The sequence below is a fragment of the Mytilus galloprovincialis genome, chromosome 4, assembly GCF_965363235.1.
Source record: "Mytilus galloprovincialis chromosome 4, xbMytGall1.hap1.1, whole genome shotgun sequence".
Lineage (NCBI taxonomy): Eukaryota > Metazoa > Mollusca > Bivalvia > Mytilida > Mytilidae > Mytilus > Mytilus galloprovincialis.
Window position 1 is genome coordinate 62264133 of NC_134841.1, and position 144179 is coordinate 62408311.

The window sequence follows — 144179 nt, forward strand, 5'->3', positions numbered from 1 at the left end:
ATGCAAATATAAGGTAAAAGTCAGAGTCAGCCTTTTCCCGCCATATTTTAAATCCAAAATATCTCGAAAAGAAGGTCCATGACCTATCAATATTTTTAGCTTATCTTTATCCTTAATTAATGCTCTACCAGTTTATAGTATCAATTCTAAATTCTTGATTTATTAATTTTCACCTAACCTCACCTAAGTACATCCTTAAGAACAAAATCAATTTTTGAATATTAATTGCCAAAATGTGTGGATGACGCTTTAAGGGCATACGATACAGTTTTGATCCCGTATTTACGGTTTGATGAAAATTTCCATATAGGCTATTTTTTGCCTGCTTAAATCAAATATGTAATAAAAAATATACCTTCATGTGCCACTTTTTGAGCTAAATGAGGTAAAAATTTTATATATTTGCTCAAAATTCGGAATTGTGGCCGCATTTTTCCTTTCGAAAGAAAGCCATAACTTTTTTGTTTTGAAAGATAAACACAAATTTTTTTTTTTGTTAAATAATTTGTAATTTCTGTATTTTATAAGTATCATAAAAATTTATGCATTTTTTATTCAGAAATAACTAAATTAATATTTATCTAATGGTCATGAATTGAGAAACAAACGTAATTTTTTGCTGTATATTTATCAAAATTAAAAAAAAATGCACTATTTACAGTTTTATCAAATTTGGTCCAGATAATCTCCCTGCAAAATGAAACAAAATTTCGTTTTAAAAAATAGGGGTCCATGTACTCGTTTTCAAATTAAATCAGTTTGAATGATCAAAATCAGTCGAAAAAAGCATCTTTTTCCGATATGTCAGTTTGACGTCGCGAAAATAACATTTTACGTTAGCAACGTCATAACCTCCCCTGTAACTGTATCGTATGCCCTTAAAAATTTGCGTCCATGTCTACTCCTTCTAAAATTGTAATAACTGTGTTTGAACACTAACATCAAAGTTTTAAAAGTACTTAGAAAAAGTCAAAATTTAGAGACTTCAAAAGTTGAAATTTTGAGATCAAAGTCAAAATTTCGATTTAAAAAAAAACTCGAAATTTTGAGTTTACAAAAAGTCGATTTTTTTTGGTTTAAAATAAGTTGAAATTTCGAGTTTAAAATAAGTCGAAATATCGAGTTTTAAAAAAAGTCGAAATTTTGAGTTTAAATTTAGTTGAAATTTCGAGTTTAAAATAAGTCGAAATATCGAGTTTTAAAAAAGTCGAAATATCGAGTTTTAAAAAAGTCGAAATATCGAGTTTTAAAAAAGTCGAAATTTTGAATTTAAAATAAGTTGAAATTTCGAGTTTTAAATAAGTCGAAATTTCGAGTTTTAAAAAAGTCAAAATTTCGAGTTAAAAATGAAAATTTCGACTTTTTGTGAGTCGAAATTTCGAGTTTCAAAAAAGTCAAACTTTTCAAAAAGTCGAAATTTCAAGATTTTAGAAAGTCAAAATTTCTAGTTTAAGTCAAAATTTCGGGATTGGAAAAGTCAAAATTTCAAGTTAAAGTCAAAATTTCGAGATTTGAAATGTCAAAATTTCGACTTTGAAAAAAAAGTTCACTGCCAATTTTATTTTTTCTATGTCCCTAATACGCTTCCGTACCTTTAAATGAATGACAAATGACAACATTGTCATCTTTTGAATGACAATAAAAACAGTGTGGGAAAAATAAATTGAATACACTTTCATTTTTCGTTTTTCGTTTTTTGTTTTTGTGAAATCAAAAATGAAAAATAAAAACACTTTCATTTTTCGATTTTAGTTTTTAAGAAATCAAAAACGAAAAATGAAGACACTGGTTTTTAAGAAATCAAAAACAAAAAATGAAAACACTATCGTTTTTTGTTTTTTTGTTTTTGATATTTCAAAACGAAAAACGAATGGACGCAGATATACACGGACAAACCAATTGATTGTCGTTGTTTGCAAGCATAACATTTTGTCTATTTTTGACTACCCCCTTTTTTTAAGTTTTACCAAAAAATATAAAGAAGATCAGTCAGTAAGTCTGAGTAGCCGTGCAGCTTATCTGTTTTTAAATCCGGCGTAATTTAACAGTATCCCTTTTTGCATGGTTTCGTTTTGGTTGTACAGTTTCCCGTTCACGTTCCCGTCGAAGGTTAATCCTTATAAATTAGTGCTTCCCTAAAGCATGATAAACAGCTGCGCCACGAGCGCAGGTTACGCTCTTAGTCTTATGTGTGAAGTTTTATGCAATAATCATAAACTTCCTGAGATACGGGGCGACATGTGAAAAAAACAACATCTCTGTTTTAGTTAAAAAGTCCCGTAACTCAAAAAGAGGTTGAGCCAATTTGCCGGCAATTTGTTTCATTCGATAAGACAGGTAAATCATGTTTTAAATAGCCCGATAGATGCTAATTATAGTACATGAAAATACGTCACATCATCTATTTTCCGCATACCTTGAACAGGTATTCCTACAAAAACAAGGCCATGACTATTGATTTTTTAATATTGATTTTATTTTATTATTAAAATCCTTTAAGCAAGGTGCCATACCACGTAACCTGTCAAGGAGCCAAATAATTAATATCGAACAAATTCAAATCGTGATTTTCTCATTCTGAATATATGTATATCTGTATTTGTGCTGGTCTTTTAAGGTTTTATCGTCTATAAGATAAGATAAGATAATACATGTATATATTTTAACCGGAGAACATCGTACATCAGTTGGTCATAGATTACCCTGTGTTACTTACACATGTTATATTGCCTTTTCTGTCAGTCATTTTAACAAATCGGCCCTTCGTTGTGATACAGATGCAACAGCTTCTTGATGTTTTACCTACAATCACGATTTGTAGTGTAACTGATTTTTTCCTCATGTTGTGTTGTTTTATTTTCTGATGACTTAGGTACCGGTGTAGGGAGGGTGGTAAAAATTTCAGTACTAGTATCTATACAATTTGTGATTTGGCGACAAAATTGTTGTTGACTGCATTTGTTACATATAATACCATGTTCAAAAAAGGTTTCGAAAAATTGTTTTTTGTTGTTTTGAAGCTTGTATACAATGGCCTTATTTTAAGTTATGTGTTGTATATTACACCTGCAACATGTAGGCTTCATTTCTATAGAATGAATTCTCGTGTTATTGGTTATGTACAGGCACCTACATCAGTTTGACGGCAGTTTTCCCTTGAATATATGTAATAAATGTAAACACATGAATAGAAAGTAATTCAAGAGTATGGACAGTCATAGGATTGCACACAATAAGCGATACATTATTTTTTCTTTGATACATGTAAAATGATATACTAGTAAACTAAATAGTCAAAATGAACCAGAATGACTATGAATTAGCAAACATCCGAAAAAATATGATAGAAACTTTAAAATTTAATATAACAACACAAAAAATTCAAATCTGAGCGAGATTCGAACTCTTTCTCCAAAATCATCATTTATTAGGTGTCAGTCTGTGCTCTACTAATGGAGCTACGGCGATGCTTATCATTATGACTCTAATTAAGAAGCTATATCGGTACAATTTATCGATGTTACAATTTTTTCTTTAAAAATTTTTTTTTTATGTAATAATGACACACTAAATCAATTTCATTTTTGAGGGGAAAAGTAGTATGAATAACAAGTCATAAAAAGCATAACTTTTTTTTGGTTTGAAATGTCCTTCAGGGGGGTTCCCTGTTTTTTCCACATAAAAACTCGAAAATCCGGATATTGGACTAGCTTTCATCCTTTTTGAGGGTTAAATTAACTATTGATCACACATATCATACTATATGTAAATCGAGATATTGATCAAAAAGCATTTTTATTTTTTGTTTTTATAGTAAATTTTTCTCTGTCGGCACTTTTTGAAATTGGCCCTTCTGTGAAAAAAATCCCCAGCAAATTGGCCCTACAACTTTTTAATCTAATTTTCACCAAAAAGTATACAGATCGTTTTACCATCATAAGAATCAACTACGGTAACCTTTTTTTTTTTACAAAAAAAATCACTTTAAAATAAAATTTTGAATCATCATCAAACAATCTTCAGAGTGATATAACTAAGAAGTGTATACAGTTTTAAGCAAAAGTCATAAATTGTTTTTGAGATACGACCGACATGTGCACCCCCACCGTTTTTTAACAAAAAACCTCATTTACTCAAAATTAAAATTTTAATCATCACCAATTGGTATACAGATCTTCAGATTAATATAATCAAGAAGTGTGTAAAGTTTTAAGCAATAATCATAAATCGGTTTTGAGATACGGTGCGACATGTGAAAAAAAAACATCTCTGTTTTAGGAGTCCCGTAACTTAAAAATTTTTTATTCTAATTTTCACCAAAAAGTATTCAGATCGTTTTACCATCATAAGAATCAACTATGTTAAGTTTCATGAAATTTGGAGAAGTTGTTCTCAAGTTACGGTGCGAAACGTGTAAACCGGATAGACAGACGGACAAACGGACGGACGAACAGACGGACGGACGCCGGACAGTTGTATTTCATAATACGTCCCGTCAAAATTTGGTCAAAATTTTGACGGGCGTATAAAAACTATTGATTTACTTGAATACGAGTGTTGTGTATATAGACAATATATCATGTTATATATACTTGCAATTTATTGTGATGATTTAATAGTTTATACATTGATAAGAAGTTTTAAATTCTCCACATTTTTTAACACAATATCCATACCCGTTCTTACCATCAAAGCATTTTTATACAAAAAGACAAAACAAATAAGTTACTTTTCACAAATTCAATCAGTGTTTAGAAATAAAACCATTGAAACTGAATCACAAAAAAATAGAAATAATGTTGAAACATATTCTTGTTACTCATGAGTTTACTTTCGTGTATTATCACCTGCTTTCAAAGCTTCTATATCCGACTGCAGTTTATTCACGGATCCATTCAAGCTCACGATATAACTACGATAATTACGAGTTTCATCCAAAAATTGTCTTTGAAGAAAGTTGATGGCGACCTTCATTTCATTCATTGAATCAACGCTCGGAGAACTTTGGTCTATTTTTTCTTCAAGACTGCCAAGTCGGCTTTCAATATTTTGCAAATTGGCGGGGGGTCCTCGACTTTGTTCAGACATTGTGTCGACTTTGGTCTTTAAGTTCTCAACTGATTTGACTGTTTCTTTCAAAGCATCAATGTCACGTGAATGTTTCCCAATGGCCGCGACTGTGTCTGCTAGCTGTCGTTGCAATGAACTGTAAATTGATGTTTGTACGGAGGACTGTGATTGAAATTTGGCGGCAATATCCAGCATTTGCGATTGTAAAGTAGCTAGTTTGGGAGTACTTCCTTCAGAAATACTAGATTTCCAGCTTTTAACCTCATCCATGAATCCTTCCAGTCTAGCTATACTTTCTCTTGTAGAATCTAGTTTTGACTGCATTTCTTTTGTCAAATCTTTTAGGTCCTTAGATTCAGTATTTAGTTTTGTAAATTGGCCACTGAAAACTTCAGTGATTGTGTTTAGTCGTGCATTCGTAGAATCGATCCCCGACTGCATATGCATTATTGAATGGGGTTCGTCTTCAGCCGAAACTGGTGTTCCAATGTTTTTGCAATTTTGGTCAGGAACAACAAATTCATACCGGCACATTTCAGTATTTGTTCCAACGAACAATACAAGTAATAATCCAAATTTAAGTAATGACATTATTAAAACTTTATCGTTAGACCTGTCTTGAGTTGTTTGTAAAACAATATATGCTTAAGAATGTTCTATGCTTTTATATATAACCGTAATCTTTAGTCTATAAAAAGATGGGGTAAACAAAGGGCTTTAATTTCCTTCTCAAGTCTACATCATACAGACATCTTGGGGACTGATTGAAAGTTATTTCCTCCCCCAACACAAATCGTTTAGTTATACTTTTACATTTCAGTTTATTACAATTTCAATTAGATACTGTTATTTATTTTTTTTATTAATGTCAACCTAAATATGTACAAGCAAATTAGAGTCAAATAACTGTAATTTTTGTCAACGGAGTGCAATTATTTGACAATTTGTTTTACACTTTCCACCCATTAAGTCAATGAGGGGATTACATCTCTCCGCTAAATACCGGCATTGTCGAATTCATCACCAAATATTTTCGACGTGAATCAAAGTTCTCCATTAAATTATTGTTGTTTGCAAAAAGGAAGGACAGGATGTTTAAGTTTGTTTTGAAAATTTTATCAGGTAATGTTTTCAGCTTTGATGATGATAGCTTCCATGTTATGTTAAGCGACGGATTAAAATTATGAAGGACACAATTTTACGATGTTAATAAGTCGAGTTTTTTTAAAGTACGCATAAATGTGAAAGGTTTCACCAGAACCACTGTTTGTACAGTAAAATAATAATAAATGTGCGTTTGTTTAAGAAACTCGCGTATGAATCTAAAATTAAGCATCTTGTTTAAAAATCGGACCAGCCTCTTTGCATTTGTTTGGTCACGATTAAAGTGTTTATACAATCAAGTAAGACTGAAATAGGATATAGGTTACATATCTTTGCAACACCCTAAAATTTACCGTCACTTGTTTTTTTTACGGAAGCAAAATAGTGATCCTAAGAATTTAACATGTCTACTGTGTTGACAATTATCGGTATATGGTATAAAGTGATGTATTGTTTGTGAAGAATTGAATGCTTCTTTTTGTAACTTCATTGGGGTGTAAAATCGTTGACTGAAGTACATTTTGTGTGAAGCGCGGAACAACCCTATGAAGATACAAAAAGAAGCATTCAATTCTTATAATTACATTTTTCAGCTAGGATCATGCAAACACGAAATTTATCGTTTTTTTTTTTTATTTATTTTTTTTTTTTATCTAAAGCACCTGTTCACTTTATTGTTGGACCTCGTGTTACAGTGGCGGATCCAGGGGGGGGGGTTTCCGGGGGTGCGCACCCCCCTTTATTTTTGCCGATCAATGCATTTGTATCGGGACATATGTTTTGCACCCCCCCTTTGCCCTGGGTGCCCTGGGTTAGCACCCCCCTTTCGAAAATTCCTGCATCCGCCCCTGTGTTATCATGAATGATCATGAAGTTTTATTGTATAATGCAATTCACAGGCACTTGTTTCTGTCAATGTGGGGTATCCATACCATACCAGTACTGGTATGGATAGTAAACCCCACATTGACAGAAACAAGTGCCTGTGATGCAATTGCTTAAGGAATAACACGTAATGTGCATTTAGTCAATCAGAATAACGTATCTATACTATTAAACGAGAAGACCTCATTTTGGGTGTCGCTTCTCTTCTTTCCACAATACATTAATCAACACGCCTCTGTGTCCTTTAGGTACAGTGCATAGTCGCATTTATCATCCATTCATATGATTATTCAGATTGAGTTATTTTGGGAGAAAAACGAGAAAAAAGGCATCCGGATATTGTCCCGTCATTGGACGAAATATTAAGTCAGATTAGACTTCCGGTTTACGTTTTTCTGTATACTTTGAACATACATATTCTACGAATAAAGTGTATTTTCAGAATTCTATCTGCTATCATTTTCAAGTTTACTATCCATGGCGGTCACAGAGTTTATTAAATAGAGAGGGTGTATACTATATCAATGACCACCATGGATCGATTAGTAAACTTAGAATTGAAAGTAAATCATGACACTTTATTTATATCATGTATATAGTATACAGATAAGCGCGAAAATTATTCATGTGAACTTTTGATACATTTCTGAAATTTTCCAATCATTTAATGATTAATCTTTTACAATTCAATTGATTACAAAAAAAAAAGAAGGTGTGGTATGATTGCCATGTTGAGACAACTCTCCACAAGAGACCGTCCAAAATAACTATAGGTCACCGTACGGCCTTCAAAAACGAGCAAAGCCCATACCACATACTCAGCTTTAAAAGGCCCCGAAATGACAATGAAAAACAATTCAAACGAGAAAACTAGCGGCCTTATTTATGTACAAAGAAATGACAATGTAAAACAATTCAAACGAGAAAACTAGCGGCCTTATTTATGTACAAAAAATGAACGAAAAACAAGTATGTAACACATAAACAAACGACAACCACTGAATTACAGGCTCCTTACTTAAATTGTCATAATATATACTAAAAGTATGTTCATATTGAAATTGAGAGAAAACCAAAAATTCGGAATTTTGGAAATAAAGGAGGAGGGATAAAAAAAAAACATTTTCCTGTCCCCAATAACCCATGACTTATGATACTTTTGCTGAAATTCTCCATTCATTCAATATTTTATAAAATTCTTCCAACAACACTTTACATACTTTAAACTACGCTCTGAATGCCCGCGATTTCGCGGGTGTGTTCTAGTTATAATGAAACATAAATCTTATGTAATTATTCACAAATACAATGTTATTTCCAATACCAATATTCCAATTCACCAACGTAACGCCCTCGATTGAATTATTTCAAACTATACAAGTTAGAGGTTATTAAGGTATTTTTTTTCTTTAGAATCTCGTAGACTGTAAGTTTTGAACAAATAATCAGTGGCGGATATAGAAATTTTCACAAGAAGGAGCCCACTGACTGCCTAACTTTTTCCTCAAAAAAATGGGGGGCTGCCCCCTAAAATCTAAATCCGCCTCTGATAATAATGACTGTTAAAGAGCAGTATATATGTTCTCTATACCCGTCTGCTTATTTTTGTAGAAAGTGCAGTGAAATTTCAATAACGTAGACATAAGAATTTCAAAAGTTTATATTATTCATACTCAAGTCAGTCGGTACAACTCTGATACGCTGATATAAATTTGTAACGTGAAAACGGTAAACACATTGAAATCTCTGATCCAAAACAATGCTTTCAACTATAAATTGCATAATTAGCTGTCCGGCACACTTCCAAACAACAATAAAAATACTTCCTGACAATTAGCCGCGATATAGCCTTTTTGTGCTAATGCGGGGTAAAGCAACCAATAATCAATCATAATTCTGGCAACAATGAAAAGTAATTTAAAAGGCAAATGATGGAAATAGTTTTGCGATCACGAAAATTTCCAATTGACCTTGCCCTATACAGTCAATTTTTTACATTTTTTTCGTTGATTTTTCAATCTTTTAAAAAAAATCTTCTTCTTTAGGGACGACATAAAAAAATCAATGAAGGATAAAAAATTAATTCAAATAGTTTGGGGTGGGGTCAAAATTGCTGCTAGTTTGGTTTACTTTACTTTGATTTTATATATATCCTTATTGGTCAATCAATTTTTGCCAAATTAAGTTAAGAAAGGAGGGGGGTAGGGGGTCAGTTAGAAAAAAACTATATGAATTAAGTTTTTTATCCTACATAGAACTGTTGATGTCGTCCCTTAAATAACCCTTAACCTACTAGACCAAATAAATTTAAGGTAAGCCACAACTTTTGATTAAAGTCATAAGTTCCGTATACAATAACCCGCAAAAACTTTAGTTTAATTGTAAACAGTGTAAATGTATCAAAGTCAATGAACCATACAAATAGAAGTTTTTAACGACCTTGACTGGCTATACAACCCTTGCACGGTCGCTCAATGAACCATGCTGAGGGATTGGGCCAAAGCCCTTATATATTCACAATGGAAAAGAGACTTGCAAATGCTAATAAAACTACAAATATCTGACTTAAAATTAGCTTATCCTCTTAAACTAACTTAATCATAAACTAAAACCTGTAAAGTAAGCAAAAGTTTCAATGTCAACCATGACAGGGTTGAATAATCTCAGTGAAAATAAGATATGCAAATACTTATGCATCTGCCTACCAAATATCATTCACATTGACCTACCACTAGTGGTTCTTCTCCAACTAACCTCATCACGACAAAACTACGGGGCGCCGAATGGGACTCTTGTGATTTTGTACTCGAAATTCAATTTTGTACGGACAAAAGTGAGTTTTGTTCAACAAAAATGAGTTCAGTTTAACAAAATTTGTAGCATACTACAAATTTAAAATTTTGTCAAGCAAAATTATCTTTCAGTGGACAAAAGTTACTTTTGTCACGACAAAATTCATTTTTGTAACACAGACTTTACTTTTGTTACCTAATTTGAAAATTGTGCGACAAATGTCAATTTTGTATGCAAATTTGTTTAGTTTGGATTCTGTGAACTAATTTGCATTGATGGAGTAAAGGAAAACAGTTCCGGAACGGAAACGATCACTGTCCGGAGTTTGACGAAATTCCGTAGTCCGGAATAAGAAAGGACAAACCCTATTTTAAAGAAAGGTCTTACCGTTCCTCAATAATGTCAAATTGTAATATGGAATGCTCTTTCAATTTTTAAGGTTAAAAAGATATTGATAAAATCTAATCCATGCATGTTTCATATCATTTATATCTTATTTATCTGTAAAGAAAGTTGGTGAAACGGAGAAAGGAATATACAGACAGGACAGCCCCCTTGCGATGCCCAGTTTTTGATTTGTCATAATTTGATGAAACGGATAAATGAACACGCAGACAGGACTGGCCCTTGCGATGCCCAGTACTTGATTTGTCAGTCTACTTATTGTTTTTGGATTGATTAGTTCTAATCGGTATCGCTTTTTATTTTCTGCAAGAGTCTGTTTTTAACCAGAGATCCATGATGATTGTCGCTACTAGGTTAATGCTATCGAGAAACATTAACCGTTAAGATGCTGAGTTATATAAGAACAATTTAAAAGGAATGATGACAAGTTATAGAAATTAAGGTTGAGAAAGAACAACAATTGACTGTTCAGTATATCTATATAGATATGTATAAAAAAAGCAATGTCGAAATTTTAGTGAGGTACTGCTACAGTAAATGGACTAATCCCCCCGACTTTGTCACTGATTTTGGTAAAAAAGTTCCACACATCTTTAGCTTTTTGAATAATAAATGAAAATCAAACTAGAGGCTCTAAAGAGCCTGTGTCGCTCATCTTGGTCTATGTGCATATAAAACAAAAGACACAGATGGATTCATGATAACATTGTGTTTTTGTGATTGCGATGTGTTTGTTGATCTCACTTTACATAACATTCTTGCTGCTTACAAGTATCTTTATCTATAATGAACTTGGCCCAGTAGTTACAGTGGAACATATGGTCCGAGTACACAGTTATTTCGTAGTGCATTTCTTTTAGACAATAAATGAAAATTTAAAAAATCCCACCTGCGCTTTCCCAATAATATTTTTACAGTGTGTTGTACTACTTTTGGGACAAATTATATCAAAATTATAGAAAACTTCATCAGCTCTAACTCAAAATATGGACAATCTTATGTTAAGGGGGTCTTGAAATCTTTTGACAGCTTCCGAAGTGCTAATTTTTGACCTTTTTCAGCTGGACCTAATCACTACTTTACATTAATATTTATGACCCAACTTTTTTTACAGTGTCATTTCACCCCCCAACTTGCTATATGAGGCATAAAACATGGAGAAATAAATTTGGAAGGGGTATAACAAAAATTGGCAAGTAACACACTGTCCACACTAAGGACTATATTCGTGGACAACGAAAATCAAAGGACGATAACTGTGTACTCGGACCTAATAGGATAGAAAAAGTTGACCAATCTTAATAAAACTTGGTATGACTAAAGCTTAATATATTACAAGACTGCTTACAAAGTTTCATAGCAATAGGATATATATTATAGACAATATGATTAAATCTATATTCAACTTTGCGTGTTAAATTTAGACGTTAAAATTGAGAAATTTCAACTATCAACATTTGGGGCTTTTAAAATTCAAATATTGCAAAAAAATACTTTTAAAATGCCTTAATATATAATATATCATGTATTTAAAGCAATAGAGTACTCATTTGTTATATCAGACTTAGCATAATTTTTCAAAAGTCAAATTTATATGAGCCTGTGCCTAAAAATGGAGGTTTTCCAATGAAGGGGGCCTTACATGAAGATGTAGTATTTTCCAGCAATTTTAAATATGTGAAGCTTTTTGATTATAAATAATCCTTACATATGTATTTAATGTACTTTAAATGGAAAGAAAACTTACAAATAACATATCATATTAGTTTAAAAGGGTCTTAGGCCAAGTAAGACTAAAAATAATTTAGGGTCAATTTAGGCCGTAGCACATATTTACATTTAAAAATGCATATTGAAGCTATAGGAAATAAAAATTTGTGTCTTTTCTATCATTTCTATACTCAGGTGACATGATACAATAAATCTGAGCACAAAAAGGCTCTTACATTCAACTTTTTTAGCAGACAGTATGGTCTGATACAAAGATTTTTCACTTTTTAGTGAAAAACTTGCATGCAATTTTAGTCTCAACAGGCTTATATTTGAACCACATGCTATCCTACAGAAGTAAAGAAAGATATTATGTGAAATGAAACAGGTACAAAAGACATTGTTAAGTGCTTTTTATACAAATTTAGTGAGGTATTTATTATGGACTTCAACTTTTATGTGCCATGCTCCTCACATTTAACTTGATCCAAACAGGGCGTTAGACGAGGGTCATTTATACAACACATTTTGCTCATATTTTCTGAGATAATCTTCTTTTCTGTAGATTCAGAGTTCACAAATGAGTAATAAAACTGGATTAAAGCATAGAAAAACAAAAATTGACACATGAAAACATGTCAGATAGAAAGTCAGAATGCCACTTATGCATCAAAATTGAAAAAGCTATGAAATGCTTATTTTGACCATATAATGCCAAAATTGGTCATTTTTGCAGAAATTCTATCAAATAAAAGTTTAAATCCTTTAGTTTTATGCTATTTGACAAATTGGCACCATCAAATCATTCAGGGAAGTTGCCAAAGTACAGATTCTATATTTCCTGATTTCACCTCTTAGGTCCGAGTACACAGTTATTTCGTAGTGCATTTCTTTTAGACAATAAATGAAAATTTAAAAAATCCCACCTGCGCTTTCCCAATAATATTTTTACAGTGTGTTGTACTACTTTTGGGACAAATTATATCAAAATTATAGAAAACTTCATCAGCTCTAACTCAAAATATGGACAATCTTATGTTAAGGGGGTCTTGAAATCTTTTGACAGCTTCCGAAGTGCTAATTTTTGACCTTTTTCAGCTGGACCTAATCACTACTTTACATTAATATTTATGACCCAACTTTTTTTACAGTGTCATTTCACCCCCCAACTTGCTATATGAGGCATAAAACATGGAGAAATAAATTTGGAAGGGGTATAACAAAAATTGGCAAGTAACACACTGTCCACACTAAGGACTATATTCGTGGACAACGAAAATCAAAGGACGATAACTGTGTACTCGGACCTAATATTTTGTGAAAATTTACAAAATTTATGAAAATTATTAATAATTTACTATAAAGGGCAATAACTCCTTAAGGGGTCAATTGACCTTTAGGTCTTACATTGCTGTAAATTATTACTGTTTACAGTTTATCTCTATGTATAAAAATAGTTGAGATAATAACCAAAAGCTGCAAAATTTTCTTATAATTACCAATTGAGGGGCAGTACCCAACAACAGGTTGCCTGAATGGTCTTAAAATTTCAGGGCAGATAGCTTTTCACCAAATGAACAATTTTATCTTGTCACATTTCCTCTAGATGCTTTGAGATAAGAGACAAAAACTGTATTTTACCCTATGTTCTATTTTTAGCCATGGTGGCCATCTTGGTTGGTTGGCATGGTCACCAGACACATTTTTTAACTAGTTACCCTAATGATGATTGTGGATAAGTTTGGTTAAATTTGTCTTAGTAGTTTCAGAGGAGAAGATTTTTGTAAAAGATTACAAAAAAAATTTAAATTATTAAAAATTGACTATAAAGGGTAATAACTTCTTACGGGCTCAACTGACCATTTTGGTCATGTTGACTTATTTGAAGATCTTACTTTGCTGAACATTATTGCTGTTTACAGTTTATCTCTATCAATAATAATATTCAAGATAATAACCAAAATCAGCAAAATTTCCTTAAAATTAGAGGCAGTAACCTAACAACGGGTTGTCTGATTCTTCTAAAAATTTCTGGGCAGATAGATCTTGACCTGGTTAACAATTTTACCACTTGCCAGATTTGCTTTAAATGCTTTGGATTCAGAGATATAAGCCAAAATCTACATTTTACCCCTATGCCATCTTGGTTGGTTAGCTGGGTCAGCGGACACAATTTATAAACTAGATACCCCAATGATGATTGTGGCTAAGTTTGGTTAAATTTGGTCCAGTAGTTTCAGGAGAGAAGATTTTTGTAAAAGTTAACAACGATGGATGACAGATGCCAAGTGATGAGAAGGCTCACTTGGACCTTCAGGCCAGGTAGCTAAAAAATAATGCATATAATGAAATTGAACTAAATGAATTCTTTCAAAACGGGTAAACATTTGTATAGAAAGCACATAAAATTGATGAAAAACTTTCTCAAAGTCTTAAGATTATCAAATCTCAATAGCACAATCTTTGATATAAACAACAAGAGTGTACACGCCGAATTGTCTCGCCTTCTTTACTTTTCATTGATATTAAGTTGATAGTCCTAAATATAAAGCTTTATTACAACTGTCTCATAAACTTAACATTAACAAAGAAAACTAAAAATTGACCAATAAACAATAACAAGAGGCTCTCAAGAGCCTGAATCGCTCACCTTAAATTTTTTGCTTAAATCTTCCATGAATGATTACGGTATTTTGGGTTTTCAATTTATATAAATGGTTCTTCGATTCTGTCATATCTTCTTCAAAAGCAAAAACAAGAGTGGACACACTAAAATGTCTCGTTTGTCTCGTGTTCATAATATAATTTATGATGAAAGTATAAAAAAACATTGTATACCCGAAGCATTACATTATTGCTGTTTACAGTTTATTTACATCTATAATAATATTCAAGATAATAACCAAAAACAGCAAAATTTCCTTAAAATTACCAATTCAGGGGCGGCAACCCAACAACAGGTTGTCCGATTCATCTGAAAATTTCAGGGCAGATAGATCTTGACCTGATAAACAATTTTACCCCGTGTCAGATTTGCTCTAAATGCTTTGGTTTGTGAGTTATAAGCTAAAAACTGCATTTTACCCTTATGTTCTATTTTTAGCCATGGCGGCCATCTTGGATGGTTAGCCGGGTCACCGGACACAATTTTTAAACTAGATACCCTAATAATGATTTTGCCCATGTTTGGTTAAATTTGGCTCAGTAGTTTCAGAGGAGAAGATTTTTGTAAAAGATAACTAAGATTTACGGAAAATGGTTAAAAATTGACTATAAAGGGCCATAACTCCTAAAGGGGTCAACTGACCATTTCGGTCATGTTGACTTATTTGTAAATCTTACTTTGCTGAACATTTTTGCTGTTTACAGTTTATCTCTATCTATAATAATATTCATGATAATAACCAAAAACAGCAAAATTTCCTTAAAATTACCAATTCAGGGGCAGCAACCTAACAACGGATTGTCCGATTCATCTGAAAATTTCAGGGCAGATAGATCTTGACCTGATAAACAATTTTACCCCATGTCAGATTTGCTCTAAATGCTTTGGTTTTTGAGTTATAAGCTAAAAACTGCATTTTTACCCCTATGTTCTATTTTTAGCCATGGCGGCGTTTTTTGATGAAATGGGAATTAAAACACAAACTTTATTCTAGATACCCTAGGAATCAATCAGACGAAGTTTGGTTTGAATTGGTTCAGTAGTTTCAGAGGAGAAGATCTTTGAAATAGTTAACGAGGAGGACGACGGACGGACAGACGGACGAGGACGATGGACGGACAGACAGACGAGGACGACGGACGGACAGACGGACGACGACGGACGCCAAGTGATGGCAAAAGCTCACATTTCCTTTTGGAAAGATGAGCTAAAAAAGAAGGCCAAGGTCAGATGAACCATGCAAGGCAGACAAGTACAGCTAACAATTCTTTCATACAACAAATATAGTGGAACTATTGCTTAAAGTTTTAAAAAATCAGACGAAAACACAAAAACTAAACACTGAGCAAAGAACCCTGAAAATGAGGTCATTTGCACGACTGACACATAGATCAATCATATAATATTTGCATACACCAAATATAGTTGACCTATTGCATATAGTATGAGAAAAAAGATCAAAACTCAAAAACTAAACTTTGACCACTGAACCATGAAAATGAGTTCAAGGTTAGACGACACCTGCCAGCTCAACGTGTGCATCTTACAACCCTCCCATACACCGAATATACTAGACCTATTGCTTATAGTAGCTGAGATATGGACTTGACTACCAAAACTTAACCTTGTTCACTGATCCATAAAAGAGGTCAAGGTCAAGTGAAAACTGTCTGATGGGCATGAGGACCTCACAATGATTTTTGAAATTTTATATTGGTCCAATTTTCTATTTTCTGTTAATCTAATCACACATATAAGTAGATTTATAATTAACCTAAGGTAAGTCATTTTTCAAGTAAAACACGTTGATGTTAAATAAATTTAAGACATAATTTGTACTAAAATGATATGCTGAACTAGGCAAAATATTGGTAGTGGTTAAAAAATCATTTTTTCTTTTTTTCAAGTCTGCATTATAATATGACTTGAAAGCATCAACACACATTTGAGTGCTTATCAAAGTCCTCCATACTTTGTACTCCCTTTTTGACTACATTTAAAATACTGATTATGATATTCATTTATTAAAAAAAAGAGGCAAGTTTTACATTTAAAAATCAAAATACAAAACAAATGTTTTTTCTATGATAGTCCATTTCTGCTTACATGTAAATATAGTAAATCATTTACATATTACATTTTCATGGAATACTATATAATTAAAATTGCAATATATTAAATCCCTGATTTTTTTGTCTCCAATTTATAAATTAGAATTAGTAGTCTTTCTAACCCAAGATTTGATAATTTGATGTGCTATAGCTTGTTCTGGTGGAACAAAAAGTCCTTCAGGGTGCTGTCTAGTTAACATTTGAACAAGTTCTGGACGTCTAAACCACCTAGCATCTTCTAGTTCATCTTCATCAACCTAAACAAAAAGAAATATAATTATAATGCCACAAAGTTCTGTACTACTTTAAATCCTTATCAACTGTTACATCAAAAATGAAAATATTTCCATAAAGAATAAATGGAATACAACTATTTGAAATTCCAATCATATTGATTAGAAAATGACATTCAACATGAAGAAAAAAAAATAAAATCATTACCGGTAAACATAATAAAGATTTTGAGATTTTATGCTAGGCAAGGCTGTTGTTTCTGTCAGCATGTCAATAAAAATGTTGAAGTTTGTAAAATTTAAAGTAGTACCTAACACCTTGACTAAAATTAATTCGGCTCGTTTAATTTTCATAAAATTTTGACAAAATATTTACTTTGACCCTTTGACCAACATAAAAAAATTTCAAAAAACTTAAACCACACTTCATCAAAAAAAAATTTCACTGGTTAGACAGCAGTTTCAGAAATTTTGATCATTGAGAAGCTTAATGTTTCCTTAACAATAGAATGTTATAAACTTGAAACATTGAAACATTGAAATATTTTATTTCACTAAAGGCCTCTCATGAGGCATGATAGTACAACAATATACCGGTAACAAATAAGATATACATGTAATGCATGAACAAACATATTTACAAATGCATGAATAAATGGGAAGTAAATATCATTTGTAAATTGACATTACAATTTTACAGAACTTGGCTAAGCCAACAAGAACAAATTTATCTTTGCTGTTCATCAAATTAGAGAAACTCATAGTATTTTTAACTTTACAAATATCTGCAGGCAAAAATAATAACACATTCAGCTGAATTTTACAGAGTTATCTCCCTGTAGTGTTAGGCACCACCTGAAGCAATTTTCATTGAAAATATTGCTATCTTTGTTCATAGTGTAAGTTTGTTGAAAGTTTCTGAATAAATTGCCATATTTACCAAAAAAATTAACTAATAATCCATCTAAAAAGGGATAAAATTTAAGATATTTGAAAAGCTACAGACAGCTATATTTTGATCCACTGACTGACATTTTACCTGGTTTTTTCATTTTAATTCTTATCCTATATTCTTGATAATATGTGATTATTTGCTGTTAGAGTAATACATGTATACCTTAAGGTGTTCTGTTTTGGCATATGCCAAACAACCGAGCATCAAGGAAGCTGGGAATGGCCATGGCTGACTAGAATGGTAATCAACACGTCCAACTTCTATTCCTGACTCTTCATGAACCTCACGTCTACAAGTGTCTTCTATTGTCTCTCCTAATAAAACACAAAAATAGATATGTATGAGGCATAGAAGTTATTACTGTTGAAAAAGATCACAGGGGTTAAATTAGTGTGGGTCCGAGGTCTGGGACCTGTCTTTTCTAGGAGAGGACTTTTTGCTTCTAACTTGCAAAAGTCAAGGACCTACCATGCATTCTTTACACTGATGCTTGATTAATCACCACTGATTTTGTATGAACCTTTACTTTTACTTAAAATTTGAAATGGTCCTGGACTTTTCATTATTTGAGGCAAATTTGAACCCCCGAGTCCACAGTGAGATAAGAATATGTATTATCCTGTCAAGGATTTTTTTTCTCCAAATAAATTTCTTTAAAGAGTCTATGATTTTTTTTTTTTACACATTCAAAATACATGGCTCATTGTACGTTTTCTGTACAAGGCAGTGTTCTCCCCAAGGTGTATCAAATTGGAATATTGTGTTTTCCATATACAGAATCTATTCTTCTAAAAAAACCTACAAGATTCTAAAAAAGACAGGATTTTAAAAAAATAATTCAATATTCATGTATACATGAACATGAACAATAATCTATTAAATCAACTCAAATATGTTTAAAAAAAAAAATGTCTGTACATATTGATTTATGGAAAGTGATCACAAGAATAATACTGTTACTAATAAATTAAATTTTAAGGTGAAGAGATATGTCAAATTCTGAATCATAGCATATTTTAACTAACCAGGTTCCATGAATCCTGCTAAACATGAGTACATCTTTGGTGGGAAACGTTTACCCCTTCCAAGAAGACATTTCTTTCCATCAAGGGAGATAACTAACATTATCACTGAGGGATCAGTTCTTGGATAACAGGTGTTGTGAATTCCTTAATAAAAAAGAAAGGGTGTGTTATTAATTTCAAATATAAGTTTGATGTTCATTTATTGATAAAAAATGCATTTCAGATGAACATTTGTATTATTAAGAGGGAAATACATACCCTGTCAGAAAAATTTAAAAGGAAATTTGATAGACAGTTGTAAAAGTGAGAGGTTTAGCGCTATAAAACAAGGTTCAATCAACCATTTTCTACATTTGAAAATGCCTGTACCAAGTCAGGAATATGACAGTTGTTGTCCATTCGTTTGATGTGTTTTGTCATTTGATTTCACCATGTAATTAGGGACTTTCTGATTGTATTTTCCTCAGAGTTCAGTATTTTTGTGATTTTACTTTTTGCTAGTGCTTTCTTTATAAAACTATGATGTAAATAATCATAACTAGCCATTTCTCACCACAATTTCTAATCCCAGTTGCAATGTAACTACAGTGTCCATAGAGCAGCATACATGTATAAGTCCATTGATCCATATGTACATGACAATTAAACTCAGGTAAATATATAAAATGCAAATAAGCTGTTATGAAACAGGTACATGTACATGTACATGTAGTGCAGTGGAGAGATTGGATGAGAACAAAAACATTTATATCTTTGCTATATATTGAAATTGCCAAGTGTATACTGTGTGTTCCAATTTCATATTAGAAAAAAAAACCAATTAACTGCCCTTTACACTATTATACCGGTACATCTATGATTATTTCATTCCTAGACTGTTACACATAACATCATGATGCCAACAGCTTTTACTTAAATACAGGTGAGACAGTTCTGCAAACTTTTCATGAAGCAAATGCGTGAGATTTGGCCAAAATTGAAAAGATCAAAGAGAAAAAACAAAGGAAAATGCCCCCAAAAAAGCATGAACATGCATGAGTCTCATGCTAAATGCTTGAGACTTGGCAGCCCTGGTGAGATTTAGGGATACTGATCATGAGTGTATCTATATGTATTTCTGTGACTGACCATGGGTTCCAGAGTTCTCAAAAAGTGGTGGTCCAAATGTTTTGACCACCAAAATTTTCAAAGAACTGACACAATATTGGTATTTTGCAATAGAAATAATAGTGAGAACCAGCAGATTTTTTTCAAAGACCACCAGGTGAAAACAGATGTCAAGAAACCTGGGGTTCATCAAAAAAGTACTACATCCAGTAAATTAATGTTTTTGTTTTACCAATAGAAGATGTATAGTATACATCTATAACTATAAGACTATAAGCCCTCATTAAAACCAAATCACATTTTTGAACAATATACCTTTATTTGTCTTGCATTCTTTTTTATCACACACCCTTTTATGACCACCTTCCGTAACACTTGTAGAACTACCACAAGTTGCACAAAATTTGTATCGGTCCAACCAGTCCAACATTGTACGAGCCTCAGCTAAAATGCCTGCCTCAGATGGTTCTAGCATCATTGAACCTGGAAAAGGTTGTAATAAAGTACCATCTGGATTTATTGTCTTTAACTTTTTTTCATCAGGCACATCTATAGCAAATACTGCTTGTTCCTCAGTTTCATCACCATTTTTGTTTATTCCAAGAAAAACAACCAAATTCTTGTCATTTATACATGATTGAATATCACTGTAACAGAATCTAATAATTTGGTATTTCCATTTATTATCAGAAAGAGACAAAACATAAGGTTGAAGTTCACAAAAAGCTATATATTTTGTAGAATCTTCCCTCATTTTGTTTTCTAACCAGTTCGTGTCTTTCCTCTTTTCAGCACATCTCAATAATGGGTTATAGGAAAAGAAATTCCGTAATTGTTTATCTGGGTTATCATGCTTCACATAGTCCATGATTAAAGACGTTGCTTCTGATTGGTCCCAGAATTGAGCTATATCTAATGCAGTTTGTCCTGTTTTATTCACAAGATTCACATCACAGCTGAAAACATAAAGTTCTTCTTAGAGCAGCTTTCCAAGGTTTGAGTCTTGGCTAATATCAATTTTGAAGCACTGTAAAAGCTATATAAACAATTCTATTAAAGTGTAATGACTTATTCTAATGAAATTATAATCATTGAATTATATCCCTTATCACAATATCATGTCATGCTCCTTTTTAGTCAATAAAAAGTAAAATCACAAAAATACTGAACTCAGAGGAAAATCAATTCGGAAAGTCCATAATCACATGGCAAAATCAAATAACAAAACGCAACAAAAACGAATGGACAAGAACTGTCATAATTCTGACTTGGTACAGGCATTTTCAAATGTAGAAAATGGTGGATTGAACCTGGTTTTATAGCTAGCTAAACTTTTCACTTGTATGACAGTCGTATCACATTCCATTATATTGTCACCGATAATGTTGAAGGATCATGAAGAAGAAATCTCATGCTTTTATCTGACAACACCAACTTGTAATAGTTTTACTGATAAAATGAATTTTATAGGACCTAATTAATTCATTATCTATTGTTAATTTGGAAGTTGCTTCAACAATATTTGAAGTTATCTATTTTAAGGTTTAGAAACAAGCAAAACCTTCCCCATATTTCCCTTTTTGTTATATACAATATAATATTTAATGAGAAGTAGGTTAAATCAGTTCAATTTAATTAAATTATGATTTTCATAATATTTTTTTGGAAAAAGCCATGTACAGATTTATGTGTAAAAAGTGGATATGACGGGGAAATACAAATTTTCATAAATCAATTCAAAATTATCTGCCCCTTTCTGATGTTTAAGTGAGCTGACAATAGCATAGATTTAATTGAACCCAGTTTCTCAACATTTTGGTGTCATTTTATATAGTCTCACATCTATACATATTTTACACATTAAATAAATCCTCAAAGATGTAAACATATAAATATGCAATTATGTACTATTTTGTATTTGCAACTATGTCAAGTTAAATCTTAATCAAAGTCATCTGAATTGGCTGTTTCACTTGACAAAAAGAGATTGCTGTGTCAACTTTGCTTATTCAACATCTCCTTTAATTTCTATTCATAAACATTGCAAAACTGCTAACACTTAAAATTGCTTTGGGTGTAAAATTTACTTTTTGTTAACTGATTATTAAACTACAAAGAAAAATGTATCAAACCCTTTTTCCAAAAATATTTTGATGGCATTGGCATGACCATATCTTGAAGCTAGCATTAATCCAGTCCACCCATTATCATTTCGTTCATCAACTATTACTGTAGCTGCAATTAAAATAATAATAACTCTATATATTATAATAACAATTTTGCATTTACAATTTGCATAGTTTAATGTGATTTCTGGCATTTCCCATATTCATGATACATGTATCGGCCAATAACTTAATTTTGGATGTAACACTTCTTCTGATTGGCTGACGTTATTTTGTTATCAGACCATAGACATAATTTAGTCATGTGACCGTGACGTCATCAACGTTTTTTCAAGGTTTTGTACGGTTTAAAATGGAATTTAGAATTAAATTATAAGAAATGACTGTAATATTTTTTCTGTCTATTCTAAATAACATAAAAAATGTGGTGCACACTGTTATATAACCCGCTACGCATGTTATTCAGTGTGCACCAAATTTTTTATGTTATTTCTTCATAGAAAGAAAAAAATATTAGTCATTCCTTAATTGTATAACATAGAGACTGACTCCCCCCGCCACACACACACACATTGAAATAAAATAGAAAATGGATATTTATCTGTCAGAGCATCAGTAAGCTGGTTTGATAAGTTTGTTGAATTTATGCCATATCAAGATGAAAAAAAAGTTTATAGCACAAGAAAATACAAATCTATGTTATAAACTACAAATGTATATAAATATACAAAAGAATCATTTATCTGGTTTTTAATGTATTGGTATGTACTATTAAACTATTCCAATGTGAAATGTATACAGAATGCATTTCTTCAATTAAATTAAACTTTAATCATTCTAAAACATTTCCACAACATCTTTTCGAAACTGACTATTTTGTCATTTTATTGATGAAAATTACTTGCTTACCTTTCAATAGATGTGTGAGTTCTTCAATATTACCATTAGCTGCAGAATCAAAGAATCTATCAGTAAATGGTTTCTTGGCATCGTCAGGTCCAGTTCTAGATTCAGAGCTCATCACTGATAACGGTCTGAAAAATACAAATCAAATTCAAATAGATAGGATAATACTACATTCAAAATAGCATCATTTTGTCATATAGTTATCAAAGGTACAAAAATGTACCAGGCTTACAATTTCATATGCCAGACAGGTGTTTCGTCTATATAAGACACATCAGTGAACCTCAGGTCAAAATAATTAGAAAGCCAAAACAAGTAGAGTTGAAGAGCATTGAGGACCCAAAATTCCAAAAATTGTGCAAAATACATCTTAACCCTTTCCTCCATAATGACGCTTTTTGACGCCACCCCCTTTACTCCATAATGACGCCATTTGACGCCTGTGTAGTGCCTCAGTTAAAACGTCTTGCCTAAGACAAATGTGAAACAGACTTAATAAAAGTTGTATCTAGTATAAACAGGTTATTCATGAAAATATCTGACTGGAATTTCATTGATGAAATATTCGTTTTAACAATGCATTTTAGTACTTTAAACCTGATGATTTTTTTTTTATTGAAAAAATTCTATGCGAATCAAGTATGTTAAAAAATAATTTCCATGGAGTAAAGGGTTAAAGGTAAAACATTGAAACTTAATTTTACTATGAATAATAGTATATGTTTGGTAAACTCCTCGTCTTCATTTTAATGTTTTGAATAATTCACGATTCAGTCGAAATTCAATTTCTCTGACACTGCAAGAGCCTTTGTTTGATGAAGCATATTATATCTGTTACATCTGCGATATTTTTGTTTGTTCAAAACCTGTTCTATACCCTTAAATATCAATTGATTGATTGTTGGATGCTTAATTTTAGGTTCATCATAACCTTTTGCAAATATGGCTGTATTAACACTTCAAGTTTCACGACGAGTACAGACAAACCTGTGAATTTTGAAAATATTTAGAGTATGGCTGGACCTAGATAAATAAAATTTAAATGCATTTAAAGTTTTAGAATATTCAAAACTTTTCTAGATTTTACTGTTATTTTTTTTTTATTCCTGCACGACCTGCAGAAGGTGCCAAAATAAACTTAGTTGGGAAAGAAATTTGAGAAGCTCCCCTCATATAATACATATTGTTAGTTGTATTGATTTAAGGGCATATCCAACAGTTTATTTTTGACAGTGAGAATTTTTTCCTTTGAAGATATTTCATTCTTCAATTGACAGAGAATCAAATTTTGCCAAAAAAAATATCAGTCGGCGATTTCGTTTTTTCAAAAAATACTGCTGAAAATTGAACATTTTTGCAATTTTGGAGTAAAAAACGTTTTTTAATTAAAAAATATAAATATGATTTTTTAATCAACATATACTTATATAATGGGGCTCAAATTAAAGCAAAATAATTCCAGATGGTTAGAAAAATCTAACTTTACCATTTAAAGTATTAATTCTTACTCAACTAAAGCCAAGCACGTTATGATGGACCCAAACAACGCCAAGAAATGAACATTTGAAATGCACATGTTTAATTTATTAAAATATTTTTAACGGTGTCGATTTGGCCAAAGTAAGATAGGTTATTCTTTGAAAAAAATGGAACATCATAACGTTTTGAAAAATATTTGTCACCGTACTCGTTTTTGAGAAAAATCGAAAAATATGATATTGTTCCCTTCCGTAAGCCTCACAAATTGCACCAAAAATTAAGACGTTTCGGGAAATAACGTTATATTTCCCCGCTAATTTTTCAAAGGCAGTGCGACGGCAGACAAATGTATTTATACACTGTGACTTTGTTGGATAGTTGTCTCTTTAGCACTCATATCTCATATCGCATCTTGTTATTTATAATGAACTAGTATATGGACGAGATGACAATTCAGATAGTTTTACAACAATCTAATTAAAAACCGATCTCTCATCGCTCCAGTTTTCTGATATGTCGCGTGGGAGATCTAACGAAACCGGCTTTGAGGTCACATGTGAGTGAACTAAAAGTTATGAATTTATGAAGATATGCAAATGAGTTGAAGACCTACTAATAAGCCAATCAAAAAAGTTTATGAATTATTTTGACTGACGATTTCGTCGTAAATAAAATGAGTTACATCCCTTTGCCTTACGTTAAACTTTCAAGATCGTGGAAGACTCAATTTCATTGGTCGAAAAAGACACACCTACGAGGTCACTCACATGTGACCTCAAAGCGGGTTTCGTTAGATCTCCCACGCGACATATCAGAAACAGGTTTTTAATTAGATTGGTTTTACAATGAAGTGTTTTTCTTACACTGATTTATATTACACCGTCTATAATTTCACATATCGAAATTAATAAAGAGCTAGTGAAATTTTGCAACCAAACATTTGTCTAAAAACTCACTGACTCTGTATTATTTATTCATGTTGCAGTTTGGGGCTTTTTGTTCTTTATAGGCTTCTAGCTTTAACAAAAATATGCATGTTGACTCTTAGTGTTTTGAATTATATGTGTCGTTCGGTTGCTGTCGTATTAATGTATATACATTTAAAATATTTTTCAAAACAAAAGGATTGATGGGACAGTATATAGAAATATCAGAGGCGGATTTAGGGGGGGCCCGGGCCTCCCTTTTTTGGAAAAAAAATTGGTTGCTTATATAGGGAATCACTGATGCGTGACTGGAGCGGGCCCTCCTTAGGTCAGTCAGTGGGCCCCCTCTTATGAAAATATCTGGATCCGCCACTGAATATTCACATCTCTGAACTTCTCATGTCTGACAGTATATCTTTGCTATAAATGGGTGCGGCCGTTTAGCTGCTCGGATGTATAAATTTACAGCCTGGTTTAGTCGAAATAAAAATGTTGTATATCCTATGCATAGTGTAGTGAGAGTTTCGCGCATCTATACGTTTAAAAACCATCTAAATAAATGGTTCAAGGGATATTCGAATCTTGAATAAGATCTCTTAACACAACAACAAATGTCATATGAATCTTCAAATAAGTCACATGGCTGATTTTAAAACATCTGTTGCGCCATTTGCAGTTGTAGATGTCATGAAAAAACCCTTTAATTTACAAAACAGATCAGAAAGACAATAACTTGAGAATAAACTCTACCTAGTTTGACTGCATACAATGTAACACTGATGTAAACTACTATATAACTATATTATTATTGATTATTCAAACAAATAAATTCAGAGAAAGATGCGGAAAGATTTTCGTTTAAAAATAAAATATAGATATTTTTTTTTACCAAAACTGGAAAACCGTTTGAGACAATTATCAGTTGAGAACTAACAAGTGAAACTGCAAGCTACTGCTCACTGATGATACCCCCGCCGCAAGTGGATAATATTAATAGTGTAAAAATATGCAAGTGTTCGGTAAACAGGAAGTTGTCGAGTGATGAATCTGAAAACGCATCACACGGTATAGCTGACTTATATAAATCCTGAAACCAAATTTCAGAAATCCTTGTATTGTAGTTCCTGAGAAAAATGTGACGAAAATTTTCAACTTGGCTATCGTGTAAAATCAGAAAGACAATAACTTGAGAATCAGCCATGTGACTATATCACTAACGGAAAGCTGAATACTAAAATTTATGATAAAAGGGATGATTTTTCATTTCCTATCGTTAATTATCCGTTTTTAGATGGTGACGTTCCCTTGTCACCATCTTACGGTGTTTATATATCTCAACTTGTACGATTCGCTCGTGTATGTAACAATGTTTTAGATTTTAACGAGATAAATTTATGTATTACTGAAAAATTATTACACCAGGGTTTTCGATATCACAAACTAGTCAAAACATTTACTAAATTTTATCATCGGTATAAATATAGCTCAACATGCAGACTTCTTATACGTTCAGGTATTTCACATCCAATTTTTTATGGAAATATTCTTTATAAAGCACAAAGGTGTCAGTATTCACCTCAGAAACTTAAAAAACCTTTGAATAGACTTATTAAGAAGGGATATAATTACGATACTGTTGTCAAGTCATTAAAGATTGCATATTTTGGCGTTAATATTGAGTCACTGATAAGGTCTTTGCGTCGGAACTAAACACATTTATTCTAAAAACAGTTGTTGGCATGACACGGGTTATGTTCTTCTCATATATGTTATGATGGTATGATACTAAACCCCTAACGGGAAGGATTGTGCCTGATGTTCATATGATGAAATCATAATCTTTCAGTCAGTTTAATTGAAGTCTGGAGCTGGCATGTCAGTTAACTTCTTGTAGTCTGTTGTTATTTATGTATTATTGTCATTTTGTTTATTTTCTTTGGTTACATCTTCTGACATCAGACTCGGACTTCTCTTGAACTGAATTTTAATGTGCGTATTGTTATGCGTTTACTTTTCTACATTGGTTAGAGGTATAGGGGGAGGGTTGAGATCTCACAAACATGTTTAACCCCGCCGCATTTTTGCGCCTGTCCCAAGTCAGGAGCCTCTGGCCTTTGTTAGTCTTGTATTATTTTAATTTTAGTTTCTTGTGTACAATTTGGAAATTAGTATGGCGTTCATTATCACTGAACTAGTATATATATTTGTTTAGGGGCCAGCTGAAGGACGCCTCCGGGTGCGGGAATTTCTCGCTACATTGAAGACCTGTTGGTGACCTTCTGCTGTTGTTTTTTATTTGGTCGGGTTGTTGTCTCTTTGACACATTCCCCATTTCCATTCTCAATTTTATTTTAAGTGTTCGGTAAACAGGAAGTTGTCAGGTGATGAATCTGAAAACGCATCACACGGTATGGCTGACATATATAAATGTTGATACCAAATTACAGAAAGGGTGGATGTGTAGTTCCTGAGAAAAATGTGACGAAAGTTTCATGGGACGGACTGACTGACGGACGGACTGACGGACAGACAGAGGTAAAACAGTATACCCGCCCTTTTTTAAAGCGGGGGTATAATGATTATGCATCACTATATGCAACTAATAAATTGATTGCTCCCGTGCTCCAGTGGCAAATATATCACGCATATTTAGGACGAGGCAAAAGTGGATCTGAATAAATGATTGATACATTAGTAAGATAAAGGTTTGCTAGTGGTAAAATGTATGTAGTACTAGAATGAATGACTGAATGAAGCTGAATGACTGGCAGAAAAAAACCATCAAAATCTAGTCTAAATAATTATGCAGTGATATTGTTTGCCTCAAATTACAGCCGATATTCGGCTTTTTCCCCTAGAGAAAATTCCCAATCACTAAAAAAAATGGCTTAAAATTCCTCCCAAAAAGTTTAACTTTTTCCCAAAACAGTGATGGCATTGGTAGTAATGTTTGTAAATATGTATTCATGTCATTATTTTGATATTAGAAAGCACTTTTGAGATCCGGTTTTCTGATCAGAATCAATATTGTGCTTGTAACACAAGTGGTTTTCAATGCATTTAAGTACCAACATTGCTTCTGTTTCTTTCCCCTCTCCGAAAAGTACCTTTCAGGTTCAAAATGTCTGACAACCAAAATATCCATGAAAAATAGTGCAAAAAAGACAGCAAAGGTCAGTAAAAAATCGGAGATGTGTTTAGAATAAAATATACAAATTTCCCAATTTCAATAAAAAATATCGTTTTTCCCAATAAAAAACGGTAGAGGTAGTTTTGAAAAAAGACAACAATATCACTGTTATGACATCTTGAAATGCTATCATATTTTTTTCTTTGACGCAGGAAGGCATCAAAGCAAAAATTTAAAATAATCTTCCAAGACATCATAATTAAATCCAGTATCAAGGTAAGTTTTCGATTTTCTGAAACATAGACTTCATATATCAAACTATTGAATATCTAGGTCCTGCCAGGCCTTAAAATGTTCGTAGATGCATCAATTTGTCTGTATACTCATAGTAGATTTTGTGGTGTAAAAATGGCCATATTTTTACATTCCTTTAGATGAACATCTTCATTTACAAAAATTCTACATTCTATGTTGAACTGTCAAACTTGACTCAACCCTTCTGGTGAATGCAAGAAAAAGAGTAATTTTGTAAGATAACCAAAAATACATGTATATAAATGAGAATAAAGTATGACAGAAAAATAAAATAATAATAAAACAAAGTAATAAAAAGGGGATTTCCATTCGCTTTTTGTTCATCTGGCCTGAACCAATCCGGATTCCGAGGCAGTACCAGAGAAATAATCCCTGTCGGCACAGCTCCAGTCCATCACTTGACTTACAGTTACTTTGCAAATGAACCTTAATAGCCTAATTTAAACCCAAACCTTAATAATTTAAAAGGACCAGGGACCCTAAAGGAATATCAAAATTTGTAGTAATCATACAATTACCTATACAAATATTTTACATGTTTCAGATGTCTATACTGAGACAACAGTGTCAGCATTTGTCAAAATGATGTCCTATTTCCTGACCTGTACAAAGTTCACAACAGCTGACAGGTTAATTCTCAAAAACTCATTTTATTGTTTATCTCTTTCGGTAAATACATTGAGAAATTATCGAAATTATAAATTGGTATTAAAAATTAAGGGTTATGTAAGTTAAGGTCTTTATATTTAAAATTTTGATTATCAGTGACCCTTAGGAGCCTCTATGTTTGTCTATCGTCAAGCTCTTTCGTGTTGAAGGAAATTTTAACTTCTGGTCTCTGTTGCGTTTTATATCCCGATTTTTAGCAAGTCATTTACAATAAAGGCAATATCATAATTGACATTGAAGAAATCAAAACAATATTTTTTTGGAATGATAAATGACATCATGATAGATAGATGACCATTTAATCTGTGCATCATTCTTACTTAACATTAAAATGGACAACTTAGAAGAGCTAGCAAAAACTAGAAACTTGTTAGAACAATTAAACATAGGCGTCATCAGAAATCTGGGTATACATAATACACTTCAACTCAGTGCGTCTCATTGGGGTGTAAGCGTGACGCGGGATTTTTTGTAAGCGGGACACGTGAAAGTCCAATTATTGTGTCGTGAAAACGGGAAATGAGGTCTAGCTGGTACCGGGAAATGACAAAAAAATGAGAATTGCTTACGTACATAGTGTAAGCTGGATACGGGAATCTGACAAAACAATAAGCGGGATCTGGGATCGGAACCCCCCAATGAGACCCCCTTCGAATCACAGGCACTTATTACAAAAAAATGTAGTTTCTATCTATGGCATGGATTTATTGGTCTATTGTTAGGAATTTTATAAATAAATGTTAAAAATAAATGTGATCTTCAGGTAAAGTTTTTTTTTTTCTAGTTTTAAGTTATGATCATGATAATTTATACCTAAAACAACAAATATACGGGTAAATTCAGTACAAAATCTCTCATTGACATTGATTTTAATTAAATTTATACCTGATTTACCTTAAGAAATTGGAATCTTTCATATATTATTCATGAAAGTACAAATGTAGCCCTATCTTTTGCAAAAATAAAAACATATGTTATGCAGCATTTTTGGTCATTCACATGGCCTTGTTTACAAACACTGTAGATTCACACTAAATTCCTTTACTGACCCCCATTACTTTTCAATCCTGTTGTAAAAGAAAAAAGTACATTCAGTATTCTTTTTTTAAATATTTTTTTACTCTGATGTTGATCCATCTACATTGTATCAAAAAATATTTATTCAAAACATAATCTACCAATGAGAAGAGCACAGGACTTAATCAATTTTATAGTTGTGTATGAGTGATCCTGATCAGATAATTACTTTTTTGTAGCTCTAGACTCATTGTCGAGCCTTTAGCGATCCTACATTCCGGCGTTGTCGGCGTCGTCGGCGGCGGCGGCGTCCACAAATATTCACTCTGTGGTTAAAGTTTTTGAAATTTTAATAACTTTCTTAAACTATACTGAATTTCTACCAAACTTGGACAGAAGCTTGTTTATGATCATAAGAAAGTATCCAGAAGTAAATTTTGTAAAAATAAAATTCCATTTTTTCCGTTTTTTACTTATAAGGCCACACCAATTTAATTCCTTGTTCGACGGACCCGCCCGCACCTTTTTTTTTCAAAGCAGAATTTTTTATTTTTTTATATTCCCGCTTCCCGCATCCGGAAATGTAATTGTGTCCATTTCCCGCACCGTTTTTTTTGTAAATATTATAAACAAATATTTGCACTTGTTTTTATAATCAAAATCTAACATGTATTTATAACGATTTAAACATATAAGCACCCAAGTACACTGTGTCAATGTCTGTGATAATATTTGATTCAGCATGAAACCCATTTATCCCAAATGGGAGTGCTCCGATATAGATAGAAAACAGAAGAAAATACCTGTACAGAACAAAACATTGGTTTCCTTCCCCCTTACTTAGATTCCCTATCAAAATATGTTCGTTGTTAGAAATAAACTTCAAAGAACTTCGGAAAGAAATGCCTTTAACTGCAATATGCTGGCGATACAAAACTATCCATACCCCCTGCATGTTTATGCACCTGTCCTGATTGATTCAGGGGCCTGTCGTTCAGCAGTTAGATATCGTTCGTTGATGTTCATAAATATTATTTGGTATTTTCCCGTTTGTATATATATAAATTAGATCGTTGGTTTTCCTGTTCGAATTGTGTACACTTATAATTTTGGGGTCCCTTATAGCTTGCTGTTTGGTCTGGGTCAAAGCTCTGCTGTACGTACTATGACCTGTATTTGCTATTATCCCTCAGAAGGGCACATATGGGGTCATTTTACTGTTGTAAAAAAGAAACTTGAAGAAATACCAAGGATTTGAATAGTGTTACTATACAAATCCTTTGAAGAACTTAAAAAAATTAACTAAAAGAGAGGAGAAATACATCATATTTAAATAATTTTAAACAACATTACTATATTCTTAAAGAGAATTATTTATGATCATATTATTTATTTTGAATAATATTAAAGTAAATGTGTTAACATGGCCTAAGTCCAGGAATATTACAAAATTCTTGGGCATGTTTTGACCATTTAATACCAGATAGATATATAGTTCTTTGGGAAAATATGAGCTCTTTTGTACTAAAAAGTTTTATTTACAAAAAAATATATATTGTAACTTATATTGACCCCTCATAAAAAGGATATTTATAAAATTGAGGGGTTGTTCCCAGCCTGATTATGACTTGGATGGAGAATTGTCTCATTAATTGGCACATATACATATACCAAATCTAATTATTCAATTATTTATTGGTGAACAGGGAAAAATACTTCATAAATTAAAGAAATGTCAAAGTACAAGTGATAAATCAAGTTTTAATATTGTCAAAACCTACTATTTTATGTTTACAAAAAAAATATATAATCGCTCGCCTTTACTTTTCAAGCTTCGCCTCAAAAATTTGCAAAATAAATATTTTTTTATTAAAATTTTCAAATCGCTTGCTCGCCCCAATTTTTGGAGTCCAAAAATCCGTAGAACAAGAAATTAAATTGGTGTGGCCTAAATGGACTTAGTTTTTCTGCGAGGAAACATTACATTCACTTTGTGGTTAAAGTTTTTAAAATTTTAATAACTTTCATAAACTATCCTTGATTTGTACCAAACTTGGACAGAAGCTTGTTTATGATCATAAGATAGTATCAAGCAGAAAATGCCATACATTTGACATGCCACATTCATCAAAAATTTTCTTAATACATAAAATCCATTTATTTCCAATACCATAATTGTTATAATTAATGTATAGTAATTTATATAGTATACAGGATAATTTATCTTCATTTGTATTATCAAGAAGGCGACACCAAAAATTTATCATTCGTAGTTATGCATATAAAGAAATGGGGTATCTCCCAAGTTCTCCATAAATCATAAAATTTGGAGTCGAGTTTTTAAGTTTTAAAATGTGCTTACAGAATTTCAAATGAACTCGCTCAAGTATATCAAAATTTTCGTATCCCCAAATTTCAGACCCGTATAGAAGAATGGGTACAACAGCTTTATCAAACATTTCTAGTTGGCGTTCAGTCCATAAGTGATTCAATCTGCTCTTCTTGATAACACTATACATAGACTTAGTTGCTTGGTCTCGTAAATATTTCCTAGTTTCGAAAAAAGATGCATTTGATTTCTAGAGAAAATAACACCAAGGTATTTATAATGTTTAACTATCTCTATTTCTTCATTTTCAATACAAAATTTCAAATTATTGGATATTCTTCCTCTTGTAAAAACCATCACTTCGGTTTTGCTAAAATTGATTCTTAATTTCCAATAATTACAATACTGTGAAAAATTACTTAAAAGTAACTGTAAATCTGAACTTGATTCAGCAAGTAAAATAGTATCATCGGCATATAATAATACAAACAGTTTTAGGTATATATTAAGTTCATTTTCCATATCTAATGTTAAAGATTGTACACACCACTTATGTTAACATTTTCTAAATACTGCTGTAAATCGTTCAAATATAGAGAAAATAACAGAGGAGAAAGATTTTCTGAGTGTCTTACACCAATTTCACTAGCAAACATGTTCTTATACGTTCAGGTATTTCACATCCAATTTTTTATGGAAATATTCTTTATAAAGCACAAAGGTATCAGTATTCACCTCAAAAACTAACAAAACCTTTGAATAGACTTATTAAGGTAGCACAATACAAAGATTTTATAACTCCAACTCCCAAGTTTTAAAATGTTGTAACTTTCTTAATAATGATTGAAAATTTATAAAAGTGGTAGTTTTGGATAGCTAACAGATTACTCTTTCAAATTAATGCAATGTTAGCATTATGCAACAATTATGTAACCAATTATAATGTTAACTGTGTCTAAAATATTTTTCGAGAAATTTCCACTTTCAAATGAAATTAGCTTCTGCATAGGTATCCCTAGAGGGTTGATTTTATTATATGTTGTTCCTATGGCCATTATCTACAAAAGGGTGTCTCAGATTTCAGATAGAATGTATAAAACAAATTTTACACCTAATCAAACATTATCTTCTTTTATGTGGTTAGGATGTTTACACTAATTAGAGATTTATGAGAGAATGGAATACCATAAGAACAATTTGAGACACCCTTTTGAAGCCCATGATGTGTTGATTAAGATTTCGTTAAAATTTTCTGTATGGTTGAAGAGATGATAGAGCTAAATTCATTCAAGTGAACTGACCCAGATTTTGCCACTAATTACATAATAATTGATTACATAATGATTGCATAATAAAAATATTGCAAATATTTAAAAGATTAATCTTTTATCTTTCTATATATGCCTCTTTTATTATTTTCTATGCATTCATAAGAAAGTTACAGCATTTTAAAGGTTAGTGATTGGAAGTAAAAAAATCTTTGTATTGTGCTACCTTAAGAAGGGATATAGTTACGATACTGTTGTCAGGTCATTAAAGATTGCATATTTTGGCGTTAATATTGATTCACTTATAGGGTCTTTGCATCGGAACTAAACACATTTATTCAAAAACTTATGATGGTATGATACTAAACCACTAACGGGAAGGATTGTGCCTGATGTTCATATGATGAAATCATAATCTTTCAGTCAATTTAATTGAAGTCTGGAGCTGGCATGTCAGTTAACTGCTAGTAGTCTGTTGTTATTTATGTATTATTGTCATTTTGTTTATTTTCTTTGGTTACATCTTCTGACATCAGACTCAGACTTCTCTTGAACTGAATTTTAATGTGCATATTGTTATGCGTTTACTTTTCTACATGGGGAGGGTTGAGATCTCACAAACATGTTTAACCCGCCGCATTTTTGCGCCTGTCCCAAGTCAGGAGCCTCTGGCCTTTGTTAGTCTTGTATTATTTTAATTTTAGTTTCTTGTGTACAATTTGGAAATTAGTATGGCATTCATTATCACTGAACTAGTATATATTTGTTTAGGGGCCAGCTGAAGGACGCCTCCGGGTGTGGGAATTTCTCGCTACATTGAAGACCTGTTGTGACCTTCTGCTGTTGTTTTTTTTCTATGGTCGGGTTGTTGTCTCTTTGGCACATTCACCTTTTCCATTCTCAATTTTATATGGTAGATAAATTATTATTATGAACAATACGTGATTTAACATCATCATACATCTTTTTAACAACTCAAAGTAACTTTCCTTTTACATTATTCAAAAGGAGTTTATATAATAAAGAATTACGGTGTACAAAATCAAACGCCTTTCCAAAATCTACGAAAGCGCACAAATGCTTTTTCTTTTTAACACTGAGAAGTTCAAAAAGTGCATATATTAAAAGAAAAAAATATGATCTGTTGTAGAGTACCCATGTCGGAAGCCAGCTCGATTTTCATTTAATATATTCACTTCATCAACGAAAAACCCCAACCTGTCATTAAGAATAGATGTAAATATTTCCCCAAGCACGACAATAAAGTTATCGGTCTATAATTTTTTGGATCGAATTTACACCCCTTGTTCTTAAATATTGGTATCACATTACCAATAAGCCAGGCTTCCGGCAATATACTCGTATCAAAAATAAGATAAAACAATTTTGTGTATATATCAATCATACTGTCTAGAGATGAAGCAATGTATTCATTAATGATTTGATCTGCCTCAGGCGATTTATTATTTTTCGTCTTTTTAACAGCTTTTAAAATTTCTTCTCCTGTAATTACACAATTAAGTGTTTCATCGTCACAAGATGAGCTGACATTATTTTCATTAATAAATTCATCTTCAAACTTGTTCTTATTCAAATCTTTAAAAAAAATCAAATAATGTTCAAATAGATATATATTGCTTTTTTCTCTTTGATGTCCTTTATTAAATAATTTCCAAAATTCTTTGGGATTTTTATTATTCAATTTTTTCATGTTGTCGCTCATATCTGCATTTAATTTCTTAATATTTCCATCCATCACTTTCTTATAATATAGCTCACTCTGTCGTAATCTTTCTTTAAAAAATTATGAGCCATAATGTTTATAAAGTCTTTGTGATTTTCTTAATTCTTTCTTTGCTTTGTTACAATCCTTATCATACCATTGTTTATTGTTTTGTTTCTTAGAATTACGCAACATAGTTTTAGCATACACATTTGTACCAAAAGTAAGTTTTGCAGAATCAATCAAGATATCAGAAACTTCATGTACCAAATTATTCATATTGTTTTTTAAGATATTCTCTTTATCATTATAAGTATTCAGCTTGCTTATAACACAATCAACTTTATCTGTATCAATATTTTTTTCTATTTTCATTTATTTTTTCTAATTTCCATTCTCCAATCATATTTTGCTGTACAGAATTATTTTCAATTTCATTATTTTTAATCAAGGATTGACAATCTATATGTAATGATAAATGTGAGGGCTGTTAGAAAACAAGTTAACAGTTTTGAGTTCATTAGCATGACTACAAATGTAGCATACTAATTTTTTGTTTAGTTCATTTTTTACTTCCTGTTATTGGGGACATATTGAGAAAACACTACTCAACATGACTCAAACATAATCTGTAAATTTCTGTGTTTTTCCAATTATTTTTTGTTTTGTTTTCAAATGTGAAAAATTCATAATTATTCAAATTCATGTAAGTAGTCAGTTATTGTGAACACAGCATTTCAAGTTTTCCTTATTGCTATAGTCTCATTTTCTTTTAGAAAAAAAGACTGGTGTGTGCAAAATTGAGATGGATCAAAGAGCCCCAGCAGATCGCCATGCTGTTTTAATGTGGGAACAGGTAGATTTTTTTTGAATTTTCTGTAAAACAACAATTTTCAAATTTTATTTCATTATCTATCATTTGCTGGTCTTCACTGTGGTTTTGAAAATTCAACAAGTAAAAGGAAATGCGGGTTAACTTAAATATCAATAAGACAGCAAACCAACAACACAAAACACAAAAGACATTTAGAGATTGATATTTTATATAGTCTTCTATAGTACATTTGGCTAGATGTCTATAGAAATTGTCAAATAGTTCCTCAAATGTAGAAAAGAAGGAAATGAATTTAAAATAGATTATAAACTTCTGACTTTAACATTTAGTTCCCCAAAAAAGTCTGAACATGTTACTTATAAGTAAAAAAAAAGATGGCAAGGACACGAAAAATATCAGACAATTAAACTGAGAAAACTAACAGCCTTATTCATAACAAAATAATTTACCAAAAACAAGTGTGTCAGACATGAACTATCAACAATCACTGAACTAAGTGTCAACGTATATTTGTTCCACCTGTCAAAAGTTCCACTGGAAACTTTGTTATAAACAATGTCATAATACCTATTCCTGTTTGAACAAATATTTTATACCATTTATTCTGTTAGGAACATGTACTGTAATATTTATTCCTGTGGAAATATATTCCAGAATATTTATTCCTTTTGGAACTTATATTATGAAGGAACTTCTATTCCGTGACATCAGTACATGCTCCTGACTTATATATTAGGACAGGCACATAATGAATGTGATGTGCTAAACATGTTTGTGAGTGCTCAACCCTCCCCTAACCTGGGACAGTGGTGTTAGAGCACAATATACAATGTAAGAACAAACTATAAAAATCAGTTGAAAATGACTGAAGTCATCAGATCAATAAAAAGCAGAAAGACATCTAACAAAATACACAGACTGGATGTGGCAGGGTATTCATGCATCTATATATAAAGCACAACATAAGAACTATAAAAATCAGTTGTTGTAATAATCAATAATGTACAGTTACAAATATGCCAAGACCTACAGGTGTACGCAGTCAACTAATTTTTTTCAAGAAACAATATTGAAATAGAAACTGATAATCAACGAATTGAAGATTCATCAAGATTTTCAGTTTGTTATATATATTCATTTTAATTATTAGAGAAATGGTTGCTTCCTGCCAGAAGATTTTAAGAACTTTTATTTGACAACTGATGGCTTCAAATTGACATGGAATGTGAAAATGGACAGTAAGTTACAGGCTGTTACATGTATTTCAACTTGGAATTATTTTAAATTTTGGAATTTGCATTTCTTCTTTTTATTTTTTTTTTAATTAATTCCAGGTTTATTCTGTATTTGATGTTCTGTTCTCCACACAACACTTTCTATTACTGAGACAATAAAACATTTTCTATAGAATGTACTGTGCGGCGCACAACACTATCTATATAAAAAAACATTATATGGCAAGTGTTTTGCAACACTCAAAACATTATAATTCAGAATAATCATGGAATTTGTTCAAAATTTCAAGCACAAGAAGTAATGCAAATTCCATTATTAAAAATAATTCCAATATGAAGTAATGTTTAATTATATTTAGAATAGTCAAAATGATTAAAAATAATACATGTGTAATCACAAATGAGGTGCACATATTCCACAGTATAAATAATGAAACAATAAACACATATGTGTACACCCAAAAATGGATGATAATGAAACTGCAAGCACCCTTATATAAAGCACTCATTTGCAACCAAACATGTACATTGTACCTCATCTCCTTCAATATATTGGTTGCACACATACAAAAAAAAAGAAAAATTAATTGCAAATATAGAATAAATGTTTTTCAATTAAATAAATAAGCTCTTGTCTTTATGTTAAACTTTTATTATATATTTCTTAAATATGTAATATAGAAGTATGTTGATTTGCAGAAAACCTATTGTACTAATACATGTAGCTAAAAGTAAACTCAAATATTGATTCAAAACTTTATGGATTAATTTAATGGTGACATATATGAAGAAAAAAACCTGCCAGAGTTTCAGGAAACAGTCTGTCTATTTATAAAAATGATATATATTCATATGGGTAACTGTGTTTCATAAACTTTGAACAATGAGATTTTTTCATCATTATAGGACCAGAGATTTATAGACACCCTGTAGAACTGAGATTATCAGGGCTTTGTAAGCTAGCTGTGTCATTTTTCATGTTTACTTTAGTATTTTTTTTTATTCATGCATGATTGCACTTGTAACAAATTTGATACAACTGAATTATGTATACCTACATTGAGAAAGAAATACCTAATAGATAAGAGTGTATTAATTTGTAATGTCTGCAGAAAATAATTTTATTTAGAAAGTCCTGCAATAGGAGATTATAAGGGATACAGACTCAATTCAAGACATATGCAACTATAAACATGCAATATATTGCACTTGACAAAAAGCAACCAAAGGAACCACTCTATTATACATGTATTATGAAAAAAAGGTACTGTTAGGTTTCCCTAAGGCATGTCACAGATTGTTGAGGAATCTGTTGGATATACTTGTTTTTATAAAATTTTGAGATGGTGTTTTGGACAGATTGAAACTATTGTTCAATTCTTTCCTTAGTCATCAGAGACGGATTGAGAGGGTTTTTTTTTCAGGAGGAACCCCCCCCTCTTTTCTGGAAAAAAATTGGTTGATTATATAGGAAATCACTGAAGCATGACTGGAGCAGGCCCCCTCTTAGGCAGTCAGACAGTGTGCTCCCACTTATGAAAATTTCTGAATCTGCCACTGGTCATTGCGTCACCAACTAGGATGTAGCCATGCTTGCCACTTAAACCTTCATACACTGATATGTTATTCTCAATGCTCACAACAACTAGTGTCATGTGTAAATACTAGTATGCACAATTTAACTGTACACGTTTGTGTAAAATCTTTATGGTAGTTAAATCATGTATCCACATTATGAATGTCATTAGTTTTATCAATTTTCAAGTATCAAATTCTGTCAAAAAATCCAAGTTTGTTTCTGAGTCAACATTTGTTGGCTGTATTTGTAGATTGGATCACACATTAATATTACAAATCATTTATATAGCCATGCCTTACTCATAAACATCAAATCTACATTTTTGTGCATTGAATACATTAATTGGTTTTATCATTTGAAATAAACAACAAATACTGTTTAGAAAACAAGCATTGAGTTAAAACTTGAAAATGTAAACCTTTTTTATGCCCCACCTACGATAGTAGAGGGGCATTATGTTTTCTGGTCTGTGCCTCCGTTCGTTCGTTCGTCCGTCTGTCCGTCCGTCTGTTCCTCCGTTTGTCCGTCCGGTTAAAGTTTTTGGTCGAGGTAGTTTTTGATGAAGCTGAAGTCCAATCAACTTGAAACTTAATACACATGTTCCCCATGATATGATCTTTCTAATTTTAATGCCAAATTATAGTTTTGACCCCAATTTCATGGTCCACTGAACATAGAAAATGATAGTGCAAAGTTCAGGTTAAAGTTTTTGGTCAAGGTAGTTTTTGATGAAGTTAAAGTTACATCAACTTGAAACTTAGTGCACATGTTTCCTATGATATGATCTTTCTAATTTTAATTCCATATTAAAGTTTTGACCCCAATTTCACGGTCCACTGAACATAGAAAATGATAGTGGGAGTGGGGCATCCGTGTACTATGGACACATTCTTGTTATATTTTATAAAAGAAATTTACATCCAAATTTCAAAGGTAGCTTTGAACTTGATATGTGTAAAAACATTGAGTTTTTCCAAAATCAAGGACATCAAGTAGTGTATCATAATAAAAGTAAACTTGTATAAATTTTTTTTTTTATAAAAACCTGCATTTTCTTTTCTTTTTTGGACATATTATAAACAGAAGTTTACAAATTCTATAAAACATCAGAGGCGGATTAAGAGGGGCTTGGGCACCTCCCTTTTCTGGAAAAAATTGGTTGATTATATAGAGAATCTTAGTCAGTCAGTGGGCCCCACTTATGTAAATTCTAGATCAGCCACTGAACATTTACACCGTTGGTTATTGCCTAAACTGCTAGGTTATGGTAAATGATCTTAGACTAGTAAAGACTGCTGAAGTTGAATCATACAGGTGTTTCATCAGTTGATAAAGTGTCAGGTAGTTAGTTTTTAACATTGCTTAATCATTTATTTCATGTTAAGATCATTTACATGAATAAAATTGAGGAATCATTTTGTTAAGAAAACATAAATCTTAACAATTGTTGCTATTTGATGAATAAATTGTTTTTAGATGGTCCTACTCCAGTTGGGAAGCTGTACATCAACAGAGTTAGTCAGTTGACCCGTATTGCTGGTAATGTTGCTACAATGTATATGATGATTAAATTGTTTTTTTAAGATGGTCCTACTCCAGTTGGGAAGCTGTACATCAACAGAGTAAGTCAGTTGACCCGTATTGCTGGTAATGTTGCATCCAGTCATGTTAATCCTACATTGCTGGACCTAGAGGCAGACTCTGATAATGAAGACGAAGCTACAGGTTTGATGTTTTTCACATACAGGTTGCACTTTGTAAAAAAGCTGTTTCACAAGCCAAGTCTATATATATCTCTTTTTATGAGATATATATATATATATAGTCCAGTCAATCTAGCATACATTTACCCTAACCTTAAAGTAATTGCAACAGAAGATTTTTAGTTTTAATCTTAAGCATTATATCCCAAATATACACAGTAAAAGTCCCATAAAATCTTACTTGAGGAAGACCAAAAAAATTACTATTTATAATTCCGATGGAGATTTGCATTGAAAAGGGTGATAACTCTGCAAAAAAGGCAGAAATATCAATAAAAATTGATACAAAGTTATAACTTTACTGCTTCTATTCAACAGAATGCATTGACTCTTGATATTTTAGCCGTCTATAGAGTATAACAAACAACTCTATATGTTTTCATATTTTTTATCAAGCTACAATCTAGATTTCGTAATTCATTAGTTGACCATCTATTAAATTTTTCAACATGTCAAGGGAAAAAATCTCAAATTTAGTAAAAATGATTAAGCATATATTCTTCTTTTTGTGGTTTAAAGTTTCTTTTAAGCAAGTAAGATGCTGAAAAAATATAATATACAGATATAAACAATACCAAATTTTCACATTATTTTTCAAAATGGTCACAAAGCCACATATTTACAATTTCTCGTATGAAATGCACCAAAAAAAAAAAATACCTGCAACACTTCGGTTTTGTACATTTCATGAGCAGATGATTATATAATATAGTCAAATACGAACATATAACCCCATCAAAAAATCATAATTTACATAAATGTAAAGAAAATCAACCAAAAACTTACAAAAAAAGACTCATTTTTGCAGAGTTATCTCCCCTTCCAATGTTAATTTCCATAGGAAATTAAAAATACTGATTTTGAGTTTTCCTCAAGTTAGATTTTTTTGGACTTTTGTCTGTGTATCTTTGAGGCTTAATGCTATAGATTAGAACTAAAACATTTTCTGTTGCAATTAGTTTGAGGTTAAAACTTAGTTTGAGTGGACTAATAATATTCATAGAAAATTAGGGCCCAGCATTGGGTGGGTCCCCCTGTAGTGATCAGTCTGTCCCTCCGTCCATCCATAAGTTGTGTCCGCTTTACATATAGAGAATCGTTACAATTTAAAAAGTTTCAAAGTTCATATGTATAATTACTAACACCAGAGGGTGTGTCATAGTGTATGTACAACTTCCTAGGCCAAAGATCAAGGTCAGAATTTGGTTTCAGTTGACAAACCCATGTCCTATGGTAAAAATACATATATAACAAAACGGGGAAACCAACGGTCTAATCTATATCTTCTTGTTAATGCAGTAATAAAGATATGCTTTAATTGAAATTGCCAGTTGATTTATAGAATATATTCATAACATGCATTGGATCACAATAAATAATGATCTTTGATATGATATTTGTAGGTTTAGAGAAACCATCATTTGACAGCAGATGTAAGATATATGAAATGGATCCATGTGATGGGTATGGGAGAGTTTGTTTAGTTTTCAGAGAAAACAAAACAGGTACAGTTATGACAAATTTAGTAAATTACAATACAATGAATTATTTCGTTTATAGGGGAATATTTTTTAATTTGAAAATGGAAATGTTATAATTATTTATAAGGCAGTGTTACCTCTGATAGAATTAGGATCTGGAATGTTGATTTTAATAAATATCTATTCATTACAAGTGAAGATGTAGATTAAAGAATGTGATGACCTTTTACATGTTTATAATGTTATGGTTATTGTTTTACAGTTGTTTTTTTTTTTTTTTTTTTATATAAAACTATGTTTTAATATTCATATCTTATTTAGAGGCTATAATTAAAACTTTCATCATTTATTTTAATATTCTCATACATATCTAACAGCCAGAGTGGTCTTGTGGAAGCCTCTTCGCCTAAGGTGTGGGAGGTCTAGGGTTTGAACCCCAGCCAGTTTAAATTAAAGACTTTAAAATTCATATTTGCTACTTCACCACTTAGCACGTGGCATTAAGTAGAAAGAGCAAAATGGTCGGCTGAGAGTAATGTGTCCGTGTAAGGTGAAATGTTCTACTGCTGACTATTACGTTGTGAACTAGCTTGTTAAAAATTAAGGTGGTACCTAACACTACAGGGAGATAACTGTGTAAAATCTTCTAAACGTTTTAATTATGTTGTGTTTCAAGGGAATATTAAGCTGCTCAATGATCAAAATAAGTGTTTGTCAAACTGCTATATAACCAGTGTATTTTTTCTGATAAAACGGTTGGTTCAATTTTTTTGAAATTTTTATATTTTTGGTCAAAGTAAATACTTTGTCAAAATTTTATGAAAATTAAACGAGCCAAATTAATTTTAGTGAAAGTGTTGGGTACCACCTTAAGCCTCAGTATGTCTGTACAAAGCAGGTACAAATTCATACAAATTTGTACAAATTCAAACATTTACACGTTCTCGTCCTGAATATGCATATCAATTTGTTGCTGGATGTTCATACGCAGCCATCCATCATCATCATCTGATGTAACAATTAATTGAATTATCAACTCTGTCATAATGTGCTCATAATTCTGATTGACAAGTACTTAGCTTTATTGAGTAATTTTCTATTAACAATTGATGTATTAATTGGCTCTAGTTGAACTTATCTTCTATTCTGTAATTGTTCTGAATATGCATGAAATATTTGCCACTGTACATTAAGCAACCAACAATCAATCAATCTATTCTGTTAAACCTGTATAGCAAATAATCAACATGACAGAATGTATAAAAGATAAAAAAGAAAAAAAAAAGAAGAAAAAATGTTTCTGCCAGTAAAATACATGCCCAACATATTAAAAGATTGATGTTAGAACTGACTTCCTAAGTTACAATGATTCAAAGACGTATACAAGGAGATTTATTGTATCTAACAGAACAAATGAAAAATTACAATAAAAATCTGGGACAAGTCATTTTATAATCAAAGAGAAATAAATCAATGTTTTTATTTCCCTTCTCTTGTTTTACTAAAGAAATATTTTAATTATTTAGCATTCTGCATTGCAACAATTACTGTAAAAGTACTTAAATTATCATAACATCAGAAAACTTCACTAAGATAACTTTTATATTTGTAAAGAATAAAAAAAAATTAAAGTGAAATATCAGTTATTATCATTTAAGTTTTGATTTTCACACCTCTGTTACATTTTTCCTGCTCCCCTAAAAAATTGACATTGAGGAATTGTACTCAGTATTATTGTTTATAATTATTTCTGGAGAATTATAACTCTAAAAAAAGTCATGACTCAGTGATAATAGAATTCAAGTGGATTTCAATTTTTATTGATAGAGTTCTGTCTAAAGATATGCAATATACTTTGAATATAATCTAACTTGTGAAATTTTTATTTTGTTTTTAGAATTTTTGATAAAACAAATTTTTGTTACTCTGGACATTTAATTTTTATGCCCCATTTTTATGTCCCATTTATGGGCATTATGTTTTCTAGTCTGTGTGTCTGTTTGTTCGTTCGTCCGGTCGTTTGTCCGACCCGCTTCAAGTTAAAGCTTATGGTCGAGGTAGTTTTTGATGAAGTTGAAGTCCAATCATCTTGAAACTTAGTACACATTTTCCCTATGATATGATCTTTCTAATTTTAATGCCAAATTAAAGTTTTGACCCCAATTTTACGGTCCACTGAACATAGAAAATGATAGTGCAAAGTTCTGGTTAAAGTTTTTGGTCAAGGTATTTTTTGATGAAGTTGAAGTCCAATCAATTTGAAACTTATTGGATGTAAGATATTCTCTTAAACTAGCATGAGATGTGTTAAATTTGGTTTAAATAAATCATATTGTAATTGTTTTAGGAGTCTGTTATATCCGTACACACTTTCATCTCTGAAATATGGGAGTGATACTAGGAGGTATTTCAGTTTAATCAGAAAGCAATATAATCTCTTAGCAAGCCATCATGGATGGAAATTAAATGTAAGAAAAAATTCTTGGCTTTAACCCAATATTAACTTGCAAATAGGATCAGTTGTTTCATTCGAAATTCAAATATGATAAGATTCTTTCATCACCCCAGAAACATGTTCACTGCAATTATCATAAAATGATCAATTAGTTTTAATAGTGTGATGAAAATTTCTATTATATGTAGTTTTAATTACTAAGTTATTTCCCTTTAATAGTGTGATGGAAATTACTATTGTATTTAGTTTTAATTACTAAGTTATTTCCCTTTAATAGTGTGATGGAAATTACTATTGTATTTAGTTTTAATTACTAAGTTATTTCCCTTTAATAGTGTGATGGAAATTACTATTGTATTTAGTTTTAATTACTAAGTTATTTCCCTTTAATAGGATACATAGATTCTCAGGAATTGTTTGATGGAAAACACACATCTGAGTTGATCAGATTTGGTAGGAAACTAACGTACACACTTCACCACTAATTATCTCCCTTTACCTATGTAAAAGCTTTCCCACGTGCTGATTTGTTTTCACAGGAAAAGGAGAAATGAGCATGTTTAATTTATCCTATAATATGATATTTTTTTTTAATGTTCATACAGTGGATTCAGTTATTTTCGTGGGTACCAATTTTCATGGAATAAGGAAAACTTACATGTTCGTGGATATTGAATTTCATGGTTTTGCCGAAGTCTGCATACCAGCATATGGGAAATTTGTCAATCAATGAACATTAAATTTCATGGTTTACCTGTTATCCCCGAATTCCACGAAAATTGGTATCCAACGAATAATAATGAATCCACAGTATATTGATTCAATTGACTCTTCTATGCTTTTATCATTTCAATTGAGAATTAAATTACTGTATACATAGAAACCTTCATCTGGTATTATACAACCAATTATGTACCAACAACTTTTGTCAGGGTATCTCATTGAATACAAGATTTTTTTTTAATTTTTTTTAAGTCTGAAGAAAATATAATTTTTTAAGTATTTCAAAATTTATCCAAGAATAATAGCTATAATGTTAAGATGTCTTAATGTTTTGTTTAAGATTTTATTAAATAATATCATTTATTATTATCATTTTGGGTGATAATCTTCTACCTTTTATTTTTTCTCCTAAGCATATCCAGGTAACATAACTAAAACAAAATCAGTGAATATTTCTTAGTTTACAGTAAAAAAAATATGAAATTTAAGAAATAAAGCAATTTATAATTACAAAAATTTAGCTCATAATGATATAAATTTTATGAAATGTGTTCATATTATAGGATAATATTAAGCACAGTCAAAAGCTATTAATGATACATAGAGTTATTACCCTGTACATATATATTGGAAGGTAGAAAGTTCATGTGAGAATGTGGTGCGATTTGGAATTATGGGAAGGTGAAAAGGAATATGGTAACAATTTCATTAATATTTCTGGTAAAGGCAAACATTTAATTTGTAGATTATAATACCAGTTCATCATGTTTTATGTTCAGTGAGTTCAACAGTTGATTTTTGCTACATAGTGATACCATATTTATATTCGTTGAAAATTTGAAGTGTATGTCAATATGCCAAATAAAAATAAAGTTTAACTTACTTACTTATACTATAATATGATACCATATTTGATGTTTAACATAATTTAAAATCCCAGCAGTTGTTTTTTAGGCATACCCAAATGTGATATTTATACAAGATAGCTTACAAAAATATTTTTTATGTTTCAAATAAATAAGAAGGTATAAAATAAATGCTTTTGCTGCAATCAAGTTAAATGTGGACAATGGTAATACAATTGTCAAATGTAGGTCATCCTAAATGAAACACGATCTCGGTCTGTAATTTCTTTTTGAATCTGTAGTGGGTCAGTGAGAAACAGTATAACAAATTTATTGCGCTTGGAACTTTTCCTGCTATTTTATATTGAAAAATAAGCCATGAAGTTCAATAACATAATTGATGGTGTCACCATTAATAGAAAATGTGACCTCAAGAACCACATATGGAATCTATTGACCCCATACAGGGTCACCACGTGAGTGACGGTGTTAAATCAATCACAACATCGTTGTAAGCCTAGGCTCCTTGTTGAAGACTGTTCCTTGATCTATGATGGTTTACTTTTAAAAATGGTGACTTGGATGGAGAGTTGTCTCATTGGCACTCATACCACATCTTCCTATATCTATGTTGGTTCCATGCCAATGCTGTTCTTGCATATACTTTGAAATAAATTCAATTCTTAATGTTACGATTTTTGAAAGGCATTTCTATGCTTTACAGCCTTTTTGCAGTCTTCTGTTTGTGTGTGTGATTTGCCTGTAGACTAGTCTATAAGTCACTGTAGATTTAGTCTGTGTTGTTGTCATTCTTATAAAAAATTTATTCCATTTCAATATAGACAATAAATATAAGTTTGAGTATCTTAAATATTTAAGCAGCTTATTTTTTAACATGAATTTATTCAAGCTTCTTTTTGTATACATTTCTTTTATAGATTATTTATACATGTATATAATTTTCATTTTCTCATTTACATCAAATTGTACCAGATGAAATGGACAAGATTGATGTTTTGTTTTTTTAGATTTGAATAAGTTGTAAAATAATTTGTTAGCACTGATGATTATGATACACTAAAACTGGATTTTAAATTTTCAGGAAATGATAGTGTTGTGATAACCAAAATACATTTGTGACACAACTGTTTTATTTGAATTTTTTGCAGAAAAGGCTTTTTTCCATTAATATTCAAACATTGTAACAAGTAGTATTGATTGGGTGAATAATGATGATTCTTCGAAATTTGCATGTAGAGCACATATGAAGTCTTTGAGGGTTACCAGTTATTTATTTACTTACTGGTATTTAATATTTGCACTGGACCTGAAATCAGTAGATAGATGAATGACCTAACATTACTGAATCACAACATTTAAATTTTGAATGACTTCCATTTCATATATTTTAATTACCCCTACAAATATATGTTTGGATATGTAGAAAAACAGGGATGTAAATTATAGTTGCTAGATATTTATGCTTTATATCTCTCTAACATAATAACAGTATGTATTTCTACAAATATTTTTAGGAGGAAATGATCCTAAGACTGAAGTGTGGTTTTTAGACAGATCATTGAGATGGCACTTCCTTGCAGAATCATTCATGGCATACTTCAGGTTAATGTTGATGCATTTAGGACTTCCGCAGTGGCAGTATGGAATTACTGACATTGGACTTAGTCAACAAGCTCAGGTATGTCATACATTGTCAACAAGCTCAGGTATGTCATACATTGTCAACAAGCTCAGGGATGTCATACATATCTACTGATTTTTTTTATTTTATGCACCTCTTTTGGGCTATTTAGAGGCAGCCAGTTTTTATTGGTGGAAAAAGCCAGAGTGCCTGGAGAAAACCATCGACCTTCGATAGGAAAAGTGACACTCCTAGTTAATGAAGATTGCAGTCAAGTGTGCACCCGCACAAGCAGGATTTGAAACTCACAACCTCAGTGATGACTGACTAGTTATATCTTCTGTGAATCGCAATATAGTATAAAAATTTTTGTCCCTTTTGTCAAGATTTAAATCAAGATGTAAAGTACTCATGCAGCTGACTAAAGCTGTCATCAATTTATTTCCCAGGGACAAATATTTTCTAAAGAAACTATAAAATTTCTTGTGTAAAATATGGAAAAGTCTTGCACCTTAAATACTATCTTACTTTTTATTTCCTTGGTAAACTTTTCATAAATACTAGTTGAATATGTGTAGTTTTCAATGGAATTTTTGTTGTTGTCTGTTTGCCATGGCATTATTCATTTAAGTAAAAATTAGTCCAAGATCAAAATACAATTGTCAATTAAAGACATATATACCATATGTAAAGTAAGTTGAGTACAGAGACTGCTAAAATCTTCTATCATAGTCAAATTCCTTGATGGAAAAAGACTTAGATATATATTCATGGTAACATTTATTAAGGAAATAAATGGGAAATGAGAGATTTTTAAGTGCTTTTGGATTGTTCCACATCCATTTTAGCATTTTCACATAAGTTTTCACAGAGCATCACTTGACAATTTAAACCTCAAATAAAAAGCAAGATAAAGAATCTAATTAATTTTCTTGTATTGTACTTTCAGCAATGGTTTAATATGTATGCACCTACAAGACTTGAACTTGACAGAGAATTGTTGATGGGTAATGGATCTGAAGGACAGAATAAAATGCCTGTACTTAATTTAGATGTTAATAAAGTCTTCAACAAAGGAAAAACTGATAAAAAGTAAGTCATTTATAAGATTCATAGATCAGGGTATGGGAATAAATGGGTGATATATTTTTTTTTATTACAATTTAATTAAGATATTTAGTATTGTATGTATGTATAAATAAAGGCAATAGTAGTATACCGCTGTTCAAAAGTCATAAAAAATCTATTGAGAGAAAAAATTGTGAAAAACAAAGCATGATATAAAATTGAAAATATTAAGGAAAAAATACTTGAAGTTATTACTGAGCAGTTCTTTGAGATCATGCAGTCATTATTAATGGACATTAATATGTACTACCCTGCAATCACCTTTGCCCTGCAAGTTGAATCTGATATGAACAAAAATATTATTCAGTCATTTAATAGCAATTAATATCCTGAGAACAACACATAATTTAAAACAAACCCGGGACTTAATTTTTCATATTGAAATGTGGGACAAGCACGAGAAATTAAGAGAACCAGAATGAAACACAGAAAATAAATAAGGGGAAACACAAAGCACGCACTTGGAACCAAACACGTGAAAACGAGAAATAAAATGTCAAAACATGAAAACATGTGAAATAAAAAGGCCAAAAACGTTACACGAAAATAACCCTTTACCACCCTCATAGAACCATCTCAAAATTTAACTGTCACATTTTTCGGCAATTACTTGTGGGGCCATTGATTTTGTAGGAGTTTACTCCATGCACAACAGTAAATGTTACATGTGTCTCTTCTTTAAAGTATTCACCACAGCATAGCATTCTCCAATTTTTAATATTTTGATTGGTTGACTTAGAAAATTATGATTTAGAAATTAACATACCTTTCGAAGCGCAGTGACTATTACTCCACTCAAGCATAAGCCGAAAATTGTCTTATGGTTTTCATTGAAGAACAGAATGTTCTGCATGTGTAGATTACCAGCCGTGAGAAACAGGGAGTCAAATAAACAATGATTGAACATCATGAACCCCAGTAAATCTGGGGTTAACACAGTTCCCACTTAGACGTGAACTTTCATCAAAAACAGAAGGAACAGATTCAATGAACACATAAAAATTTACTTATTAAAAAATTTAATGTCAGCATTTATTAAGAATAAATTTTCTGTAAGAAAGCATTCTTTAGAGAAGAAATTTTAAAATTTTGTCTGGTGGATTGCATTTCCCCAATTTATACATGTATTATTTCAACCAAATTGAGCTATTGGATAAATATTATGAAAAATTATGTACAGTTGTTGGTTTTTTTTTTTGTGTGTATTTCAATAATCATATACAATTATTTTCTACAAAGAAATTACAAGTTTACACAATCTTGATATATTTTATATTTATTTTGAAGAAAGCCTCCTGCACAAACGTCTCAGAACCAGGCAAGCTTCAATAAAAAGAAACCGATAGTTTCTTCAGCAAAGTAAGTAAAAAACTTTTGAGTAATTTCAACAGAGTCCAGTACTAGTGGATGTATAAACTTCATATTGAACTGGTAAACATTTGTATATGAAAGGTTGGGAGTGTAAAATGAAGCATAAACTTCATATAAATCTTGTTTTTTTCAAATCAATCTTAAATGTATACAAGCTCAGAGAGTAGGTTCATGATGGATCAATATTGGCTCTATGAAAATTTAAATTCAGTCATAATTATCAACTTTTGATGACAAAAGGTGTAAATTTATCTGACAAATACAAATTCAACTTGTACCTTTATAATATTGTTATGAAGTCATAATTGTACACACTTAGGATGAAAATCAATTGTATCTAACTTTATGGTTAAATTTTGATACATTATGTTTAACGACATTGATCGCATAAATTTGTGAGAATTTGTATCTGATCTATATATTTCTATACTTCATTTTTTTGTTTCTCATTGTTTTATTTATTCACATGTTTTCCAATATATATTTTGTATTTTTTCATTATTTTGCCATATTGACTCAACAATACTACATTTAGAAATATATATATGTAATATAAAAATTCAGGACTTTCACTCAGTCAATACATTTTATATGGACCAGTTAGATTATATTAAACCTTAGACTTCTTCCTCGGTCAATATTTTCTGAACAGGTCCATATATATAGCGTATTGACCTCGTAAAATGTCCATAATTGATAATTGTATAACAATTTTCTTTTGGTCAGAGGGTGTGGTCAATGTTTTTCAGAAGGAAGTACACATAACAAATGCATCAAAACAGGCAACCAGTCTAAAAATCCCTTAAAAATCTCACACTTAAAGCTGTCAACATAACAGGTTGAAAAATTGGTTAAGTTTCTCTTAAGTTGCATATTTGAAATTAAAATAATATGGATTTTTATGCCCCACCTACGATAGTAGAGGGGCATTATGTTTTCTGGTCTGTGCGTCCGTTCGTTCGTCCGTCTGTCCGTCCGTCCGTCCGTCTGTCCCGCTTCAGGTTAAAGTTTTTGGTCAAGGTAGTTTTTGATGAAGTTGAAGTCCAATCAACTTGAAACTTAGTACACATGTTCCTTATGATATGATCTTTCTAATTTTAAAGCCAAATTAAACTTTTGACCCCAATTTCACGGTCCACTGAACATAGAAAATGAAAGTGCAAGTTTCAGGTTAAAGTTTTTGGTCAAGGTAGTTTTTGATGAAGTTGAAGTCCAATCAACTTTAAACTTAGTACACATGTTCCCTGTGATATTATCTTTCTAATTTTAATGCCTAATTATATTTTTTACCCAATTTCACGGTCCATTGAACATGGAAAATGATAGTGCGAGTGGGGCATCCGTGTACTTTGGACACATTCTTGTTATGTATATTTTGACATTGCAAAGTTCATTTTAATGGCCAAATTAAAGCATTTGTAGCTCTTTGTTGAATTCTCAGCAAAATATTTGTATTATTTTAAGATTGGCTGATGCAAATTTTTTCTCGTATTACAGAACACCAGCTACAACAACAAGTACCAGAAACATCACTGCATCTTCATCACAGATCTCTACAAAAGGCACAAAATGAAATCTGATGTTTTTATTGTTTGTTTTAATTGAGCACATGTATTTGACTAATATTCACTATTATGTATCAATATGTGTTTGGCTGTGCCACAAAATGTGAAATGTTATGATGTTAGTCCAATAGCTGTGGTGTTGACAGCAGGATAATTTGTATTTTGAATACATAACAATTTGGGCTAAGATTTCGGTTTCCTTCTTGTATTTTGACAGCTGTTCTTAACCTTATTGTCATTTTGTGTATTTATTAATTTGTGTATAAAGAATGATTGTAATATGTACATGTAATTTTCACAAGGTTCATTTATCATTGACCTCATGTCAATGATTCATTGATCAATGTTAAATTTTTGTGATTAGGTCAGTTTTTGGCTAAAGCAATCGAAACGTAATGGTACCAGGGGCGGATTCAGGAATTCAGAAAGGGGGGGCAAAATTAAAAAAATGTGGGACCTTTTTTGGGCTAAAAAACATGAAATAAGTGTAAAATGCACTTTTTAAAGGGTTCCTGACATGGGACATATATATTCTATCGTTGCTGTAAAGTGTAAGAGTTGGCCAATTTTTATGCTGTATTCTCCCTATTGACTGTCTATCATAAAATGAAAGTATGAATCCAAAGCCATGTACTGATATATTTGATGTGCGACTTGTCAGTAAAAAATAGACATTGAAAATGCTCGTTTGTTGTATGTTAAGTTAGCATAACCTCACATGTTTCTTGTTGTAATCAAGAAATACGCCGGGCTACTCAATGAAATTTACAATATGACCGACACGAGTTAAAAAAGTTTTATCCAAATGTTTGGTTGATATGTTTCACCCAACAAATTTAAGGGAGGTGAGTGGTTCCAAAATCAACCAAAGGCTCAAAAATGAGTCTGAAATGACTACGAGTTTAAGAATGATGGTCGACAAATGAAGACATCGAGGCCACACTCAGCAGTTAGGTTGCAGTCTGGTCTTGAAAAAAGTATTCAGTATATCAGTTCAGCAAAACAGACATTCCGGTCAGACATGCAAACCCCGGCCTAAAATAAAATACGCCTGTTTTTTATTCATCATGTTTATTTAATGCTAAAAAATTCTGTTGGAAATTTTCGTTTCTAATAGCAAAAAAGTGGACAAGATTATTGTTTTCAATCCAGATACTGCCAGAATTTTTATTTAATGCAAAATTCAGTCAGATTTTTTTCTCTCAAATACCTTAGACTGCCTCCTCAAATCAAGTGGTTCGTACCTAAGACTTCAAATCTATCGAAAGCTTAAACTAACTGGGGATCATTATTCAGCCTATAATGTTATTTTAAAACAGGCTGGGGCGTTTGGGGTAAAACATGATTTCGTAGGTATATATTAAATATTGCTGTGGATTTTTTTCATGAAAGTGTATTAGAGTATTACTTTTTGTTTGGTTTAATTTTGAAATTGAAGTCACTACGTTCTTGCTTAATCCTGTTCGCTTTGAAGGTATCATGGTTTGTCATCTTCAGCCTAAGCAATGTATTACTGCAATCAAAATGGTTGAGTGACGTTTTTTGATGCACTGGTCAACTCCACCATAGTGAATCACATGAGTTTGACATAATTAGTAAATACCAGCGAAAAATATCTTATACATATGTATATATATAAAAGTGAAGAATTGTCGCATAAAAATTTTACACAGGAAGTGGCAAAGTTCACGAAGTCTAGTCTGATTAATCATTTTAGAAAAAAAAAAAGTCCCAAGCAAAGGGGGGTGTACACCCTCTACGCCCCCCTCTGGATCCACCATTGAGTACTGACTTGATATTTTAATCTTCCAAAGGTTTATTAGTAAAACTACCTTTCATAGTTCATACAAAATAGTGTAGTGAAGTGATCATTCATTATATCATATATTAGTTAATTTAAAGCAATTTATTAATGGTATGTTATACTTAGATATTTAAATTACAATATGATGTGTATTTAAGATACCAAAAATTTCCATAATTAAAATTGACATAAGCAATGCATGGTGTCTGAATCAGTGATAGAAATACTCTGAAAAAGGTTAAACTACAAATGTACAATTGTGGAACCAAGGAAGACAACTCTAACTCAAATATATTAAATTCACAAAATTATAAAATGAAAGCAGTCTTTACCATTTCACACTCACAATCACTTTGATTCAGATACTAGACACAGAAGGTTAAGTGAATGTGTTTATACCCTACAGAAAAGATGTAATGATTACAGGGCCGTAACTACATTGAGGCAAATGAGGCAAATGCCTCATGTTAGAAAGGACAAGGTTCACTTATGGCACAAAATGGCCTAAAATTTCAACTTTATCATAAAACACCAAAAAGGTCTCAATTTGGTTCGTAAATGGGTCTATTTCAAAAGTATAAATGCTAAATATATCAGTTCTTTTCATAAGACTACAAGATATTCGCCAAAGTAAGCCCATTTTGGACATTTTGTCAAAATATTCCAATTTTGTGCATTTTTCAGACCTAAAAGCTTTTGAAACACCTTGGCCGCCACCTACGATCCAGAATGTGTTGTAACCAAAATATTCCAATTTTGATATAGATTTCATCAATATAAAAACTTTTTGGATCGTAGATGGAGGCCAAGGTTAATTATGCCAAAAACAATTAAAATTATGGACCAAAAGTACCAAAATTTACCTTTTAATACAAATTATGCTCATTTAAGGGGTAATTGCTCCATAAATAGTAAAGGAAAGTGCCAGAAAAAATATTTTTGTCTTAGTAGTATTATCACAAGTATTTCTATGTGACATTTGTAATTTTTTGGCCCAATTTAAAAAACATAAAAAAATCAGGGCCAATTTTAACCCTTCGTGAACCTTCTCCTTTCCCCCTAAAAAAAAATGAAACAAAAGATTGTCTTAATATCAAATTATTTTCACGGAAAGTGTCTAACAAGAAGCAAGTTCTCTTCACTCTCTGGTGTCGCCCCTGCATGTTTTTCGCGATCCATGTTCCTTTTTTACTTTTAGTTTTCAGAGTTGATGGTCTATTGTTTGAACTTCTGTGTCCCGTGTTTGTCTTTTGCTCATTTATTGTCCTACTTTATGACAATAGTCTGAGTGTTGATTTTCATTTGTAAACGTGTGGTTTTGCAATGTTGCATGCCCACCGATGTCCAGATATTGTGCGAGAAAATGTTTTAAGAATACACAAGACACAGAAAAAAATGGTCGTTTCTGCATGGAGAATTGAATTTGATATCAAAGAATTCACAACTGGCTTCTTTTGGTTGATAAAACTAGATAGCTGACATGGTTTAAATTAAAGTAAGGTCACCAATTTTCCGGTATCAAAAATAGCAATAATGTAGTGCCATATGACCATTTCCATTGATGGGTTAAACTTGCATTTAGTCATTTTCAGACCCTTTTACAGAAAATAAAGGAATATGGAGTAAATGTGCACGAAACCTAATCGCACACAAAGTCAATGCATAAAAAATACTAATGATCAATCATTTGGTCAAAGTTGCTGGAGGGTCTTCAAGAATAAAAGAATCATTAATACCGTAAAACAGGGTCAAGATGGTCCCTAGTGTCGACTTAAGCAGTACTAGTATTTAAAGCATAATACTGCACTGTCACTATATTTCAATCTAGTCATAAAAATATCACCAAAGTCTAATCACAATACAAGACTAAAACAGACAGACAGATCCGGTATTAATGATTATGAGAATTACGAATTTTGCTTTGTCCTACATATCAGTCTTTTAATGTTGACCATAAAATCTTAAAGTGTTAAATTACAATGAATCTATGTTTTTGCTTTCAGACCAGAATATTGTCGAAAAAAGACTAAAAATTAATTGCGTTTCAATGTCAGAAAGAGTCCGGGAAACGCTCAGAATGCACGATTTTGCGTTATTTTTCTCAGAGCTTCTGGGGGCTTTGAGCGGCCCCAGTCCCCTCGCCAAAAATTTTTCGACTCGTTCCGCTCGGCGATATATTTTGCCTCACTATTTGAAGAGGCTAGTTACGGCCCTGGATTACATGTCTGCTGGTTTGGTTACCTTGACCACCACCTCACTATTAAGGCTCATCTATTACTCATATAAGTCAGGGGCGGATCCAGCCATTTTAAAAAAGGGGGTTCCTAACCCAGGAGAAAAGAAAAGGGGGGGTTCCAACTATATGTCCCCATTCAATGCATTGATCCTCAAAAAAAGGGGGGAGTTCCAACTCCCGGAACCCTCCCCCTGGATCCACCAGTGTAAGTTTCTTGTTTAATTCATCTGTAGTTGATGTAAAGCATGCTTGTGATGGGAACTTATCTGTCTGATAGTGTTTATTTGATGATATTTTGACTTTATTTATATCATATTTGCGAAATTGTGATAGCTGTAGTAAGACAAGTCATCTTGATTTAGAAAATGTACAAATTAGTAGAAGATGCTGTATATTTTAGTGTTCACTATTATCAGATTTTCTAAGGATCTTTAATCTTTTTTGATGTTGCATGAATGTACAAGCTATATATAACATAAACATATTTATTAATAAATACTAAGTTATATAGTAATCATATATGGTGTACTTTTACAAATTGTGACTTGGATGGAGAGTTGTCTCATTGACACTGATACCTCATCTTCTTATATCTATATATAGCTGAAGTACTTTTTAGCTCACCTGGCCCGAAGGGCCAAGTGAGCTTTTCCCATCACTTTGTGTCCGGCGTCGTTAACTTTTACAAAAATCTTCTCTGAAACTACTGTGCTAAATTAAACCAAACTTGGCCACAATCATCATTGGGGTATCTAGTTTAAAAAATGTGTCCGGTGACCCTGCCAACCAACCAAGATGGCTGCCATGGCTAAAAATAGAACATAGGGGTAAAATGCAGTTTTTGGCTTATAACTCAAAAACCAAAGCATTCAGAGCAAATCTGACATGAGTAAAATTGTTTATCAGGTCAAAATCTATCTGCCCTGAAATTTTGAGATGAATCGAACTACCCGTTGTTGAGTTGCTGCCCATGAATCGGTAATTTTAAGGAAATTTTGCTGTTTTTGGTTATTATCTTGAATATTATTATAGATAGAGATAAACTGTAAACAGCAATAAAACATCTGCTTCCTTTGTTTAATATTTACATAGACCAAGGTGAGCTACACAGGCTCTTTAGAGCCTAGCTCTAGTTTATTCAAACCTCAGAAAAAATGCTTGTGAAATAAGCCATCATTAACTTTTTTATAAAATATTGAATAAGCACATAATGTTACCCAGAAGTACACAAAAACATGATGATAACTTCAATAAACATATTTAAATAATTGTTTTTAGATACATTTTTACTTAGATTTTTCCAAGAGGAACTTTATTAATTGTAATACTTATAATTATATCTCTCTTAGGCCTAAAAGTGTATAAAGTTTATCTGAAATAATCCTGCATTTATAAATTCTGCTAAAAACTGTTGAATTAAAAAAACAAGTGTAGGTAAAAATAATTATTTTAGGATTTCTACAATTCAAATTAAACATTCTAAGTATTATCCATATTTGTCCCAACTATTCAGGATTTGACTTCTGCAATCGTATTTAGCTGCTCCTAAGACATATATATGCCTTTGTATCTGAAATAGATAGAGATAAACTGTAAACAGCAAAATTGTTCAGCAAAGTAAGATCTAAAAATAAGTCAAAATGATCAATTGACCCCTGTAGAGGTTATAGTCCAATGTAGTCTATTTTGAACAATTTTTTGTAAATTTTTGTTATCTTTTACAAAGAAACCTACTAAAACTACTCAGAAAATTACACCAAACATGGTTATAATCATCATTAAGGTATCGAGCTTAAAAATGTCAGATAACGCTGCCTGCCAACCAACAGGGTCGACATCACTCAAAGTAGAACATAGGGGTAAAGCCGTTATAAAAAGAGAAAATCTAAAAGGCAAATATAAGTTCAGAATAATGAGCTCTGCCAATTGTCCATATATACTTCAAATCTGTTAGACAAATTTTTATATTAGTTATTGCCCATAAAGGACAAATTTTACGATATTTTTTTTTTCAATTTTGCCTTTTATCATGAAAAGTATGATATTTAGAGAGAAACATTTTTTTTTTCTGTATTGTCTCATTTTGATAGATAAAAAAACACACTAAATCACAAAAATGATCAGCATTGAAGGCAAGATCTATTTATAAGTCAAAGAAACTAAACAGAATACAAGATCATCAAAACAGAGATTTGTGTCATGGTCTATTCTTGTCTACAATGTTGGGAAGGGTGCTTTGTTTTATATTGCCATAGACCAAGGTGAGACACATCCGATCTTTAGAGCCTCTAGTTTCGAATTAACATAATTGTCTTATTTTGGTAATGCCTACTCAGGCGTTTGTTTAAAGACATTAAAGCTCTTTCATCAACTCAATTTTTTATCTATTATATTGCACTTACTATTTTTATTACCAAACTTGACAAATCGTTGAAAGTTTCCAATTATCCTGGAAAATTGCATGGTGGAGTTAGCAGAGTATAAAACTAAGTTAGACGTGCACACATCAAATAATTTAGTACAATTTCTTTAGGTTTACCAAGGAGGTTGTAGGTACATATACTATGTACTTTAACTTCAAGAAGATTATTATGGATATCACGAAAATACTTATTCAGAAAAGGACCAGAGTGATATGAGGTGCAGATTTGGTTGTACCTTATTGACTTATTGTATTAAAGATTTCCTGTAATATTTAAGGTGGTCATCAGTTATTTATGGATATCCTGAAATTGAATTATGAAGGTTCTGAAATATTTCAGGAGCTCCTTTAATACAATAATTTTAATTGAATTCGCTCCTTGTAGAAAAGAACAAATGAGTCCACCTATATAGTCCTAGTGATACGGCTTCGTGTATTTATTTTGATTAGCAAAACAACTTCTAGTACATCAAATATCTTTACATTTTACAACAGGGGCATGGATAGATTGTACTATGTATTCATATACCCTTCTTGTCTGGTCGGCTCGTGCTTTATAACTTCCTGCCAAAGAGCTCAAAACATTCCAGCTATAGAAAAATCAAATCCTTGCAGACGTACAGGACAGAACTGTCACGCATGAACAATTTTGAGACCTATATGTGTATATCTGTCTCTGGACGAATGATATAAGAATAGCACAGTTAAATCCAATATTGGAACAGGTTTACATAATAGATGTCTCTGTATTCTTCATTTGTTGTTTAGATATCACATCATCCTTCAGTAAATTTCTTGTAGGTTGCAATTGTTTTTAAAAGGTTGAGATATATAATTATATTACGTATTAGTATAGTAGATAATTTTCAATTTAATTTTTTAAAGAATAGGAAATTGCTGGGAAAAAAGAATTTGAAAGAGCTCAATATTTGGTTTTTTTTTATGCCCCAGCAAATAACTAAAAGTTGCAGGGCATATTGTTTTACCCGTGTCCCCGTCCGTCCGTCCAATTATGGACATATAGTTATTCCAGATAAACTCCTACAGTATGAATGCTAGGAGGTTTTCACTTTGTTGGAGGTGTGCATGTAGTCAGAGTTTTAATATTTTTTTTAATTTTCTCTTTTGGGAGATAGTTAAACTTTGTCATTTTTTGTAATATGTACTTGCATAAGAGATGCATAGCGTTTTCAGATTACTCCATCTTCAGTGAACCATGTGCTCCCGTGCTTAAATTTGGTGTGTATCAAAATAACACCTTGTATCTTGTATCCTTTGTTCCTCAGTCCCGTACACAATACTATCTTAAAGAAGGTCCTACATTGATTTGTTTATAATGCAGTTACTTAATCAGAGTAGAGTGCGAAGGCATCACCTTGTCTAGTTTTCACACCCGGCTTTTACAATATCGACATCGTTATCGTCCGAGGCGCCAGTCGAAGGATAGGCCATATATATATCTAAAATCTGTAAATCATGAGGTAAATCATATTCTTCCTTCCGATGCATGAACAGTGACACATCCAACCGACCACAAGACAGACACCAGACAAGTCTGGTATCAGCATTGGTAGGTAAAGTTGGAACAATAATTGAAATCTTTTTTTGCCCTGATAATTCAGTGTAATTTTTATACATCTGTTTATTTACAGAATGATTTGACAATACGAATAACCAATGTTTTAACTTATGTTTTCCTTTTTTTTTATTGTGTAACCATGCACTGTCTAAATGATAAGTTTTGCAAATCACCTATCCCGTAACTATTATTATTCCGGTAGAGAGCCATTCATATATAAAACAGCTGAATTATTTCATGTAGCAAGATTACTTTTCAATTCATTTTCCTATCCATTGATGTTTGTGTGAGGTATTATACACTACCTTTCCTCGAAGCTGATCGACATTTTTAGATAAGCACCACATCTTTTAAATTGATATGATATGTATTAAAAGAGTTCGTCGTTTAATTTTTTTTAAGCGTTCGTTACTGTACCACATTTAAAAAGGAATACTAGTAAATATATTTTGGTACTCAAGATTGTCTTGATACTGATGTTTATTCTCAACTTTAAATAAACTTTAGAAAGCACAAATTTAATTGGAGAATTGTAATTCATTAACCGATTTTGCATGAAGTTGATAATTATTTTTGACTATAGTGCCAAGAGAATAAGTTTCCAATGAGTATTAATCTGAGTGTCAGTTAAACATGCTATAGGGTGTAATTGAACCTTATGTTACTGCAAGTGCACATTCTGGTAATTAGTATAAGAAGCACTTCCTGATAAATTCATCACACGTGAGCCATCATTTTTCATCCATTATAGCATCTTAATGTTTCTTCCATCTGCCGAGTTTGTGTGAACACAACAATTACGGTGGTGTATGTGTTTTATAATGTAGGTGTGATTTCTAACAATAATGCGATTTCGTGAAATGAATGTGGTTATAATTTTGTTTTAATCATTAATGATTAAAAGGGATTTGCTTGACTTCGTAAGTGTATCGTTGATGCGCTATTAATTGGAACTATCTGTATCAAATGTTGAATAAAGCTACATAGAAAAAAGGATGATTAAATAACTGTTATGTCACTGAATTGGATTTAGAGGATTGAAAATTAGAACTTGACATTAACCAAAATGAGTGGTAAAAAATTTGGACATCGGAATGGCCAAATTCCGGACTACAACATTGTTCTTTTGGGGCAAATAGGAGTTGGGAAATCTGGTGAGTATTTTTTTTACTTATAACTTCTTAACAAATTGAAAAAGACTTAAATTGACAAAACGAACAAACGTGCAAACAAATTTTAAAAAATATTAAACGAGGCAATGTAATCTAGGAAACCGAAGAAAATATCTAGAAGGGTAACGACGGTTTAAAAAAAAAAGGTTCCTGTAAAGAAATATTTCCTTTTTTATGACTGATCTTGTTATGACCAGAACAAGACTTAATGTCAAAATGTATTTTAGGGTTGTCGTGTCGTATTATTTATAATTTGGGCGAAAGAAAGCTGACTATGCGGTATGAGCTTTGCTCATTGTTGAAGGCCGTACGGTGACCTATAGTTAATTTATGTGTCATTTTTTGTCTCCTGTGGAGAGTTGTCTCATTGGCAATCATAATTCAAACCACATCTTCTTTTTTATATGTTTAACTATATATATATATATATATATATATATATATATATATATATGTTACTTGGCCGACAGCGGCACACATTTTGTTTCTGTAGCGTTAAAAAAATATGTGCACCTAGACTTAGCACCGTTTAATTAATGCATACAAAAGAGAGGCGTCCGTTTAAGTTTGAATGATGTATAAATTTGTAGTCATGTCCGGTCAAAACAGGGGCCTCGTGCAGCAAGAGAACCACACTCTCTGTGCTTTAGGAAACCCTTGAACCAACTGCAGCCCTCCTAATTGAAGTTGTTTAAAAGTTCATCTATGCTGTGTCATTTCTAAAAATGCATGTAATATTTGCCATTGGAACAATTAGTTTATGAAAAATATGCATTTTTCATCGTTTCTGGTTGGAAACGAAATCTTTAGTGAGGTAGATGTGGTATAAGTATTATTGATGTTTTTATGAGGTGTAAAACACGATCATCAGTTATCTTATCTTGATATGTTTGTATTTATGCATGTTATACTTCAGTATTCATTGTAAATATCTAATTTGACAAATTATAGCTGACGTTCATTATTCTTGTGATAGGTGTAAGATAACAAGAAACTTTGGCATTTATTAGAAGATATAAATAGGGGAGGGGGTAATCGACACTGAGAGTCAGACAATAAAAATATTATACAAGAGTGCACACGCTGAAATGTCTCGCCTTCTTAACTAATCATTGATATTATGTTGATAGTCCTAAATATAAAGCTTTATTACAACTGTCACATTAACATGATTAAGTTAACATTAACCAAGACAACTAAACATCGACCAATGAACCATATGAAAATGAGGTCAAGATCAGATGGACACTGCCAGGCAGACATGTACAGCTAACAATTCTTCCATACAACAAATATAGTTGACCTATTGCTTATAGATTGAGAAAAGCAGACCAAAACACAAAAAACTTAACACTGAGCAATGAACCATAAAAAGGAAGCCAAGGTCAAATAAAACCTGCGCGACTGACATGTAATGACATACAATATTTCCATACATCAAATATAGTTGACCTATTGCATATAGAATAAGAAAGAAATACCAAAACTCAAAAACTTAACTTTGACCACTGAACCATAAAAATGAGGTCAAGATCAGATGACATCTGCCACCTAGACATGTACACCGTACAATCACTCCATACACCAAATATAGTAGACCTATTGCATACAGTATAAGAAAAACAGACCAAGATACAAAAACTTAACTATAACCACTGAACCATGAAAATGAGGTCAAGGCCAGATGACACCTGCCAGTTGGACATGTACACCTTACAGTCCTTCCATACACCGAATATACAAGACTTATTGCTTATAGTATCTGAGTTATGGACTTGACCACCAAAAATTAACCTTGTTCACTGATCCATGAAATGAGGTCGAGGTCAAGTGAAAACTGTCTGACGGACATGAAGACCTTCCAAGGTACGCACATACCAAATATAGGTATACTATTACATATAATAAGAGAGAATTTAACATTACAGAAAACCTAAACTTTTTTTTCAAGTAGTCACTGAACCATGAAAATGGGGCCAAGGACATTAAACATGTAACTGACGGAAACTTTGTAACATGAGGCATCTATATACAAAGTATGAAGCATCCAGGTCTTCCACCTTCTAAAATATAAAGCTTTTAAGAAGTGAGCTAACGCCGCCGCCGCCGCCGGATCACTATCCATATGTCGAGATTTCAAAGAAATCCCTATGTTATGATGTTCAAAATACTTTATGCAAATCTTTGATAGAACGTTCCTAAGTTAGTTTAAATATAGAAAGATGTTTCGTGCATTTTGGAAAATAAAGATTTCCATAAACAGCTATTACAAATATCACTAGCCCTATTCATCTATTGTTATCATATATAAATATAAAGAAAATGAAGACACTGAAGACATTGACGTAGTGGTTTTCGTTAAACGTGTCACACCTTTTGCAAACAATGAAGGAGTAAATGTATTTTTATGATAATGTCACGGTGTTTGACTGAAGAAAGGTCAGAAAACCAGAGAATGGTATATAAATAAACTACATTTTCTTTACGAGATTCATTAAACAGTGCCCGAAAATGTTTTAAATTGACACGAACTGTTTATCTTAGAAATAGCTGTTTCTTTAACTGTTATACTTCTTAGAACCTTATGGTTTTTTTCTTGTCTTTAGTAAAGCAAATAATAAGGAAAGAACATAGCTCTACGTTTCTTAATTAGTATTATAAGTGGAGATAAATAAACATGTCCAGTGCATTATCTCTCCGTTATACGCTATACATATGACTGTAGGTTGGTTCATTTCCAAGAATATAAGACGAGGAAACCAGACACTAGAGGTTAATCATTTCATTTTGTTATGATCATCGAAGATCCTTACATTGAGTATTCGTTAGGCGATGCATGGCGGATTTGGGATAGCATCTTCCTCATCGTTAAGAATTTCTTGATCTTATAAACCGATGCCTCAATTAAATGTATAAAACATATTACATAAAGATAGGAAAAATCTGAAAGTGTTCAAATATTGATTGTAAAGGTGAAAACAAAAGTCATATCTTTCGATCCCTAATTCGAATTTAAAAAATATAATCGTTATAATTCACTTATCTATTTATCACGGCATGAATCAAAACTACAAAAATGTTGATCTTCACAACGACAAATACTCATGAATAAAATAAAACCTTCTTCGTGTAAGATTGAGCTTAAATAATATTTATATTGAATACAATATTATGTTCGTATGTCACAAATTGCCGGTATATTTAATTTTACAACAATATAAAGAAAAGAAATATTCGTTTGACCAAATAGGTGAAATTCTTTAACAACATGATAAGGAAAAGAACTATTCGTTTGACCAAATAGGTCAAATTCTTTAACAACATGATAAGGAAAAGAAATATTCGTTTGACCAAATATGTCAAATTTTCGAATTTTTCCATCCAGGTAGAACATTTTACAGTTGCAGACGACTCAAATTTAGAAAATTTTTCCATCATTTGACCGTTGCAGACGACTCAAATTTACGAATATCCCTTCACCATTGATTCAACTATTCTGCATATTATGTGACCATTTGGCCGATCGAAGGTCTTATTTGATGACAATAAACTATTGATAATCAGAGCGTGATTGCTAGAAAACACAATTTTCTTTTGGATGCAAGTTTATGCTATCATGATTCAATGAACTTAGATTAACTGATGCACTAACCGTTATGAAATTTGCGAGTGCATGTGTATAATCAAAGTTACCGCAAGGATGATGTCTAATATGATAGTTCTTGACTTGGGTGTCTAGGAATTTTGAGTTTTAAAATGTGATACAGTTTTTAGCTCATTTGCAGGTTACTCGTTTGCCAATTCTTTTAATTTTAATCATGATGGAATTTGCAACACCTATTCAATGGTATTTTCTGTCAGGTTAACAAGGATAAAACACGTAAACACGTTTCCCCTTGCATGTTATTACGTTATACAACAGCTGTAATAAGATGCTTCTACTGTAGACCAAATATTCTGTCTCTTCGTGTTTATTTTTGACATTTCATATTCCTATATATCATTTGGATTTTTCTTTTTTTTTTAACAGGTGTCAAATTTTATTTTTTTTAAAATATAGGTCAAAATGAAGAAAATAAAATATGGTAAGGCTGAATTATGGACACAGGAGACAGAAAAATTCGGTCTACTTCAACTCGGGTTTCACATAAAATGGTTAGACTCCATTTCAATTTCCTTTCTTAGAGGGAAATCCTACAATTATATTAGTTTTATTAATTTCACACACATGTTTTATTATATGCAAATATTTTGAGTGTTTCCATCTGGCATTAGGCTTCATTACCAAGAAGGGCCTCGGTGGCCGAAAGGTTTAAATGGTTCACCGACTGAAATCACTAGGTTGTCGAAACTGAGGTGTGAGTTCGAACCCGGAAAATTCGACTGCAATTTTGACAAAATAAAAAAATGTTTTCTCTTTCTTTCTTTCTTTATTTTTTTGTTTGTTTGTTAGTTTGTTTGAAATTTCTTTGATGACATAAAACATAACATTGCTTGATACACAATTTGGTGGCTATTTTGAACGAATCTATCCCATCGAACTAGATATAAAGAATACTACAGATACAGTTAAGTCTGCCTCGATCATATCTTGACTTGCATCTAGCAATTGACAAAAAGGTTCGGTTGAAAACAAAACTTTACGACAAAAGAGATGATTTGATTTCTTGATTGACAACATATTTGTTACGTTTGGAGGACGTGTTTTAACAGACTGTCGGAATTCCAATGGAAACCAATTGTGCCCTCGTCTTGACGACTTGTTTCTTTATTATTATGAGGCTGACTTCATACAGGAACTTCTTAGGAAGAAAGTTAAGTTAGCAATATACTTTAACTACTTTTCCGCTATATAGTTGATGTTTTATCACTAAATAATACACAATTTGGTTGCTATGTTGAACGAATCTATCCCATCGAACTAGATATAAAGAATGCTACAGATACAGTTAAGTCTGCCTCGATCATATCTTGACTTGCACCTAGCAATTGACAAAAAGGTTCGGTTGAAAACAAAACTTTACGACAAAAGAGATGATTTGATTTCTTGATTGACAACATATTTGTTACGTTTGGAGGACGTGTTTTAACAGACTGTCGGAATTCCAATGGAAACCAATTGTGCCCTCGTCTTGACGACTTGTTTCTTTATTATTATGAGGCTGACTTCATACAGGAACTTCTTAGGAAGAAAGTTAAGTTAGCAATATACTTTAACTACTTTTCCGCTATATAGTTGATGTTTTATCACTAAATAATACACAATTTGGTTGCTATGTTGAACGAATCTATCCCATCGAACTAGATATAAAGGATACTACAGATACAGTTAAGTCTGCCTCATATCTTGACTTGCCTCTAGAAATTGACAAAAAGGTTCGGTTGAAAACAAAACTTTACGACAAAAGAGATGATTTCAGCTTCCCAATTGTGAGCCTTTCTTTTCTATGTAGCAACATTCCAGTTGAAATCAATTTTTACGGACGCCATCACAAGTTGGTTGACCGTTATGGAATAACCGTTTCACAGATGATATCAGATATGTTCCTTATGTCGTATCTACAATACCTTTCCCTTTTCACGAATGTGACCTACCGAATTAGACTATTTTCCGGATTTGTAATAACATAAACAACACGACAGGTGCCATATGTGGAGCAGGATCTGCATACCCTTCCGGTGCACCTGAGACCACCCCCGGTTTTTGACGGGGTTCGTGTTGCATAGTCATAGTTTTCTATGTTGTGTCTTCTGTACTTTTATTTGTCTTTTTGTCTTTTTATTTTTAGTCATGGCGTTGTCAGTTTATTTTCAATCTATGAGTTTGACTGTCCCTCTGGTATCTTTCGTCCCTCTCAGTTTACACAAATGCACATACTAATAAAATCAACCCAAAATATTAGAAATGATGTGAGTTTGAACATTACACGAAAAAAACATTATAGCACCTGTGAGGTCCTCCATACTCATTTCCAATGACTTTTATGTCACTTGGTCCAAAGGGCCCTGTGTGGTATTGTCATCACTCTGTGTCTGTCACCCATCCGTTCGTCGTCTGTCATCCGTAAACCTTTTTTTACAAATCTTCTAATCCGAAACTGCTCAATGATTGAAACCAAAGTATGTCCTCTCATCTATGGGATGTTTACCATTAAGTTTGTATTTTTTGTCCAGGTTGGTCAACCAACATGACCGTTGTGTCTACTGGCGAAACTACAGTTTTGGCTAATATCTGTGAAATTATAGAAATTAGAATAAATGACATGATACATATACAATAGTCTGCACAATCTACCACAAAAATCTTGGGAAAATCAGTCAATCTGTTTCTGAGCTAGGTTAAAAGTTTAAACCGCAAAAATTATCAGCATTACAATTTCTATCTTCTGTGAATTTTTTTACCATCTGTTTTCAGGTAAATGCCCCTGTAAAGTTGTCTGAACTGATGTTGGGTTTCTTTTTCACAGTTTTTGCTGATATCTAAAACCCATAGAAGCTAGGTTATACATGCAAATTGCAAATACCCATAGAAGCTAGGTTATACATGCAAATTGCAAATATAATCAGCAATACAACGAGTAACTGTAGTATGAGGATCATTTAAAAGTCCTAATTTCCGACCTGGCGGAAAAAAAAAATAACCAGGTGAGCGACACAAACACAGATGTGCCTCTTGTTACTTGTTTTTAAAAAAATCGGACAGAATAAGCGGCCACAATCTATACCCTCAAAAAAATTCTTTTCGAACCTATTTATTCTGGTTAATTTAGTCTTTTCCTACAATATTTGCAATTGGACAAGCACCAATTAATCGTTTTTGCTCAACTTTAACTAAATTTTTTTTTTAATTTAAAATATTTCTAAAATCATTTTATAGGATACATTTGTATATTTATTATTGAAGTGTGAACAAATATTTCTCAAAGAATATTCTTTTCGTTAGTAATTCTTGGGTTTTTTTTATAAATTAAGAAAGGATTTTGTTCTTGTTGAGTTTATTTCTTGTACTTTAACTATCTATTTTGATTGTCTTGCATATGTATTCCGAGCTTAGCCGCTGATTTCGATAGACAGACACTATATATACCCTAATAAATGGTTATTTTGATCACTATAACATCTATAGGATACTGAACCAGTTCTGCTATATTGCCAGATTGTTTACTAGTACTTGTATATTAACTATTACAAATATATTGTGAATATGAAAAACACTCAAGTATTAATGTATGATAAACAATTCACAATACCTTCAACTAATCAAAGTACTGAAGTACTGAACATCGGATGACCGCAGGTTCTTGTGGATGGTCAAAAGCACATATCACAGAAACAGATCACATCTCTATACTTGAAACTGGGGTTAATTTACAGAGATATTTTTTTTATGATACAAGTTCGTGCTTGGATGATGCATAAATGACAGGAAATTCAACCTCACCGTAATAACTATTATATTGTAGTGCAAGAAATCAGTATACCTTGGACTATCATTCTAATATGATAATAGTCCAAGAGAATACACTGGTTTGTTGTTATACATTATATTAATATTACGGTTGCGTGTATATATAATTTTCATCTATTTGTATATGATCATTCTATTCTACTATTATCATAGTGCAGTGCAAGTGCATAATGGACACTCTTCTGTAAAAATAAAATAAAAATGCACTTTTTTTCACTTGTAATTACCGCGGATCTGTCATTTTTATAGATCGGTTGAAAACCCAAAACTAATTTGCATAATTTATGCATAATGGAAATTTAGGCGATAGCAGTACATCGAAATGACCTCAAGGTCATCGCGATGTAAAAAGCGTTTATAAATGTAAAGATCAGCTGTTTTAAAGACGCTGTCCATGTAAATATCAGGCAAATACTATGATATTGGTTGCACATATGGTTTATATCATACAAAGGATATATATGTCAAAGATATTTTTGAATCAAGAGTGGATGGCTCAGAAAATTATTTTAAAGTTCACTAACAACGCAACAAAACTGTGTACAAAATGAACAGTTATCTCCCCTTTTCAATGAATTTTCAGTGCTTTCTATGTGATTTTGTTCTCTTTATTTGTTGCAGTTAATAAAAAAAAAAAAAATTTAACTTTGAGAAAGAATGAATTTGTGATATGAAATAGATGAAAAAACTTTGAAAACAAAATAGGTCATGTGCCATCCACTGCCTGTTTTTTCAATGGACACCCTCTTAAGCATATGTTTTATTATGTAAAATCGCGCTGAATTGATACTTAAGGGATCTCATTTAGAGGGTTGTTTCCACATGCTATTTTTTTTTAAATTCAAGAAACTTGAAGATAATTTTATATATATTTTGAAATAAAATTGAGAATGGAAATGGGTAATGTGTCAAAGAGACAACAAACCAACCATAGAACAGACAACAGACACCAGGTTTCGAGGTATTTTCATGAAAATATATTTTTAAATGATGTCGGCATTTTTTTTATTTGAGTATAAATACTAAGAAAAAGAAAATAGTGTATTTTGCGTCTTCAAATATGTGGTTTGTTTCTTGTGTTGATAAATTTGTGCCTATTTGTCAGCTATTATTGTCATTTAACAATCAGGATGTTGTATTATATTTAGAAAACTTCACGTATACATGTTGACATTTTATATTTGCACCAGACGCGCGTTTCGTCTACAAAAGACTTATCAGTGATGCTCGAATCAAAAAATGTTACGAAGTTGAAGAGCATTTTGAGGACCAAAATTCCTAAAAGTTTTGTCAATTTTCAATAAAAACAAATTCTGGTACTGAAAAATATGTTTTAACCTTTGGAAACAGAAAGGGAGAATTATCTTCGGTCCTTGAATATCTGAAAATAGTAAAACACACTTGATCACGTATTTGTTTAGCTGTGTTAAAAAGTAGTAAGTTTCTGGAAATAATGGATTTGAAAGGGTTATCTGAAATATGTGGAATAAATCGAAAGATTCGATTACATGAGCATGATAATCATCATAAACATAATTGACCTTTGATGAAAATGATAAACTGAGATAAAAAGACATGCAGCCACACGACTGATACATGCGATTACAAAAATTGTGAACTTAATCAATTCATACAGTTTTCTTTCTTTATGTGACTCATGTACAGAGAAAGTTATCCACCAAAATTTGACTATACTGTAAACTTATTAGGTCACACTATTGCAAAATATCTGATATACTATTCAAGCGCTATTAATGCCTTCATCCTGATTGATCTATCTTTCAGTAAACATACCTTGTTTCATTTGCGGCGGCAAGGCACAATCCCCCCCCCCCCCATTCCCATCCAATATACTAGTTCCAGTGGCAGTCCGAATTCTCGTTCTTCCATTGTTATCCCAGTCGACCAACATTTCAGTTATTGATAATTTTTTCTCGTCCTCCGTGTGCATGACGATATTTGAAAATTTAAGACCATGAGGAACATATTTTCCTTCATTGCCAAATCAGCCATTATGGTTAGAAATTCCCTTATAAATGCAATTAAACCTAATATTCTAATTTAATCAGCTTGACTAAGACGCTTTACTTAAAAAACAAATTTAGATTTCAATAAAGATATTTTGTCTAGTGTTGAAGGCTATGTAAAGCAATTTGAAGAATTGTAAAATTTATAGGTTCACATTGGTCAATTATCTATATACTATTACTGTCAGAACTCTGTGAAATTTAAATCATAGGTTTTTATCAGCAATGTCTTGGACGAGTTCGAAAATCATATAACCTCCTTGGTCCTATCAATTGCCTAAAATTGCTTATAGAATTATGCCCTTTGGAAATATTGATTTTTGGAGAATTTCATCGTTACAGCTCTCATTGTACAATTGATTATTCTTGCCAGAATATTATTGGACATAGGTTTAAATCAGCAATGTCTTTGCAAGTTGAAAATAAGTGACAATCAATCGTTACGTCCATTGTCACTGAACTAGTACACATTATTCATTTAGGGGCCAGCTGAAGCCTGCCTCCGAATGCGAGATTTCATTCTGTGTTGAAGACCCATTGGCTGCCTTTGGCTGTTTTATGTTTTCTGCTCTATGGTCGGGTTATTGTTTCTTTGACACATTCCCCACTTACATCCTCAATTTTCTTTTAATCCTTTCCATATTTTTATGAAATTTATCTTATAGGTCTCACATTTTGAAAATTGGTGCTTATAAATCATTTTTAAAAGAATTTTATCCCTTGAAAAAAATTGATGATTTGAAAAATTTCATTGTATGCGTTTACGTGTATACAATTTTTGCCAGAAACTTATATAACTTATATCATAGGTTTATATTAACAATGCCTTCGAAAACAAGTGCTGACAAAAAATATTATGACTGCATTACCTTCCTTTCTCTTAGATATTTGTAGATTGTTTTAAGATTCAAACAAAGTTTTTTAGTTATTGCTCTTGGATAGATAAGATATGTGCAACGCGGGTGACATTTGAACTCTGCTCTTTTATTCATGTATTTTATGTTTCTTGTGTACATGTTTTAAACTTTTATATTTGGAATTTAACCCGTCAAGGTTTTCCTTTTTGCATTACAATTATATTTATATTACTGATTCTTAAAAAATACCCATATTCGTCAAAGGTACTTATACTGATTATCAGGTTGTCTGTTATGTTGATATTGTAAAATATCAGCAGCGAGTCACATTATGAAGTTTTTTGTCGAGTGAGCGCAGCGAACGAGATAAAAAAAAAACCACAACAACTTCATATTGTGTCGAGCACCTGATATTTTACAACCTCAATATGCAGATAACCTGATAATATCTTTTTCGGGTCGTATTTGCGCCTTTTGGAAATATTTTCCTTATTTCACTAGAAAACCAGAAGATGACTTGATAAGTTTGTTTCAAACTCATAGACGTCGGTTCAAACATAATGATGTTGCTGTCCGGGTCCACGTTAAAAGGCCGGGTCAACGTATTTGACGTCACAAAGCCCTGATACGCGGCAATTTTGTTTTAAAAAACTGAGTAGAATGATATACACAGTGGGACGACCCACCGATAAATATAATTATCGTCCGGATTAAACAAAATAGAGGCCGTCCAATCGAATGGGGACTTTTAAGTGGCATTACATTATCACAATATGACCTTTCGCTGGTATTGACGAATGGATAATGCTTATAATATAAATCGTACGGACGTTGTGTCGCTGGCTAATCACGACTCATTTATATTGAACTCTGCTCTTTTATTCATGTATTTTATGTTTCTTGTGTACATGTTTTAAACTTTTATATTTGGAATTTAACCCGTCAAGGTTTTCCTTTTTGCATTACAATTATATTTATATTACTGATTCTTAAAAAATACCCATATTCGTCAAAGGTACTTATACTGATTATCAGGTTGTCTGTTATGTTGATATTGTAAAATATCAGCAGCGACGGTGGTATTTTTTTACTTTTTAATAAATCCGTTACATAGTATTGTATAAGTTACATATTGTATCGTGACCCTTTATTGTACCATTGAATATCATTATATCATTACGTAGTATTGTACCGTTACATCGTATTGTACTGTTAACTAATATTGTTTAATATACGTTTAATATACATTAAAAACAAAACTCGTTCTTGTCCTTTCCCCTCTGGCATGAATCTCTTGAACATGATTTCTATTGTGATAATAGTTTGACTGCAAGAACAGCTGTGACTCCAGCAACAATAGTTTATTAGCACAACCTGCTCTGTATCAATCACTGTAACATATATATCTAACCAATTGATAATATGTAACTGAAGATCCTTATTCATGTGAATGGTTATATAGATTTAGACAGGTGTATTATATATTTAAACAATACTGTCAGCCAGTGTTTGTCTAAACAGGTTGTCAAATGTCAGTCATTATTCGTCCATGATTGATTTTGTTTTACTAAAACTCTCTCCTCCCAAAATCTAAAAAAGGGAATCAAAATTTAGAGAAAAGCCAAACATTGTCTAGCTGAAATGAACGACTACTATATTGATTTTACCGTCGACATATTCAGTATAAAAAAAACCTACAAAGTACTATGATGAACCTCAAAGCTGTACTGGTATTTTACTTTGCCCCAATTTATATGTTTTGTAAAAAAAAAAACGTGTATAATTTTTTTTCTTTATTTGCTATGATACATTTAGTCTAGCCAAGGATTTGTATAGTAAGAAGTCTAAATATGTGAGTCATCTTAGTGACTATAAGCGTCATTTGGAAGTTGGATAACTCATTTCTCTCGGTGGTATTTTTTTACTTTTTAATAAATCCGTTACATAGTATTGTATAAGTTACATATTGTATCGTGACCCTTTATTGTACCATTGAATATCATTATATCATTACGTAGTATTGTACCGTTACATCGTATTGTACTGTTAACTAATATTGTATAAGGTACATAGTGTTGAATCGTTACATAGTATTTAATCGTTACATAATATTGTACCGTTTCATAATATTGTACCGTTTCATAATATTGTACCGTTACATAGTAGTGTACCGTTTCATAATATTGTACCGTTACATAGTATTATACCGTTACATAGTATTGAATCGTTTCATGGTATTGTGTTTTTTATGTGTTTTTGATGTGTTTTTGTCATTTGATTTTATTATGTGATTAGGGACTTTCCGATTAAATTTTCTTCAAGTTCTGATTTTTTGTGATTTTACTTTTTTTTTTGTATTGTTACATGGTATTGTATTATTTAACTAAGTTGTTCATAGTATACTACAAATAACTAACAAATTAAGAGATTTAAGTGTCCACGAAAAGACATTATCAAGTGTTCAAAAAGATTAGGCTTTTCTTTTTGGTTTAGGCAGCAACCATTTGATTTTCTGGGGGGGGGGGGGGGGGGGGCTATGGTTTTTTTTTCTGTACAAACTTTTTTTTTCGCCTGTGGCGAATAACAATCTATTTTTTTCGCGACAAGTCGAAAACAATTTTTTTCTTTTTCTCAGAATCAAAAACAAATTATTTTTTTCTCCAAAAACTGGAAACAAACTTTTTTTTCCAAAAAAAACCATAGGCCCCCCCCCCCCCAGAAAATCAAATGGTTGCTGCCTTAGTATTATACATTTCAACATAACTAAAGCATATTTGAATGAATGTAACGTATTTGTGTTATATATTGCATTGTTATCTCTACTATCTTTTCTAAGTTTTTTATTGCTAAGATGCAGTCAAAAGTTTTATCAAAATTTATCATTTATCTTTTAAATGGAATCATTTGAAGACACATCACCAGGTGATTTTTGAAATACTTGGATGATATTTTTAAGTCATCAATTATATATTTTTTTCTCGATCAAACATCCGCAAAAGATAAGACCAATAATTGATCATTATTTGATCAGCTTCTATCAAAAAGCACGAAACCTGTGATGTTGATCATAAAATCTTTTCATTAAATCACGTTCATTATTTGACTGAAGGCACTCGTTTTATTTATTTTATTTTCACCCTTTAACTCAAGACTTACAGACATCATGGTAACAGGTGCAGCAAGGAAACGTGACATGCATGGAAACATGTACTACATCTGAGTTCACTTCAATCACAAAAATATAGTCAAAGAGCTGAATAGCTCGGAGGTGAATGACGGCCCTTGTTTCCGTATTATTTTATTTGGGTGGGGGTGGGGGTGGGGGTGTTAAGAATAAAAAAAAAAGAACAGGTTGACAATATTAAAATCAATTGTTGTTTAATGTAATTTCAATGGAAGAGATCTGCATCTTCTAAATCTAAACATTCGATTAAAGTTGATAGTTAATTATCTAAAATTCAACTGAATTCTGTCATTTAACAACGCCTACAATTTTTTGGAATTTTAATTGTGTACCAATGAACTACAGGCTAGGGCGAATTTTCCATTTTTTGTGACAGTACTCTAAGATTTTTATTTTTTTCTCAAGAAAGTTAGGACTGAAAAATCTATTCAGTTTTAAATTTCCAATATTTAAGTTCCCAGATACAACTCACATCACAGGGATACGGGTACTAATAAAAAAACAATATGATTGATGTAAACCGTGAGAAGCTTGTTTCCAGATCCTACATTTTGAAATATTTGTAAATTTCATGAATAAATAGGTTTAAACTACAAAATGCAACATTTTTAATTTAATTATTTTTTTACCATTACAATGATTATGTTGGTACAAGACTACTAATAATATACTATTTTTTTACATTTTAAGTGTTCAGATACATTAACTTTTATTTTAGTGGATAATTACTCATCGATTGAGGTGCTCCTGAATTGGAGGAAGATTCTCAAAACAGAATTTTAAAGAAAAAAATCGTTCTCTTCCCGATCTCATGTATCCCCACGGACTTTGTTTACTTTGAAAGTTGTTGACCTACTAATTAAAGTATTGCATGTTAATGTTTGAATCAGCTACAGCAAACAAAATTATGTTTAAAATTAACAAATACCAATGTTTAATTAGTGCACTATCTCCGAGAATGATTTAAATAACCAGTGAAGGATATCCTTGCTTCTGCATAGTGTGGCATTCAAACAATGACGTCACTATAATATAATGTAGGTTGGATATATTTAGAATATCTCGTCATACTGATTATTATACGACCGCAAAAATTTAATTTTTTGGTCGTATATTGCTATCACGTTGGCGTCGTCGTCTGCGTCGTCGTCGTCGTCGTCGTCGTCGTCCGAATACTTTTAGTTTTCGCACTCTAACTTTAGTAAAAGTGAATAGAAATCAATGAAATTTTAACACAAGGTTTATGACCACAAAAGGAAGGTTGGGATTGATTTTGGGAGTTTTGGTCCCAACATTTTAGGAATTAGGGGCCAAAAAGGCCCAAATAAGCATTTTCTTGGTTTTCGCACTATAACTTTAGTTTAAGTGAATAGAAATCTATGAAATTTTGACACAAGGTTTATGACCACAAAAGGAAGGTTGGGATTGATTTTGGGAGTTTTGGTTCAAACAGTTTAGGAATTAAGGGCCAAAAAAGGGCCCAAATAAGCATTATTCTTGGTTTTCGCACAATAACTTTAGTATAAGTAAATAGAAATCAATGAAATTTTAACACAAGGTTTATGACCACAAAAGGAAGGTTGGGATTGATTATTGGAGTTGAGGTCACAACAGTTTATGAATTAGGGGCCAAAAAGGGGCCCAAATAAGCATTATTTTTGGTTTTTGCACCATAACTTTAGTATAAGTAAATAGAAATCTATGAAATTTAAACACAAGGTTTATGACCATAAAAGGAAGGTTGGGTTTGATTTTGGGAGTTTTGGTCCTAACAGTTTAGGAATAAGGGGCCCAAAGGGTCCAAAATTGAACTTGTGTGATTTCATCAAAAATTGAATAATTGGGGTTCTTTGATATGCCGAATCTAACTATGTATGTAGATTCTTAATTTTTGGTCCCGTTTTCAAATTGGTCTACATTAAGGTCCAAAGGGTCCAAAATTAAACTTAGTTTGATTTTAACAAAAATTGAATCCTTGGGGTTCTTTGATATGCTGAATTTAAAAATGTACTTAGATTTTTAATTATTGGCCTAGTTTTCAAGTTAGTCCAAATGGGGGTCCAAAATTAAACTTTGTTTTCATCAAAAATTGAATAAATGGGTTCTTTGATATGCCAAATCTAACTGTGTATGTAGATTCTTAATTTTTGGTCCAGTTTTCAAATTGGTCTACATTAAGGTCCAAAGGGTCCAAAATTAAACTAAGTTTGATTTTAACAAAAATTAAATTCTTGGGCTTATTTGATATGCTTTATCTAAATATGTACTTTGATTTTTGATTATGGGCCCAGTTTTCAAGTTGGTCCAAATCAGGATTCCATATCAAGTATTGTGCAATAGCAAGAAATTTTCAATTGCACAGTATTGCACAATAGCAAGAAATATCTAATTGCACAATATTGTGCAATAGCAATTAATTTTCAATTAGAGTTATCTTTCTTTGTATAGAATAGTAGTTGATAATATATGTTGGAAATTTGCCAGACATGACTATGATGTCATTTTCTATTTTTATTTGCCAATAACTTTATGTAAATAACTTCATTGGAAATTTGCCAATATAAAATGTTGCTGATGAAGCTTTTTTTCCTTATCTTATCTAAAATGTTTTTAGATAATGTATGTTGGACATTTGCCAGACATGACTATGATGTCATTTTCTATTTTTATTTGCAAATAACTTCATTGGAAATTTGCCAATATAAAATGTTGCTGATGAAGTTTTTTTTATTGTTTTATACAATAAACAATGTATATTCACTTTTACTACCAACCAATCTTTACCATTCAGTGATAACAAGCACTTTATTTTACATTTTAATATTTTATGATGTATTTAAAAGAGTAGTTATTGTTGCAAACTCCATTAGAAATTTGAATTGATATCAGTTTTGGAAAAAGGGAAACGGGGATGTGAAAAAAAAGGGGGGGTTTAAATTTTTCTCATTTCAGATTTCATAAATAAAAAGAAAATTTCTTCAAACATTTTTTTGAGAGGATTAATATTCAACAGCATAGTGAATTGCTCAAAGGCAAAAAAAACTTTTAAGTTCATTAGACCACATTCATTCTGTGTCAGAAGCCTATGCTGTGTCAACTATTTAATTTTAGATTTAAAAAGTTTGAAGAAGAAATCTTTAATTGATTTGTAAAATCTTGACATTTGTTTTGTGTAAAAAAAAAACCCATGTCATGTCAAAAATTTGATTACAATCCAAATTCAGAGCTGTATCACGCTTGAATGTTTTGTCCATACTTGCCCCAACTGTTCAGGGTTCGACCTCTGAGGTCGTATAAAGCTGCGCCCTGCGGAGCACCTGGTTCCGGATTGTAAAAGAAACGTAAATAGTGTAAAGGAGAGCTAAAATACGATAATTTCACGAGAAACAATGGAAATGTGTAAAAAAAAAAGTGTTTAAAGTCAGTCTATTCATTTGTGTGTCTCCCTCTCATCAATCTCATTAAGATTTGTTGGGGGGTTTTCCACACTATAAAAACAAAATGAATGATGTGAGGGGATGTCACTCTGGTTAAACCCATAGGGATTGACTGCTTGAAGCCGTCTTTCCCCAAAAACTATCAAACAGCGACATATGAGGGCGTTACCCTATATTAGCCTATGAATGCATTATTGCGAGAAGATGTGTTGAATAAGTCAATAATCAAAGGTAGCAGTACTCCTGGAATAAGAAAACCCTTAGTTTTTCGTGAAATTCAAAGTTTTATAAACAGGAAATTTATAAAAAGACCATATAATTGATATCCATGTCAACACCGAAATACTGACAACTGGGCTGGTGATACCCTCGGGGACGAACGTCCACCAACAGTGGCATCGACCCAGTGGTATAAATAGTTATCAAAGATACCAGGATTATAATTTAATAAGCCAGACGCGCGTTTCGTCTACATAAGACTCATCAGTTACGCTCATATCAAAATAGCTTAGAAGCCAAACAAGTAAAAAGTTGAAAAGCATTGAGGACCCAAAATTCCAAAAAGTTGTGCCAAATACGGCTAAGGTAATCTACTCCAGGGATGAGAAAATCCTAAGTTTTATCCGAGAAACAGGAAACTTATATAAAATGACTATATAATTGATATTCGTGTCAACACCGAAGTGCTGACTACTAGGCTGGTGATATTCTCGGGGACGAAACGTCTACCAGCAGTGGCATCGAACCAGTGGTGTAAATAGTTATCGAAGGTACCAGGATTATAATTTAAAACAAAAAGAGAAATAGAGAACAACAAATGATTTCCATGACATTTCATGAATTAAAAATGAATAAAACAAACATAATACAATAATCTAGAGCTCATTATAAGGAATTTCGGGTTTTATCCTACAATTAGCCAGCTATTGTACTAACAATAAATATACAAATTTATACATTTTTGCTCTATTCGTACTTGTACAAATAAAGTCTCCTGTTACCCCACTTCCACGTTGAGCAAGAGGTAATATGAATATTACTGTTTCCTAACCAGTTCAATTTGGGGTCCTCTTCGCGGTCCACATTTCAACTATGTCGATTTCTTTGAGAAATTTCAAACACTCTTTTTGTTCTTATTGGTATGTGTATCATTGCCATTCTGTTTATTGCTGTATGAGTATCGTTGTTGTTTTGTTTATTGCTGTGTTTGTACCATTATTGTTTAGTTTATTGTTGTAAGTGTACTGTTGTTGTTTTATTTATTGCTGTTAGTGTACGGTTTTTGTTCTGGTCTTTGCTGTATGTGTATCTTTTAATTTTGTTTATTGCTGTATGTATATCTTTTATTGCTGTATGTGTATCATTTTATTTTGTTTATTGCTGTATGCGTATCATTTTATTTTGTTTGTTGCTGTGTGCGTATTATTTTATTTTGTTTATTGCTGTATGCGTATCATTTTATTTTGTTAATTGCTGCATGCGTATCATTTTATTTTGTTTATTGCTGTATGCGTATCATTTTATTTTGTTTATTGTTGTATATGTATCATTGTTTGGTTGTCGTATCTTCCTTTTCAATCTAGAACCACCAGAGAATTGGTTCACATTTTTCATGTCGGGACCTCTTCTAAATTGCCTAGACGGTTTCTTATTGTTGATGGCCCTAAGTTGGAATGCAATTGCTTATTACCACTTCATATTTTAACTCTGTTGGATAGTTATCTCATCTACTCATTTTTAATAGAACATCATGTAGGCAGTTAATGCAGTTCTCTCGATGTAAGAACAACCAATTCGTTCGTTTCATAAAATTGATAATACACATTATTATGTTTGAAATTAAAGGCAATGTTATTATGTTGAGTGTAGTTGTAATGAAAGTAATCCGTTGAAGTTGTTTATCAGAGATTTTGTTGCAGGATTTTTGTATACGATTTTATCTTCTGTAAAATGCTTTGTTAGTGCAAGCAACGTAAATCAAATACCTTTTCAATCAAACGTCCGTGAGGGCATTCCGGTGTAGTGACATATTCATAAAGTACTTACAATATTATATAATTTTGTTTAATGTCCAGTGGCAAATACTACATGCATGTTCAGGACGAGAACAATTTAATATATACTAGAGGTTTAATATGATAGATGCTATTTCCCTTAATATTTTATACATGTATTATTTATATTTTCAGCTCTTACCGTCAAATACATCACAAGAAGATTTATCATGGAATATGACCCTAATATAGGTAAAGTTCATTTATTATTTTCTACAGGCACATTAAAGTGTTTAAGTCACTTTTTATTAGTTCATTTTAAATACCTTACAAGTATCCTTGTAAAAACTTGTATCAAAACAACTGTGCTGAAACAAACATGAGCGCTGCAATAACTCCTTACCCTCAGTTTTTTGCTCTAAAAAAACAGCCTTATTTGTTTGAACCCGGTTTTGTTTCAGGATCAAAATTGTTAAAACCAATGTGATATAACACCTACTAATTTAAACGGAAACTATTATATATATATATCAATGACATACAAATATCCATTGTGCATCATTATAATTATGAGTAATGATCTCCGTAACAAATTTGCCGATTAAAGGTATCGTGTCTAGCGTATATGTTTTGGTAGAAGCCTTATTCCAGCCTGCGTTTCTAGTTAATAAACCATCTTATGTTTAGCTCATCTGACCCATAGGCCGAGTCAAGTGAGTTATGCTCATCCTGTGGCATCCGTCGTCCGTTGTCATCGTCTTCCGTCACCCGTCATTTTTACAAATATCTTCTCTGAACCAATATGAATAATCTAAGTCACAATCATCATTTTAGTTTCAAGTTTACAAAAATGTGTTTGATGAACCAACATTGGTGACTTGGCTCAAAATAGAAGATATGGGTAAAATGCAAGTTTTTTCAATTTTCTCGAAAAATTACATATTGAGAAAAAAATCTGACATTGGTAAACATGTTCAGAATTATGAGACCTACCTATTGATCAATAACATAAAAAACTTTAAGTTGTCTTTTTACCCAAGTTACTGTCCTTACATGATGAATATTACCATATTACCGTCAGCAAAAATCATCGCAAGATAATATCTACAAATAAGTTTATTCAAAGTCAATGAGAGTTTTTGTCTTTAAATGAAGATTTTTACTTTTGTCTAGCATTATTTTGATACCGTTTAGCTCGATAACTGAAATTGATATATATAGAAACTTAAAACAGAAAAAAAAAACCAAACGATCATCCAAGACAAGATTTACAAATATATCAAAGTGCTGAAATCATAAGACGAATCTGACATTTTACCTATTATATTGAAAACTATAAAAGATAGATAGAAAAAAATAAATAGAAAAAAATGATCAGCCAAACAAGAACTACAAATAAGTAAAACATTATCAAAATCGTCAGTCGACTTTTTATGAGAGTTTCTACCCTAAAATGGAGTTTTTTTTTTATCATTTTTTGCATGTTATGTTGAAAACTAATAATAGATAGATAATCTTTCAAAAAAGCAAAAAATCAACAACAAGAAAAGATCTTCAAATTTGTCAAACATAACTATTTTAATAATACGTACTATTTTTTAAATTATTATCACTAACAGCTGTGTTAATTTATATTTTGTAGAGGATACATATACAAAGCATGAAGATTTAGACGGGACTGAAATTTCAGTTCATATAATGGACACTTGTGATAAGGTATTTTTTAATGTACCATAATGAAATTAGACGACGCATTCCATAAATAGAGGTACATAGTTACTTACATAAACAAAGTTATTCCGAAATCGCCAAGTCCATCGTTCCAAACTTTACAATAATATAGTGACTGGTACAGGACCAATTCACCGGAACCTACAACTATCGTTTTACGTTTTAATGGAAAAAAAAAGAAAATTCCAACGCCAAATTCCACATCAACCAATTTTGCTCATAACTACTATGAATTTTTATTAAATTTGGCGCATTTTGATTTTTTTGAAATGTGGTGTTGTTTACATGGCAACGTAATAGTTCCAATGATTGCCAAAATCGTCCCAAACAAGTATATAGCGGACACCTACAATGTATTAAAAAATCTAATGATTTTAAGTTTAAGCATATCCAAATAATTTATCAAAACCTAAAATTTGAATTTTTCATATTTGTTCCGTTTCCATGGTAACGGTAGCCATTTTTTATGTTCTAAAGACCTACTGCAACTCGAAATGTTGTGTTCCTCATTATATTAAGACTGGTTCCATTGGCTCAAACAAAAAATGCCAGACAAAAATCATTGGAAGAATATTAAAAAGTCTCGGTCATCAATGATAATTTTAGAGTTAAATGTCGTTCACTAAAACAACGTCAACACAGGAACATCTATACTATTAAACGAGAAGACCTCATTTTGTGTGTCGCTTCTCTTCCTTCCACAATGAATTAGTCATTATGCCTCTGTGTCCTATAGTTACCATGCATAGTCGCATTTGTCATCCATTCTTATGATTATTCAGATTGAGTTAATTTTGGAGAAAAACGACAAAAAAAGAGTCCGGATATGATTCCGTCATCAGACTGACTTTTAGTCATAGATGAGACTTCCTGTTTGAAACATGCACAAGTACAACCAATCGTATGATAGATAACAAAAATGAAAACTAAATAAGCCAATCAGAGCGTTCTCCATTTCATGTTGTTTAGATGATATAAGAACCACAACTATTATACCTCCTTAGAGAGGACAATTATTTTTCACGTACATGTAAACAACGATTATACTGCAGTGCTTGAATATATAGAGTCTCTCTGTATTCTGACTACAGTTTTATTTGAAATGTTAAATTTTTAAGAGGTAATACCAGTTGTATATATATTAAAATAAGTAAAACATACGGAAACAAGAATCACAGTGTCCATAGTACACGGATGCCACATCAGCACTATATTTACTAAGAACTTCAACTTCATCAAATACTACCTCGACCAAAAACTCTAACTTGAAGCGGGACAGACGGACGAACGGACGAACTAGCGAACGAACGAACGCACGGATGCACAGACTAGAAAACATAATGCCCAAACATGGGGCATAACCACAGGCACTTGTCTCAGAAAAAAAAGTTTCCTATATACCTTAATATAACATATTATATATTATATATTATTATAATATGTTATATTAAGGTATATAGGAAATTTTTTTTCTGAGACAAGTGCCTGTGGGCATAACAAACTATTGTTGAAAGTGAAAGTAGTGATTTGGCAAAAATGAAAGTTAGGTAGAGATAAGAGGGAGGCTTGACCTTTTTTCGGGACGTCGGGATCGGGTGTTTTTAAGCTCGGGATTCGGGGATTGATCCTTACGGGATCCGGGAATATATTTTTCGATATCGGGTTTTCTGGATATGAATTTTTTTAAATTCTGAATCTCAGAATTTCATGTTTTTAAGCCCGGGATTTCGGGATCAGGACCCATCCGACCACCCCTCAAATTAGCCTTAGTCGGTCTTAGTCATTTATACAAGATTCATATCCTACCATTTGCATGTTAATAAGGCTCTCAAAAGAAAAAGCTCTGATGGATTGTCATTGAAGCATATTTTATTGTACTAATAATGGTCTATATATAAGCAGTTATATTTATTTCATGTTTGAAGCGGTGCAAATTTTTAATTTAATATGACTTTTACAAAAAGATGTAGCAAAGGAGAAGAATAATTGTGGTTTGAGGCCAGAAACACGAACATAATTAGGTAGCACTCCACAGTTAGATGTGTAGTTTCGCATTTTGGCCCCTGTGGATTTTTCAAATATGAGAGCTAGTGTGCAATAAAATTCATTTTTGGATAGCTGAGTATTAAAATAGCCTTTGTATTGGGTTTATATGAACATCAAGATTATGTAATGTATGTAATATAGGCTGTTTTCTGTATGACAGTCCGTATTTGCATGTCCCTACCATACATTGGTCCGGCAATTATTGTAATGTTTTTTTCCAACTTTTTATCGCACGAACTTTTAGCTGCGAAAACGTAGCTCTTAAGGTCCTTTTGATGATTTTTGATATTTGCGGACCATAGACAAAAAAAAAAGGACAATAGAGCTACGTTTTCGCAGCTAACGAACTTTGTGATTGGATTTTACGAAAAAATGAGGCAAAAGACACCCATTTTTTATTTGATCATTAGGAAGATTTATGAAAACAATTTCTAAAAAGGTATCACTCAAAGGCATTGAAATTCTAGTTTGATCCAAATTTTGGGGGGATATAAGACATGTCAACCCCCCTTTTTGCAATATTTTATGGTAAATAAATGCAGAATGTTGCCATGGATACACATAAAAGGAATTAATTTTCACTCTTTTAACATTTGAAAATCAAATCTATGGAATATACTGATTTCATACATATGCACATGTACAACACAAACAGTTAGGTTAATGTATTAGAAATCCAGGAATAGGAGATGATAAAACATTTTGTGGTTCATTTTTAATTTTATTTTCTAACTGTGGAGTGCTACCTTAAATTAAACAGAAAGGAAACAAATATCGGACTTTGGAAAAAGGGAGAGGGCTTTTGATACCTTTTATGAAATTCTCCATACATAATTTATTTACAAAAATCATCCTACAACAGTTTACAAGCTGTATATACCCGCGATTTCGCGGGTCTGTTCTAGTATATTAGATATTATGTTCCGGGGTCTATACGACTTCGTTCAATGTGGAAAATAATGATTTCAAGCAAATTCCTATCTTATTTTTACAGGAAACCAGTGACCAAAACCGTTATCTGAGGTGGGCAGACGCCTTTATCATTGTTTACAGTATAACAAACAGTGGTAGCTTTGAGAATGCACGTGGATATTTACAAGATGTAAAAACACATGCTAAAGATGTACCAGTAGCACTAGTGGGAAATAAAATTGATTTGGAAAGATACAGGTGAGCATATAAATATCAGTTTTCAAATCACAAATGTGTAGTGTAATTATCGAAGAACAATTTTATTGGATTATATAACTATTTAGTCGAGGATAATTTAAAAGAATCATCCTTAAATCATTCAACACTGATTGAAAAGAAAATTACCGATTTAATTGAATTAAACGGTCGATTGTATAAAAAAAGAAGTTGTGGTATGATTGCCAATGAGACAACTATCTACAAAAGACCAAAATGACACAGACATTAACAACTATAGGTCACCGTACGGCCTTGTGTATATTTTCAAACAAACTCCCATCACAGGCACTTAATTGTCTAAGAAAGCCTGTAACTTCCATGTTGCTTACAACGACGAGATCCATAGGCGGATCCAAGAATGATCTCAATAACATGATCATATCGCCCTGTTCATGCTGGCTGTTCAAAATTTATCCTTCTGAAAAATAACATTGCCAGTCGTCAGGCTTTGACACTGCTACGAATCATAATAATATCTGTAAATAAAAACAGTAATTCAGTCTGTTTATCATCAAAAGATATATCACTATAAAAATGTATTGCTTCATGAAATTTTTTTAATTCTGAAATCGTCATATATAAAAGACACTATAAAATAACATGGGATTCATCTTCTTAAATATCCCTACAATTATCACAGATTCGATTCTCTAAAAGAATTTTTTTCAAATCGCCCAGTTTCGATTCTTATTGTTGCTACACCACATCGACATTTGGCAAAAAAAGGCATTGGAATTGTACAATAAGTTTCCGTTTCAAAACTGTTCTTAAATAAATTATATGTTCGAAGCTTGTTACTACCTTTACCAGATAAAGCTTTCTCTGACTGTAAAATTACATTGCCTGCCACTGTTAAAAATATTTACTTAACATTTTAGATATACTATAGTATTCACAACTGATGTACTATCAACATATTCTGTAATGATACACAAATGTTCAGAACATGTTTACCTTATGTTATACACTTTAGTTTTTACTCTTAATGTCTGCCCATGTGAAAACTTTTCTGTTAAACCGATCAGAACTCATATTGTCCAAACGGCAACAGTCGAGTTAAGCATTGCCACTGGTTTTGAAAGATGGGTATCCACCCCATAACCTCTGCAACTGCAGCATTTGAAGTATATTTACCAACTTCTAGAACAAAATATGCAAGCTCTATTGTATATATATATGGCTTTAATAAAAGAAAAGTTTTTGCAACCCCATATATACCAGCAATATATATATTCAACAATTGAAAGAGCACCAAACTCTCATATAATTTTGAAAAGTCATTATGAAAGAGGGACGAAAGATACCAGAGGGACAGTCAAACTCATAAATCGAATATAAGTGACATCATCTAAGGTTTTGCACTTAGCTATAACAAGGCCAAGTGCTCTATTTACAGAAGCTGCAACAGTTTGCGGCAGTAACATAATGATTTAAAAATTCAAAAAAACTAAACCTTAATATCAGTAGAACATTCAATGATATCATTCACATATTTACATACATCATGTGACTTATTAACCAAAGGTGTTTTAAAATGCACAATATTACACTTTTTGGAATTAATAGTCGTACAATTATCTCCATATAATTATATCTATTGAATTACAGATTTAATTGAATAATAAAAAATTAAACTCGTACAAATATACTGTCGTTTATTTGTCTGAAGTATTGCTGGGATAAATATATATGTTCCTGTGTATTGCAATCAATAAAAAGTAAAATCACAAAAATATTGAACTCCGAGGAAAATTCAATCTGAAAGTTCCTAATTACATGGCAAAATCAAAGACGAACCACATCAAACGAATGTACAACTGTCGTATTCCTGACTTGGTATTCAGGCATTTTCAAATGCAGAAAATGGTGGATTGAACCTGGTTTTATAGCGCCAATTTCACCATTTTTTTTTAAACAAAAGTTGACATTTTGTCATATAATTTTGTATTTTAATTTATCTGATATTTCTAACAGGCAAACCAGCAAGGAAGAAGGTAGTGCTTTAGCGACAGAGTTTGACTGTTTATTTTACGAAACTACGGCTGCGGAAGAGTTTGAATACGTCGAGGACGTTTTTCATGGTGTACTTCATGAAATTCAAAAAGAAAGATCTCAGTTAAATTTCCAGCCTTTATTCATATCAGAAGAAAAATTCCATGTTGGACACAAAGGTGCAAGACCGAAATCACCAAAAGTAGTTGTAGATAAAAAGGACGACAAACCAGTAAAGAAAAATAGCACCAGTTTCAAACTGTTTAATAAGAGTTTTAAGATTTTTAATTGATTAACAAATTGCTTGTTCTCAATTTCTTTATTCTCATCTGTGATTGTATATTTATTGATTAATTTATTTAGAAATTTCATTAAATCAGTTTTAGTATAGAACTAAAAATCAATGGGCCACATTCAGTGTTGCTACGTGTAATACTGAAAAACTGTTTATTTCTAACAGAGACATATATACAAATGTGTATATACGTCTCTGTTTCTAAACATAGTTTACAATGATACAACTATTCACCAAAAGTAAATGAAGTGGATTTAAGCAAATATAGAAAACCTACGGGTTTTAACCGTCTGATCGTCTAAAATTCAGTGGTTGTCGTTTGTTTATGTGTTACATACTTGTTTTTCGATCATTTTTTTTTATATAAATGAGGCCATTAGTTTTCTCGTTTGAATTGTTGTCATTTCGGGGTCTTTTGTAGCTTTGACTATGCGGTATGGGTTTTTTTCATCGTTGAAGGCCGTACGGTGACCTATAGTTGTTAATTTCTGTGTCATTTTGGTCTCTTGTGGACAGTTGTCTCATTGGCAATCATACCACATCTTCTATTTTATATAGAAGCCCACGACATGAAAAATATGAAGCAATTCAATTGAGAAAACTAAGCGGCGGCATAATTTATAGCAAGACAAATTAAATTGCGGAAAACCAAATGTGACAGACAAAAACCAACGACAACCACTGAACCTCTTGATTTCGGACAGACACAAAAAAATCTTTAAGAATGGTGATGGGTGAGCGCTCGACCCTTCCCTAAGCAGGGACAGTGCTAAAATATGCAAAATAAAATCTCATCAGAAATGGTATGATCCAACTTTCCCCCCTAAGTGAGATGGGATGGGGGGAAACCAGAATCAGGCCAATTTTCTCCCCTTATAGGACGAGAAGGCTAATTCCCCCCTTGAAGTATAACGACGTCAGCGACGTCAGTTTTAAGATATTTATATCTTTTTTTTATTAGTTAAGCGGTACCAAACCTTCATCTCACTAATATTCATTTGATATATATAGATTCTACCACTGCATCGAGTGTGATACGATATTTATCCACTCGAGACAGTTAAATTTTCAAATTTAAAACGCGAGGCAGTGAAAAACATTGATTTACAAAGTAGTGTACAAAACAATATTTGGATACTTGAAAGTATATTGTGTATTAATCCACTTCGGTCATTGAGTAAATTTTCTCCTGGACAGACGTGTTTCAGTCATATGATGCCTCGAAATAGGATGAAATAACTTTACATGAATCATGCTGTTATAATAGCATTACAGTTCGTTAATCAAGCAACTTGTTATTTTTCGAATGTTGAAGCCCCACTTGACAGTCTCCCGAATGACCAAACTATTAGAAAACCGTACAGCCGACCACCATCCACCACGATTAAGACAATTATTATATACTTATTGAGTTACGCTGACGTTGTATTTATAGTAAATATAATAAACCGTACAAATCAACTTTGTGAAAACTCCATACCAAAACAGTCGGCTATGAAATTCCGCGCAAATAAAATTGATGAACAATTAAAACGAGAAAACTAACGGCCTAATTTATAATAAAATAATTTACGAAAAAACACGACCGACACGAACCAACAACAACCATTGTACTTCATGCTCCAGTCTTCGGAATGTCACATAAAGATCATAAGATAAGATAAGATATTTAATTTCCTAATTATCGGGCTCATAACAAGCATGTTACATAATCGCATAAAGTAAAAATAAAAAGCCTTTCTCTCCCACTCGCATACACTCACACATACAAACTATCGTTCTGATTAAGGATGATTGATTTTACAGTACAACATGTAAATGAAAAATAAAATACAGATAAAAATACAGACACAGTGACAAATGTATTTTTATTTTTTTATGAGGAGAGTCAGTTGCCTACATTGTATATATGGAACGAAGGATAACTCTTACACCCCAGAAAAGAAAAAAACCAAAACAAATCAAATATAATGTGACAATGAACTGGTGAATACTGTAAATAAGTTTTATATTATGTGCAAACTTCTGTATATGATGTGAACTCATCCTTATGTTATGTGCTGACATCGTTATATAATTTAATTTTGGATGTAACGCGTCTTCTGATTGGCTAACGTTATTTTGTTATGAGCCTATAAACTTAATTTAGTCATGTGACCGTGACGTAATCAACGTTTTTCCATGGTTTTCTACGGATTAAAATGGAATTTAGAATTAAATTATAAGAAATGACTGTAATATTTTTTCTGTCTATTCGAAATAACATAAAAAATGTGGTGCACACTGTTAAATAACCCGCTACGCGCGTTATTCAGTGTGCGTCAAATTTTTTATGTTATTTCTTCATAGACTGAAAAAATATTACAGTCATTCCTTAAATGATGTGGTAAAGTCATTATATTATGACCAGAGACATATATACACATATGTGTATATATGTCTCTGTTATGACAATGTAAGATCATAGGGTGTGGTTCGGTTTACATCTTTATAGGGTGTCAGAACATCATTATGATGATGTATATTATGATGATGTGCATTCATCGTCCTGATGGTCAATGAACATGATTACGATTAAAGCGATTACTCACTACGTCAGAACTAATTCCGATTTGCTTCTGCGGAGTAACAATTAATCAGGCTAAAATGTTTAGCTGATGTTTGGAAAATGGTTGAGATTTAAAAAGAGATAAACCTTGGCATGTTAGTAGTACCTAGTTTTAAGATGTAAAAAAATCAAACTGATATTGTTGGGAAAATGTCAAAATATATGAATTGCAACGTTTTGTTTTAATATACTGGTCTAAAATAATAAACATACGGAGTCTGCAATAACGAAAATACGGTTAAAATTATCAAATTTAAGAAATAATTCTTTTATTTCATGCTCTATGCTTTAAATTCATTTAGACACCAATCTGATCAGATTACAGGTATTATGTGTTCAAGTATGGCAAGCCGTTCTCGTCAAAACTATGTCTAAACACTTTTTTCGAAAAAAAAATACACACTGAGAATTAAAAACCTAAAATAACACACTGAGATTTAAAAAAATAAAAAACACACACTGAGAATTCAAAATTACACACTGAGATTTTAAAAAGACACACTGAGATGAAATAAATTGAAAAACACACACTGAGAATTGTTAATTACACACTGAGATTAATATGCAAATTACTAATGAATATTCATGAGATGAATAATTCAACAGATGTATATCTTGATCTCAAGAACTCTTGTCATTATAATGATATGCGATTCCTTCAACCAACATTCGTAATAAATTTCAAGACTTAACATCGCTCATATTCATAAGTTTGTTGCCTATAATTCAGATCAGTACTACCAGTAATTAAACATGTGTCCCTTTTCAAAGTCTTCCAACTGTTTCCCTGATTTCGCTAGTTAATCTTTTATATTTTTGTTACGTTTATATGCTATAATAGACACTTGAGTAAAAATTTCACTGCATTCTTTTGCAGATTGTTTCAATGTTTTCTTATAATTGTAATAAAGTTTTTCACCATTTGGTTATATTTTGTAATAAGAGTAAGTGGGTATTTTTCTTGTTCTTGTATTTCTAAAGTTTCTTGTATTAATAATTTGAAACCAAATCGAAGGACTAACGAGTTTTGTCCCCTTGTTGTTTTAAGCTTGTAATAGATTCAGATTAAGTATGCTAATAAGTTATGTGCGCATAAAAAGTGAGCACAAATCTCAGTGTGTAATTTTAAATTCTCAGTGTGTAATTTTAAATTCTCAGTGTGTAATTTCTAATTCTCAGTGTGTGTTTTCAGTTTATTTATTCTCAGTGTGTCTTTTTGAAATCTCAGTGTGTAATTTTCAATTCTCAGTGTGCGTTTTTCATTTTTGAAATCTCATTGCGTCTTTATGAAATCTCAGTGTGTAATTTTTAATTCTCAGTGTGTAATTTTCAATTCTCAGTGTGTAATTCTCAATTCTCAATGTGCGTTTTGATGTTTTTAAATCTCAGTGTGCTTTGTTGTAATTCTCAGTGTGTAAATTTTTCGAAAAATGGTTTAAACATAGTTTTGACGAGAACGGCTTGCCATATTCAAGCTTTAATTTGCTTACACCGATCTGAAAACGCTCAATTCAAGACCATTGGGTTTCTCTGGTTTTGTCGGATTGATCCACACCTTCAAAAATATGAAGGCTGAAATTTCATTGGCTCATGTTATATTAACCAGGTCAGAAAGTAAAACGAAGTGTTGTCAGATCCTTGTAACCAAAACTTAGACAGAAGATCTGTACATTAATCATTTGTTAGACACGGACTGTAGTGTGGGTAGGAGCACATGTATTTCCTTGATGGACTTGAATAAAAAAGAACATGGTTATTATTTTTTTTTATCTCATTATTGTTTTATTTTCCCCTGATTTTGAATGGAAACAAACTTTTTCGCTTCCCTTCTGAAAATATAAAACTTCTTTCAAGATATTTGGAATCAAACATTTACCAAAAATGTTGCCCCCCACCAAAAAATGATCGGCTTCCCACAAAACCTTTTATATTGCGGGTTACTGCATGTGGTGGTGCATTCATGGTAGCATGTTCGCATAGAGTGGGAGAGGTCATGGGTTCGACCCCGGCCGGGTCAAATCCAAAGACTTTCAAATTGATATTTGCTGCTTCCCTGCTAAGCATGCGAAATAAAGGAATAAGAGCAAAAGCTGGTCGGCTCGGAATCAGAAGAATTTGTCCGGGTAAGATGACATGTCTTCCTTCGGAAAGTTAGCCTGTGAACTAGCATGTTAAAAATCCGGCACAGGGTGTCGGTCTAGTACAAAGCAGGGTTAATATTCATATCACATAACAGCTATTTTCCTAATGCATGTAGTTTAAAGGTTTGATTTGCTTGATTGCGTTGTTTTTATAACTGTTTGTTCATGCATTTTAATTAAGTTTTACAATTCTAATCAACAGATAGGCTGGGTTTCAGCTTGTATGATGTTATTGAATGCTTGAACAAACATTTAAACTACATACATTAGGAAAATAGCTGTAACATGTTCTTGTACGAATATGCATTGGCACTCACACCACATCTTCCTATATCTATATCAATTTTCCGCTGCACATCAAGCATCCATCCATAACCATCTGCATGTATATTGAAGTTGTGAAATATATGCACGAAAACATAATAAAAAGCTTTAAGCAAATGAAATACACCGAATTGAAATTCCTTCCATATCTCCTTTAAACAATTTCGGAAGAAAGAGATGGGCGCTTGCTGGTCGAGTGGTGTGAATAGTCGAACTACTATATCACTAGTCTGTCGCACATAGGTGTGTGAGTTCGAATACCGCATGTGACAGGTAAGCTTGACTCCTATCTTAATTGAGCAGAATTGTCAGTTTTCCAAACGAAGGTCGGGTGGTCTCTCTGGGAACTTCGGTTTCCTCCACCAATATAAACTCACCGCCACGAAATAGCATGAAAGTGTTGAAAGTGTCGTTAGATATTAATCAATCAACAAATTAATCAATGAATCATACATACCGGTATAATTATGGCCTCTAAATCTATATCTTTATTCTCATAAAGTCAACTAGAACACACCCGCGAAATAGCGGGCATATACAGCTTGTTAACTGTTGCAGAATGAATTTTTGTAAAATATAGTATGATTTCATATAAGGTATCAAAAGCCCTCTCCCGTTTTTCCAAAGTCCGTCATGTGTTTCCTTTCTGTTAAATTCAATTATTTTTCGTGTTTCTGGCCTTATACCACAAGTATTCTTCCCCTTTGCTACAATGCATTTTTTTTGTAAAGTAAAATTAAATTAAAAATATGCACCGCTTCAAACAAAATAAAAAATGAAATAAATAAAACTGCTTATACACCATTATTATTCAAATAAACTGTGCTTCTATATATAGGACAGTCCATATTAACATACCAATAGTAGGATTTGAATCTCGTATAAATGACTAAGGGTCATTTGAAGGGTGGTCTGAGGGACCCTGATCCCGAAATCCCGGGCTTAACAACATGAAATCACGAGTTGCGTATTTTAACGAAATTCATATCCCGACATTCCGAAATTTAAAAAAAAAATATTCCCGCATCCCGTAAAGATCAATCCCGAAATCCCGAGCTTAAAAACACCCGATCTCGACGTCCCGAATAAGTTCTGCCTCTCTCTAATCTCTACCCTACTTTCATTTTGGCTAAATCACTACTTTCACTTTCAACAATAAATTTTAATGCCCCTTTATGGGAATTTTGTTTTCTAGTCTGTTCGTACGTTCGTTCGTTCGTCCGTCCGTCTGTCCCGCTTCAGGTTTAAGTTTTTGTCGAGGTAGTTTTTGATGAAGTTGAAGTCCAACCAACTCGAAATTTAGTAAATATGTTCCCTATGATATGATCTTTCTAATTATAATGCCAAATTAGAGATTTGACCCCATTTCACGGTCCACTAAACATAGTAAATGATAGTGCCGATGTGGCATCCGTATACTATGGACACATTCTTTTTTCCACGTTTTACTTATTTCAATATATATCATCGCGGCAACTGGTATTACCACTTAGATAGTAAATATTTCAGAAAAAAGTAGACAAAATACAGAGAGTCTCTGTATATTATAGAAGTATAATCGTAGTTTACAGATGGATAAACGCGAAAACATAACTGTAATTGTCTCTCAGGAGGTATAATAGTTGTGGTTCTTGCGATAAAAAAAACCATGATATTGAGAACGCTCTGATTGGCTTATTTATTTTTCATTTTTGTAATATATCATACGATTGGTTGTTCTTGTGCATGTTTACTTGTTTTTACAATTTGGAAATTAGTATGCCGTTTATTATCACTGATCAAGTATATATTTGTTTAGGGGCCATCTGAAGGATGCCTCCGGGTGCGGGAATTTCTCGCTACATTGAAGACCTGTCGGTGACCTTCTGCTGCTGTTTTTTCTATGGTCGGGTTGTTGTCTCTTTGACACATTCCCCATTTCCATTCTCAATTTTATGTTTAAAACCGGAAGTCTTATCTATGATTACAAGTCAGTCTGATAACGGAAACAATATCCGGACACCTTTTTTCACCATACCTTTAAAGCCTTCTATAACTGACCTTTAAACAGAGATACTCCAAAAATAACCGTGCCCTTGTTTTCTGGAAATCTTAAATTAGTATACTATGGAGCGCATTAATCCTCAATTTTTAATGCAAACTCATAGACAAGTAAATTTTGGCTCAAAATGGTCTAGATATATTTCTCTTTCACCAACAGTTTCATTTCTGCAAATGTGTTGGTTAGTTTAAGTAAACAAGGACATTAAAAGCACTATTTTGTGTCAGAGTAGGGCTACTTTTTTATACGTTCTAAATTGGAGAGAGTAATTGGTGGTCTGTCACCTATTTTGTCGTTTTTCTCCCAAAATAACTCAATCTGAATAATCATAAGAATGGATGACAAATGCAACTATGCATGTTACCTAAAGAGCACAGAGGCATGATGATTAATTTATTGTGGAAGGAAAAGAAGCGACACAAAAATTAGGTCTTCTCGTTTAATAGTGATAGATGTATGATATCAGCAAAGAGATAACAATAATAACTTTACAATATATACAAAACAAGAAAGAGATTTTTCAAAAGTCTTAGGTCAGAAGGTCAAACGCATGTGTTTATTATTTTTTTTATAAATGAACAAAGCTTCTTCAGGACTGGTTTTCGAGTACTCGACACAATATATTAAAAACTTTAAGATAATATTTCTAATTCTCTTTTCAGATCTTCTGGTATAGTTCAGTTAAGTCCTGTAATATTTTTACTCACTAAGAATTTTTTTAGTCAATCAAAAGTAAAGAAAATAGAAAAGGTGATAAGTTTTTTTCCTTATAGAACACCATTGTCACAAGCAAGCAAAGTATTCCGAATTATGATTACTAGAAGATGACAGTGAAATCGCGGAACAATTGGGCAAGTGTTGAAACAAAAAGTGTGGACACAGTAATAAGGTGGACACAGTAAGAATTTGGACACGGTTAATGCATTTAATTCTTTTTCTTTAAAGAGACGAAAACGAGGAACATAATGCAAAAGACGGGCATCACCCAATTCATCTCTGTTGAAAAACAAAAATATCAAATACCCTAACGGTGATTGAAAAAGTGTGACAAAGTGTGGCAAAGTGAGATTTTCAGTGGGTTTTTTTTCTTCCCCTTTTAACTAAATAACCGTATGAACTACGTAAAATCCTTTGACATTACCGAAAAGGATCAAAATGAGTACACAATGAAAAAAATCCCATCTAATCGGATGAAAAATAAAATCCAAAACACTTCACCTTGAATTAACCCCTCTGTATCTCAGAAACCGTTGACGCCACTCAAAATCTGTCAATTTGACATACTCAAGTTGCAGAATTTTATTAGCAATTTAAAATTTCCATTAAAATAAGTTGAAAATAAACAATCTGTATATACAAATATGTGAACATTACCCAACCTGACCATTTCGCATTTCGCGGGCAGTGCGTGGACTAAGCATACAGTCTCCGAATTTGGACATTTTGGCTTATTCTGTGGAAAAAAGATTGTTTCAAAGACAAATTAAGGAAGTTCAAAACACTACATGTATACGTCATATCACAAATACTTCCGACTTTGTATGGTTTTGGAGGACACTACATTATACATCATTCTTACCATTTATATTATTCAATAACATTTTATAAAACAAACCATCTCGCCATATTATGCATGAGTAGATAATTCTATAGCTATCGTTGTGAAATATTTTTAAAACTGACTGAGTTCAATGGTGTATTTTGCAATGAATAGAAATAAGAGGATGTGGTATGAGAAAATGAGAAAACTCTCCATCCAAGTCATAATTTGTAAGAGTAAACAATCATATGTCAAAGTACGACCTTCAACACGTAGCCTTTGCTTAACACAAATAGTTAAGCAATAAGAGAGCCTCAAATTTGTTTTATCATATTTTCACCACAGCCGCAAATTTCTCCAATTAGCTCCTGTATTAATTGATCTTAATCTTCCTCCGAAATGTTTGAAACGTTGATTTTGTTAAATTGCTAGCGATAGGCACATATTTGAGCCGGGTTTATAGTTTACAGAAGCAGATCGGAATCAGTTATGACGTAGACAGTAATCATTCTAATCGTAATCATGTTCATTGACCATAACGACGATGAAAGCACATCATATAATGACGTTTCGACATCATATAAAGAAGTAAACCAAACCACATCAGTGGCGTAGGTTGCCTTCTGTTTATACCGTCGCAGGGGGTCAGGGTGGCCCAGCCCCCTGAAGCTATAGAGGTTTTTTTTAATTTGAACCAGAAAAAAACGTTAAAAATAGTTGCTGTTTAATGTTATTTCATCATAATAATGTTAATTATATGCCTTACTATCTACATTCAAAGCTATAAAAATAACAAAATACGTGAAGGTATCACATTAGACAACTAATGAAAAGTCAGTTTCCTGACTTGCTAACAGTTACAGAAAACAGGAACATATATATATATATATTGACATACTGTTCCCAGCAGAAAGCCAGCTCAAATGCCTAATGGCTCCCAATATATTTCTAAGCCGTAGTACACTCTAATATAGTTGGCTGTACCTCCCACGTCATATCACAAGAAATTATGACCTTGCTCGGTGGATAGAAGAAACCTGTACAAAATGTTCAATGCAGAAAAAAAAACCAACGCAAATATTAAGGTTTATTTGTAATAAGTTTTGTGATGATCATTTATTTGGTCGTAGGTCACGAATCAACGAATTATAGATAATCACCACAAAATGACAGCTGGATTGAACAAACGAATTTCAGGATAAACTAGGAGAAAAACATATGCTACATGTAAAGTGTAGCACGGCACTTGTTTTAGTGGTGCATTCCTTCGAAGGTCTTGAAATTACATATTGAATGATTTTTAACTTTTTTTTCATTCTCGATGTACATGACAACCGGCGAATAACTAACATTTACTTTATTCTGAAGTCTTCATATAAATGAACAGTATTTGGTTGATTATTTATTAACTAACAGACATATTTCTCTGGAATTAGTGATTTCTTTAAATATTTTAAATTCACTGCTTGTGAAAACGTACTATGAATTTAAAATAGCGAGAATAAAACTTGCGAACCACAACATACTAAATAATCTTCTGTGCACTATAATATATAAATGCATATTTTGTTTTGTTTAGTACCAAAGTCAATGAACAAAGTCGTAGGGGAACATGTCAACGGTTATAAATGAGGGTTTGAATGCTTATGATGGGGTTATCAAATATTTATTTTTTAATCATTGTCGCTGATAATTTGATTTTCCTTTATTTTATAATTTAGCACCATTTTAAATCCATATTCTTTTAAATTTAAATTAATTTCAGGGCCGATTTTTCTGTTTTCTTTAAACCTCATCCAGGCCCTCATACTAGAAATTATTCTGACACAAAATTAACTAATTGACCTAATTCAATGGTAAAGTGATTTGATCGGGTGACTCGTGAGTTGCATCCTCATCTATTCTACTCACTGTTTTCGCTTGCAATGGGGTAGAACAAAATAAATCTGTTGTCGATTTCCTTTTACTCTGACAAACTTGAATTACAGAAAACTACCGCAAAGGGTATTTCCAAGTAGAGAAGGGAAAATTAATTCAAATGTTCCCATAAGTCTTGAATAATTCGTAAAGGGTATGAATTAATAACCGCGCCAACAAGACATAACAATTAAGTTGCTACATTATTGTTTAGTAGCCAGTTTGCTGTAATAATCATTTAGAAGAAAATACAGTGAAGGAAAATATTTTTTTTAGTTGCCTCGGTTGCCTCAACGTAAGCTACGCCCCTGCACATCATATAAGATTACAAGCACATAAATATAATGACACAACCACATCATATAAAGATATTTGCACATAATATAATGGTAACTGCACATGACATCATATAATGACATGTACACATCATATAATCATATGCACACATCATATACGTATATTTACACATCATAAAAGAATATTTGCACATAATATAAGTGCATTTGCACATTATATAATAATGTTTGCACATTATATAATGTTGCACATCATATAGGAACATTCGCACATTATATAATAATGTTGCACATCATATAGGAACATTCGCACATCATATAAGTACATTCGCACATTATATAAGTACTTTTGCACATCATATCAGTATACTTGCACATCATATAAGTATATTTGCACATCATTTAAGTATATATGCACATCATATAAGTATTGTACATCCTATAAGTATGTTTGCACGTCATATAACGATGTTTGCACATCATATAAGGATGTTTACACATCATATAAGGATAATTGCACATCATATAAAGGTGTTTGCACATCATATAAAAACAAGTGCACATCATATAAAGGTAAATGCACATCATATAATGAAAATGGTCATAACAAGACAGTGTTGGCGTTCCATAGTAATTACAATACAATTAGGATAAACATGTATATATACGAAAACAGGAAACTTGTGACAATCATGCACGTGATTCTCGTGACACTTTCATGTGTATATACAGTCAGTCTCTATCATTTGGATTTAACACAATGTCATGAATAGGTGAGTTTTTACATATTAATAAGTGAATAATTATAGATATTTGATAATGTTTTTTTAGAATCTACCTTTTATTTTAACCTGAATATTTGATTTTTGCAATTTTTGCCACAGTCCCATTCGCCAGACTGTATCAAAAGCACTTTTAAAATCTACAAACGAACAAAACAGTTTTTTTTCCTGCAGAAAAATATAATGATATAAGGGCATGTAAAATGAGTATATTGTCTACAGTTGAGAAGCCTTTTCTATAGAAACCCTCAGAAATTAATTCAATTTCCTCTGATAATGTGTTTAATCTACAATTTAATACGGCAGTAAATGTTTTACTAAGACAGAAGTTAAGAGTTATACCCCTGTATGCACTAGGATCTAATTTAGATCCTTTATTTTTGAAAATAGGAATCATAATTCCCATACCCTAGCTCTCCGGTACAAGACCCGTGTCTAAAATTAAATAGCGAAATATTGTAGCGGGCTGAGGGTTCCAACTTCCGATGACGGACGACTTTCTAATAAGCGTTGTGTGTCTGATAATTTCAATGGCGGATCCAGAAATTTTCATAAGTGGGGGCCCACTGACTGACCTAAGAGGGGGCCCGCTCCAGTCACGCTTCAGTGATTCCCTATATAAGCAACCAAATTTTTTCCTAAAAAGGGGGGGCCCGGGCCCCCTGGGCCCCCCCCCTAAATCCGCCTCTGAATTTTATATACCTGAAAACAGGTCGAAGGTTGCGTACTCAGAGGATTGCTATTTGTATTGGTTAGTGTAGCACCCTACGAATCTGTAACAGTGGCGGATCCAGGGGGGGGGGTTCCGGGGGTGCGCACCCCCCCTTTATTTTTGCCGATCAATGCATTTGTATCGGGACATATGTTTTGCACCCCCCCTTTGCCCTGGGTTAGCACCCCCCCCTTTCGAAAATTCCTGCATCCGCCCCTGTGTAATCAGTACCGAGTTTGAGTCTTGTAGGGCTTTATAGAATGATACTGAATAAAGTTAATGATTTATTAACCAAAATAATTATAGTTTATACAGGCTGAACAGTATATATATAAATAAGTATAGTATATACAATTAAAACACTATTGGCTGCTCTAATAGTAATATATGGTACATCTAAAACTCCAGTGAGAAAAGCGGGATTAATATATGGGTATTACTGGCATTTGTGGTAGTTGGCTCTGGTATCAAAATAAGGTAGATACAAGGGTATTAATAGAAATAGTACACAATAATTCTAACAATAAAATTATATTTCTCAATAAACTTACAGTGTTACTTACTTACTTACTAATACTTAAGTTATTTTACTGGTACAGGAACTAAAGTTCCGCTTCATCAGTCTCTATATCTAAATCTTCTCCACTGCCGGTGATTTTTGATTTATAGTCCTCGTACACCATTGTTTGGTTCTTCCCGTATTTGTCTAGTATATTTTTAAATGTAATTGTGGTTGGTGATGTCACTGTAAACAATGTTTGATATTCTTGATTGTTCGTATAATTAACAGTTTATTAGATCTCTTTATACTGACATAGTCTGTGGCGGATCCAGAACTTTTCCTAAAGGGGGGGCTGACTGACCTAAGGGGGGGGGGGCCGCTCCAGTCATGCTTCAATGATTCCCGATATATTCAACCAATTTTTTCCAACGAAAGGGGGGGGGGGGGCGCTTCATACAAAATGTACTGCGGTCAACGCTTTTACACCCCAATAAAGTTACGAAAAGAAGCATTCAATTCTTAAATGAAACAGCCCGTTGGCCTTCAACAGTGACAAACTCTAGCGTAGTCAAATATTTGTAATACGATTGTAAGTGATGTAGAATAAATATTATCTTGTAATTATAGTAGAATTAATTCCAATTACGCAACTCTACACCAAAGGGAATTAACCTATTTTCCTAGAAATGACACGCTAGCAGTAGCAGTGTCGGGACCGTGTCGTGACACAGTTAAGACAGTATATTATTTTTAATAAGGGACTTATCATTTTTTACTTGGGAAAAGGTGGGGGCTGGTCATTTGGAATCAAACATACAAAATTTCATGATCCCCCTATAATATTTCATTATTTTTATTTGATCCCCCCCCAGGAAAAACATTTAAAAAATTGACCCCCCCCCCCCCCTTCTTATGCCAAATTTTTACATGCAAAACACTTATCATGTTATTTCACGAAAAGATTGAAGATAAAATAGTCTAATTGGATTGAGTCCTAAAACATATTTCAGAGAAAATTGTCTTGAAATATGGCATGAAGAATATAAGTAGGTAGAGCAAGCCAGTGCGTGCTTTGAGTATTTTTTTCTGACTTTTTTCTATTATAATTTCCTAATTCTATTTAAGGGGGTCTCATTGGGGGGTTCTGATCCCGGATTCCGCTTACACTATGTACGTAAGCAAATTCTCATTTTTTTGTAATTTCCCGTGTCTCGCTAGACTTCATTTCCCGTTTTCACGGCACAATACTTTGACTTTCACGTGTCACGCTTACAAAAAATCGGCAATAACATAGAGATCATGAAAAATAATAAAAATAATAAATAAAAATAATTCGTGCTGGATTGACATATGTTGGTGAGGATTCTTTGCATCTTTTGGATTTACAGCCAGTAACAAAGGCTGTGTAAAGAGTACATCTCGCTGCATTGAAGACCCATTGGTGGACTAGCTGTTGTCTGCTCTTTAGTCGGGTTCTTGTCTCTTTGACACATTCCCCATTTTCACTCTCAATTTTCAATTTTAATAGGAAAATCTCAACCAATTTTAAATTTGCCTACATTCATCATTGGAGTATCTAGTTTAAAAAATGTGTTCGGTGACCCGGCCACCCAACCAAGATGTCCGCCATTGCTAAAAATAGAATATAGGGGTAAAATGCAGTTTTTGGCTTATATCTCAAAAACCAAAGCATTTAGAGCAAATCTGACATGGGAGAAATTGTTGATCAGGTCTACATCTATCTGCTCAGAAATTTTCAGATGAATTGGACAAACTCTTGTTAGGTTGCTGCCCCTGAATTGGTAATTTTAAGGAAATTTTGCTGTTTTTGGTTATTATCTTGAACATTATTATAGATAGAGACAAACTGTAAACAGCAATAATGTTCAGCAAAGTAAGATTTACAAATTAGTTAACATGACCAAAATGGTCAGTTGACCCCTTTAGGAGGTTTTGCTTTTTATAGTCAATTTTTAACCATTTTTCGTTAATCTTAGTAAACTTTTACAAAAACTGGAACTTTATCAATGGAAATTTAAAACTGAATAGATTTTTCAGTCCTCACTTTCTTGAGAAAAAATATTAAAAATCTTAAAGTACTGTCACAACAAATGGAGAATTACCCTAGCCTGCTGTTCAGTGGTACACAATTAAAATGTTGTTAAATGATAGAATTCAGTTGATTTTAGATAATTAACTTTCAACTTTAATCAAATGTTTTGATTGAGAAGGTGCAGATCTCTTCCTTTGGTCTAAATTGACTCCATGATGAATTCTTAACTAAGAAAAGGAAATCACATCAAACAACAATTGATTGCACTATTGTCAACCTTTCTACATGTTCTAGCTGTTCTTTTGTTCATTCTTTGTTTACATGTAGACTATCAAAAGATACCCCCCCCCCCCCCCCCAAAAAAAAAAAACAGAAGAAGAAGAAAGAAACAATTGCTGTCTTTCCTTTAAGAGCTCTTCAGCTCTTTGATTATAGATAATTAAACCATTTTGAATGGTTTTACAGTAGCCATTTTTGGGGCCCTTTATATAGTTGCTGTTGAAAGTGTGCCAAGGCTCTATCTTTAAAGCTGAACTTCGACTAATAATGGTTTACATAATTTACAAATTACAACCCAGAGTAAAGGGGGGGTTCTAGCTATATGCTCCCATTCAAATGCATTGATCGGCCAAAAAAAAGGGGGGGTTCAAACCCCGGACCCCCCCCCCCTGGATCAGCCAATGCATTGGCACTCATACCACATCTTCTTAATATATCTATTTACTATAACTTCTACCCCTAAAATATTTAGGCTTAAACAAATCAAACAATATATATTTATAATTCTGATAATCCAGACAGCTTGTGAGGACACAGGATTGAAATGAGTATTACCTATAGTCTATGACTAAATGAAACTAAAACCCAAATGTAAATTTGATGACAGCTGGTCGAATGTAATAGACGCCATATTTAATTTATGTCGTAAATAATTTCCAGCAGTACACATTTTATAAATATCAAACATATATACAATGTATTAAATATCAATGTATCAATATTTGTGTATTCGCTTATAATTCTGAATTTTACCCTTTATAAATACCCAGTCAACGCTGTCCAGGAAAAACCAACAATCATTATTTATATGTATATGAATATGAATGGAAACCTGTATCTGATGCCAATGCTCAGGCCTATCTCAGGATATAAGTGTCGGACCACACCTTTAATTATCAAAAATGTATATAAATAGAAAATTAGAAAAACAACTATTATTGCAATCAGCAATTATAAAAAGGCCCTTATATATAATTACTATGTTGAACAATGGCTAGAAAGTGATGCAATTGAAAAACACCAATATATGGTAACACAACCTGAATGGTAAATTTTGTCATGCCTTAATTAATATGAATATTTATGAAAATGTAACGACAATACAATATTTCCTGCTTAACTACAAATGTATATGAACCGCAGGAAAATACCATTATTAAAACAATAAACATGAATACAAATCATAAGCATATAAAAAATATAAATAAGGGTCTCATAAGTCAAATTTATGACTTGTTATTGATTGTTTTATTGAATACTGTGATTTGTAAATATTTCTCAATCAAAATGTGACAAAATAAATAAAATATATATTTATTTATTATTATTTTATAAATAAAGGAAATCATAAAACTATAATTGATAAAATGCTTGTATGCTTTATTTAAAGTTAAGCTTTTACCAAATAATGACAGTCTCTATCATTTACAATCCTGCTGGCCAGGAACAGCCAGCTAAAACCATTGACCACGGTCAAATTAACTTCTTAAAAACTGAACTTGTAATGGGAAAAAGTTGGAAACCTGTGTCCAAAACCTAATACTGTAAAGATGTTCTCTACAAATATATTTTAGACAGTAACAAGTAAGGACACAGATGCAACTTGTCAGTTGGGGTAAAAGGTGTTACAGATGCATTGAAGGCTAGACTGGAAATGTGTATTAACAAACTTAGTTGATGTGTATATGTCTTCATTCAAATGCATTGACTGCTGTAAAAAGGGGGCTTCAACTTCCATCCCCACTCTATGAATCCTCCTTTTGATAGCTTAAATATGTTGTTTGTTAATAAAGAGCATAAGCCTGTTGCCCTTTTAGCTTGTCTTTATGTTTTAAATGATTTGTTGTCGTCCTGAATATGCATGAAATATTTGCCACTGGACATTAAGCAACCAACAATCAATCAATAAATGATTTGTTTTCTTTAATCAGGCTGTTAGTTTTCTCATTTGATTGTCATTTCAGGGTCTTTTATAGCTGACTGGGTGTTATGATCTTTGCTCATTGTTGAAGGCTATTCAGTGACCTCTAGTTGTTAATTTTCTTTTAATTTTTGAAAGGTTGCTTAAGTCAACAGACATAAACAATTCACCAAAGTTTCATAAAATTTTGTGAAAGTGTTTATGAGTGATTGTCTGAAAACTGGAAAATCACCCCTTTTAAAGCATAAAAATTCATAACATAGAAACGTAAAATCTCAAATTTATAAAAATCGAAAGGGACCTTAGGTCAATAGATATAAACAATTCACAAAAGTTTCATTAAAGTTGATGGAAGCATTTTTGAGTTTTGTCCAAAACTTGAAAATCCCCCTTTTTAAGGATATTAAAACTTCATAGCATGGTAACGAAATAATCTGAAATTTATATTGATCGAAGGGGAGCTTATGTCAATAGATATAAACAATTCAAGAAAGTTTCATGAAAGTAGGTGGAAGTGTTTTCTGGTAATTTTCTGAAGTGTGGATGACGGACAGATTTACAACAGTATACCATAATATGTCCTGTATGAGACGGGCATATAAAAATGATTAGAAACTGTTAATAATGCAGTTATTGATATAATACTTGTTAAGGGGCATTATTAAACTATAGGTCAGACTATAGGTACTGTTTTATTATGCATTCTTCAGGTGAAAATAATTGCAAAATGTTAATTATATAGGTGGAAGTAAGGTTGTAAAAGATCAAAATCTGGAATGAATAGAAATTGATAACAAAGTATTGTAATATGAATGTGTGAATAGGACTCATCAGTAGGTGTTTCACACATCAATATTATTAACAACAAAAAAATGAAACTCAATTGGTTGAAATCCAGAGAATGAGTTTCTGGTGACTGCGCAAATGAAAATTTGATCGTTAACTTCGAAAAGTTAGTACTGCCTATACCCCCAAGGCCAGGTTGACTTAGTCGTAATTGTAAAAGTTGTTTTAGAGATAATTTTTTAAATTTTGATAAACATAAATTTCATTTAGGCCAATTAAAATTAATTGATAGATTTTCATCCCCGCCCGCCCCTCTGAAATCGCCCCACCCCGAATTTTTTTATTTTATAAAATTTACGATTTCCGGATTTTGTTCATTCCCGTTACCGGTATGCGTTAAAATTTCGTTTCATTCAATGCTTCCTGTTTCAAATTTCGGTTTTGTACCTCGAGTAAATCTAACCAAAATGATTAAGTCGACCTTTCCGCTGCTCTATGACAACATCATCTTCCGAGAGTAAAGATTGATAACGAGAATGACATGAAATATTAGTGTTACGAGAAAAACGCTGTTTCCAAGACTGCAAATCGCGGTATGTCACAAATTTCTGTGATTAGAAAACTGCGGACTTTTTTATTTATGAAATTTAAACTGTAAATGATACCCAAAGCACAAGATTCGTGGAAACCATTGATACAGAAAACATGACTAAATTATAGATATTGAAACACAAGCACGAACTTGTCAGATTTATGACCGTTTATTGAATTTAAAAAGTCGACTAACATACGCATTTTATTTATGCAAGCCCTTTGATTTTACCCATGGCTGTCTTTTTATGTTGACAAACAGCAAATGTCCCAATACACCCAAAAAGACTCATTAAAGAACAACTTTTTTTATGCCCCACCTACGATAGTAGAAAGGCATTATGTTTTCTGGTCTGTGGCTCCGTTCGTCTGTGCGTCCGTCCGTGCAGGTTAAAGTTTTTGGTCAAGGTAGTTTTTGATGAAGCTGAAGTCCAATCAACTTGAAACTTAGTAGACTTGTTGCTTATGATATGATCTTTCTAATTTTAAAGTCAAATTAGACTTTTGACCCCAATTTCACGGTCCACTGAACATAGAAAATGAAAGTGGGAGTTCCAGGTTAAAGTTTTTAGTCAAGGTAGTTTTTGGTGAAGCTGAAGTCCAATCAACTTGAAACTTAGTAAACTTATTGCTTATGATATAATCTTTTTAATTTTGAAGCCAAATTAGACTTTTGACCCCAATTTCACGGTCCACTAAACATAGAAAATGAAAGTGGGAGTTTCAGGTTAAAGTTTTTGGTCAAGGTAGTTTTTGATAAAATTGAAGTCCAATCAACTTGAAACTTAGTACATATGTTCCCTATAGTATAATCTTTCTAATTTTAATACCAAATTAGATTATTACCCAATTTCACGGTCCATGGAACATGGAAAAGGATAGTGCAAGTGGGGCATCCGTGTACTTTGGACACATTCTTGTTTATTACTAAGTTCATGTTTTACATGATAATTATATTTTCATCTTGCATATAAAGTACCAACCCTATTATTTTCAACACTCTCTGAGTTTTCATTTTATTCTGTACTCATAATAATTGTGTTGCATACCAATGCATTTGCTTCATTTTATGGTAATACAAACCATTGTTTAGAAACCAAAATACATTTTGTGTAGGTACATGTAGTCTAACTGAAGAGAGTATTTCTCACAGGTTTTTGTTGTTAAGTTTTTAAAGCCGCAATTAGATATATTTATTTAAGGATTTGAAATATTATGTAAGATTCCTCATACTTGTGTATACATACACATGTACATGATATAAGCTTATTATTACACTTGCATATATGAAGAACTCGTCACAAAAGGGTTTCATATGAAATAAAATATAAAAAATAAAATCCTCCCACCCGCCCCATTATTTTCAAAAATTTGGATGAAAATCTACTAATTAATTTTAGTTGGCCTTATAATGAACAAAATATTCTAATGAAAAATCATTTTTAATGTGTCGGTATGGCCTTGTGAGTTTCGTCCCTTTAGTACATCTTTTCAAGTTACATTTGAATACTTTTATAGATTAGACATGTATTTATAAATTATGGCTCTTTCAGTTAAATTTTTAGTTAAACCAAAAAGTGTTTTTTTTTACATAAAATATGGTGGAATAGTGGATTGTAGCAGTACTTGTGGATGATTTAATAAGAGTTTACCGGTATGTGAAACAAAATGAATGAATTATATGAATAGAATAATTCAAATATTCTTTGAAGGAATTATACTGCTAACTGATCAAAAGATAATAAGACTCTATAAATAAAATAAAGGATCTGATTTTGTATGGTTATAGTTTGTAATGTTTGATATAATAAGTTTGTTCCTAGTACAATGTATTTCTAATTACATGTATTAATTGATAGGATTGCCCTAAGTTTTAGATTGTTGGTTGTCAGTCTATATTTTTTTTTGGAAAAATTAGCAGAATTTTTTATACATGGTTTTTTTTTAATAATGACCGATCTTTTTTATTTCATTGCAAGGCATAGTTTTATCTTAAATGAATTTTATTGATCTAATCATTTTGTTAAAAATGCAAGTTACTTCAATTTTTCCATGGTGGAAAATCAGTTTTTTTTAGGGAAAGTGATATTAATTAATGCTGACAAAAATAGAGATATAATAAATGGTACAGAGATAAAATTTCAAGGAAGTTCTTGGGAAACTGAAGCTTGATGGTATATGATTTAATGTGTGATTATTGAGGTCAATGTGTGAGTATGATATATAGTGGACTTGCATTTTTGTATTTTCTATTATCTATTTTCCTGGTTTTTTTTAATATATGAAAATGAATTATTGAATTCTGCAAAATTGTTTACAATTAAAGTCTGAAAATGTGGAATAATTTAAAACAAATTAAAGCAATTGGTGCTTGATTTAAAGATATTGTGAGAAATAATTTTGATATAAAATTATATTAAATTAATATAAGAAAAGATGCTTGTTTGTTTACTTACAAATAAAGGGACGAATTGAAAAAAAAAATGAAATAAACATATGTACAGCAATTAACATGTGTAATAAAAGGACAATCATATTTGCATAAAAAACTGATACATACAGTAAATATTCACATCATATTGTGGGATCTGCCACCGTTAGGTGATTTAATGATTAAGTATAAATACTTCATCGAGCTAAGTCGATTCTTAAATTGAGGGGTGGTAACTGCAATGGAGAAATTTGAGTTGTCTGCAATTTTAAAATGGTTTGGATGTAAAAGTTTGAAAATTTGACCTATTTGGTTAAATGAATATTTCGTTTGTAACTATTGGTGGTTAATCATGTTAATAAGAAAATTGAATCTAGTCACAGTCACTGTTGGGTAGAAAGTAAAGGCTATAAAAAGATATTTAGAAGTTACTCGAAATTTGTTATTTTCTCTCTCACTAGTCTATTGGTGCTTTTCACTTCATTTTGAAAGAATTAATTAAATCTAGTTAATCTCGTCATTACAAAACGACATTCCAAAAATAAAACCATTTCATTATTAAAAATTGACCAAAAAAATGTCAGGATAATAAGTGGAAACCAGAATATATTAGCCATGGGTTTTAATGGAAAAAAGAAAGAGATATAATGTTAACCTTCAACTTCAAATCTTGTTGAAAATAAAGAATTAACCTTAAAACTATATTGTATTAAATATCACTAGATTGACATTGTAACAACACTCAATAAGTGATTCCCTGTTTGGATTGGCGTCATCAGGAAAAGGTACAAACAAGAGAAATATCTAAAGTACAAAAAAAATATTTTTTTTTACATCATAATGTTCTATCTATTGTCTCTGTTATTATGTTTTACTTATGAGTTGAATGTATTGAGTTAAAAGAATATGTTAATAAAGTTGCAAAGTTGCAAAGTTTTCAAAATAAAATAATTTAGAAATTAAATTGATGATGTTGTCCACTGTTTTCCATTGGTGAAGATGTTATATATTCCTCATACTGTTACTTGTGTCATCCAATTATCCTCTGTTGCTGGCTTGAGCTTTGAACTGGTCCCTTGTATGTTTTATAACTATTGGTAGTCTGGTATTTTTGTTCTTCTCCCACTAAATAGCAGTAGTGGTATGTACTGTATTTCTGCGATCCTGTGGTTTTAACACATATTACATCGTCATCTTAATCTTCGGGATTGCTGAGGTGCAAGTATTCTCTGTCAGTACATCTATGGTTGATTTTTATCTTTTGTGTGTTAACCAGAGTTGAGGCTGAGTATTTAGATGGTGCTGCTACCATTCTAAATTTTTGAGTTATTTCCTATTTTGTACTGGCTTCTACTGGTTGAATCCATTTGGCTATTGGTTCTGCTGCAGCTTTAGGTCAGAGTTGCCATTTTCTCTATGAAATCTGTTGTTGTTGTGCATACACAAAAATTGTCTGAATTGCATTGTATTTTTGATATAGTTTTCCGACACAATCCTTTTATGCAGTCACAGTAGAAGTTACCTGAAAAAAAAAAAAGATTCTTAAACATATCTTAGTCATAACTATATAATTGAAACACTATTTAATGCAAGAGAAAAATTATCAGGGCATAGCAATAAGAATAATATATATACACATAACTTCTTTTACTTTTTATGCCCCATTTATGAGCATTGTGTTTTCCAGTCTGTGTGTCCATCCGTCTGTCCCTCCATCCGTTTGTCCATCCGTCTGTCTGTCCGTCTGTCCCACTTCAGGGTTAAAGTTTTTGGTCAATCAACTTGAAACTTAGTACACATGAACATAGAAAATGATAGTGCAGATGAGGCATCCGTGTACTATAATAATACCGGTAATAATAATAATAAATTCTTTATTTAAAGAGGGTAAACTCAGTTAGTTACAATAAACTAATCTTCCCTGAGGCCCTCACATACAAAATACAATCAAAACAGATATTTACACAGATATAATGCTGTTTAAGATGTATACATGTAGTCAAAAAATCAAATGAAAATAAAAAATAAAAGAAATATACAAATACATTGTAGCAAACATTTCTTATCAGGGTTGTGTTAGGTACTTCTTGATACTTTGCTTAAAAGTAAAAGTGTTTTGAGCTTTACGCATTGTGTGTGGTAGTCCATTCCATAATACTGATCCAGAATAAGCAAAGGATTTCTTGAGTCGTTGAGTTTGTTGAAGGTCGTACTTTGACCTAGCTATAATGATTTACTTTTTTAAATTGTTATTTGGATGTAGAGTTGTCTCATTGGCACTTATACCACATCTTCCTATATCTATTCTTCTAAATGTGGACAAATTAAAGAATTTTTACAGGAAAAAATTAAGTGTACATCAGTTTGACAATGAAAACTATCCATTTTGTTATAAAAAAAAACATATGCATCATTTTTTTTAATTTGAGGTTTCATATGACTTCAACTTTTAAAACAACAGTCTTTATTAGCAAAATAGGATGAACAACAAGTTATTTGATGTCTGACATTAAATATAATGTTTTTATTTATAATTGATTTATCATTCATCAGGCCATTAGTTTTACACTTGAACGCTTCACTGTTTTTTACGTTGTGTACTTTTATAGATACAATAACAATACAGTATAGGTTTTTCTCATTGTGAATGTGGTAAAGTGATATGAGTTGCTAAAATCCTTGTCATATGTGTCAATTGTCTCATTGCATTGGCAAACACACCACATCTCTTAATTTTATTATAATTGTAAAAATCAACATTGTTTGTTTTTTGTTCATTTTTTATATAAACTAGAACACACCCGTGATATCGCGGGTCTGTGACTGAATTAAAGTATATAACTATGCGTAAGCCTTGAACCCGTCAACCTGGAACTTATCAATTATTGGTAATATTAATTAATTGGAAAACAAAAGGTCCTGAAATGGAGTATTTTTCAAAGTCCTATATTTAGTTATAAAGTTGAATTCTTTTATTCGCTATTTAACGTCATGCCCGCTAACAAATTGAAAACTGTACCTATATGCCTTATTTTAAGTCCAGATTTTTAGAATTTGTATTGTTATCTTAGAAAGTCTTACTGATTGAAATACTACAATAGGGAACAATTTAACAATGATTGAATTTAGTAGTGTAAACACTGTGATTATGACCCGTGTATATAGCAATATCCTAAATACACCGTTTGGTGGTGTGTCTGTCAAATGCAGAACGTACAGATAAGGTAATAGGTAACAGATGAATAAACTATTGGTATCGGTTTCGGACTCGACCCGGAACTTGTTAATTATTGGCAATATTAAATATGTGGAAAACAAAAGTTTTAAAGGGTCTAGAATGGTGTAATTTTAAATCTACATCATTGTCCTATATAAGCTATATATAAAGTTGAATTATTCAATTTGTCGTTTTTACCCGATGATGGCTGACAAATTGGACCTTGTCATTTAAGTATTATAGATAAGGCCTTTAGTTTTCTCGTTTGAATTGCTTGACAAGGTCTTAACAGAAAACATACCTCGAAATCTCTACGCCCGCGCTCTTAACAGAAATCATGCAGGGTGCAAAAACATGGCATACACAAAGGTCTTAACAGAAAACAAACCTCCGATGTTGGGCCACACGACCTAGAGGAAAACAGGGTAAAAAAACATGGCATACGCAAAGGTCTTAACAGAAAACATACCTCGAAATCTCTACGCCCGCGCTCTAAACGGAAATCATGCAGGGTGCAAAAACATGGCATACACAAAGGTCTTCACAGAAAACATACCTCGAAAATCTTTAATGCCCGCGCTCTAAACAGAAATCATGCAGGGTGCAATAACATGGCATACACAAAGGTCTTAACAGACAACATACCTCGAAATCTCTACGCCCGCGCTCTAAACAGAAATCATGTAGGGTGCAAAAACATGGCATACACAAAGGTCTTAACAGAAAACAAACCTCCCATGTTGGGCCACACGACCTAGAGGAAAACAGGGTGCAAAAACATGGCATACGCAAAGGTCTTAACAGAAAACATACCTCGAAATCTCTACGCCCGCGCTCTAAACGGAAATCATGCAGGGTGCAAAAACATGGCATACACAAAGGTCTTAACAGAAAACATACCTCGAAATCTCTACGCCCGCGTTCTCAACAGAAATCATGCAGGGTGCAAAAACATGGCATACACAAAGGTCTTAACAGAAAACAAACCTCCCATGTTGGGCCACATGACCTAGAGGAAAACAGGGTGCAAAAACATGGCATACGCAAAGGTCTTAACAGAAAACATACCTCGAAATCTCTACGCCCGCGCTCTAAACGGAAATCATGCAGGGTGCAAAAACATGGCATACACAAAAGTCTTAACAGAAAACATACCTCGAAATCTCCACGCCCGTGCTCTAAACGGAAATCATGCAGGGTGCAAAAAGATGGCATACACAAAGGTCTTAACAGAAAACATACCTCGAAATCTCTATGCCCGCGCTCTAAACGGAAATCATGCAGGGTGCAAAAACATGGCATACACAAAGGTCTTAACAGAAAACATACCTCGAAATCTCTACGCCCGCGCTCTAAACAGAAATCATGCAGGGTGCAAAAACATGGCATACACAAACGTCTTAACAGAAAACATACCTCGAAATCTCTACGCCCGCGCTCTAAACAGAAATCATGCAGGGTGCAAAAACATGGCATACACAAAGGTCTTAACAGAAAACATACCTCGAAATCTCTACGCCCGCGCTCTAAACAGAAATCATGTAGGGTGCAAAAACATGGCATACACAAAGGTCTTAACAGAAAACAAACCTCCCATGTTGGGCCACACGACCTAGAGGAAAACAGGGTGCAAAAACATGGCATACGCAAAGGTCTTAACAGAAAACATACCTCGAAATCTCTACGCCCGCGCTCTAAATGGAAATCATGCAGGGTGCAAAAACATGGCATACACAAAAGTCTTAACAGAAAACATACCTCGAAATCTCTACGCCTGTGCTCTAAACAGAAATCATGCAGGGTGCAAAAACATGGCATACACAAAGGTCTTAACAGAAAACAAACCTCTGATGTTGGGCCACACGACCTAGAGGAAAACAGGGTAAAAAAACATGACATACGCAAAGGTCTTAACAGAAAACATACCTCGAAATCTCTACGCCCGCGCTCTAAACGGAAATCATGCAGGGTGCAAAAACATGGCATACACAAAGGTCTTAACAGAAAACATACCTCGAAAATCTCTACGCCCGCGCTCTAAACAGAAATCATGCAGGGTACAATAACATGGCATACACAAAGGTCTTAACAGACAACTTACCTCGAAATCTCTACGCCCGCGCTCTAAACAGAAATCATGCAGGGTGCAAAAACATGGCATACACAAAGGTCTTAACAGAAAACAAACCTCCCATGTTGGGCCACACGACCTAGAGGAAAACAGGGTGCAAAAACATGGCATACGCAAAGGTCTTAACAGAAAACATACCTCGAAATCTCTACGCCCGCGCTCTAATGGAAATCATGCAGGGTGCAAAAACATGGCATACACAAAAGTCTTAACAGAAAACATACCTCGAAATCTCTACGCCTGTGCTCTAAACAGAAATCATGCAGGGTGCAAAAACATGGCATACACAAAGGTCTTAACAGAAAACAAACCTCTGATGTTGGGCCACACGACCTAGAGGAAAACAGGGTAAAAAAACATGACATACGCAAAGGTCTTAACAGAAAACATACCTCGAAATCTCTACGCCCGCGCTCTAAACGGAAATCATGCAGGGTGCAAAAACATGGCATACACAAAGGTCTTAACAGAAAACATACCTCGAAAATCTCTACGCCCGCGCTCTAAACGGAAATCATGCAGGGTGCAATAACATGGCATACACAAAGGTCTTAACAGACAACATACCTCGAAATCTCTACGCCCGCGCTCTAAACGGAAATCATGCAGGGTGCAAAAACATGGCATACACAAAGGTCTTAACATAAAACATACCTCGAAATCTCTACGCCGGCGCTCTAAATGGAAATCATGCAGGGTGCAAAAAGATGGCATACACAAAGGTCTTAACAGAAAACATACCTCGAAATCTCTACGCCCGCGCTCTAAACGGAAATCATGCAGGGTGCAAAAACATGGCATACACAAAGGTCTTAACAGAAAACATACCTCGAAATCTCTATGCCCGCGCTCTAAACAGAAATCATGCAGGGTGCAAAAACATGGCATACACAAAGGTCTTAACAGAAAACATACCTCGAAATCTCTACGCCCGCGCTCTAAACGGAAATCATGCAGGGTGCAAAAACATGGCATACACAAAGGTCTTAACAGAAAACATACCTCGAAAATCTCTACGCCCGCGCTCTAAACGGAAATCATGCAGGGTGCAATAACATGGCATACACAAAGGTCTTAACAGACAACATACCTCGAAATCTCTACGCCCGCGCTCTAAACGGAAATCATGCAGGGTGCAAAAATATGGCATACACAAAGGTCTTAACATAAAACATACCTCGAAATCTCTACGCCGGCGCTCTAAATGGAAATCATGCAGGGTGCAAAAAGATGGCATACACAAAGGTCTTAACAGAAAACATACCTCGAAATCTCTACGCCCGCGCTCTAAACGGAAATCATGCAGGGTGCAAAAACATGGCATACACAAAGGTCTTAACAGAAAACATACCTCGAAATCTCTATGCCCGCGCTCTAAACAGAAATCATGCAGGGTGCAAAAACATGGCATACACAAAGGTCTTAACAGAAAACATACCTCGAAATCTCTACGCCCGCGCTCTAAACGGAAATCATGCAGGGTGCAAAAACATGGCATACACAAAGGTCTTAACAGAAAACATACCTCGAAAATCTCTACGCCCGCGCTCTAAACGGAAATCATGCAGGGTGCAATAACATGGCATACACAAAGGTCTTAACAGACAACATACCTCGAAATCTCTACGCCCGCGCTCTAAACGGAAATCATGCAGGGTGCAAAAACATGGCATACACAAAGGTCTTAACATAAAACATACCTCGAAATCTCTACGCCGGCGCTCTAAATGGAAATCATGCAGGGTGCAAAAAGATGGCATACACAAAGGTCTTAACAGAAAACATACCTCGAAATCTCTACGCCCGCGCTCTAAACGGAAATCATGCAGGGTGCAAAAACATGGCATACACAAAGGTCTTAACAGAAAACATACCTCGAAATCTCTATGCCCGCGCTCTAAACAGAAATCATGCAGGGTGCAAAAACATGGCATACACAAAGGTCTTAACAGAAAACATACCTCGAAATCTCTACGCCCGCGCTCTAAACGGAAATCATGCAGGGTGCAAAAACATGGCATACACAAAAGTCTTAACAGAAAACATACCTCGAAATCTCTACGCCTGTGCTCTAAACAGAAATCATCCAGGGTGCAAAAACATGGCATACACAAAGGTCTTAACAGAAAACAAACCTCCCATGTTGGGCCACATGACCTAGAGGAAAACAGGGTGCAAAAACATGGCATACGCAAAGGTCTTAACAGAAAACATACCTCGAAATCTCTACGCCTGCGCTCTAAACGGAAATCATGCAAGGTGCAAAAACATGGCATACACAAAAGTCTTAACAGAAAACATACCTCGAAATCTCTACGCCCGCACTCAAAACGGAAATCATGCAGGGTGCAAAAAGATGGAATACACAAAGGTCTTAACAGAAAACATACCTCGAAATCTCTACGCCCGCGCTCTTAACGGAAATCATGCAGGGTGCAAAAACATGGCATACACAAAGGTCTTAACAGAAAACATACCTCGAAATCTCTACGCCCGCGCTCTAAACGGAAATCATGCAGGGTGCAAAAACATGGCATACACAAAGGTCTTAACAGAAAACATACCTCGAAATCTCTACGCCCGCGCTCTAAACAGAAATCATGCAGGGTGCAAAAACATGGCATACACAAAGGTCTTAACAGAAAACAAACCTCCCATATTGGGCCACACAACCTAGAGGAAAACAGGGTGCAAAAACATGGCATACGCAAAGGTCTTAACAGAAAACATACCTCGAAATCTCTACGCCCGCGCTCTAAATGGAAATCATGCAGGGTGCAAAAACATGGCATACACAAAAGTCTTAACAGAAAACATACCTCGAAATCTCTACGCCTGTGCTCTAAACAGAAATCATGCAGGGTGCAAAAACATGGCATACACAAAGGTCTTAACAGAAAACAAACCTCTGATGTTGGGCCACACGACCTAGAGGAAAACAGGGTAAAAAAACATGGCATACGCAAAGGTCTTAACAGAAAACATACCTGGAAATCTCTACGCCCGCGCTCTCAAAATCTCTACGCCCGCGCTCTAAACGGAAATCATGCAGGGTGCAAAAACATGGCATACACAAAGGTCTTAACAGAAAACATACCTCAAAAATCTCTACGCCCGCGCTCTAAACAGAAATCATGCAGGGTACAATAACATGGCATACACAAAGGTCTTAACAGACAACATACCTCGAAATCTCTACGCCCGCGCTCTAAACAGAAATCATGCAGGGTGCAAAAACATGGCATACACAAAGGTCTTAACAGAAAACAAACCTCCCATGTTGGGCCACACGACCTAGAGGAAAACAGGGTGCAAAAACATGGCATACGCAAAGGTCTTAACAGAAAACATACCTCGAAATCTCTACGCCCGCGCTCTAAATGGAAATCATGCAGGGTGCAAAAACATGGCATACACAAAAGTCTTAACAGAAAACATACCTCGAAATCTCTACGCCTGTGCTCTCAACAGAAATCATGCAGGGTGCAAAAACATGGCATACACAAAGGTCTTAACAGAAAACAAACCTCTGATGTTGGGCCACACGACCTAGAGGAAAACAGGGTAAAAAAACATGGCATACGTAAAGGTCTTAACAGAAAACATACCTCGAAATCTCTACGCCCGCGCTCTAAACAGAAATCATGCAGGGTGCAAAAACATGGCATACACAAAGGTCTTAACAGAAAACATACCTCGAAAATCTCTACGCCCGCGCTCTAAACGGAAATCATGCAGGGTGCAAAAACATGGCATACACAAAGGTCTTAACAGAAAACATACCTCAAAATCTCTACGCCCGCGCTCTAAACGGAAATCATGCAGGGTGCAAAAACATGGCATACACAAAGGTCTTAACAGAAAACATACCTCGAAATCTCTACGCCCGCGCTCTAAACGGAAATCATGCAGGGTGCAAAAACATGGCATACACAAAGGTCTTAACAGAAAACATACCTCGAAATCTCTACGCCCGCACTCTAAATGGAAATCATGCAGGGTGCAAAAATATGGCATACACAAAAGTCTTAACAGAAAACAAACCTCCGATGTTGGGCCACACGACCTGGAGGAAAACAGGGTGCAAAAACATGGCATACGCAAAAGTCTTAACAGAAAACATACCTCGAAATCTCTACGCCCGCGCTCTAAACGGAAATCATGCAGGGTGCAAAAACATGGCATACACAAAGGTCTTAACAGAAAACATACCTCGAAATCTCTACGCCCGCGCTCTAAACAGAAATCATGCAGGGTGCAAAAACATGGCATACACAAAGGTCTTAACAGAAAACAAACCTCCCATGTTGGGCCACACGACCTAGAGGAAAACAGGGTGCAAAAACATGGCATACGCAAAGGTCTTAACAGAAAACATACCTCGAAATCTCTACGCCCGTGCTCTAAACGGAAATCATGCAGGGTGCAAAAACATGGCATACACAAAGGTCTTAACAGAAAACATACCTCGAAATCTCTACGCCCGCGCTCTAAACAGAAATCATGCAGGGTGCAAAAACATGGCATACACAAAGGTCTTAATAGAAAACAAACCTCCCATGTTGGGCCACACAACCTAGAGGAAAACAGGGTGCAAAAACATGGCATACGCAAAGTTCTTAACAGAAAACATACCTCGAAATCTCTACGCCCGCGCTCTAAACGGAAATCATGCAGGGTGCAAAAACATCGCATACACAAAGGTCTTAACAGAAAACATACCTCGAAATCTCTACGCCCGCGCTCTAAACGGAAATCATGCAGGGTGCAAAAACATGGCATACACAAAGGTCTTAACAGAAAACATACCTCGAAATCTCTACGCCTGCGCTCTAAACAGAAATCATGCAGGGTGCAAAAACATCGCATACACAAAGGTCTTAACAGAAAACATACCTCGAAATCTCTCAGAAAACAAACCTCCCATGTTGGGCCACACGACCTAGAGGAAAACAGGGTGCAAAAACATGGCATATGCAAAGGTCTGAACAGAAAACATACCTCGAAATCTCTACGCCCACACTCTAAACAGAAATCATGCAGGGTGCAAAAACATGGCATACACAAAATTCTTAACAGAAAACAAACCTCCGATGTTGGGCCACATGACCTAGAGGAAAACAGGGTGCAAAAACATGGCATACGCAAAAGTCTTAACAGAAAACATACCTCGAAATCTCTACGCCCGCGCTCTAAACGGAAATCATGCAGGGTGCAAAAACATGGCATACACAAAGGTCTTAACAGAAAACATACCTCGAAATCTCTACGCCGGCGTTCTAAACAGAAATCATGCAGGGTGCAAAAACATGGCATACACAAAGGTCTTAACAGAAAACAAACCTCCGATGTTCGGCCACACTACCTAGAGGAAAACAGGGTAAAAAAACATGGCATACGCAAAGGTCTTAACAGAAAACATACCTGGAAATCTCTACGCCCGCGCTCTAAACGGAAATCATGCAGGGTGCAAAAACATGGCATACACAAAGGTCTTAACAGAAAACATACCTTGAAAATCTCTACGCCCGCGCTCTAAACGGAAATCATGCAGGGTGCAATAACATGGCATACACAAAGGTCTTAACAGACAACATACCTCGAAATCTCTACGCCCGGGCTCTAAACAGAAATCATGCAGGGTGCAAAAACATGGCATACACAAAGGTCTTAACAGAAAACATACCTCGAAATCTCTACGCCCGCGCTCTAAACGGAAATCATGCAGGGTGCAAAAACATGGCATACACAAAGGTCTTAACATAAAACATACCTCGAAATCTCTACGCCCGCGCTCTAAACAGAAATCATGCAGGGTGCAAAAACATGGCATACACAAAGGTCTTAAAAGAAAACAAACCTCCCATGTTGGGCCACACGACCTAGAGGAAAACAGGGTGCAAAAACATGGCATACGCAAAGGTCTTAACAGAAAACATACCTCGAAATCTCTACGCCCGCGCTCTAAACGGAAATCATGCAGGGTGCAAAAACATGGCATACGCAAAGGTCTTAACAGAAAACAAACCTCCAATGTTGGGCCACACAACCTAGAGGAAAACAGGGTGCAAAAACATGGCTTACACAAAGGCCTTAACAGAAAACATACCTCTAATGGCCCCTAGACATAGAAACATCCACAAAAGCCTATCTTAACATACCTGGTCGTCAGCTACTGGGCCGCACAACTTAAAGGAAAGTTTGGAGACAAGACAATACCATCTGAACATACCAGACCTATACAACAGATGCCCGACAACTGACAATGGACGACAAATGCCGGATGACATACTCCAGACTGACGACGACAGACCCCAGATAATGGACGACGGACGCCAAGTGATGAGAAAATCTCATCTAGCTAAAAAAGGGGGATATATTGAGTTGGTACCCTTTTGGAAAACAATAACAGTCTCTTGAAAATTCTGATGAACAGCAAAAGAATTCAAAATGATTGCAACTTGTTATTTCTTCATTTGTGAATAATTATTTGAAATAAAAAAAAAAACACTGAGGTGCACTCGATATGATTTAAACGTGAACCTGTATTTACGTTTTTTTTTTTTGTAACTCATTCACCTTGTTCTGTTGTAAGAAATAAAACCTGAGTAGACAAGAAACTAATAGCAGAGGACTGCATTTTAAAATATAATATTTATAAAACTTACCATTATTAGCTGCTATAACAATATCATCTTTGTAATCCAAAATGAAATCGAATATATCTGAACACACATTTCATTTTAATCCACAGTTTGAAGCAACACTATCACTAATAATGGCATCACTTTCTTCCTTTTTTGCACTAAGAATATACTTCCATTGTCTTTATCCACTGAAAATATTGAGGAGAGACCTTAGTCCTTGCGCACACAGATACATACATGTGACCTTGTGCCTGTTGTGTCTTAGGGTGTGCTTGGATATCTACCTATAAGTAACATAGAATTAGGCGTATATCCTTAATCTTCATGTTGTTTACCTGCAACTGCACCCTCTTGTTGTCTATAGTTTATTAAAGATGAGCTACTGTTTAAAGGGGCTAACATGTAGGATAGAAAGTTTATTCTTAAAACATTTTTTTACATAATGGACTGTTATTGGTCAATATTACATGTATATATGGATAGTTTACAAGAGTATAATGCAGGTTCTCTGCAAGGGCCTTGTGATTGCAGTTTTTACTGTTCATTGATTAAAACTTTTCCCTTTTGGGAATGCTTGAATATCTGAACCAAATTCTGTATCTTAATTTGGTGAAATACCTTTGTCAGATTAAATTATTTTTGTACACAGCCAGAGTTACTAAAATTCTGAACAGTTAACTTGAAGCCACTCATTATACATATTACATTGTAAATACCTTTTATTCCTAAAAAAAACCTCTTAATATGAAATGCATATCTTTATTGTCCAAGTAAAGATCAAACTAAAATGGAGCCATCTTCTAGCCTTTCGATCACATGATCATACTAGTAGTTAATCTGTTCACTGACACTTACTCACTTCACACTTTAGTAACTCTGGCTGTGTACAAAAATAATTTAATCTGACAAAGGTATTTCACCAAATTAAGATACAGAATTTGGTTCAGATATTCAAGCATTCTCAAAAGGGAAAAGTTTTAATCAATGAACAGTAAAAACTGCAATCACAAGGCCCATGCAGAGAACCTGCATTATACTCTTGTAAACTATCCATATATAATGCATTTTAGTTGGTCTTTGTAAGAATCATGCAGAGGGTAACATGTCTTTGAAATTGAAAAAGGGAAAGTTAATCAAACACTTCACAATTCAAAAATGTAAAAAAAATTGATTGACATTCTAGTATGTTTGTTTCCATAGCAGCTATTCAATGTAACATGCTGTTACATTCTACATTCTAAAATTCTATAATTGCCAAGGGATCATTTTTAGGGGGTATCTACATTCTAAAATTCTATAATTGCCAAGGGATCATTTTTAGGGGGTATTGAGGAACTCAAATATTTCGTGTATGACATGTAATTTTATATACATTGTTCTCCATTCGTATCACTTACTTTAAAACTATTAATGCTAGAATAAACTGATAAATCTACAATAGTATGCCTACTTTTTGCTAAATGGTTATATCTTATTGGCATAAATTTGTCACTGAATATATAATCAACCTTATTTTATAAAATTGTGAAATATAGCATGGATGAATAATGAATATTACAATGAATTATTTATTACATATTCATGCCAATTATAAAATTCTATAATGCAGGTGTGTAAGTTGTCATCTATACAATGTCAATTATTGCAGAATGATACCCAATCTAGCCAAAGATTCAAGAACTTTTTTTAACATTTTGTTAATACTAAAGCACCGACCATTCAAAGTTATGTTTTTTCTGTTGTACAGTTTAAGGGGTAGGGTATTTTTAACTCTTTTGCTCGATTTAATAACTTGTTTGGATATTAGTTATGATGAAGGAAAAACTATTACAGTAATAAACACAATATTTATTATTTAATCATAATAAGCAAATAACTGGGACTGAGAAATTGGGGCTGGTGCCGTGTCTTCGAAAGTGTTTTAAGATTTGTCTTTTACATGTTCGGACAAATTATAGGACAGCCCTGACTGTCTCATGATATAGATCAGACTGTCCATTGAATGTATCTTTTAAGACAATTTTAAGATAATCTTAACAAAGATGCCCAATAGTAGTCCCAGTGGCGTAGCTAGGTCATTTTTATGTGTACGCCCGACCTTGGCGAGGGGTCTGACAGTGGTGTAGCTAGGTCATTTTTACCTGTACGTCCGAACCTTGGCGAGGGATCTGAGGACCCCAAACTGCGAAATTTAGGATCGCTATGTTGCGCTTTGGCATCATAAATACAAATGTATGTCACAGGCTCGACAAAACTGTAAACCACAAAATGAATCTAAGGAGATAAAGGATTGCTTTAAACAAAAGGGAAGAAAGTATAAAACTCACAGTAGCTTCAGACTTGACAGAAAATGAACAAATAAATGATATGATACCATTTGACTAAAAGTAAATTTCGTCAATTTGATTTGCAATTGCAAGCCAACGAAGAAAGAATTATAAAACTGATGTGCTTATAACAAGTTATATTTATTTTCTTTAGATTGAAATATTTTTTTTTACAAAATTCAAGTGTACACCCGGGCGTTTTGACGTAAATGTAGCTACACCCCTGACAACATTTATTAAGGGAAGCAATCTGGTCAAACACCCCCACCTCTGTCAACGTATATTTGTTCCGCCTAACAGAAGTTCCAATGGAAACTTTGTTATAAACATTGTCATAATATCTATTCCTGTTGGAACAAATATTCTATACCATTTATTCCGTTAGGAACATATACTGTAATATTTATTCCTGTGGAAATAATATTCCAGAATATATTTTCCTTTTGGAACTTATGTTATGAAGGAACTTCTATTCTGTGGCACCTCAAGAGTCATTATACTCTATAATGATGGTATCTTCAATTTTATACATATACTTCCCTGGCTTTTGTAATTCTTCTTTCCGTGGATTTTTATTGTTGGGCCCAATGTAACCAGAAAACATGACTGACTGAGCTAAATAAGTAAATCCTTTGCTCAACCGCTTAAAGCTGACTAAACGTTTTCCACATTTACTAAGGGAAGCAATCCCATCACATATCAAAGGAAACTGCTGCCATATAAGCATACTAATGTGTGAGTCTTAGCTAATTGCTGTTATTTGACTTGGCAGCTGGATTTATATTATAATTATATAACCATGATACCAAACACAAATCTTTAATAACATGGAAGTGTTGGAAAAATTCAAAATAAAATAAGGAATACTAGTGTATGTTTTAAAACCTGATAATTCTTTCAGTGATTTGCTGGCTTTTTTTTAGCCATGAAGAATAATTCAATCATTCTCATACGTAATAAAGTCAAGGAATAAATTTCTTCACTTTTACATGTTTAATTTGTAAAACAGTTCAAGCTGAAGCTTTTTATTCCTAAAATAATAATAACTAGAGGCTCTAAAGAGCCTGTGTCGCTCACCTTGGTCTATGTGCATATTAAACAAAGGACACAGATGGATTCATGACAAAATTGTGTTTTGGTGATGGTGATGTGTTTGTAGATCTTACTTTACTGAACATTCTTGGAACTTACAATTGTCTCTATCTATAATAAACTTGGCCATTTAGATACAGAGGAAAATATTTTGTACAAATTTACAAAAAATTACCAAATTAGTGAAAATTGTTAAAAATTGACTATAATGGGCAATAACTCCTTAAGAGGTCAACTAACCATTTTGGTCATGATGACTTATTTTTAGATCTTACTTTGCTGAACATTATTGCTGTCTACAGTTTATCTCTATCTATTATAGTATTCAAGATAATAACCAAAAACGGAAACATTTTTTTTTAAAAATTACCAATGGGGGGGCAGCAACCCAACAACCAGTTGGCCAATTCATCTGAAAGTTTCAGGGCAGATAGATCTTGACCTGATAAACAATTTTACCCCTTTGTCAGATTTGCTCTTAATGCTTTTGTTTCAGAGTTATAAGCCAAAATCTACATTTTACCCCATTGTTCTATTTTTAGCCATGGCGGCCATCTTGGTTGGTTGGCTGGGTCATCGGACACATTTTTTAAACTAAGTACCCTAGTGATGATTGTGGCCAAGTTAGGTTAAATTTGGCTCAGTGATTTCAGAGGAGAAGATTTTTGTAAAAGTTAACGACAACGGACGACGACGGACGCCAAGTGATGGGAAAAGCTGAGTGGCCCTTTGGGCCAGGTGAGCTCAAAAGGGAAAATTAACAATAGGGAATGAAAAATCGCCCTTTTTGTCATAAATTTTAGTGTAGAGTTTCCTGTTTAAACTGAAATATGTGACTCTAGAAAAGGACCGTTATTACCGTTTAAATTTGATTTATTTAAAGTAAGTTCCTTTGGGTAAATTTCAGCAGTATATTGAGAAATTTCTTGATTATTTAACGAAAAAATATCATCAAGATAACGGTAAGTGTTGTTGAATTTATCAATTAAATGCATTTTAGGCGGGGCTTTACCGAGTTTAGTCATAAACTGTGATTCCTAACAGTACATAAACAAGTTTGCTTTTAAAGGGACGCAATAAGTGCCCAAAAGGAATACCTACAACCTGTCAATAAACTTTGTTGGTGAAACGTACATAAATATTATCAAGGAGAAAATTAACAGCTTCAATCATCTCATCACACTTCCAGTAAGAATATCTTGCATATTTACCTGTCTCATTAGAGAAGAAGGCTTTAAATGAGTTGCAGCAAATATATTTGCATTCAGATTTATCAAACGACCATTTAATTAACCATTTTTAAATTACCAGTAAATAGGAAAACTTTTGTTTGATTCATGCATGTTCTAATTTAATCAATAAATGTGAGTGAAAAAACTTAATTAACAGTTTGAAAGTAAACTTAAATCATAGCTTAATGCAATCAAATTGTGTAAGATTCAATTCAACTGGTCCACATCATTATAAGTAATAGAGGTAAACTGGGTAGGGATAAAATGACAGATATTTCAAGTTAATTTTTTTGCTATAACGAACAAAATTTTGTAAACCAAAAGTTTTGCTTTACTGTTAAAACCAGAATCCAGAACTGTTAGGACAAGTATGAACACAGCATTCAAGCTTAATACAGCTATGAATTTGGATTGTGATCAAATTTTTGGCATAATATGTGTTTCTTACACAAAACAATGTCAAGATTTTACATATCTATTGCACAATATGTATATCCAAAATCAAAATACATGGTTAGATAAATTAAATCAGCATATCATAGAACCCCAAGAATTTAATTTTTGAAGAAATCTTAATAAAAGTTCAATTTTGAACCCTTTAGACCTCAATGCTGATCAATTTTATAACTGTGCCCAAATATCAGAAATCTATATACATATGGTTAGATTTGGCATATCAAAGAACCCCATATATTTAATTTTTGTTGAAATCAAACAAAGTTTATTTTTTTACCTCGATTTGGACTAACTTGAAAACTGAACTCATAATAAAAAATCTAAGTACATTTTAAGATTTAGCATATCAAACATCTTCGCTAGCCAAGGGTTACGAACCACTCCCATTCTCTTCACCCTTGGCAGATTAAGCCAACATTTGTGATAACAGTGTTGCGCCATTTATTGGAAAGTTAAAGTCACACCCATTCCGAATACATTATTCTTGACCAATGGTAGCACTTGAACTCTTCAATTTGGAGGTAAAAACACGGTAGGGTCTAGATTCTACACACTTTGTGAAGCCGGAAATGAAAATATGTCAAAATTCATGCATATATATGCGCATGAAACATACACAGGAACATCTATTAATTGATTAAAAACATTCAAGTTGTCACTGAATATGGTCGTATGTTTAGGGATGTAAAGACTTGTTGCACAATAAACACGTGGCAATTGTTTACAAATACTTTCTACATTTACATGTGATCATGTTATAGGCGCTTTTAGATTGGATACAGCGAGTTTCAACTGCAACAATTAAAAATCCTTACCTTGTGTCTCCGAAATTTTATCTCAATCCGCCAAGGGTGAAGAGAACGGGAGTGGATCGTAACCCTTGGCTAGCAAATATGCATATCAAAGAACCCAAAGAATTCAATTTTTGTAAAAAATCAAACTAAATTTATTTTGGACACTTTGGACCTTAATGTAGACCAATTTGAAAACGGGACCAAATATTAAGATTCTAAATACATGGTTAGATTCAGCTTATCAAGGAACCACAATAATTCAATTTATGATGAAATCAAACAAAGTTTAATTTTGGACACTTTTGGCACCTTTTCCTAAACTGTTGGGACCAAAACTCCCAAAACCAATCCCAATCTTCCTTTGGTGGTTATTAACCTTGTGTTTAAATGTCATAGATACAGCCCGTAACAGAGAAGTGATCGAATTGGTGTTTCTTTACCGTCAAAATTAGCTACGTTATCGACAAACTTAATTGAGTAGTGACCGAACTATTGGAACTTTAACGTTAAAAAGATTGACAATGCTGACAGACTTTCATGTGTCGATAATCAAGTTTAATACCGATAATATTGAAAATAATTCTAATAATATGAAACAAAATATGTCCATGCACCATTTCGATTGGGTGAAAAGAAGTCATTTCTTCAAAGTCAGAACAGAAAAAGAAGGTTTATGGAAGGACGTCTTGGTAGTATTATTTCCTTTACAATTTTACCCAAAACTAAAAGAAATATACTGGTTTAAACAATTAAAAAGGTGTTTGATAGGAGTGAAGTCCTTTATTTTTATGCCCCACCTACGATAGTAGAGGGGCATTATGTTTTCTGGTCTGTGGCTCCGTTCGTTCGTCCGTCCGTCTGTGCGTCCGTCCGTCCGTTCAGGTTAAAGTTTTTGGTCAAAGTAGTTTTTTTATGAAACTGAAGTCCAATCAACTTGAAACTTAGTACACTTGTTGCTTATGATATGATGTTTCTAATTTTAAAGCCAAATTAGACTTTTGACACCAATTTCATGGTCCACTGAACATAGAAAATGAAAGTGGGAGTTTCAGGTTAAAGTTTTTGTTCAAGGTAGTTTTTGATGAAGCTGAAGTCCAATCAACTTGAAACTTAGTAAATATGTTCCCTATAGTATGATCTTTCTAATTTTAATGCCAGTGCAATGATAGTGCAAGTGGGGCATCCGTGTACTTTGGACACATTCTTGTTTCGGAATACAATGTGTACCGTATGTGTGATGGATTTGAATTCAATTAATAACTTTGAAATGTTTTCTCATATGTATACACAAAAGGGAGGACTGGTATTTGTACTTCTGTTAGAATATGTCTTCGTCCGTTTCACATGATTGTCAGTTTTTAACAGTGTACAAATAAAAATCGTCCGGAAAACTGCGTTTGCTGTCATTTTGATGGGTCATGCAACATTTCACCTATTACCCATAAACAACATAGGTTCTCAATTACTAAAACAAGTTCTATAAGATAGTTTCAAATCAGAGTAAACATATTCACTTCCTTATATACAGTCGAATGTGTCTATAGGTTACACAAAGCTAGTTCTTAAAACGTTTGTATCAGGGAAAACATTTGTCTTTGACTTTTAAAACACGCAGGGGAAACGGGATTTCCTAACCATTCACTTATTTAAGTCAAGCTTTTGAAGCTCGTAATAATAATCTAATGTCAGTTGGTCTACCATAAGTATAATACTATGTAATACTGTGATATTATATATATATATAATTGGTACTTCAAATGTTTTCCTTATGTTGTATTTGCATAAATTGTCATGTTTAATGTGTTTATATCTTGGAATACGCATTGTATCATCTGTGCTTTGTCCAATAAAATATTTGAATTTGAATTTATACTCAGGGGTCGAATTTAAGCTTTTTTGTGGACTGGTCAGCCGGACCAGTGGATTGAAAACTCTACTCGTCCGGCTCCAAATCTACTGGTCCTGCAAAAACGACATTAATTTGACAAACATATTGCGTTTCCTTTTGTCACTTTCGTATACTTTATTTCGATCTTCCTTTTGATTTTCAGTTATCTTAGTTTTTTGTCCGGCAGTTTAACTCCTTCCAAAAATTTCCACATTTCAAATTGTTGTGAAGGACGCTCACCCGAGATATTAATTAGCTTGATCAATTGTAATACCCCCCAATACCCTGTAATTGATTTCGCAGGTAAACGTTTTGTAAACAAACGGAGATTGCGATGCAATCAGTGATTTTTATCGACAAATTTCTACTGGTCCGCCGGACCACCAGCTGACAAAATCTACTGGTCCGACGCAAATTTTTCTAGTCCCGGACCACCGGACTAGCGCTAATTTCGACCCCTGATACTATTCCGTATTTCTGATTTTTTGTTCGATAACGTAAATTATAATACGACTTTTTTTTATGACTACGTGAACTTGTGCCATTTATTTTTGCTGGTCGTTAGGAAGACAATTTACAATTGTGCAGTGAACGTAGGCACTTATACATAACCTTATAATTCTGTTTGGAAACAAAAATAAATTCCCAATATATACATATACATGTATTATATGTCGTGTACATGATTTGATTTTGTAGATATAACTACCGCACAGAAAAAGTATCATGGATTTCGAGGCTTTCATATTCAAGGTTTTGAATCCTACCCTTGTTGAAAACCTGTGGAGTTCTCTACAGTTTCTTAAAACATCAATTATTTTTTTGTAAATTGGGTGCCGTCTCCCTGAACATGCTAACACTTAAGTCATATCTTTTCATTTTCATATTTTTTTTCCTGTTTGTCTCTGATGTCTTGATTGTTGGAACGATTAGTGGTATCTAACAATATTTACGAAAACTTTCTGAGAATTATGAATATTTCTTCTCTGTCAGATATGGATCATTACCAATGATAAAATGAAATGCCGTACATCACATCTTATAGAGGTTTAAATTTCAAATATTCGTCAATAACTTAAGATAAAGAGCAATTTTGTCTTTAACATTTCAAATTTCAAATGTTAAAGGGTACGGTACATTTGTATTTTTTGCTTCGATTTGAAAGAAATTTATTTCAGTTTTTTCTGTGACAAAGTACACGCATAACCGTACGGTTACCTATAGTTGTTAATGTTTGTGTCATTTAGGTCTTTTTGTGGATAGTTGTCTCATTGGCAATAATACCACATCTTCTTTTTTATATGTCGGTATTGCAACAATGTATGATTGACATAATCCCGGGGACACAATAAACAGATAGGTATGAAAAAGAAAAGATATGGGGTATTCTGTATCAGACGAAAGAAAAACTTTTACAGTGTTGAATCCCATAAATATTCACAGTGCAAGCAGTGTATAATAAATAATCGGTTATTTCTAAAATTAAATGAACCTGTATACAGTGATGTAAATAATTCTTTATAACGACTTTCAAAGAAACAATGTATAAACTACAGCATGTACAGTGCAATTCGTTCTTGTTCTATGTAAACGTAAGCTATATTTGCCTTTTCATGGAAACGAAAGTATAGAGATTATAGACGATATAAAGAAAAAAACTTCGACTTAAAGAATGAAAACTTACACATTGGACATGAAATATTTTGTCGATGAAGAAAATTAAATTATGTCACTTCTGAAATAAGTTTGTCGATAACGTAACTTATTCTGACGGTAAAGAAACGGGAATTCGATCACTTCTCTGTTACGGGCTGTATCTATTCACTTATAATAAAGGTATTGTGCAAAAACCAAGAAAAGTGCTTTTTTGGGCCCTTTAGAGCCCCTTATTCCTGAACTGTTCAGAAGAAAAAACCCAAAATCATTCCAAACCTTCCTTTTGTGGTCATAAACCTTGTGTTAAAATTTCATAGATTTCTATCGACTTATACTAAAGATATTTTGTGAAAACCAAGATAAATGCTTATTTGGCCCCTTTTAGGACCCCCTAATTCCTTTACTGGTTGGACCTTAACTCCAAAAATCAATCCTAACATTCTTATTGTGGTCATTAACCTTGTGTTTAAATTTCATAGATTCTATTTACTTATTCTTAGGTAATTGTGTGATTAACCAAGAAAAATGCTTAATTAGGCCCTTTTTTGGCCCCTAATTCCTTAACTTATTGGGACCACAACCCCCAAAATCAATCCCAACCTTTCTTTAGTTGTATTACACCTTCTGTTAAAAATGTATAGAGATCCATTCAATAAAACTGAAGTTATTGTCCAGAAATTAAATGCGTCGTCGGACGACGACTGCGACAATGCAGACAATGACAACATCATACCATTATATGACGCCAAATTTTTTTTGGGGTTGTATATGAGAGGATGTGGTATGATTGCCAATGAGACAACTGTCCACAAGAGACCAAAATGACACAGACATTAACAACTAAAGGTCACCGCAAATTTTTTGCGGTCGTATAAAAACATATCATTCTGTATTGGTATAGTTTTCAGAACTTTCTTCTGCGTATTTAAGGCGATAGAAAGTTTGAGAATGTCTACATAATGACTTTAAAGAAAAAATACCCCTTTTTAGAAAATTTGATGCAGTGGCTGATCCTGAAGGGAACAAAGAGGACATCCCCCCTTTTTGTTTTGTTTTTTCAATTAAGACTTTAAACTGATCCAGGGGGGGGGGGGTTATGGGTTTGGAACCCCCCCTTTTTTTTGAAGATCAATGCATTTGAATGAGATCCAGAAGGGGGTTACAGGGGTTGGAACCTCCCTTTTTTTGGCCGATCAATGCATTTGAATGGGAGCATATAGCTGGAATCCCCCTTTACTCTGGGTTGGAACAACCCCCCCCCCCCCTTTTAAAATGGCTGGATCAGCCCCTGAAACTGCACATTGACAGAAACAGGTGCCTGTTAATAGAACAACAAAAACCTAGCCAAATCTATTTGGCTTATGAGACACATTGCACAAAATATATTATTATAAATATTCTTAGAAATTCAAGGACACTTTATTATTTTTTTTTCCGAACTAATAACTATATATGATAGTATTTTCAAGATGAATAATATAAAAGATAAAATAAAATAAAATAATCAAAATATTATGTTCTCTACAGAGTGGAGTGGGTGCAAATTCTGTGTTCTTCAATTGTTTTTTTTTTTACACAATTATCGATTTACATTTTAAAATACAGCATTCATATAACGGTCTACTCGAAATGCTTATGTTTTGGTAGGAGGATTTTGAACTCACATAAATATCGTGGATTGGTAGCAATAAAAGACATTAATCTAGTCATAAACAGGAGGAATATGCATATTCTGCCGAACAAAATTCAGACAAGTAAACATTTTGAAAATAAAAAAAAAATCCGTCCGAGAAAACTGAAATTCCCTCCGACACCAAAAAAAAAAAACCAAATTGTCGTACCCTATAACAGAGACATATAATACAATTGTATTATATGTCTCTGCCTATAATATTTAAGTTGTCGTAGCATACATAATCTTCTAATGTTTTTAACTCGTTCTTGGCATTATAGTTAAACATTTATAATGGCATTATTATTATGTGTAAAAAAAATAATTACCCATGAAGTCATAGCCAGCCATCGCCATTTGTGTTGTCAATAAGGGAGCTACCATTTGATTTTTAGGGGGCTAGTATGTAATTTGAAAACAAGGCAATACATGAGTTTGGGTCATAAAAAACGGAGTGTCTATTCGTCCGGCTAGCCGGACGAATAGTTAAAAATCTCTATTCGTCCGGCCATCCGTCTGCGGATGCGCAAATATTCAATATCAATAAAAGTGTCATGTGACGTGGAAAGTGTCCCGGATGAGGTGTCGGATAACCCACGCGGTGTCGGATAACACACACGCGTATGCAATGGACGTGTTGAGAATTGGAGATCGTGATTCATATTTAAAGATGTCATAGAGAAAACCAGAGAGAATGTGATTGCCTTAAACAAATGTCTTTAGGAGTGATTCCAGAACAATAGAGTAGTTTACTGTGAGGAATAAGCCTGAAATTAAAGTGAAATTGATGATTGACCCCCATTTACCTTATGGAGGCAAAACGCATTCGGAAAAAATACTATATCAAACTTGTTGGATGCATTATTTTTAAGCTACAACGCAGATCTATGAACATACTGATTATATATGCCTGGACTGGGAATAAGATACCAGGGTTTGGGTATCCCCCCATTTTTTGTTGTATCTAATATACATTTTTTTTCTAAATTTTTTTTATCGAAAACACAATCCTCCTTTTGAGTACAGGTAACACGTGCCTGCCCTTCTCAAATTTCATATGAATTAAAAATTGCCGAACAATTTAAATGAAGAATGGTGCATAATCATGAGGACCTTACTTTAACCAAAATAAATTAAGGATCTTTTGAAATCATAGATAAAGCCAATAATGATTGGCCCGACTATTTCCCTTACAGGAAATTCATAGGCAGAACAACAAAAGAGAATCATTTTTGCCCCCCCCCCCTAAACCCAAGTTCCTTTAGAATATTAGAATAAAAAAAATCTGAATCAAATGTATGTTGTTTTTTTTTATATATAAGAATGAGGTTTTTTTTTCTTTAATAAAACGAGGTTAGACAATATATTTTAAAATAACCCGTGCTTCATTCAAAACCTTCAAAACACGATGTTATATCTTCATTATTATACATTTGGCCGGACAAATAGCGAAAAACCGTACAATTGCTATTTGTCCGGCTTGCCGGATTAATAGACATTTTTGACTATTTGTCCGGCTAGCCGGACGAATAGCCACTGCCCATAAAAAATCAATAATGATATTTTTGTAAAAATAGTCAAGACTGAAAAAAATGAATAATGAGAAGACCTGACAGAGACTCCAAGTAAAAAATGCAGGACACTTTTTTTCATCCTAGCCCCCCTTAATATCAAATGGTACCTCCTTGACGAAAAAAAAGAATGAACTAATGCTAGGGGTGTTGCTAAACGGCGGACACGGAAAACGGAAAAAGAAAGAATTAGTATATTTTCTTTTTGTACATAGGCATGTTGTCTTTTTTTTGTTACTTGGATGGAGAGTTGTCTAATTGACACTCAAACCACATCTTCCTATATCTATAGGATGAAATCGTGTCATTAAACATTCTATGGTGCATTATTGACGGTCACTTTCAGTCGGCTTTATGTATTTGAAAGACGAAATATTTAATTTAGATTTTTAACTATAGCTATTTTAATTTTGAATTTACGATTAATCAATTGCATGTCATTTAGTTAAGCGACAAATAGTAGGTTTAACTGCCAATCAAAGTTGAAATAAAGTTGATGCTATCAATATTGCAGGCAACCACACGGTCTTCAACAATGAGGAAAAAAACAATACCACTAGTGGCCTACAGAAGGCCACAAATGAAAAATGTGAAACAATTCAATTGAGAAAATTCATAATACCATATTTGGCTTATTCATACTCGTGTACAAATATAACAAATAAGTTCCAATATGATTTCAAGGAGATTGTATTGCTTGATTATGAACAGGGATAATGGCCCGGATTTTCAATTCATCAATATTTAGTATCAGTTTGATTGAATTCCATATAGACCCTTTACAATTTTTTTTTTTTTACTATCATCGGTTACCGGTTCAAGACATTATTTGGTATTTTTATCCATGCATGCACCATATGTATCCAGCTTGAAATTTTAAAGGGACCAGCGTTTTTGTTCGAAGTCTGACTTTTTCGGATTTAACAGAAGCTAGAGATTTAAATTTTACTAAACGGATACCACAGACCTTGTCATGAAATATCCATTACCAAATTATAGAGAATAAACTGACGAAACAATATGTTCTCCGAGTGTTCAACATTCATTTTTGTAATTTAACTTAAAAGGATCTTGTCGATAATAGTATTTTTCTAATTCTCTGTGCGATGATTTACGTTAAAAAATCCAAAATGAACCCACAATTTGCAGGTGAAGAATACAAGGACTATAGGCACTAAACTTATTTTCATTATTAGATACGGGAAATACTTTCTTTCGTACTTAGTTTATTTGCTGTGTTTTAGAAATTGAGGTTGTTCTACAGAAATTTATACAAAAGGAATCTCGTGACCCATCTCCAAGTTAAAAAAGAAGAGGTATAGGCCTACATTAAAAGACATAATACATTTAAAAAAAAAATCCTATTTGAGATCTACAAACATACATGCATTCGATACTTAGTCACAACTATATTACTTTATGTAGTAAATAGTCCCGTGTCGAGACGAGTTAAGATAATATTAAGCCAGTCTTCTGAATTGATCCCAAAACATTAGAAACAAGAAAAAAAAATCACTGCTTACATAGTTCGTGAGACAGCACAGGACAATGATGCGAGTTTAAATATCCCGTCATTACTCGCCTCCTTTTGTATCGGTAATTGTTATATCAACATGTTACTTATTGAAAAATAAAGGTTCTTGAACATGGAAAAAAAAAACGATTATAACTGACACTTCATTACTCTTTTAGAAGAAATTATGTACAAACCCTTATAGAGTGGCGAGAAGTCTTTTTTAAGAACAACTTTTGGCTATATATTACATTAAAAAAATAATTTATATAAAGTTATTCTAATTGGATTTCAATCAACCAATAGATTTTTTTCTCACATATCTATTTGTCACAGAACTTCGGGACGCGGCTTTTAACATTAAATCCCTCTTATCTAACCCGGGACAGTAAACCATAAAAAGTAAACTTTGTAAAATATCAGTTCACAATAATAACTTAGCCCCGTAATAAGAGTACTCGGAGTTATTGAAGCTATTTCAAAACCAGTTACAACTAATAACAATCTTGTTCTCTAAGACTGGTTGTTCTTTAATCACGAAATAACTACCAACGATTTTTTTTTATGTATGAGGCAATCCGCCTTTTAATATAAAAAAAACTAACGCGTTATTATACAAAACTATTGCGATATTTCATTTTCGCTATTAATTTGAAAAGTTATCAAACTAACGCGTTAGTATTCATAATTAACGCGATATTATTATTCAAGTATTAACGTGTTATTTGCAAAACTATCGCGTTATTTCTTCATTTTATGAAAACTATCGCAATTATATGCGAATAAGTTTGATCCAATGAGAGTCTGTGTTATTTCCATCTTTTGTCATTAGAAGCAAAATGACTAGAATCCACGGAGACCGAGATAGATTTTTGCAAAGAATAAAAAAGAAAGTAGATAATTTCCTCAGATTGGGAAAATCAGATATTTTAACAGATATTAATCCAGAAATAATAACAACTGTACAAAATACAGATACAGCATTAAATAACATAAACAAGCAAATTAAATCGCAATGTCTTTTTTTTTCTTCTCAATAATCTATTGGGGGGGAAATGTTAAATGAAAGTAATAAAATATCCCTATACAAAAATATTAATATTATCTTGAAACAAACATTTTACCAAAATCATTCTGACTACAGAAATCCATTAAAAAAATTCAGAATAACCAAACACACTCTTTTAATAGAAAAGGGTCGACATCTCAAGATCCCTCGAGATCAGAGATACTGCAAATTCTGTAATGAGATATAGAGGACGAAAAACACTTCTTTCTCAAATGCCCTATTAAATATAACTTTTGTAGGAGAAAAAAAAAACATTTCGACTCCATGAAAATCAATTCTGAATGGAAAGATACTGCTGCTAAAGATGACATGCTCAAACTTTAAATATTACTAAACCCCTCATCTCACAGTAAAATTAAAAGTACAGTTTCCTTTATAAGACAGTCATTAGAACTGAGGACGGGAGACCCAAAACAATAATTTGAACTGCTATTCTAATATTGTATTGTTTATTTTTGTTTATATGTTATGTATGTCACAGATCATGTTTTTGGTTTATATGGCAGTAAATGTATTTGATTTGATTTGATTTTGATATTTTAGAGACGGAATATCTAATAAACATTCATGCGCGTAGCTACGTTTACGTCAAAACGCCCGGGCGTACACTTGAATTTTAATAATGAAAAAATCAATCTATATATAAAAAGAACTGGTTGAATCCACATCAGCCTTGTACTTATTTCTTTGATGGGGTAAACAAAAAAAGACGAAATTTAATTTTCAACGAAATGGTATCATATTATATATTTGATTATGTTCTGTAAAAGTCTGAAACGACTGTGAATTATGCGTACTTTCTTTTAAATTTATACTAAACAGTTCATTTTTTAATGAAATTTGATATGTGGTTTTCATTTTTGTTTCGCGAAAGCGAATGCTAGCGATCCTTAGTTCCGTCGGCGGCGTCATTATTAAGGTTCTATAATTTTGTCAAACCTTTTTGGTCAGAAACAGTTTATGATCAAAAGAGTATCCAGAGCATAATGATGAACTACGTGATATATTTTCCTATATTTAACGGATAAAAGGAATTTTTGTTTGCAGTTAACAAGAAGTTACAGTTTAGGGTTAAAGTTAAGTTTGTTACACATGTTAATGACTTTGCCAATCCTAGTTTATCGAATTTTATAAAACTTTGAAAGATTTCTTTTTTAAAATATTAATGTTTAAAGCAAAATTTTGAAAGTTTGCTTTATTCGTTCGTTTTTCAGTTCTGTACTGAGCAGACGGACTCAGCGACGGTCTTGGATTTGTTCCATGATAAACCTCTATAGATAGTGATGAATATTGGGCACACGTTAGTGTTCCAGATCGAGAAAAAAATATCTAATGAAAAAGTTGATTTGTTTTAATCCTGTAATTGATCATAAACGAATGCACTTTTTATGAGGATATCACGACACTCTTAACAAATTCTAATATTGCAACTGAACATCTCTGAAGATTAATTATCATATACTTAGACTAAATAACATATGATTTTTACCGTATGATAATAGCATTAAATTAAAGTATTTTCCATATTTTTCGAATTGGTGCTTAGCGGGCTGATATGAAAAGTTTATCACATGCTTCGATTGTTATCACATGCCTTTCCGTAACGTTATCACATGGCATTCCGGTGATACTCGGCAATTTCCGGAAAATACACCTCAATGCTGCGTTTTCAGTGAAAAACATTACAAAGTAGTGTACAAAATAATTATTTGAATACTGGAAAGTATATTGTGTAAAATAATTAAATTAAATTAAAAAAAAAAAAAATTAAATTATCAAATCAATGTATTTTTTAAGTTTTTCTGAAACATAATTTAGAAAGTTACTTTAAAAAAGTTGACTTTTCCAAACAATGTTCATTATGTATATTGTTGAATTATTTTTCTGTCGATTGGCCCTTATAAAAATGTGGGTTTTTTTTTTCTCTATTGAGGCATATGATAGAAAGATTTCATATTGAATGTATCAAATTTTGGGTCCGACTTCTGTGAACTTTTTACTCTTTCAACTTCTTTTCGGGAACCACGTAGAAGGATCAATATATGAATCTGTTGTTTTTCTTTACTGTTGAAGCATATGATAAAAAGATCATAACATGTCATTTTTCATATCGCATGTATTATCAGCCTAAGGTTCAATATCAGCCCAAGAGCCGCATGGCTCGAGGGCTGATATTGAATGAGGGCTGATAATACATGCGATATGAAAAATGACATGTTTTGATCAATATATGAATCTGTTGTTTTTCTTTACTGTTGAAGCATATGATAAAAAGATCATAACATGTCATTTTTCATATCGCATGTATTATCAGCCCTCGGTCAATATCAGCCCTCGAGCCATGCGGCTCTTGGGCTGATATTGAACCTTAGGCTGATAATACATGCGATATGAAAAATGCCATGTAATAATCTGATATTATTTCATGTTCATTAACGATTTTTTTTGTCAATTAAATGCTTCACCCCACAGCTCCCTTTACACATATTTCAAAGTTATTGGTTTGGATGATTTTTCTTTGACCATTACACTCTAAATTAGTACATGAATGAATTAAACATAAAAAAAAACCATTTATATTCTAAAGTATGTGCTATTGATGAGTTTTATTAATGACAGGAATCGTATCTCATTCTCGAGAACTCGATAGCTTTTGTGGGATTCATCCTCTTAAACCCACTATAAGCAGGTGCTTTGACCTGGACCCGTTTGAGACCTTTAGGCCCCTTGCCCAGGTTCGGGCGTACACGTAAAAATGACCTAGCTACGCCACTGACATTGAATTGATTTCAACAGAGACATTATATACCTCTGATTCCAACTACAATACAATTATAGTTTCAGAGGTGTATCCCTTCGTGTGTGTGTATGGATGTGTGTAAACATTGAGGGTATGTAAACAGTTAATGAATAAGATCACAAGAAAGTCTAAATGGCCGCTCAACATGCCCTCCTTAGGGACGACATCAATTGTCCAATGTAGGATCCAGAACTTTGCCTAAAAGGGGGGGGGGGGGGGGCGCTGACTGACCTATTAAAGGAGGGCCCGCTCCAGTCATGCTTCAGTGATTCCCTATATAATCAACCAAATTTTTCCCACGAAAGGGGGGGCCCGGGCCCCCAGGCCCCCCCTGGATCCACCTATGGACCCCCGCCCACACGTCCCTTTTTCTTAATTTGGGATAAATTTATGGACAAACAAGGGCATATGCTTGTATCAGAAAATACTTTTTGTGTCATGGGTCCATGGGTCCTGTTTTCCCCCAACAATGTATGTATGTTCTGTATTATAATTGACCTGGACATCAGTTTTAAAAATTATTGGAAAAAAGTGATGTGTATTTTAAAAAGTATTTTATTCTAGTAAGCATCTACTAAGTCGAGGTAGACTATTGGGTAGGCATCGGTGTCAATGTCCGCATCATCATCCTCATGAGCGTTATACACAAAGCTCCGCCTACTTTCTTAAATGAGCACGGGAGTCTCAAACCGCGAGAATATATCTGAGTTAAACTTGAATTTTCGACACTGAAGGATGCACATTTACATTGGTGGCGGATAACGTTACAGATCTAGACTAACATATGGTAAAGGATTCTGAATTAGATTTTCTGGAAATGGATACAAGGTAAGTCACACATTTTCTGATATTTGGAAGCTCTCTGGAATCCCAGATTAAGGGTTAGGTCTTTTTTTGGAATTTTTATCTCAACGGTCAAAATGTTAAATTGTTTTAATTAAAATCGAGGAAATTAATTTCATCAGAGCTATTAAGGTTTATGACCCCTTCTGCAGCCATGTGAATTAATTATTTTATTGTTTCATTACCAGTGGCGGATCTAGAAATTTTCATAAGTGGGGGCCCACTAACTGCCTTGTAAGGGTCCGTTCCCGTCATGCTTCAGATGAGCAACCAAAATTTTTCCTCAAAAGGGCCCCCCTGCCCCCTTAAATCTGCCTCTGATTGCATTTAACAGGACAATTTTGTGGCAAATATAAAGATTTTGGTAGAATTTTATTAAATGGGATTTCAAAATTATCAGATTATAATCAAATGTTGGTCATAGGTAATTTATACAAAAAGTTTAGGCAGCAACCATTTGATTTTCTGGGGGGGGCTATGGTTTTTTTTTCTGGACAAATTTTTTTTTTCGCCTGTGGCGAAAAACAATCTATTTTTTTCGCGACAAGTCGAAAACAATTTTTTTCTTTCAATTTTAGCATTACATATAGTGGCAGCTAAGGGGGAAACAAACAATTTTTTTTTCTCAGAATCAAAAACAAATTATTTTTTTCTCCGAAAACTGGAAACAAACTTTTTTTTCCAAAAAAAACCATAGCCCCCCCTCCCCCCAGAAAATCAAATGGTTGCTGCCTTAGCTTCATTTTGAGTAACCAGTTGCTATCAAATTTTAACATCCAACATTTATATTGTTATAAAGAGTCTAATGTATTTTATCATATATGAAGCTCCTTAAAAGGGGCATGCATCTTTTAAAAAGCCTATGCAAAAGTAAATCTAAACAAATAACTGTACAGTGGAGCCTATATGAGGATACAATCCAGGTATATATTTCAATAACTAAAAATCAGCTTATATTTTCAAGTAATATATTATACTATTCGTTTGGTTGTTTTAAGAAGGAATTTTGGCTCATTTTAAAATATAGGACAACAGAGTTGGTGTACGTGGGTTCAATTCCCACCCTAGGCATTCATTTAGATCTGCTGGTGCAAAGCGGGCAGTTTAGCTTAGTGGCCCTGCACTGACTCAGTTGTTCTTGTCTCATAAAATTCAAGAGGCCAACGCCAGGTCTCCCTATCTTTCCTTTTCTTTTCGAAGACAATATACAACAAAACCATGGTATAATTGTGAAAATTTTACCATAGATAAGTACGGTATAATTTTCGGTTATTGAGATTTATACTCTTGTTGCATTCCCAAAGGTAACATTGTACAGCTATAGGTTAAGATGAGTTATGCATAGTATATGATTGCCAATGAGACATCTCTCCATAAACTTCACACATTGTTTTGATATTTTTTCCAATTAAAAAAATAAATCTGTTCATTTTATTTCAAACTATTAACTACTATTAATTATTGTATAACAGTCACGTTGTTGTCTAATTTATTGGTAACATTGAATATGAGCAAAGTTTGAATTACGGGTGATCATTTCCACAGAAAAGACACTACTGCAAAATGTCATGTTTGTCGAATAAATATTTTTTTTACTTCTTTCCTCTTCTTCCATTAAGCAATTAAGATTTCAAAATTTTTTAACCACACACTTCATTTGATAAATTTTATCGGATATATAGCAGTTTGGTAAACCCTTACTTTTATTATTCAGAGAAGCTTTATAATTTTAAACAATAGAATGTAAGACATAGATAAGACATTATAAGACATAAGACATTTTATTTCACTAAAGCCCCCACATGGGGTATGTTAGTACAACATTTTTTAACAAACATAAAAAGTGTGAACATATTTTCATTAGAACAACACGGTAAACAAAGTTGCAAATAATAGTATATATAATTAAAACTGATATGTGACAGGAAGTACAAATTATAGTAATATGATAAAGCACATGTATAACAAGGTTTTAATAACAATTTAAGTGTCATATAAAGCAACACTTAGTTCCTTCTGAGACTACTATAACACATAGCAGTCTCAGGTTCCTTATTTAATAAATTGTACCAGATATTAAAATTAGTATTGCATTTGACAAATTGTTTTTGAGTTATTTCCCTTTTTACACATTGCCAATGTAACTGCGACTAAAAATTTGTTGAAGGCTTTATAAGTTTGAAGAGGTATTCCTGATAATAATTTTTTTTATTTCACTGTTTAATCGACTACATGTATCTGCTGCTACTTATAATGAGGAGCCATTCATCTATTTCCAATGATACATCAGTGTATCTGATAGCTGTATTTATGTTCTCCTGTGGTGAAGGTATTAGAAACATATATAGTATTGTGGATTCAATATTATTAGTGGGCTACCAGTTTTTGTTGGTTTTGTGGGTATAGTTGAAATTACATGTATATTCAAATACATAAGTGCAAATTTTTGTAAGCCTTTATGCTAGCTTTGACAACAAAATGAAATATTCACAAAAATAGAATCTTTCCTCATTCCGCAAAAAAGGAATCCACAGTATAATGTTTAAAGGAGGGAGACATGATTTTATTAATGAAATAAAAAAAAAAAATAATTAAAAAAGAAAAATTATAAGTTGTATCCTCAAACATAAATTAAACTATGTCAGGCTGCAAAGTGCATGTAGGTGCATTGAAGACCCATTGGTGGCCTTGGGCTGTTGTCTGCTCTGTGGTCGGGTTGTTGTCTCTTTGACACATTCCCAATTTCCATTCTCAATTTCTCAATTTTATTTATTACACTTTCAGGAAATGTTCTGTTGTGTTGAAGATATAAATCAGATGTCAATTGTTTAATAAGTTTGTAGGGTGTGTAATGAGGTTCTTCCCTGTTTTTGTTATAATCAAACAATTGACTTGTGCCTAAGCCGCCTTAGAGTCAGTCAATTATGTTGATCATTACGTTGTCTGTTACGACTGGTAAACTATAGAATGAAATTCAAAACAGTGTAGCTGTGGCCATTGATTGACACATTAAAATCATCCATTGACTGGGACAATTTAGGTGAACGTTTGTATGTAACGACCAATGCTCACTATGTACTTTTTAAAGACACTTAAACTATGGGGTCACCAAAGGTTCTCAACACCTAAATAAAGTAATTCGAAAAATTAATCAGAAATAACACGATATTTTGATTTATATCAATTATATAAATCAAAACACAAAGGTTATTCCTGAGTAATTTTTCGAATTATTTTATAATTAAAGGTGTTAAGAAACCTTTGGTGACCCCACAGTTTAAATGTCTATCGTAGGTACCTCGTGAACAGTGGTGGTTACAGACAAACGTTCACGTAAATTGTCCCAGTCAATGGATGATTTTAATGTGTCAATCAATGGCCACAGCTACACTGTTTTGAATTTCATTCTAGAATTAGAAAATACACAATATCAAGTTAATGCTGTGAAAATCATCCTATCTGAATGCACACTAAGTCTTACCTATTATTAATATACAAATCCTTGGTCTTACATTTTTATTTTTCATCAGAATTGTGATTAAGGTGGCAAGTGCGTCTTAATTAAAATTGATAGATTGACAGGTTGTGCAAAATTGTCAGATTTTGTATAGATTATGCATGTAAAATTAAATTTTGTGTGATAAAAAGAAAACGTTCTACATGTATCAGAACTTTAAGAAAACATGTGAGAATATTGCTCTTAACATGCTTTCAGAAAAACAAAAAAAATGGGGTCACCGAACTTGTTTGTATATTAATGGTTATTGAAAAAAAAAAACAGTTTTTCCTTGGGGTGTTGTTTTGTTGATAATTGTATGATTTTTTATACATGTATATATATCTATTATTCTTTATTGAGGTTGGCCAATTTTAGACTTTTATTTGGGCCATTGAACCTAGAAATTAGCATAGAATGTCAGTGTTCTACTCTTAGTTCCAGCCCACCAGAGGCTATTGTGCTGCTTTTTGTGTTTAGATTTATTACAGATGAAATATGGATTTGTTTCTAGCGGTCTTACTTTTCCCTTAATTTAGACCCTTAAACCCAGTATCAGGATGGTTTTTTTTTCTATTTTACATGGGTTTCCTGTGTAGTACTTCATCTCTTTTCTGTCAGAAAACTCGTCTATTTCTTGTTAATGTAACACAAAACTAAAGTTTTCATTCGTTTAAGAATATTAAGATTGCCACCAAGATGCATTAATTGTCATATGGTAAATGTGAAAAATCTTATCTATATTGTTACATCGAAGATACAGATTTTGCTTATATTCCTGTTTTATTTTATTCTGGTAAGCTTTTCCTTCCTCAGTGGCGAATACAATAGTTTTTTTTTTAG

At 32.8% G+C, this 144179-nt stretch overlaps 3 protein-coding genes across 5 annotated transcripts; 2 read left to right on the top strand and 1 right to left on the bottom strand.

The window, feature by feature from the left end:
• Nucleotides 1-16637: 16637 nt before the first annotated feature.
• On the bottom strand, nt 16638-29604 carry LOC143072645 (NAD-capped RNA hydrolase NUDT12-like). 2 transcript variants are annotated; one of them, XM_076247687.1, is made up of 7 exons: nt 29464-29603; nt 23099-23223; nt 22196-22298; nt 20379-21019; nt 18957-19100; nt 18094-18245; nt 16638-17000 (listed from the first exon to the last, which is right to left on the bottom strand). In XM_076247687.1, the coding sequence occupies exons 1-7, from the start codon at nt 29517-29519 to the stop codon at nt 16836-16838; spliced, it is 1386 nt and encodes a 461-aa protein (XP_076103802.1). In that variant the 5' UTR covers nt 29520-29603; the 3' UTR covers nt 16638-16835. The 2 variants fall into 2 exon arrangements, with proteins under 2 accessions (XP_076103802.1, XP_076103803.1); XM_076247688.1 differs by lacking the exon at nt 18957-19100 and having other exon boundaries at nt 29464-29604.
• Nucleotides 29605-29831: 227 nt separating this feature from the next.
• Nucleotides 29832-52982, top strand: LOC143072646 (tubulin polyglutamylase complex subunit 2-like). 2 transcript variants are annotated; one of them, XM_076247689.1, is made up of 10 exons: nt 29832-30021; nt 36728-36807; nt 37937-38024; nt 41185-41325; nt 42767-42868; nt 45693-45752; nt 48403-48566; nt 49459-49601; nt 50925-50996; nt 52506-52982. In XM_076247689.1, the coding sequence occupies exons 1-10, from the start codon at nt 29946-29948 to the stop codon at nt 52579-52581; spliced, it is 1002 nt and encodes a 333-aa protein (XP_076103804.1). In that variant the 5' UTR covers nt 29832-29945; the 3' UTR covers nt 52582-52982. The 2 variants fall into 2 exon arrangements, with proteins under 2 accessions (XP_076103804.1, XP_076103805.1); XM_076247690.1 differs by lacking the exon at nt 45693-45752.
• Nucleotides 52983-61531: 8549 nt separating this feature from the next.
• LOC143072647 (ras-like protein family member 12) lies at nt 61532-88137 on the top strand. Its single transcript, XM_076247692.1, has 5 exons — nt 61532-61768; nt 80949-81005; nt 82396-82469; nt 85525-85700; nt 87696-88137. The coding sequence occupies exons 1-5, from the start codon at nt 61681-61683 to the stop codon at nt 88003-88005; spliced, it is 705 nt and encodes a 234-aa protein (XP_076103807.1). The 5' UTR covers nt 61532-61680; the 3' UTR covers nt 88006-88137.
• Nucleotides 88138-144179: the final 56042 nt, after the last annotated feature.

Excerpts from the sequence above, each read along its gene's own strand:
- LOC143072645 (XM_076247687.1), bottom strand. The coding sequence starts at position 29,519 with ATGCTGACACTGTTGTCTCAGTATAGACATCTGAAACATGTAAAATAT. Across the intron at positions 23,224-29,463 it reads CATGTAAAATATTTGTATAG|ACCGTTATCAGTGATGAGCT; the intron begins GTAATTGTATGA and ends TGTATTTTTCAG. Across the intron at positions 18,246-18,956 it reads AGCAGGATTCATGGAACCTG|GAGAGACAATAGAAGACACT; the intron begins GTTAGTTAAAAT and ends GTGTTTTATTAG.
- LOC143072646 (XM_076247689.1), top strand. The coding sequence starts at position 29,946 with ATGGACAACTTAGAAGAGCTAGCAAAAACTAGAAACTTGTTAGAACAA. Across the intron at positions 30,022-36,727 it reads AGGCGTCATCAGAAATCTGG|AAAAAAAGACTGGTGTGTGC; the intron begins GTATACATAATA and ends ATTTTCTTTTAG. Across the intron at positions 48,567-49,458 it reads GACTTAGTCAACAAGCTCAG|CAATGGTTTAATATGTATGC; the intron begins GTATGTCATACA and ends TTGTACTTTCAG.
- LOC143072647 (XM_076247692.1), top strand. The coding sequence starts at position 61,681 with ATGAGTGGTAAAAAATTTGGACATCGGAATGGCCAAATTCCGGACTAC. Across the intron at positions 61,769-80,948 it reads AATAGGAGTTGGGAAATCTG|CTCTTACCGTCAAATACATC; the intron begins GTGAGTATTTTT and ends TTATATTTTCAG. Across the intron at positions 81,006-82,395 it reads GGAATATGACCCTAATATAG|AGGATACATATACAAAGCAT; the intron begins GTAAAGTTCATT and ends TATATTTTGTAG.